This window comes from Trachurus japonicus, chromosome 24, assembly GCF_045865225.1.
Source record: "Trachurus japonicus isolate A0001 chromosome 24, Traja_1.0".
NCBI classification, from domain to species: Eukaryota; Metazoa; Chordata; class Actinopteri; order Carangiformes; family Carangidae; genus Trachurus; species Trachurus japonicus.
Window position 1 is genome coordinate 8,874,033 of NC_140930.1, and position 144,179 is coordinate 9,018,211.

At 40.4% G+C, this 144,179-nt stretch overlaps 5 protein-coding genes and 1 non-coding gene across 10 annotated transcripts in view; 3 read left to right on the forward strand and 3 right to left on the reverse strand.

Moving 5' to 3' along the window:
- Positions 1-3,954, reverse strand: part of LOC146961329 (sterile alpha motif domain-containing protein 12-like) — a 5,720-nt gene extending 1,766 nt beyond the window's left edge. Inside the window, exons 1-2 of one of the 2 annotated variants that reach the window (XM_085771225.1) lie at positions 3,817-3,954; positions 1-58 (exon numbers count right to left, since the gene is read on the reverse strand). The exon at positions 1-58 is cut by the window's left edge and continues 66 nt beyond it. In XM_085771225.1, the coding sequence (XP_085627351.1) occupies positions 1-55 (55 nt within the window). In that variant the 5' untranslated portion in view covers positions 56-58; positions 3,817-3,954. Of the gene's footprint in view, positions 81-3,815 lie in introns of both variants that reach the window. The other variant, XM_085771224.1, reaches the window with a different exon arrangement.
- Positions 3,955-5,742: 1,788 nt separating this feature from the next.
- Positions 5,743-118,807, forward strand: scara5 (scavenger receptor class A, member 5 (putative)). The gene is made up of 12 exons (XM_085770345.1): positions 5,743-6,078; positions 12,222-12,344; positions 26,139-26,267; positions 64,764-64,963; positions 66,717-66,895; positions 67,567-67,693; positions 68,420-68,588; positions 81,280-81,360; positions 86,865-86,972; positions 95,021-95,086; positions 107,705-107,893; positions 116,211-118,807. The coding sequence occupies exons 2-12, from the start codon at positions 12,233-12,235 to the stop codon at positions 116,342-116,344; spliced, it is 1,494 nt and encodes a 497-aa protein (XP_085626471.1). The 5' UTR covers positions 5,743-6,078; positions 12,222-12,232; the 3' UTR covers positions 116,345-118,807.
- LOC146961331 (excitatory amino acid transporter 3-like) lies at positions 16,124-23,514 on the reverse strand. Of its 2 annotated transcripts, none has more exons than XM_085770346.1 (14): positions 23,412-23,514; positions 22,771-22,911; positions 22,399-22,488; positions 22,073-22,193; positions 21,907-21,949; positions 20,439-20,492; positions 20,122-20,303; positions 19,274-19,384; positions 19,068-19,190; positions 18,217-18,408; positions 16,663-16,797; positions 16,445-16,564; positions 16,261-16,277; positions 16,124-16,227 (listed from the first exon to the last, which is right to left on the reverse strand). In XM_085770346.1, the coding sequence occupies exons 1-13, from the start codon at positions 23,488-23,490 to the stop codon at positions 16,262-16,264; spliced, it is 1,407 nt and encodes a 468-aa protein (XP_085626472.1). In that variant the 5' UTR covers positions 23,491-23,514; the 3' UTR covers positions 16,124-16,227; position 16,261. The 2 variants fall into 2 exon arrangements, with proteins under 2 accessions (XP_085626472.1, XP_085626474.1); XM_085770348.1 differs by having other exon boundaries at positions 16,124-16,223; positions 16,257-16,277.
- Positions 60,411-60,484, forward strand: trnai-aau (transfer RNA isoleucine (anticodon AAU)). Its single transcript has one exon. It is a non-coding gene; the product is annotated as a tRNA-Ile (tRNA).
- A 6,897-nt stretch (positions 118,808-125,704) lies between the features above and the next one.
- pbk (PDZ binding kinase) lies at positions 125,705-143,007 on the forward strand. Of its 3 annotated transcripts, XM_085770323.1 has the most exons (8): positions 125,705-125,791; positions 126,981-127,149; positions 127,521-127,660; positions 128,680-128,849; positions 129,392-129,521; positions 131,583-131,780; positions 133,648-133,847; positions 142,929-143,007. In XM_085770323.1, the coding sequence occupies exons 2-8, from the start codon at positions 126,983-126,985 to the stop codon at positions 142,959-142,961; spliced, it is 1,038 nt and encodes a 345-aa protein (XP_085626449.1). In that variant the 5' UTR covers positions 125,705-125,791; positions 126,981-126,982; the 3' UTR covers positions 142,962-143,007. The 3 variants fall into 3 exon arrangements, with proteins under 3 accessions (XP_085626449.1, XP_085626452.1, XP_085626450.1); XM_085770326.1 differs by lacking the exon at positions 142,929-143,007 and having other exon boundaries at positions 133,648-134,372; XM_085770324.1 differs by lacking the exon at positions 125,705-125,791.
- The window catches only part of esco2 (establishment of sister chromatid cohesion N-acetyltransferase 2), a 13,156-nt gene continuing 4,167 nt past the window's right edge, over positions 135,191-144,179 (reverse strand). Inside the window, exons 6-15 of the mRNA XM_085770327.1 lie at positions 143,735-143,859; positions 143,461-143,572; positions 142,923-143,007; positions 142,790-142,832; positions 142,047-142,200; positions 140,715-140,846; positions 140,284-140,373; positions 139,386-139,529; positions 137,600-137,784; positions 135,191-135,886 (exon numbers count right to left, since the gene is read on the reverse strand). Coding sequence (XP_085626453.1) covers positions 135,754-135,886; positions 137,600-137,784; positions 139,386-139,529; positions 140,284-140,373; positions 140,715-140,846; positions 142,047-142,200; positions 142,790-142,832; positions 142,923-143,007; positions 143,461-143,572; positions 143,735-143,859 — 1,203 coding nt within the window. The 3' untranslated portion in view covers positions 135,191-135,753. The remainder of the gene's footprint in view (positions 135,887-137,599; positions 137,785-139,385; positions 139,530-140,283; positions 140,374-140,714; positions 140,847-142,046; positions 142,201-142,789; positions 142,833-142,922; positions 143,008-143,460; positions 143,573-143,734; positions 143,860-144,179) is intronic.

Below are 144,179 nucleotides of genomic sequence, written 5' to 3' on the forward strand. Positions count from 1 at the left end.
TCCACTCCAACACCTCCTCCACCGTCCACGACGACACTCGTTTAGACAGACCCATCGCCTGGCAACCGCATCAGCAACACTCCTAAACAGACAGATAAGGTAGAAACGGTTTATTATCATCTTCTTTTACCTCTTATTAAGACTTGAATAAACCTGATGAACTCCCTTTTATTATGTAAAAATGTTATCATGTTGTAGGTTTGTCTATTATTCCTGTAAGTAACAAAAATACAACTGATCTCAGTGGGACCGGTTTTAGACCAACTCCCGTATTAGCAAAAATATATTTGGAGGAAAAGATGAGCAAAACTGAAATTATAATAAAAACAATTCGTCATAAACATCCATCACAGTTTGCAGATTGATACCCTGCTTCAACCTTAACCTGCTGCTTGAGTCCTAAATAAAAACTAAAGAGATAAGATAAGATAAGATAAGATAAGATAAGATAAGGTAAGATAAGATAATAAAAGATATTCCTTTATTAGTCCCATGATGAGTAAATTTGCAGTTTAGCAGCAGCAGACATCAATGAAAACAATAAATACTAAACACTAAATAAAATGTTTGTAGAAATGATGGTATCGAACAGAAATAATAACCATAGTTATCAAGATGAAACCCACATTCAAATAATCCATAATTTTCTTTGTACTTCAGCTCAGCATGAATGTTTGTCAGGAGACTGGGACTGAACTCAAAGTAGCTCTTTTAGTTACGCTTCTTATAATAACACTTCACTACCACTATTATAGTTTTTATTCTGTATATAATTTTCTTGTTAAACAGTTCATAGTTTACTTGAATGATGATGATCACCATCATTATTTACACAGAGCCCAAATAGTTTGTTTAGTTGCATTTATAGTTGAATACAACAGAGAAAAGGAGCGCTATAAGAAGCATGTGTTCATCGTTTATTGTCTGATGAATGTTTTAAATGATGCATCATTTATCAGAATTGTTGTTGACGTATTTTTTAAGACTATAGCTGCACATGAGATCTTTTTCACAATGAAAACAGAAACAAAAGACTATTCAAATGTTCTGCATGCTTAAAAGAGCTTTTCTTTTGAGCATGCAGAACATTTGATTAGTCTTTTGTTTCTGTTTTCATTGTGAAAAAGATCTCATGTGCAGCTATAGTCTTAAAAAACACGTCATCATTTCACAGAGGGACCAAACTGTGCTGATTGTTAATAATAATAATAATAATAAAAAGAACAGGTCGGTATCAAATATACAAAGCGAGTGTGAGCCCGGCAGTTCAGCAGCTCATGTGGGGGCGTGACGTGTTATAGCCCAGAACACTGTTGCCTGTGGTGGAGCCTCCAAAACGTGAGGAAATGTCATATTCTCCTGATATTTAATGCTTTTGGATTAAATTTCCTTCTCATGTGGTGTCACCTACTTACTCGCTGTAAGCCTGTTTTCCGGTGATTAATTTGACAACCTTCCTGAACATGATGACAAATAGCTGAGTGTGGCTGCACTTCTTCTCTTGGCCTCCCTCCCAGCCGTATCCTCCTGGGCCGCCGCCGCCGCTATAGGGCGAAAACTGTTGATGTGACCTTTTCCGAGCGGGCCAGTCTACTTATTGGGTTATAAATATAAGGATGTAATTTCCTGTGTTAATTAAGGGAGAGGCGTGATTGGCCGCAGCAGTAACTAGTCCCCGGCGGGGCGACTGACATACAAAAGAGTGAAGACTTTAACACCGGAGCAAAGGGACGGAGGGAAGTGGCTTCTTCTTAACTGCATGAGGACAGCATTTCTTTAGCTATACAGCTCCCAAACTGGGCTCCCAGTGGGTCTATATCTACTGGGGGAATAAAGTGACTGCATATACAGCTTGTCTTCTCTGCTCTGAACCATTTCCTTTTACATCCACTCTGCTCACTTACAGCTGAACCAGGCCTTGTAAACAAAAGGAGTAATATGCAGCAACAAGCCAGGCGGAAAATTGGCTTTTTTGTTACCACTCACAGCCACTCCTTACTTTATTCAACTGCGACTTATTAACTCACATTTAACACTTAATCCAGAACTGATGTGTTTAAATCTGGGGCCTGATGTCTTCTTCACCTGCTCTAACAATATATATCACTACTTTGACTGCTTTTAATGACAAAGTTCTGGTTGTTTTCACACCAGCTTGATTTCATATATAAAGAAATGACACTATAGTTTCAAGGCCATATGGAGCGGTCACAAAAAAGTGAAATATAACTTGAAAAAGTTGAAGCCTCTATGTTCAGTGTGTTTTTTTCTTCCGTTTTAATATCTGGTCATCCCACCTGGGGACGGAGTGTGTGGGGGTGGGTTTCATTTATCCACACTGGTGTCAATAAAGCACCAGAGTTCAGGTACTGATATAGCAAAATATAATGTCTATGTGTCTGAAACACCTCTCAGCTGGTAAAAGTTGGCAAAAAATGTGATTTAAATCAAAAAATGTCTGGTTAAAGCAGAAGTAAGCGGAATGTTTGTGTTAATATAAGTCTTAAATAGTTATATCTTCCGACAGCAATCACTTATATTGAGTGTTTGGTCCGAAACACGGGTCTGTCAGTCACTCTGCTCTGCTGTAAGCCGAGGAGAAAACTTTTCTTGTATCCTACAACCTTTATCCAATGAGGAGAGAGAACGGCATAAAGGGGCGGTCCTCTCTGTGTGTGCAGCCAAGGGATGCGCGTGAATGCGGTGACATAGGGACGAGGGCGGGGACTGCTAACTCCATCGGCTGACAGGAAGTTAGCCAAAACCACCGGATCGCTTACTTCTGCTTTAAATACCAGTAAAATACAAATATGAGCACATTGTAGCTTTTTGGAGTTTTGGTTCCCACCACGCTTGTTGTTTAGTGTTGCCAGCCTCAATATTGTCATTTTTATACACCAACAGTTTTTGCATCCTCATACTGTACATTCATTAGCATCTTCATTCAAACTCACATATAAACCCTTGAAACAGCTGTTATGTCTGGTATAACCACTGATCTTCAAAATGCAGCAGATCATTCAAGTTCAAATGGGATTATATTTAAGTCAAACTAAACTCATAGACCTGTGTCCAGGCTGCAGCTCACACTCACCCTTTACTTCCAGAGGTGTAATCCTACCACCTTGTGGAGCTTTGCAGAAATACAGCAGGAAAAAAAAGACTTCAGTGTGGGAGAGTTGTTGCTCAAGAGGTGGAAACTTTGAAAGAACTTTTCTCTATTAGCTTTTCTTCCATTTAACATGATGCAATCTGGTCTGAGCGTGTTCTCTGTCTCATGTTTGTGGGTTTAGGGCATTTTCTGTTCTTAATTTAAACAAGTTTTAACCTCTTTTGAATCAAGAACAAAACATAAATCCACCAGATTTGTGTGAGAATTGAAAGGGTTTTCCCAATACACTTTTACTTTCACCTTGTCTTTTTCAATCTTAACTCCATTAACTCGCAATGTGGCTGTTAATGGCTGTAAATCACTGTTAAAAACCCAGAAGGAGCTGATTTTGGTTGTACATGTTGACTGTTTGACTGATAAAGGTGAGTTCTTGTAAACAAACAACACTGAAGAATTGACCCTCATGTCTTTCCTGGGCTATAACATATATTGACAGCGCTTATAACCCGAGTTAAAATAGGTAAATTTAGAAAAGAGTTTGGTTTATCGCTTAGTGAACCTCTGGAAACGGGCCCACCCAGCGGTGTGTGTAGGTAAAGTAAAGTCTCAACATCAAACATTCAGAGCCATTAGCAGGTATTAAACCACAATGTCAACTTTACAAACTTTACCAAAGTTCTCACAGTGCCTTAAAGTTTATTTACCTCGAGTCTGGTCCGTTTGTTGTTGATAAACCATTAATGGCGACCCACGTCCGTACTGTAGGCTACCTGTCCGGTCCGTGAGGCGGTGCAGTAGGTGGAGTCTCTCCTTGTCCAAGCTCCGCCCACCACGGAAATGCGCTCGTGATGCCTTCAAGTCCTGAAGAAATATCGGTTTCTGTGTCGAACAAGTATATTAACATAGGGGAACAAACAAGCATGATATGAGCGATTTCATGTCATTAAGCCACTAGATGTGCTTTGCTGTGTCATGTTAAACATTTCCCTTGTTTATTCGCACAATTAATAAATATTAATCAATCTCTATAGGATTATTGTTATGCATTTATGGTTGCTGTCGCCTCAGAGCTGGATTGACCCACTTTAAAATATGTACAACCAAATTAACTTCCATAACTGAGCAATTAGTTCTTGCATATGCAGCATGTAATTATAATATTGTTGGAAATATTTAAATAATAATAATAACATCTATATTTTGACAGAGTAGACTTGGGGTAATGTAGCCTGCAGAGTCTGTAACCTTCACTAATCCTGTTTATGTTGATGCATTTATGGTGCATATTGATGAACAAAAGTAATTAACTAGCCTACGGTAGTTGCTAATCCAGCCTTGTAGCCCTGTATGATGTGATACTATTTGATCTCTAAATTAAAATGCACACATCCAAATTATTTATGTTGCAGCCTGTGGTGTCTACAGTAGTATAATAATGCTTTTTTTTGTTGTTGCTCTAATTAACTTTACTTGTTATGTCTTTTCTATGTTCAATTGTAAACCTGTATTCTTGTATTATGTTTTATATATTTTTGTTCTGTAAAGTTCTTTGAATTGACCAAGACTCCGCCCTGCCTGCATCACTACACCCCCAGAGGTTTTATAAGACAGCCCTCAAACCTTTGACCTCTGTTTTCCCTCCAAAACATTTCCAACAAGGACACCACCAATACCTACCTGAGTTTTACCTTTTATCTCAAAGAGCTGAATTGTGGATGCATTCATTAATTAAATTAAGTTAAAGTTCCCTCATTTAGGGAACGAAATGGATGTTGTTGCTGTTTTTAAATTAATTGTAAAGGAAATTACCCACTACCTTTGTTCACCACCATTTATGTTGGTATACACACGAAAAATAAATCATTGGAACGGATTCCTGGATCCCAGCGTTTTAATGTGCACCATCACCAACAACTAAATACGGTAGTTCAGTTTTTGTTTGTTTGATTGATTTTCAGTGCTGTGCAAGTAGAAATAAATAAAATAATTAGAGAATAAATGACAATGGTAATATAAAAGTTATTCCCTCACAAATTGTTCCATTCATCCTATGTCACTGAAAGTCTTTTTTTTTTTCAATTTGAATATTTGACATCTGCACATGCAGTAATTCCTCCTCATCTAGACAAATCTATACTGTAATTGCCATCTGATCAAAGCTGATGAATAAATAACACTATAGAACTTACATTTTTGATAATAATCCTTTTACTAGACATGAAATATCCTATTGTATTTGTAACATGTTGCAACCATCCTCGGGCCGGGGGTCAGTTGCAACATCTGACTCCTTACACTCAAATGCAAATTGTGAAGAATGTGGATTATGTAATCATCTATTAATTGTATTGGCTATTAACAGACAAATGTAAGTTTATTGTATAAAAATGTGGTTTGTCTAATCCAAACCGTCTCTGAGTAAGAGAGCCAAATGCAAAAAGTGTTGCAACTGTCCCCGGTCTCCCCTACTTAGTGTGTTAGGTCCAGTTCGTCCAACAGAGGGCGTGTGCGTACAGCAGGAGGAGAGAGAAAAAAAGAAAAGAAAACCCTCCTCACCTCATCTCCAGCTTCCCCACCAGCTGCTCGGCAGGCGCTGCAAACTCCACCTGGAGATTTGTGATGGTCACGTGACGATGTTGTGGGTATATTACTCCCAATGTCGGCGTTAGAGCTGCACTGTAGAGCTGCAGGCTGTCTGTATCTCTCTGTCTGTGTCTCTGTGTCTCTGTGTCTGTGTCCCTGCAGCGTCCACACACTGACCGTGCATGGTGCATGGACTCAACTCAGTTTTAGTTCAACTGCAGTTTTCAATGACACCGTGACAGACGCTAACAGCTGACGGACTGAAGGGGACCCAGACCTGGAGTTTCAGCAGCAAGACGCTACTTTTTTTTGTGTGTGGGAAATTATGAGAAACGTGGAGCTGTGATTTTTTTTGTTTCAATTCCAGTTTGACAGCAGAGAAGGTAAGAGATGAACTGTTGCTACTTCACTTACCTGCATGTGTTGTTTATGTTGTGTTTAAAGTGTTTAAAATGAATGTGACACCTGCAGCAATGTGAAAAATGAGTTTCCAGGATCAGAAAACTGCATGAATCCCTTTACATCTCCATTGAATAAGATGCTATTAGATGCATTTTGGTGGTAGAAGTTCATTTTGGTGATTAATGCTCTAATGTGTTGAGTGGTAACAGGTTAATGACATTTTGTCCTGCAATTGAGAAAAGCTGCAGCTCTGTAAAGTCACCACATGATTTACTGTTGGGGCTTCACTGTGGGCCTCATTCTGCTGACACACTGTTTTGACATGTGTTCAATTTTCTTTCTTTTTATTACAGCTGGGTTAAATGACAGAGGAGTTAAACATCTGAGTTAGTGCATGTTATTTATTGGTGCAGAGTGTTATAATATGAAAGGTCAGGAAATGCACATTTAATGGAACTCATCCGCAGAAAATTGTTGCTTTTGTGTTTCAGCGGTCATGGGTGAAGTATCTCTGCCTCTAATTAACCAGGAAAAATGGGTTAATGTTGCACATGGATGACTGAGCAATGACATGGGATGTTTGCTATGTATAGGCTGAGAGGATGGTGCTTTCAAGTGCTTTAACCAACCCCCCATTTTTTGAAGTTTTAGAGGTTGTAAAACCAATTTGCAGGCTTTTATTGGCAAACAATATGAAAGACTGAATGACTTTTCTTTTATTCCATTGGTATTTAATTATTATGAAAGAACAAATACACCAAATCAGTGAGCCTACATGTGTCAGACATTAGGCTAACTTGTGACTTTTCTTTTTTCTTCTTTTTTATACACATTACACCACCAGCATTATTTCCCTGCAGCCTGCTCTGGTCAGTATTATGCTTCAAATCTCATATTTTCAATAGCAGCAGAGACCACACACACTGTTTCCCTCTGACCTGGCAGATAATCAGATGCTCAGTTGGGGGCAAATTTTAGGACGCGACGACGCATGACAAGATAATTGTTTCCTTTCTTGTTGAGTGAATCTCCAGTCTCTCTCTCTCTCTCTCAGTTCACAACACTGCTCACTCTGCCTCTCTGTTCATTTTCTATGGAGCTCACTGAGCCCAGAGAAGCAAAACTTTCACTGTTTACAAAGTGTAGATCATGAAATAATCAGCCACAGAGGAGATGTCATGCTGAGTGTTAATTGTTTCTCAGATTGCAATATGTATTTTAGGATACTTGCTTCCCAAATGATGACAAAAAAAACCCCACAGTAGATGCAAGATGCAATATGGATTCATTTAGCCAAGCACTTTTACATTTGCTTCCTCTCACAATATACAGATAATGTTCATGCAAACAAGACATTCAATTAAATTCAGTCTCAATTCATTCCCCTGCTCTTAACCAAAGTAGGCTACCAATATCAAAGACTTCAATGATAATCAAAACTCTTATGTTAGGCAACTATAACACTCTGATTGGCCTCTCTAGTCCTGGATGTTGCTGCTATTGCAATTTGGTTCCTTTTTAAACCTGCCAGTTTGGTAAATAATAAGGTACAAGAAGTGTGTACACATTTTTAGGCTATTAATTGGTTCATTTTATATTCATTTAGGACACTTGGGGCCAGCAGAGCAAGACTAGCTAACTACGCTAACTTAAAAAAAAATGTAATAATAATATATAATAATAATAATAATAATAATGTAATAATGTTAGCAAATATAAAGATCAAAATTCATGTTGCTTCTCACTGGTCAAACATTCTCATCCTTTCAGATTAGTTGTCTCTGCAAAATCTGCAAAAAACGTCAGGATCATGAGAATTCAAAAGCTAAAGCAAGTGCCTAACTGTCTGTTTGCTAGTTGATGCTGAATGCGAGCTTCTTTGTTGAAAGACTTTCCTGCTGCAGCTTTTTAATAGAAGATCATTAATTCCTTTTTTTTTACTAATTACCAGCCTGTTTGTTCAGGACAGGATTTCAACTTCACGAGGTCCATAAAACGCAAAATAAAAAACACCCGACAGTGCTCGAGTGTCAAATAGCCAATTAGCGAGATGTATGACCACGCTGTGTCTTTCAGCTTTGATTCTCCTTGGCTTGTTGTCACACTACTGGCTCTTGAGCTGTTTGTAGCTGTTGGACGGCGTTCTGAGAAGGAAAGCCTCCGGTCATTGGGGAGATGAAGAAAGTAGAAATCCACTTCCCATAAAGATTCGGTAACATTTAAATCTGATTAAAGCGAAGGCCAACGGGAATCAAGCGCTGCTACAGTATGAGTAACAGCTGATATTGAGCATTCGAGCCTTTGGTATTTAATCAGATGGAAACGCGGATGAATGAAAAGACAGAAAGAGTCATGTTGGCAGTGTAGTTTAGTTCTTTTCCGGTATTTCAGCTGCCAGTTTACTGGATTGGACCTATGGATCATATAAAGCTTAAAAGCCTTTGGTCAATGGTGGTCATAGCTGCTCCTGGAGGATGCTCTGGTCCTTCACCTATGTTGCCTTGAGTGAATTCATCCATTGAACCTTTCTGAATGTTGTTTCCTTACCTACTTCAATGCCATCTTTCTATTATTTTCTACCATTTCCCTACAAATGTAGAGATGGAACAAACTGAGGCAGCTCTTTGCCCTGTGAGGCGGCTGCTTTGCTTTCCCACCATCCTCCAAACAGAGGGCGACTGAGCGGTTGATAAGAGCGTCATATCCCACCACGCTCGAGTGTAATTAGGAGATAACTCAGCTCATGAATGCGCCCACACATGCTGCGTAGACACAGTCACACACCAACCAACACGTTGTTGGCCTATATACATGGAGGGGTTTGGTGGGATCTCCTAGCAGCCCCCTAATGGTCGCTGCTGCCTAGCTTCAGTCTAAATGTCAACCTAACCCCTCTCGCCCTCTCTGTAATGAGAAAGTCCAGACTGAGCACTTTTTAACGACTTTGTCAAACACTCACAGATCTGCCGCCGGGGCTTGTGGGAGTTTAACGCCCGCACCGACTCCTGACTGCAGCAGTTTTAATTTTATCCCTCTGAGATGTCCGGGGTCTTACACAGGCATCTCTATCACGGGTCCTATCTATTTGTTCTGTGTTTCCTTTCACTTTATCCATATTTGGTTTGCATCTTGCGTAGCGTGGGAAACCTTGTGCAAACTTTGAAGAGCAAACACGCCCCACCACCCAGTAAATAGCGCGTTGTACGGCTACGAGGTGAGGCGGCGAAGATTGTTCATTAAGGCAGAAGCTGATTGCGATTCATTACCAGTTAAATTCTTTTCTGATTAAAAAGTGAAATTCGACCTGTGTCAAATTTTAAAACTTGACCCCCAAAGTGTAGAGCCAGATTCAGCAATGGCTGCACCTGCTGGACGACATTGTTCTCCGTGTGTCTAAAGTAGAATTATTTCTCATGATGATAAGTGGCTTGTGAGACACTCTCCTCTCCCAGGAAATGTTTTCATTAGATTTATGTGGCCATTCGGCCCGTGGTTGTGAAAGGAGGACTTGTTGGACGCCTGCCACAACTTTATCTGTCAGAGTACGCTTCATTCTTCATCCTATGTGGTTAAATACTTGAGATGCGTATATCACAGCTGCTTAAGATAAAGTTACAGCTCTGGAGCTGCTTTGTGTTGGACATATTTTTTATGAGGCAGATGGAAGCAAACTGTTACTTTACTGGATTTCGGAGGCCAGAAATTTAGATATTTGGCAGTTTTAACAAAGCCAGGTAACTACAGTGTATAGGCCAACAGCTTTTTCTACAGAAATACATTGAACCGTCAATTTCATTATCGATTTATCTGCCAGTTATTTAAACAATTAATCGATGAGTTGTTTGGTCAATAAAATGTTAAAAAAGTTTGAAAAATGTCAATCAAACCACACAATGATGTCCTCAAATCTCTTGTTTTGTCCACAAACCAAAGAGATACAACTTATTGTCATAAAAGAACAAAGAAACCAGAAATATTCACATTTAAGAAGTCAATAATAATATGGATTCCTTCATTTTGTTTTTCTCCGTTGTTAGATTCACACAGTTTCAATGCTGTGCGTGAACTATAGGTCAGAGAAATTCCTAGATGTTCACTCTTGTTTCAAAATGACACATTGCATCTTAAGGGTAATTTTTCTTAACATTAGATACAGACATAGAGAAAGCCTTCTGTTCATAGTCTTTGTTAATTTCATCCATATTTTTTCACGTTTTCTGAAAACTTACAGATGAAACTGAGTGCCATCAGAACTCATTGAGCCAGTATAGCCGATAATAATGGTGGGTCTGATAGGTCAACACACTGCAGTTTGAGAAAACGCATGTTACGCATATTAACACACAAACATGCTGCTAATTAAGAAAACAACATTCTCTTCAATTTGATGAATCAATTTTGTACACAAAACCTGCCCTCTAGTGGATGTATTGCTCAACCTCCATGCCAACATAAATGACACATGGAAGAAACAATATCATTTGAAATTGGTGTAATCACCAGTTTCCAACAGTCAAAACAGAATCACAGCTGGGAACCTTTAAGTTAATTAAATCCAAATTTAATGAATATGCAGTAAAAATGTCTCAGATAAACAATCTGGCAATTGTGCAGTCGTTCTGATTGGTCTGATGCAACCAACTCAAGTCAAAAACACGACAATGTTTCTCACCTCCGACGTCCCAGTCAGATGATGTGGAGACAGCGTGGCTTGGACTTGGATGAAAAGCCTGGACATCTAAAAGAACCCTGGAGGAGGAGAAGCATTGTTCCTTTTGTGTTGCATGGACCCAGTCGAGTTGGTTTGGGCATTTGGTCAGGATGCCTCCACGAAGTCTCCCTGTGAAGGTTTTCCAGCCACATTCAATTGCGGGTGGAGAACACAACACAGGAATTTTGTATGTTGTTGTGTTTCATCTGTCCTGGCTAAAACCACCAGTACAGGGGATGCCCCCCCCCCCCCCGAGATGACGAAGAGGTCACGACGGCTCTGGCTATTCCTGCCTGCTGCTACAGTACCAAAACCTTGAAAAGTAGCAGAAAACTAACGTTAGCGGATTATTTCAACACTTCGTATGTCTATTAGCTCCATGTTTGCTCAGTTACCGTATCCATTTCAGCTTTCAGATTCAAACAGTACTATGGGAAAAGGTGCTCTGTAGATTGTTTGACTGGCCCTAATGATGTGAGGTTTGGCCCTGCTGCTGCTGCATTATCACTGAGGCCAAAGAAACTTCAACACGGCCCTCCTCGTGGCCAGTTGGTATATGCATGGTGGATGATGGCTTCTTTCTCTTGCCCCATGACCGACCTCTATGCAGTTATTTTATGCGTGTTCATTCATAGCTTGTAAAAATATCTCGCTAAAAGGCAAACAGACACATGGAATGGGGCAAAATCACAAACCCTTGTCCAAATGTGTTGGCGGAGGAAACAATTTGCATAACACTGGTCTAGAGACAGCCACAATCCTCACACCAGAAGGATTTCCTTCTGTTTGTTTAGCTTGGACCTACATCTGTGTGTGTATGTGTGTATATATATGTATGTGTGTGTGTGTGTGTGTGTGTGTGTGTGTGTGTGTGTGTGTGTGTGTGTGTGTGTGTAGCAGCTTGCAACAGAGACAAAAGCACTCACAGCTGGTTTACCTGATCACAGCACTAGAGGGCAGCAACTGAAAAACACACTTTACTTTTGAACCTCTGTACCTGTGAGGACCTTCAGACACTCTATCAGCTTTAAGACAAACTCACACCCAACATTTTAATGATCCCATTGATTTTAAAGTTGTTAGGCAGCATTTTGAAGACTCTCTGTCCTTGTTGTGGAGATCTCAAATCAGCTCAAACATGCAGACACTGACTCCTGTTCTGCAGTTTGATTCAACATGACACCATCTCTGCAAATCATGTACTCTTTTCTCTGCTTGTTTCTCTGATCAAACTACAACAGAAGGTTCAGAAGTTAAAGAAAACAATTGATATGTGATGCTATGAGTCCACCATACCGTACTTCCACAAATTGCAGTTTATTTTATTGTGTGATATAAACAGTAAGGAAAAGAAGATAGAAGTGGGTTGATTGAGGAGAGATCACGGTGTCTTCTGTGTGTTTTCCTGTCCAGTCAGGACGGAGATGGAGAACAAGGCCATGTATCTGAGCACGTATGAGGAGAGGGACAACGGCTCCATGTACGAGGAGGCCTACGACGGACGCAACCTCTCCAAACTCAACCTGTGTGATGAAGGTAAGACAGAAAGAGAGTTTCTTTTCCCACATATTTACACAGCAAGTGGTTGTTATTCCTCCTGCTGGAATAAGAATCTCACCATAGTAGCTTCTTATTGCTAAAAGACATGTCCAATATCCTCAAAATTTATAAAACTGCACAAACTGCATCAAATTTTCATTCATTTTTGTATTTTTCATTGAATTTTGGCCAGTTTTAACTTCTTTTTTTGTTATTTCAAGCCTCTTTTATGAAAAATGTAACAAAAATAATGAACCATGTAAAGATATTGTCTGGACATTTGAGCACAGAGGTCTGTTGTGACTGAGATTTTCAGAAAGGAACTTTCTCCAGAACTATTTATTGGTGTACACAAACGCCCACACACACTAATAACCAATGCAGACTCAAGACAAGTATGCTCACACACACACACACACACAGAGAGGCAATGCTGTCACCATTTGGCATGCACTCTCCTCTCGTTATGGTCATCTGTGAAAGCGAGGAATGTCCAGGAGCAACATCTGTGCATGTGTGTGTGTGTGTCAGTGTGTGTGAGTGTGTGTACAGGTGCAGCTGAACGAATAGACAGTTGACCCTGTGGTGTTCTCAGGTTTCGACCCGCGGCTTTGCGAGTTCGGTGGGAAAGACTTAGTGAACATTAACTGGAGAATTTGTTGACACTTTAATGGAAAGCGAACAATGGCCTCACACATCACATAACACTGTCCACGTCCAACTTCACTAATCCTCGAACATTTTCACACCTTGTTGAATTAAAGACGATATCCCCCCCACCCCACCTAAAAAAAAAAAAAACCATAGAGCGCTTTATTTGATTTGGGTAGAAATCAGCAGGAACCAGCAAAACAAAGCAGTCGGGAGGTTTCTGAGAGACCGTGGTAGGATTTAGATCCAACAGTGATTCACACAGACGGAGACAGAGCAGATTATGGGTTAAACACACTGTGAATGATGGGTAAAGACTGACTTTAATCCTGGAGGAAAAACATCAGGATTTATGGGTTGTTGTGAGCTCTGACTTGTGTGTAGCAATTATGACAGCACCGTATTGACAATTTGACAATGATATGTTAAGTGTTTGGACCCGTACGCGCTTAGATTCCTGCCTTCAAAGTGTGTTTTGTTGTTGTGTTTGTGCTCGCACACGTCATGTCACCATCACCTGCCAGTTACAGAGACAGTGCCTGACTTTTATGGAGCTCTGCGCACTTGCCAAGCCCCATGTGTGTTTGATTTGGAAAGCTTAAAGTTAAAGGAACAATGCGCTGCCCTTGTAAACGCACTAATTTCACCACAAAATGACCAAATACACACACACACACACAGAGACACACACTGCCAGTAACTGACTCACGCCGTCCCTGCTGGAAATAAACAGAAAGTGTCAAAATGGGTCAAATTTTTTAATGTTTCACCTCCAACTAATAAAATAAACCTACGAGTTTGTTAATCCGCAACTAATCTGCTTATTAAATTCATTGTCTCATTGTCCAAACAGTACAGCATGTTGACAACACACCTCGGCAGGCAGACATGACTCAGTCAGAGAACATACACCGCTGCTATAATGTAATTCCCCCACTGTGTTTACATTAACATGAATTAATATTGACTCTTCTGTCTCTAATGTCAGCTGGAACACAGCAACGTTTTGTCTTCTCAATCTGCGCTGTAGATCACAGGAGCAACTTTACAAAGCGGTCTTTTAAAGGACACTTACACTGCACACTCAACTAACACGCAAGAGTGTTTTAATTGGTGAAACAATGGGTTGATTAAAGGGATAGTTCAACATTTTTGGCAAATTGGCCCATTGCCATAATCGCTATAGTCATAACAGTAGGTTCGTTACCTTTAATTGTCAGTGCAAGCTATTTTTAGAACGGTGGAGCAGAGCCGTGAGCTGGAGTTGTTGGTCGTTTTGGAGTTGTTGGATTGTGTATTTGATGAGTTTGATAAGAGGAAACCAATAAATCCCATGAGCCTCCGTAGCGTAGCTCTGAGCAGCTCACGGCTCTGCTCCGCCGTTCTAAAAATAGATTACACTGACAATTAAAGGTAACGAACCTACTGCTAAGACTATAGGGATTATGGCAATGGGCCAATTTGCCAAAAATGTTGAACTATCCCTTTAATCGATTAGCAAATTGACAGTGGATGCAAATGTACTGATGAATTTTGCACTGAAAAAAGTTGCTTTGTTCCTTTATGGTTCCAGTTGCATCACCCTTTAACACTGTGGCGTCAGTCTTTTCATCTAATCTAACTCTTGGAACAACAGTGAATATGCAGACTTCCTAAGGTGCAGACTGCATCTCATAGAGCCCTAAAAGTTTTTCTTAATGTCTCCTGCTGAGGAGAAACAAACATCAGAAGAGGGCTGAAGCTCAGCTGGGTGATAATTCCCCCCTCACACTCCAGACTGTTGGTTTTATTTTTCCTGTTTTTGTCTGTTTTATTGCAAGTGTGTTTGTGTGTTTTTTGAAGTACAGCATGAGATGATTTTTAAGAGGCAGACTGGCTCAGAGTGCCATTTCTGGTCCTATACATTCCAACCATGTGACACACACACACACACACACACACACACACACATCTGAGCCAGCTGTGTTTGTCTTACGCTGGTGGAGTGGGTGTTCTTCATCATGGAGGGGAAGTGAGTGTGCACAAAGCTGTGTGTGTGTGTGTGTGTGTGTGTGTCTATGTGTGTGTGTGTGTGTGCGCATCAGCAACAATCCACCAGTGTCCACTGACAGATTGTCATGCCTCAAATGAAACCATGCTGTTGGGAGGCCTTGCCGCAAAATCAGTGTTTACATTTTAAAGTCAGAGTCGAGCCAACTTTACTCTTGTTCACAGGAAGATAGGATCTCATTATAACCTACTGGGTTTAATATTTATCATAATGTTCACGTAACGTGGCCACAGTGAGTCCCCAGAGATACCCGTCGGTTCACATTTCACATCAGAGGATGTTGTTATGATGCTGTGTAAAGCTCTTTGAGACAAACTGTTTGTAAAATTTGGCTTTAAAAATAGAAATTCCCTCGCCTTTTTCATATGGATTCATCAAAAATCAACTGACTTCCATTTTTGTCTGATAATGATGATGATCAGCTATATCCACTACCTATAACAGCAATTCATAATCTACATGTAACACAGTATTGCTCCAGGCAGTGTTTTAACTTTCCAGAGTGTTTAAATTCACTAAATTACTTCAAGCGCGGTTGCTTTTCAGTTTACCTTTACCTTTTCCGTTTGATTGGCAGGTAATCCATGAGTGTTTGAGGCAGCAGCTGATTTCTGTGGCTAATGGAGGCACTACAGTCTCTGAACCGAAGCCTCAGTTAGTCAGTCTAATTACAGATACCTACAAGCAAGTATTGTACAAAAATTAAGCTATCGGGGGCGGGGGGCTTGGTAAAAACTTAAAATAAAAGAGTCCAGATATGTTGTTACGCCAGAGTGGCTGCAACAGGGCAGTGTGTGCAAACAAAATTAGCAAAAGCAATATCTCCCATCCTGTTTAAAGTAACATTTTGATAAGTAAATGAAATTTACTGTAAGTACAATCCACAAGTAATTGCCAAAAGGCTCATTTAAATGTAAACTGACACATATCACATTGCAATAAAAGATATTTTTAGCCGTTCTCGGTCAAAACCCAGTTCACACTCCTAATGCAAAAAGCATAGTATGATGAGAATACAAATAGATGAAATAATAAGCTATAAAAGAAAAGTATTAAAAACACTTTGACACGGGAGCATGCTTTTAAAAGTAATCTTTGTTCATGCTGTTGTTACTGAGGTTACAGGCAACACATGCCCGGTCCACTGCTGCTGCTGGTGTTGCAGCATCCAGGGATCCAGCTGGACCTGCAGATCCACACACCCAGAGTCCCGCTATGGAGTCCACTCTCTGAGGAGGCAGAATATTATCAATCAGTGATTTTACACTCTAAATAAACTAAACTAAACTCATTTTCCATCTCTTTGTAACTGAATGAGTGTAGATTTGAGCATTTGAACTCTACTCACATATTTATGTTGGGCTAAAATCAATTCAAAATCAATTGTTTTTTTCACCTGTCGTCCTCCACCTGTCCTAGCGCATCCATTCTTGCCAGTTCTACCTTTGACAGATGGTCAACAACCGCCACGCCAATACAGTCTCCAAGGACATTGATAACAGCGTTGCAGCGATCTCTGAAAGACACACAAACTACAGTAAACTGGAGGAACAGAGGTTATCTGCTTCTTTACATACTATATCACGGGTGGTAATAATCACATGGTTAACTTACAGCAGCCATTCAATCGCCAGCAAAAGGGAAGCGTCCCTCACAGGAATCCCATTGACTGTCAAAATGAACAGCGTGGTGACTGTTCCTGTGGCTGGGACGCCGGCTTCTCCCAGACTGGATGCTGCTACTGTCACACTGCACAGAAAAACACAGAGCCACACAACAGTGAACACCAGAGCTGACTGGGCAAAACCATCAAAGTGTTTAAGGTTGAGGACTGAGAAGCTCCAGCTGTTGATGGAGAGTAAACCCTGATGAGCAGAAAGGAATACATTTTAAAGGGGACACATTATGGAAATATCACTTTTTGAAGGCTCTTTAACATATATCTGGGTGTTTTTCTTGTCTTCCAGCCCCCCAAATATGAGAATTGACCAAAAAATCAGTAATTTTCAGGCCCTCTAGGTTGAAATCCATGTGGTTTTACGAGCTGTTCCCTCAGTTGTCTTCCAGTGATGTAACTAGGACTCGAATTTGCATAATACCACCCCTACCTGGGAAGCGGTGGGGCAAGCAATGGTTCATTTGCATTTAAAGGGACAGGCACTGAAACCAGCCATTCTGAACAGGGCTGTTTGTTGTTTGAGTATGAAAAAAGCTGTTATGTTTGATCCACAAAGCGTGTCACAGACGTGTCTTTAAGACACCTGGGAACTATTTTAATTTGTGGAAAGGGGGCATAATATGTCTCCTTTAAAGAGTAAGACTAACATCAGCTGTTTCCTCTACGCTGACAACACAATGCAGTAAGCCAGTCAACCAATCGGTTATTGAGACAGTTTTTTTGGATAATAAACAAAAAACATAAACTCTTACATATTTTAAATTCATCACAATTTCTATCTGCCTACCATATCTGTCTCAAATTGTTGGCACAAATTACCCAGAAGAGCCACATACTGAGATGACTGTGGCAATCAGTAGAAATATAATACATACAAATTCACAAATTAAAGCAGAAGTAAGTGATATATTTGTGTTAATATAAGTCTTAAATAGTTATATCTTCCGACAGCAATCACTTACATAGAGTGTTTGGACCGAAACACGGGTCTGTCAGTCACTCTGCTCTGCTCTGAGCCGAGGAGAAAACATTTATCGTATCCTACAGTTTTTATCCAATGAGGAGAGAGAACGGCATGAAGGGCTGTGTGTGCAGCCAAGGGACGCCGTGAATGTGGTGACGTAGGGACGAGGACTGTTATGGTGCGTTCAAGGAAACTCGTAACTCGTGTTTTTCCGACCTGTGAAGTCGTACCAGTTCGATCTGGTACGAGTTCACGGGTCGGAAGTTACGAGTGGCCGTTATAGTGACTTTCACAGGTAAAACAGGTCGGAAAAACACGAGTGGGTTGCCTGAAACGCTACAAAGTCGTAAGTTGTGACTTGAAGCTGTAATTTACGGTTTCAAAAGCCTGCCTCGAACGCAGCATTAGCCAAAACGACCGGATCGCTTACTTCTGCTTTAACACAATACATCTAATGTTGATACCGAATCTGTCTGTATCGACTGGGACAGAGAGACTGTTGAAAGTGAAGTCGTTTGTGACTTACCCCAGAGTAAACAGCTGGCTCCAGTTCAGTGTGATGCGGTTGAGCTGGGCGATGAAAACCGCCGCCGCCATCTCATACAGGGCCGTTCCATCCATGTTCACATTGATCCCGATGGGCAGCATGAGGCGAGTGACTCTTTTGTCAAGCTGGAGGTCGTGCTCCAGACATCGGAAGGTCAGCGACACTGCGTTACTTGGAGACACAATGCATTCTTCGTTAGTTCCTAAATATCCATATATAATAGTAATTGGAGTCCCAAAGTCGTCTCAGATTTACATAAATATTATCTCTACATCTACAGTAAAAGTAATCCTCTCTGTAACCATGTTTCTATCCACATGTTTTTATTTATTGAATTAAAAGTGCCTTATGGAAATGGCAAAACTCGATTAAATATCATGAATATCGATAAAAAGTTAATACGGTTGATCTCATCGGATTTCCTCTTGTTCGATACAAAGTTCATGCGACAAATGCTGATGGAAACAAACAGGTCTTAATATAATACTTATAACTTAATATAATAATATAATAGCGTGTGTATGGCTCTGTGGTTTCCAGGCAGCGACTCCAGTTAGTACAAAAATGAATGGAAACACCTTAAATTGCAAGAAAACAATTCGACACACCAATATGATCGCAAAACAGCACATGACGTCATTACACGCGGCTTTTTAATCGATTTAAAAGGTCTCAAATGGAAACGCACTTGAACCGGCATTATTCGCATTAATATTTTTATCGATCTTGAGATAATTCGATGAACAAGTGGATGGAAACGTGGTTTGTGATGTGATTATATTCTAAAAGAAATTCTATGAAATGTTCAAGATAGAAAATAAAGATGCTACCTGCGCGAGATGAGCATCGTCCTCGTTAGGGCAGGAAAAATCCCTTTAATGAAGAGGAGTGGGTTGCGTTTAGTGAGCAGAAGATAGGTGACTGGTAGAATCAGTACCCCATGGATAACGAGCCTGGAGGGGGAAAAAAAGACGTGTGAATTATATACTATATGAAATGAAATTATTCAACAACTCAAAAGCCAAAGAAGACATACCCACTCGTGACCACTGCCACGAACATCCCGAGTTTGATGACAGTGTCCCAGTTGTCTGAAACCTCCATGACGTAGCTGGCGGTCATGAACAACACTCCGATCGGCAAGAAGCTGGAGAGGAAAGAAACAAGCCGGCAAATTACTGGAACGTTTGTTGAGGGAAAGCTGCGTAACTTGATGCCTTTTTTTGAAGACCGTATTAAAGCCCCAGTATGTAACTTATTTGGCTTTTTATTAGCGAAAATCAAATATTGCTTTCATAAATACGTATTTTACTATAGTCGAATCGCACCCACATACCAATGAAAGCTTTCTCGTACCTTAGAATGAGTTGTTACAAGTCGTTACAAATATACAAGGAGGGGCGCACTGTAACTTGGCTGCTATGTTGCATCGCCATTTTTTTTACGTTCAGTGGCAGCGTGACCGTAGGTAACCACGGAAACTCACCGGAGCTGTCGGCTCGGCCTGTTAAAACTGTCACCACTGTGTAGTGTGAGGAAGGACGGAAGCAATGATGTTTTATTCAGGTGCAGTCAGGCAGACGGCCGTCGGCAAACCAGCCGGATGTCATTTTACTCGACGAGAGATACGACATCACCATGACAACATATTTTCACGCCTGTATTGTTTTGCTTCATGCTGGCGGACCACTTGTTTACATAGACGCTTGTTTATCCTGTTACATGCAGTGTCTGTTGTCTGTCTGACGTCTGCCCGATTTCACGTGAATGCAACATCAAGAATACGTTCAGATATGCAACCGCACCGCTAGATGGGGGGAATTCCTACATACTGGGGCTTTAAGAGAACTATTAAGAGAATTATTTCGCTGCGTGTCACCGTACCCAATGATCATTTTGACCACATGCTTGGTGGAATCTTTGAGAGCCAGAACCATTTGCACCATGAGGCACCCGCTTTCTCCCACGTGCCTGAGGGCCAGTCCAAACGTGATGGACCAGACGATGAGGCCCGCGGTGCTGCATCCGTCGACGTGCTTGGTCATCATGCGCACCTCCTGGTGTTTCTGAGACACGATGGGAACAACAGTCTCACAGCAACTCGTACCAGATGATGATGAATACCGGCAGCTAACGTCACCCCATCACAGACTGCCACAGTAAATGTAAACTCTTATCATGACAAAGGGTCAAATCATTACCTCTGCCGGGTCATCTTCTCCTTCCGATTCAAATCCTACTCTCACCGTCTTGACCTAAGGATGAAAAAAAAATCCCATGTTAAGTGTGACATTTTCTGCGTCTCAATTCGAATACTCCCATACTTAAAGCAGAAGTAAGCGATCCGGTCGTTTTGGCTAATGCTGCGTTCCAGGCAGGCTTTTGAAACCGTAAATTACAGCTTCAAGTCACAACTTACGACTTTGTAGCGTTCCAGGCAACCCACTCGTGTTTTTCCGACCTGTTTTACCTGTGAAAGTCACTATAACGGCCACTCGTAACTTCCAACCCGTGAACTCGTACCAGATCGAACTGGTACAACTTCACAGGTCGGAAAAACACGAGTTACGAGTTGCCTTGAACGCACCATAACAGTCCTCGTCCCTACGTCACCACATTCACGGCGTTCCTTGGCTGCACACACAGCCCTGCATGCCGTTCTCTCTCCTCATTGGATAAAAACTATAGGATACGATAAATGTTTTCTCCTCGGCTCAGAGCAGAGCAGAGTGACTGACAGACCCGTGTTTCGGTCCAAACACTCTATGTAAGTGATTGCTGTCGGAAGATATGACTTATATTAACACAAATATATCACTTACTTCTGCTTTAAGTATTTTGAGTATATAAGTGTGACTCAATTCACAAGTATCCAGATGGTGCACTAAAAACGGTCCAAAAGTTGAGTGTGGAATGATGCACTGCAAAAACTTAAAATCTTACCAAGAATATTTGTCTTATTTCTAGTCAAAATGTAATTTCTAGTCAAAACAAATCTTATTATAACTCAAATAAGACTCATCACATAAAAAAGTAGCTTGTTTTTAGACATTTTTTTTACTCATTTCAAGCCTATTTTCACTTGAAATAAGTAGAAAAATCGGATAGTGGAGCAAGTTTTTCAACTTCCTTTTACTGGCAGATTTTTCTACTTATTTCAAGTGAAAATTAGTTTGAAACAAGTGATCTGAAAACAAGTACATTTTTGGATGATGAGTGTTTTAAGTGGAAAGAGATTAGTTTTGACTAGAAATTAGACATTTGGACAAGAAAAAATACAAATATCCTTGGAAAGATTTTGAGTTTTTGCAGTGGACCCTTCCCACCCTCAATGATCGTCGCCGTGGCTACGTAGTGGAGTGTAATACTGTATGTGAATCAACATACCGGTAGGCAAATGTTTTCCGCCAGTAAGAGGAGCATGTGACAATAGTGGTCCAAAAAAAAGAAAACATTGGCAACCATTGCGAACGTTAGCTCCGGTAAGTGCACAACGACAGTATTCGATTTGAGACAACACTAACCGTCGAAATTCACCCACTACATAAGTAAGCACATAGTGCACATAGTAAACTACATGACAGTGTACTCATGGAAGTATTCAAATTGAGACACAGCACTCGTCTCCGCCATGGGCCACTCTGCCTGTATCTGAGTAATGACACATACCTGTTGGAAGCTAGCCAGGAGAATATTTTGTGGCACAATGTTTCTGTAAAAAAAACAAAAAACCTCCCGTCATGACACTGATGAGTTAAATGTAAAGTCAACTTGTATGAAGAAATTCAAAATAGTGTGAATTCTAGCCAGATATTGACTACAGTGTGTATGTTACCTGATTAGATCCAACACACTGTCAACGGAGGAGAAGTTTTCATCGTCATTGTCGTCGTCATCCATCTGCTCACCAGCGTTTCGGCTCTGCCCAGGCTTTATCATCAAGACCAGTAATAATCCTACAATACAGCCAATGGTTGAAGACGGAGAGCAAAGAAACATTGTGCAGCTGTACCACATGGGCCTAATGCAGCAAAGCACAACAGCTGGACTAATATTCAACTGGGTGGCTGGGAGTAACTAATACTACAACAGTGCATGTTAGTTAACACTTTAAAGGTGACACTAACCAAGGCGTGCTTTGATGTACAAAAAGCCTCTTACCGGTGCTCACAGACAGAACAGTGGTCGTGATGAAGTATGCAAGTGCACGCATGGTGATTTTCCTGCACGTGCCAGTCACACCACAGATTCCTATCAAAAACAACAATGAAAGCTGAGGTCTGCAGAGTGAAGATTAGAGGAGCCATAAAGTCACAGGAGTGTCACATCACTGCTACGTACACATACAGTATCAAAACAGACAAGTCACTTCATTGTGTTTTAAAAACCTCTGTTATGATCATTTGTACAGCAAACCCATCGACTATAAATGTTAAATTGTAAGACATTGGTGTCAGCACTTAACATACATACTAAATGAGTATTGTGATTGTGTATAAAATGCATAGACCACACTAACAGCTTGTATCTCACCTGTAATCACACTGGACACAATGAGAGGAACTGTGACCAGCTGAAGCAGCCGTAGGATGATCTCTCCTGGAAAGCCAAAGTAGGCTTTTTCAAGGGATGTGAGGGGGACGAAGGTCTTCATAACCACGCCCAGCGCAACCCCTTAGACACAGCAGAACAAAAAATGGTTAAAAAGAGCTAGAGATATGGATAAAACAGTAACTGTGCTCTTTGTGTTGGCACAATAAAGTATAACATCACAAACTGACAAAAACAAGTCTTATGATGTTGATAAGATCTAAACATTTTCAATAAACGAGCAAAAAAAAATGCAATATTTGAGTTAGAATAATTCTGCACAGTTTAGTAGGGAGGTTAAGTGACTTTGGCATATAGGGTCATACAAATAAATCTATCCTAAAACACAAGTGAGATCACACTTTGTATCCGAAATAAAAACGTTTTTTAAAAATGGCCGCCGACCATACTTGAGAGGCCTATATCTTTGCTTCTGTTGTAGCTCTAATGACAAATTTGGTGTCAAACTGTACATTTTCAGAGTCAATGAATCCAATAAAATAGGTTCCAAGACTAAAAAAAACATTGAACATTGCTTATTAAGGGAGCTCTACGCTAACATGTAACACAAGGCCGCCACTCACCCAGGACGACAGCGACCAGGCTGGAGATGGTCAGGATGTTCCATCGCCGCTGTGTGGCAACGGGGCACTCCTGCTCCATGTTCAAACTTTCTAAAAGAAAACAAAGAAGCTAGCTGAACTGACACTAAATAACATTATTATTATTTTTCAACCAAATAAAGCTGGTAAATTAATTACAATGGTTTTCCGTCTTCTTCTCTTCTCTTCTTTTTCTTCAGTAACTGAAGATATTCTGTCAGCAACTGTGTAGTTTTGATTCAAAAGTTAATTATGGAAACTGTAGCTATAACGACACATCGGAACCGTTCCATGTTTTTAAATGAAATTGCGCAGTTGTCATGGATCATGCAGCATCATTCGCCCGTGTTCCTTGAAGATCCGGAATTTGTCACAATGTATTCCTGCTGCCATCAAAATGCACAATGCTTTATGTTAGGTTATAGGCTACACGTTTACTTTTTATATCATTTTATATCATTTATATCATATCATTGTTATGTAAGCTGCTGGACGATCTGAATTTCCCTCCTAGGGATTAATAAAGTATTTCCTATTCTATTCTATTCTGTTCTATAGCGTTTAGGCCTATGAATATTACCTTATTTAAGCTGGACATTGCAACTTTATGTTTTGGATCCTTTGTGAAGGAGCTCTTAGGTTCAAAAAGGTTGGTGACCCCTGGCCTACGGACATGTGATAACCTCAATAAGGTGCACCATGCATGCCCCCACTCCAATATTTTCCAAGCAGATTGCAAAACATACGTTTTTCAATCAACAAATTTAACGTAAATGAAAACACAAGTGTCGCCTTGGTTTCGGAGTGCTCGGAAAATTCCAGTTTCGTACCAAATGGTTGCTAATTGAAGATATGAAGTTGATGTAATTTTTCTGTGTATTCAAATAAAAAAAACACAGGCGTAAAAACTAAAAGCTACCCTACCAAGTTAGCCGGGCTTGCTCGTAGCTGACCTTGCCTTTAGCCTTAGCTTTTCATCTAAGTCCAAGAGTTAGGATATTGTTAGCAGGACTTTAGCAGCTGCAAAGCCTCGGTGTTAGGGCGTTGTTGTTAATGAATTTCCGTGGATAAATGTGCTAAACATGTGAGCTAATATTTATACCCAAACCCTTCAGCCTGGTCCCTTTTTAAATGGTTTATATCTTGTTTTAAAAATGCTCAAAATATCTGTGCCACATAATTCCCTTTTGCTTGTCCAAGTATGTTTTTACATAAACATTTCATTAATGTCACATTGGTTTCACATCTTTCATTCTACTTTCAAACTACAGTGCAGCTCACTTGGCAGAACATACTACTTTACTACTAGCCTACTTACTTCATTCAGGTGTGTTTTAGGTGGATCATCCCTGGTAATACACAGTTTTCCTTAGACCTCTATGGCTAAGCAATATATGTTCGCTAGCTAGAATATGAAGACCAACTTTTGTATAATTCATTCTGAAATCTAGGACCTGTACCAACAATGTCAAGCCACGGAGCAGAGGAAGACAATACTTTAAAGAGTTGGACTCAGTTAAGTCCATATCCATAATATTTATAGACCACACTGTATATTTTCATTGTAGTCTGAACCTTAATGACCCCTGACCTCTAATGTTTGGGTACATCTTTTTTCAGATTATACTCTTGATGTTCTTTTTTTTATTATTCCTTTTCCAATGACTGATGAAAGTTGTGACTCCAGAGCGACTCCTCAAAATCTCTTCATCCTCTTGACCTGAAGGGAATGTTCCCTCAATATCAACAGCCTAATCCCTGTCTGCTGCCAAGCCCATCACACACACAGACACGCACACACACACAATGAAAAACCACTTCCATCATAACAATATTGTGTCACTTTTATCAAGACTAATTCTCAAACATCTGTGTGACCGTGAGAGCGCTGGTATGTGGTGACATGAGTTATAGTAATAGCTCCACGCTGAGCACATTCATTTGTGTAAATTCTGTTTTATTAATGTAACTGTGCGTATGTGTCATAATGCATGTCTCTAGCCTTAAAGCAATAATGTCTAAACCAGCCTCTAACAATAATTTAAGAGCTATACCCGTGCCAAATAGGTAGAGTAATTTCTCATCAACTTTGTATTATAAATTGAATGCAAATATGACTTTTTTTTCTACAATAGGAAAACCAAGAAACACATAAAAGGTTGCTGCTTACTTAAACTACATGTCATCAAGTATATCCTCCCTAAGCTATGAAGTAAATCACCCGACTGTGTGTATTCCACTTTACGGCGCTTGATGTATGATCTAACCTTTGTATTTATACAGTTCTGTATTTCATCTTTGTAATAAGTTTCAGGCTTCACAATAAAAGCCTTTTGAATTATTTGTGTACTTGCAACCAATAGCCCTTGTTTCTATGGATACTCCTCACATTTCTGCACCTAGACCTGGAAAATTTGACCTGGGTTGTTTTCAAAATCCCTAATAAATGGTGAAGTAAATTAGTTTCAACTCACACATGTGATATGTTCCAGCCGCAATTCAACATGTTTTCACAGGAATGGTTTTGGTTAGTAGAAGTCGAAAGACCAAACACGACTTCAAACACCAAAAATCAAGTAGTTATTTATATTCTCTATTTCTGTATTGTTCATCAGTAAACTTGGCATAGTTTTACCATCACATTAGCTGCACCTGTGTTTGGGTTTCCTTTGTTTTTCATACTAATGTTCGGTCTCATGTTTTCATCAGGTTCTGCAAAGCGTCGCAGGAAACAGGATCAGTGTTGCGGTCACCTGAACTCACTCTCAGCCATCAAGTACGCCATCGTTTCCCTCTACATCCTGGTTCTTCTCACCATCTTCGGACTCTGCCTGGCAGGTAGGATGAATGATAAATGGATTTTCACGTGTTTGGTTCATATGTTACCTATCTGGATAATTTAGGTTATATGCATTGTTATTTTGTCACTTCAGGATGGGTTCAAATCATCTTTTTATTCCAAAACACTGTCAGTACAGTAATGCATATTACAAAACATTTGGATCCACTTTTGTTAGTGATCATCATTACCTTTCTTTTAAACGTTACGGTAACACTTTACTTGACGCCTATCTCTATAACGCATTATAACCATACTTATACTGAGCTATAATGCAGTTATAGCTCAGTATAACTATAGTTATAAACACTCATAAATGATCATAATGCTTTATAACAATAAGCATAACACACTATAAAGCATTTTATCATGACTTATAAGGTCAGGTATTATAATACATTATAATTGTTAGTAACTCGCTGACAATGACCACATCGATAATGCATTAAATATAGTTATAATGTGTTATAATTGGCTTATAAACGTGTATAACTATCATTATAAACACTTGTAAATTACCATAAGGCTTTATAACAATAAGCATAACACATTATAGAACATTATAACTCTATTATAATACTTGACCTTATAGGCCATTATAAAATGCTCTATGATGCGTAATGCTTATTGTTATAAAGCTATGCTTGTTAGGATTATTGTTATAAATCATTGTGATCATTTATGAGTGTTTATAACTATAGTTAGACAGTGCTATAACTGCATTATAACTCCTTATAAGTATGGTTTTAATGCATTATAGACATAATAAAGTGTTATCAAAGTGACTTTCTGACAACATTATAGTAGTCCAGAGCCCTCAAAACAGAAAAATATAATGAAATGATGCAAGATAGTAAATATAACAGACCTTTTACACCTTGAAACACAACAAATAACAAAGACAGCGTATCAAATATCAAAACATAGCATGCTGTAATGTAACATCTGCAGTAGGAGCTGCAGTTAAGTGTCCACATGACCTCAGACACATCTAGTGGTTTCATCCCTGATAATGACGGAGGAGATGCTGCCAAACTTTTTCCCCTCGTGCAAGTTCAGTGAAATGACTCTCAGATGAGCCACGTCCAACACATGTTGTGCCTTTTGCAGTGTGTTTTGATAGTAAATATGATTTTATTACTGTAGCCTGAGTGTTTGTTGAAACATCAAGCGAGGAAAAATGTGACACATGATGTTGATCAGCTCACTCCGAGATGAGTCGTTCAATAAAACGTAGTGGATGTTTATATCACACAAAAAACAAAGGCGGCTGGTTAGTTTGAATATTCTGTTGTGCTGTTATCAGACAATCTCTCAGCTGTTTAAAATTAATCCGAGTTTGTTGGAGAGAAACGAAAAGGAAGGAAGGATGGGGGTGATTGATTGAAAGAAAGAAAGAAAAGCAGCAGCAGTGCACTGTACTGTAGAGGCGGAGGGAGGGAGGGGGCGCATATTGTTGGTCTTTTGTTCTCCAGAGCTCTGTTATGCAGATGACATCAGCCGTTTTCTCAAGGTTGAATTATAATGAAGAACACACACATGCACATATACACACTTGCACCATAAAAAATCCCACTTATTTAGTCTTAGGTAACACTCAGGGATGTGGTCTGCAACCTTACACTCCTCTTAAACTGTCTGTTCTGGTTTAGCAATGAGTACACACACTGTCGTTCCCACACATTTGTGCAATTAATAAACTCCTGCTGGTGATTGTATAGACTTTATACACTTGATAAATGTAGACATTTTACTGCAGGAAGGTTTGTATCGGTGCAAGAAGCAGCACAGATGTCTGTATCTGCCTAATGAAACGTCACTCCGTGTCCGTGGAGATTTCTCACCTGGATCGTGAAATCGGTTTTCCTCAAGTGCGCCGCACAATTGACCTGTCTTCTTCCTGCCGCCATTGTGGAGCTCAGGACCCGTGTGACAGATTTAGACTTAATTCCCCCACACATGTGAATGTTACGTTTGTCACAGCATTTTGGAAGCGTGACAAGCTTGACCTTTTTTTACACAGCGACATGAAAGACAGAGGAGAGAGAGATAAACCGTGACGCCAGCTCTTTTTTTTCTTCTTTTTTTTTGTGCTGCGTGGTTCCCATAGCGCACCTGCATCGGTGGCTTCAGGAGTGTCGGGTTTTCAATTTGCTGAAGTGTAGGACTCTCCGCTGCACAGAGCTGCAGCACCTTTTAGTGTGATTAAAGAGCTGGCTTCACAACTACGAGGGGGCTCAGCGGCCAATTTGTTGCGTGTATAGAGAGAATGAGGACCGCTTGATTGTTGGAAATGTACTGGGAGTGAGGGAAAATTCCAGTTTAGTGCTGTAATGACGCTGGATTGGTGATGAGGTTTTGCATCATAGTGTTTATCTTGGAGGAACTGATCCTTGATTTGATGCATGTTACTATAACAGTTAGTCTTGATCGTTACTCCAGTGTTGCTTCAGTCATCAGGCAGCGATTTGTGGTGTCCAAGACAGACTCACAGTTAAAGGGATAGTTCAACATATGTCATACAGTATATATATAACATATAGTCATAGCAAGGTAAATACAGAGACTGCTTGCCGAAAAACTGTCCCTGAAGGCAACGCACATCAGTGGTTTTGCATGAATTTACCTCTAAAACAACTCTGTCTCGTAACGTTCTGTTATTATCTCATAGCGTGGTGAATGTGCAGGTCACAACTTGTCCACCAGAGCGTTTTGGAGTTGTTGGATTGTGTATTTGATGAGTTTGATGAAGGAAATCAAGAAATCCCATAAGCCTCCGTAGCGTAGCTCTGAGCAGCTCACGGCTCTGCTCCGCCGTTCTAAAAACAGCTTGCACCGACAAATAAAGGTAACAAACCTACTGCTAAAACTATAGGGATTATGGCAATGAGCCAATTTGCCAAAATGTTGAACTATCACTTTAAGGCAAAGCACTTTATCAGCAGTGTCATCATATAAATTTTGCTAATCATAATCCATACCAGATGAAACACTGTCCCAACAGGCATCAGGGACAGAAATGAGCATTGTGGAGGTCTTCATGATGTAGTTAAGACAAGTTACAGACATAATTTATGACTTGTGTTGAATGATCTAACTCATAAAAGCAAAAACACATTTTTCAAAATGTCATAATTTAACAGTAAAGCAACACTACAACACAAAATTTTCACCTGTTATGTCTCATATTTGCCTTAAAAGTGGATTTTCATTGATCTGGGTTTCATATTCTGTCTTAATAGTGGGTGAGCTAGCAGTGATCATGCAGACTCTTAAAGGGATACTTCACCCAAAATCGATAATTCACCCAATTTTCTACTCACCGTCACCGTCATGCCAAGGAAGGGTTTGGAGAACTTTCAGAGTCATCAAAACGCTTTAGGAGTTCCAGGGGCTGGCAAGAGATTTTCATATAATGGCGGCGGATAGAGTTCACTTTTGAATCGTCCAAAACACACACTATGAAACATCCAGATACCTCCATACTGCTCGTCTGTACTGACCCAAGTGTCCTAAAGCTGCCACATGAAGAAGTTGTTATAGGAAAAAATAAATGTGATCTCTGTTTTTAGCCTTGTTGTAGCAGTAGCTCCCAGTGGCTGCACGAGATTTGCTGCGAGATGTTCATTCGTCGTTGTAAACCATTGAATGTATGATGTAAACACAGAATAACATCTCGCAGCACTATCCGCCGCCATTATATGAAAATCCGTTGCCAGCCGGACCCCCCCTGGGACTCCAAAAGCGTTTCGATGACTCCGAAAGTTATCCAAACCCTTCCTTGGCATGACAGTGAGTAGACAATTGGTGAATTATCGATTTTGGGTGAAATATCCCTTTAAGTAGTAGGAAAACAGCAGGCAGTGATAAGTCTACAGCATTTCAAAAATGATATTTTATATTGACGATGACATGGAACAAACATCTGGTCTGTGTTAATCTCAGTTTCCAGTTGGCTGATACCCAAGCAGACAAGTGCATCTGACGTTTTAGAGACAATTTCTTGAAATGATCTGTGTGTGTGTGTGAGTTTGTTTTGTTTTGAATGAAGACTTCATGAACACGCTGAAAGCTCGTTTGAGATGGTGATAATTGTGTTTGTCAAAAAGTTTAAAAAGTTTAGGAAATAACAGAGGAAAAGCAGGTTTAAAGCTCTGTGTGTTGAAGGACTGGTGCCGTGCTGCGGGGCCAGTTATCGCTACATTATGTAATGCAGCAGGGAGAATCACCCACATTTCCCCAGCAGCCAGCCAGCCAGCCAGCCAGCTCCAAACCTCCAAAATCTGGGGTTTGGAGGCACTGACGGTGTTTCTTTCAAACACCACATGTCTCTGTGATTGGCACAAAACAAGTGGAGCTGTAATGTGGAAATTTTGATGTGCGAGTTATGGAAATGAGCTCGAGCTGTTGTTATTTCATATCACTGGGTTTGTGACACAGTGCTGTAATAAATTCCAGTGTCTTTAGAGCTTACTCTGCTCCTCCTCCTCCTCCTCCTCCTCCTCCACTTCATCCTCCTCCTGGTTGATTTGGAAAAACCCTGGCCGGACGCCACGGTAGCCTCGTAGCCAGTTCACTGGAGTGTATGTGTGTGAACGAGAAAAGCCTGTGGAGGTGTCGGACTTTTACGGCCGTTACCTTTTGCGAACTCTGCTGTGGCCTCCTTGTAAATGTCACCTCGCTTATTAGAGGCGAGGGAAGACAAAGAGAGTCCGACGGAGATGGAGAGCGACAGAATGAAAGAATGAAAGTTGCACGGACGGAGAAATTAAAAGGAGATAGAGACAGAAGAAGAAGTGACAGGCCCAGGAACAGGTTTAAGAGCCGGGCTGGCCTCAGACCAGCAGGATCCTGGAGGAATCAACTGCTTTCACTAATCCTAATTTCATTTCAAGACCTCCTCCTCTCCCCTCCCGTCCCACCCCCCGAGCCACCCACTCATGCCGTAACCACATGGCTGATGCCATTAAATGGCTGTGGCTGTGTGTGTATGTGTATGTGTGTGTGTGTGTGTGTGTGTGTGTGTGTGTGTGTGTATTCCCAGGCACAGAGATGTAGTTAAGAGCTTGGAACGGGCTCGTTGTCGTCACAGAGGTATTTGGTTATTTGAGGCTTTTTTAGATGAGGTTGTTTTAGAAAAGCAATCAAACCGAGCTTTTCAGCCGGCCTCTCTTAAATGAAATGCCGGCCATCTAAAAGCTAAGTGGCTCCAGTGTAGCTTCACGGGAGGCCCACCCCACCCCCACCCCCTGACCCCCACCCTCATGCACATACACACACATTCATAAGATGCGAGTGGACGCGGTCGCGACGGCTGCCAAATTTCCGACAGATTCAACTCTTTGACTTTGACTTTTGTCTTTTTGTTGTGTTTTTTTCTCTCTCTCTACCTCGTTCTTACTTTGTCTCCTTGGCCTCCGCCCAACCTCATGGCTCCCAGTGATTCCCCCCGTGCTTTCAAACACATCCATATATCAGTCTCCTCTCTGGCTGAACACATCTGCATTCATGACATGATAAGCATCATAAAGTATTTTCTGTCTCTGTCAGATCCTAAATCTTCTGGTTTGGACAAGTGCAAGAAGGGAGAGATAAACACAAGTACAGAAAGATAAAAAACCACAAACTGATGAATCCTGCTGTGTGCCTCAGCTGCTTTATCGCTACGTTACGTCTACCAGCTTATCTCCGTGTAGATACGAGACATCTCCGTCCGCTCTGATCAGGAGCCTCAGGAGCAGCATGGTGATTGGTCCATAACTGAAAGGTCACATGTTCAGCTCCCATGATGCTCGGCTGCAGCCACATCCCAGACTTTTATCATCTCCAAGGCGCCTGCTTGGAGAAACTTTTGTCTTTTGTAGTCACTGTTTTTTTGGCGGCCCACGACTCAAGAGGAGGGACATTAATTAAGAAACATGTCAACATGTCAATGTCAGAAACATTTTCTTTTCTTTTTTTTTCAAGCTTCTCTTGATAACTGCGCTCACACGCCGGCCAGGCCAAATGGTCACCAGATGCAACTTGACGACTGACGCAGACTTGCTTCCCAGAAGCCCCGTGGACTCAGTCCCTGTTTTAGGAGCGGGGGCTGTTTCCCACATCACCTTCAGTTTTCTATTGAACTGTGACTCTTATTTGTCCTTATCTGAAGGAGTTACTGCAGGTTGTTGCACGGAAAAGTGTTAAAAGTTGAGGCGTTAGCAGCAGTGAAAGAGATTAAAGGGATTTTGGCAAATTGGCCCATTGCCATAATAGACATAGTCATAGCAGTATGTTTGTTACCTCCTTTCATTACCTGCAGATTCACCACGCTATGAGATAATAACAGAACGTTACCAGACAGAGTCGTTTTAGAGGTAAATGCAGAGACTGTTTGCTGAAAAACTGTCCCTGAAGGCAACACGCATGAATTTACCTCTAAAACAACTCTGTCTCGTATCGTCTTGGCGTGGTGAATGTGCAGGTCACAACTTGTCCACGAGAGTGTTTTGGAGTTGTTGGATTGTGTATTTGATGAGTATTTGATGAGCCGATTTGCCAAAATGTTCAACTATCCCTTTAATACTGTTTCCATGACTGATTGTTGATTTTCTGCTCTTAGATTTAGTTTAAACCTTTAAGAAACCAGTGGCACAAAAGAAAAATGGACATGAAATACCTTGATTACACCAAAAAAGGTACTGGTAATGTGATATTCAACTGTAGAGTAATCATCAAGCTACGGAAAGCAGAATGATCCAATTCCAGGCTGTCGCACAAACCATAAACTGACTGTCCATCAAATTTAACAAGTGAAATCAGCTCCATGTCCTTCATGTCCAGAAACACTCTTCTATGGGATGTATTGGCTTTCTTCTTTTATCACCATGAACTTAGCCAGGTTAAGATGAAGTCAAGGGTACCTTACATTTCTGTCCTTATTTGGGTCACTAAGGTGCTTTGTGCAATGGTTTAACTAACTCTAAGTGATCCCTTAAGTATAACACAAAGATAAGAGAAAAGTCCTTAAATATTTAAAGCTTTTCTGGATCTTTCTTGACCTCACAGGTTCATTTTTTCTTCCCTGGCCGTTGCCAACACATCTGCACATTCCTACACAGGGGGTCAGTCTTCTTCTCTGTGTGCTGGAGCAGAGGTTTGTCCATTGATAATAAGACAATGTTCTCTGGACGGTGCGTTCACTGTACCGTCTGTAGATTTCACTCTTAAGTTTCAACCTGGAAACAGAGAAAATCCCCCGTCAGTGTTGATTTCAGTCAATTACCTGATTGTTTAGATAAAAACCTGAGCTGGAACAATGCTACAGCTCTGCAGCGTGTTCCCCTGGACTGATTGAATTATTGCAATTTTTTTTTTTTTTTTAATGTCATTTTGATAAATGCATTTTGGGCGACCTCCAAGAGTCTTCTATTATTTTTCTTTCTAATGTTTCCCGTGGGACGTTGCATAATAACGAAGGCCATGTTCAGGTTCAGATTGAAATGAAAAATAACAGGAGATAAGTATGTAAGAGAATACCGGTGTTTTTACATGTTTAAGCCTCTAAATGACATGTGTAATGATGTCTTATAACTTCAATTGTGGGAATCAAAACAAAATAATGTCATTATATCCCATGATCAGTTGCAACATCTTTGCATTGTTCACATTGGTGACATAACCAACTCTCTCCCTTCAATATTTACTGTACGATATATCTGGATGAAGCACACCTCACTCCTCCTCCTCTTGGATGCAGTTGATTGGTTCCCATCACGTGTGACATTTGAAGCAAAGAGAAACCAGATGCAGAGGTTGTTTTTTTTTTCTGTTTTTTTCGTTGCGTCTCATCGAAGCCAAGAAGAAAAAAGCGAGAAATTCCTCAGATGTTTCAGATGATTTCCTCTGAGAACATCCAACGTGCTATAAACAACGTTAGTGCAGGTGAGAGAGATGTTGGACTGAACTGTAACATGTAGAAATGGACGCATAACAAAGGTGTTTATGCTTATTCATTAGCTTTATTTAAACCTTAATCATTCAGGATGCGCCATTGTTTTCAATGATGTTGAGAGAACAGATAAAATGCATCACAATACTATGATGTAATGGTTTTGGTGGCTGATGAAGGACAGTTGGACTCGCCTCCAAGAAGCCTCTTAAATGATCTGCAACCAAGTCCGGTTGCCCTCGATTCACCTTCTCTCGTAAAACCAGGACCCGAGACTCCACAGATATTTAATAGTAAACACGCTGGAACATAACGGGACATTTAAAATCATCATGTTCTTCCGCTTTAGCCTGATGGGAGCAGCCAAGTCCAACCAGAGCGGTGAAGTCGTGGCTCAGAAACCAAAACAACGGGTTTAAAAAGCTTTGATGAGATTGGACACTCACTGTCAACTACTCGTTTCGCCGTATTTGATCCGTTTATTCAATAAAATTTTGTTTAGAGCAGTTTCAGATCTTTTAACTAAACCAGATAAACACATATTCAGATTTTCTCTCGCGGTTTTGCTAACCAGCTTCTAAAAACACATTTATTTCATGTGGCTTTTCACTGTTTTATTTTTAATTTTTCTGAATGTGTTTGTTTTGTTGAAGTATGTTCTTATCCCTGATTTTTATAAGTGCACAAAAATAACTTTTATTATTATAATTCTCATTAGCCTTGCCTTTAAAGCCTCAGATATAATCAAACAGTCAAAACCATGAGGTTACACATGAGTTTAGTTAAATGCCTCATTGCTTTTCATTGTCCTTGTATTTCTGTTGACTCAGGCAAAACAAACACACAGACCTAACTAAACATCTGAGTGTTGTGCCTCGCAGCACAGCACTACCTTTTAGTCAGATTTATCTACATACGATTTTTATGCGCAATAACTCCTAAGAACAGTTTTATTCTTTAACAATTGCTATGTATAGAGCACTTTGGAAGAGCTCTTTTCCTGTGTGAAGAGTTGGGATGTTTTTCATTGCATTTTGGCCAGACACTGCTACAAATATCTGGTTCCACATCTGGACTCGGTAGGAATAACAAGTTGTCTAAAGCAGCGAACAAACACATCTGTATAGATCCATATAAGGACTCACAGACGGAGCGCAGGGCTGATAACAGCCTGGGTGGGTTAAAAGAAGAATTTACACATTTTTTATTTATCGGTTTATGAGCCGGACGGGAAGCAAAAATCAAAACAAAACACTAAAGGACTGATTTGATTTTATTCTGGTCCAACCTGCTAAATAAAGTTTAGCTTTAACCTAGATCTGTGTTGTTCCGCAGGTACAGTATGACAGAGGAGCCGAGCCAGTTTTCTGAAAGGTTATTCCTCTCCCACATGTTGTGACTCTCGCAGCGCGGCCTACATCCCTGTGTTTAACTTCTACTGTAGGTGCAGCTGAGTCATGTTTTCCAGTCGGAGCGAGGATGCAGCTCACAGGTCTTGGCACCGGCGCTGCCCGTTTCCTTAGCCCTGTTAATTCCTGGAAAACATGATGGCGGATTTGTTATTCTTCTTTTCAAGCCATGAAATCTTCCAACTGAAGTCTGTTTGTGTCGTTCGGCGATACTGTCGGTAACAGCCGTGTTATTGCCAAGAAGCAGGAACGGGCAACAGGCCCCCGGGCAACGAAACGGCCTCGGTTTATTATTTTGGTCTTCGGCCCCCTTTTGTAGTCCCACGGTTTGTTCATGCGTTTGTTATCGTAATTGTGTTTGTGTTGTACATCAACTTTTCCTGCTGTGGCTAAATTTTTATTTTGGCTCTTAAAGGAACCAGATTATTTATGGTGCACTTTCTAAAACCAGCAGGTAGTTTGAGTTACATGTTGAGTGGATGTTTGCACCGGCTGCTCCTCCTCCCCAACACACACACACACTTACACACATACACACACTCCCCTGTTGTTTTTATTGTAAACACGGCGCTCGTGAACACACGCGCAGCTTTTTTGGCGCTGTTGGTGGAGTTTTTGATGGTTTCAGCATTTTCAGCTTGGCGGAGCAGGAAGTCATGTGACCATGGACAATGCACATCTTCAAAGACAGAGCAGTGAAGAGACACGTTGTCAGATCTGAGAGCAGAGGATCTACAGTATGAACGCTAAATGAAACGCGTCCTTATATCTTAAACACCCAAAGCCTTTCTTGATCTTTCTTGACCTCACAGGTCCATTTCTTCGTCCCTGGCTGTTGCCAACACATCTGCACATTCCTACACAGGGGGTCGGTCTTTTTGTCTGTGTGCTGGACGGTGCGTTCACTGTACTCTCTGTATAGTATTTCACTCGTAAGTTTCCACCTGGAAACAGAGAAAATCCCCCGTCAGTGCTGATTTCAGTCAATTACTTGATTGTTTAGATAAGAACCTGAGCAGGAACAATGCTACAGCTCAGATCTGTGAATGCTAAATGAAGTGCACAACATACATAAACCGCTTTCTGCAGAGATATCCTCTGTTATAGCCACCTTTTCAACACACCACAGTGAGCTGGCAATCAAATAAATTACCATTCATACATTAGTCATACTGCTTGTCCTGTGCATGCAGCGACGTCCAGCTGACATTAGGTGAAGACAGGTTAAACCCTGGACAGGTCATGACTCTATAACAACGACAAACAACTTCACAAACTGACATTGACGCCATAGAGTCTCCAAATGACCTATCATACATGTCTCTGGACTGTTAGGAAGTTGGAAAACCTGGAGAGAATCCATACAGACATAAGGAGAACACATAGAGTCTAAATGAAAAGGCCCTGAAGGTCAAACTCAGGTGACGGAGCTCATCACAGTAACACCAGGTAAAGAGCTAGATGATCACATTGGTCAAATTGTGATTGGTCATGATATCAACATGATGAAAGGTGCCACTTCCAGCTAGAGTATTTTTTTTTTCATTTTATCTTTATAAAATGAAACTACTGTACTGTAATTTCCCAGCTTGGGATCAATAATATCTATCTATCTATCTATCTATCTATCTATCTATCTATCTATCTATCTATCTATCTATCTATCTATCTATCTATCTATCTATCTATCTATCTATCTATCTATCTATCTATCTATCTATCTATCTATCTATCTATCTATCTCATATATGATTGATAAATTCATTTCTATAAATAGCGATCTATACGCTTCAGAATAATGAGTTTTGATGGTCAGCCCAAACCTAGGAGATTTATTTTAGCATTTAGCTCACATAAGCGGCTGTAGTGTTTATGTCTGAGCTGTGACTTTTAACAAAACACAAAGTCTTGACTGCCTCAGGGCTTCCCTATTGTTCAGTTCGACTTTAATTCTCTTGATGATGATGATTCCTGCAGGATGTGCGGGCGAAAGCCGCTGCAGCAGATGGACACCAGAGAAATCAAAAGTTAACCCTAATGTGAACCACAGCTCTGGGCTGACGATCAAAGTTTTTTTTTCCTTGTGTCCCCTCTGATTCTGTTTCTTTTCTTTATTTGCTCCATCCTTTTTATATAAAACCTTTTAGTGGTCTTGTCATAGTAGAAACAAATTGGGTCTGTGGGACAGTGGTGGAGGAGGAGGGAGGAGGCGGCCGCGGTCATACCTGACCGTTAAAAAAAACAAAGACGGGCTAACTTTACCACGACCACATGCTCTGGATTATTTCAGATCCTTTGTGGTTATTTAAGACGGTACACCCCCTGTCACAACACGCTACAAGATAAAAACCTGTCCTGAATGTGGACCATATGTGTCGGGCTAAGTTTGGCCTTAAGGAAACGTAAAGAAGTTTAAATCCGACACCACAAAGCTCCACTCCACTAATAACTTTAAAAGAGAAACTTTGAAACCACACCCCTCGAGAAAACAATCAGACGTTTTTTTGGCCGCTGAGGACGAGTTGTTTCTGATCTTGGTGTGTTTACGTTCGACACGGGTAAGAAATTTCTTCCCTAAACACACACACACACACACACACATCGCCTGGAGGAGAACGTAGGAGTACGTTTCACTGACCCACGACTACATACACGTAGAAACACACAAACTTCACATGCTTCATGTGCTGAAAGTGCAAGTATGAATGCAACTAAAACCACATGCACACTAATGCAGACACACACACACACAGATGTATATATCCAGGGATCATATGAATATTTAAAGAAAACACATGCAGGAACATATAACAAACACAAGTGGAGTCAAAAGTATGTGCACACAAATATGAGCCTGAGGCATTGATTCAAATACTGACATGAAAAATGCACACATACATTTACACATGTACGGCACATCTAGAGACTCACTGAGCTTTAGACATGCATTGCAAACCCACAAATGCCAATACATGCACACACACACACACACACACACACACACACACACACACATGAAGACCTGTGTCACATGCACACACTGTCCCAGGCAGGGCCTCCAGATTGACTCTGAGAACATAAAGCCCTCTCTAATGGGTTTCTGTTCTGTGGTCATGGTCCTTTTCTGAAGAAAGGAGTCAGTCTGGAGACGGTCCAACATTCCCGTCATAAGAGGAGTGTGTTCGCGCTCAAACACACACACACATACACACACACACACACACACACACACACACACACACACACACTGAAAGATGCAGAGTAAAGTCAGTCCTTCAATCCTCCATAAGAGCAGTCCCAAAAGTCAGACTCATTCAGCAGTCAAACACAGGTCATTAACATGTCAAGACTAATTGGTCCAGACCTCTTTCTCTCTCTCTCCTCTCTGTTGTAAATAGTTTTTATGTTGTCTTGAGGCAGAAGTGCTTTGCAGTCAATAAAAAGTCTCACAGTGATATATGTATGTGGTGTCATCGTGGTTGCAGAACCATTCATTCGTTCTAATGTTTTATAATTGAATCATATTTCTTGGTTTCTTCAGTTTCGTCCGTGTTCTGACTTTGTCTTTAATTAGTTAGATTTATTTGTTGTCTTCAGTGTGTGTTGGTTTGTTTGTTAGGCAGATAGAAACATGCTTATTGTCAAATGACGTGTCAACAACAAATAACACTACACTTTACTTTCATATACACTACTCACAATAAGTTAGGGATGTTTGGCTTTTGGATTAAATTTCAGAATGCACCTAAAATGCAGGTGCACTTAATTTAACCTTCTCTAAACTTTTGAATGCACATGTCCAATTGTTCAATGTTTCAGTACATATTGAATATCAAGCTGCTCTCTAACAAGGTGATTAACCACAAAAATGACAACAACCGTCTGATTTAGTGGTTCAGTTGTCATTGAACCACTAAATGTTCTGGTTCAATGACAAGTTGTATACAGTCCTCTTCTCTCTCCCTCTCCTCTCCACCATGTTCACATGTTGACATCATGAGACCAAGACAACACTTTGATGATCAAGTTATTGAGACATTGAGATTTTTGTTGTGCTATAGCCACCACTGTTGTTAGCTTTTGTTTGAGATAAAGAAATTGCCATTGCATCCTTCTACTTAAAAGGCTTTCATGATAGAATATCACTGTAGCATGAACTTTTTATAGGGATATTCTTGTCAAATATCCCTAACTTTTTGTGAGTATAGTGTATAAGAAGATGCCATGTGTTAAAATCTTTGTCTGTTTTCTGCAGCTGTGGTTTTCACCTGTTTTGAGTCATGTATAGAAAACTCACTTCTCTTAGCTCCACTTCTCCCAGGAGTCACTACTATCACACCTGACATCTGCCAGACGGACACAAACCTCCTGCTCTGACCTTGTGGTGATTGTTCAATGCCAAACCTGTCAGAGCTGCAGACGTTCTCGAACCTGACGGTGTAATGTGTAATGCTCTCAGTCGTCCCACCCGTCAAACATCACATCACACACATCCTGTTATCTTGATGTGGATCTAGAGCTGGCAGACTTTTCTAGAGAGGTCACTGCTCTGTATTCAGCCACTTTGCAGTAGTTGCTAATGTTTTTGCACCACTGCCACAGCCATGCTGGGCCACGGTCAGTCTCCAGTTTCCATTGTCGTTAAGATTTAATGGAAAGGTCACTCTCAGTATGGTTTTCGTTATTATTAATTATTTTATTTTGAAAACCCATCCAGAGACCCTGAAACCTACAGCAAGTGATTTGTAAAATCAATACAAAACCGCAAATTCATGCAAAACCGCTGATGTGCGTTCCTGTCAGGGACAGTTTTCCAGCAAACAGTTTCTGCATTTACCTCTAAAACAACTCTGTCTGGTAACGTTCTGTTATTATCTCATAGCGTGGTGAATGTGCAGGTCACAACTTGTCCACCAGAGTGTTTTGGAGTTGTTGGATTGTGTATTTGATGAGTTTGATGAGTGAAACCAAGAAATCCCATTAGCCTCCGTTCTAAAACTTGCACCGACAATTAAAGGTAGCGAACCTACTGCTATGACTATAGGGATTATGGCAATGTGCCAATTTGCCAAAATGTTGAACTATCCCTTTAACATTAAGCACATTGGGCCTCATTCACGAACCGTTCTTAAGAACAAATTTGTTCTTAAGTCCTACTTACGAAGTTTTTACGAAGATTGTGGCATTCATGAATGTTTTCTTATCCAGAATTTGTTCTTAACTAAGAACAAAATCTACGAACAGTCAGGAGTATACTTACGCACAAGTGCTGAGACTTCTGCAAAAATAACCGATTATAGTGTTTTCTTCTGTTCTGCAGTTGTATGATATTATATGATTTGAATAAGAATTATTTTCTTATCTTTTATGATGTTTTTAATAATCATATATAACAATAATTGACAAATCATTGCAGTCTCTTAAAAAACATTATAGACACTTAATTCATATCATTCCCCCCCTTTTCTTTGGGGGCAGCATACAGCTGCCGATATGATTTTTTTTCCTAATTGCGGGCTGCAACAGTGCACTTACTGTAAGTGTTCACACTACACACAACTGTTTTTTTTTTCATATGTGATAATATGATGATATTTATGATGGCACACGTGAGAGTGTGGTCTCTCTGATAACAACCGAAGAGCTGCATCCACTGCTGACGCTACTAAATATAGCCTAAATATAAATATAAATATATAAACTAAATATAAGCCTTTTGTTTGTTTCTTAGTTTCATTCCTGCCGCAGTAGCGCCACTTCACTACTTAAGTTCTTTTTACGTTTGGAGTCTGGTGCTCCCTCCCAGATTTTCTTTTGAGCATTTCAACTTTCTTTCTCTCTTCACCTTCTCTGCTCAGTGCCTGTGGGTGCTGTGTGCACACGGCCCTGCAGTCTCATGCCCTTTTACGGGCATTGATGGGGCTTTTACCTATTCTAATCATATGTTAATTAGACTCACCTGGTACACGCCCTCAACTTACGAGGAGTTGGCCTAAGAACACAGCTGCGAACAATTCTTACGAACGCGTTGATGAATCTGACGTAGGGTTTTCTTAAGGAACCTCTTAAGAACAACTTAAGAAAGAATCTAAGAAGGTTCTTAAGAAGATATTGGTGAATGAGGCCCATTGTTTTTTATAAAAGCTGAGATTTGACCTCAGCTTCATTTTCTGGAGCCAGATTCTGCTTAAATAAACTCAATTTCTAACACGTTTTTAGCTGGATTTCAGATTTAAAAAAAAAAATTATTTAGATGTTATTCTCTATTTATCATGTCTTTTTATCTTATTTCTTTTTTTTATTACTATTTATTGTGTTTCTCCAGGCCTCGAGTTCAAATCTCATTCTTTCATGTCTGCAGTAACTTGGCCGTCTGGAAACAAAACGATGATTGACAACACATTGACAACCTGTGTATTAATACATTGATACATTGGTGAGGGGTGAGGGTCCAAGCTCCGAGCACGATAGCAGGCGCCCAAATTAGTCCTCTAAACGCTGCTTTTTCAGTTTTATTAGCAGGCTAATTAAGCAACAACAGATTCCAAAGACTCTGGGCAGGCTTTGCTCATGTCTCTCTCACACACACACACACACACACACACACACACACACACACACACATTGTAAGAGGAGGGGGGGGTTGATTTGACTAATTGTGGTGCTGGAGCTCAGCGAAGTCCAGAGAAACATACAATACAAAAAAAAAATGTGAGTGCTGGCGTCTCGGTGCTGAGAGGCTGTTGGCGTCCCGCTGTGTTTGGTTTGGTGACAATTCGACCCAGAAGGAATCAAACGAATGGTGGAAAATGTGAAGAAACACTTGAAGTAATTCAGATTTAAGATACTGAATGATAACCAATCTGTCCGTTCACGCTCTAACTGTGGATGAAGCAGAAACGTGCAGATATGAAATACATAAAGGTGCTTTGTGGGCTTTTTTCTCCTAAACAAAGTCGTGTTTACATTCCCCGTCTCCTGTGTGTATCCTTGAGGGCCTGCATGAAAAATGTGTGGAATCTGTTTTTCTTCTCCCTAAAAAACATTTCTAAAAAGAGAAATAATAATTTAGTCCTGCATTGTTTACCTCCATGTTTGCTGGCGTGCCTCTTCTTGGCGTTCCTCCTCAGGACACGCTGCTTCTTTCTCTCGGTAAATGACAACCACCTGTTGAGTTGAGCAGCGTTTGGTAGGAATGTCACTGTGTATGGTGTCACCTGCACGCTCATGCACACACAAAAAAAATAAACCCACCCTTCAAAACAAACCACTCCCAGGGTGACAATTAAAAATCGCAAAACACGCTTGTTTTTGAGGTTACCAGTGTTCCCAATCACACTTTCCATGTATTTTTCCACCAAGCTCTGGTTTTATTTTGCCGTAAAGTTGGATTTCTGCCCGTAAATAGTCGAATCGTTTTAAAGCGCCGAATGTGTGTTTTTTTTAACGCAGTTTACAGTGTCTCAATCATGTTAAATAAACCCTCTGCTGTTGTTCGCGGTGATGTCATGCATGTTAGATTTCACGACATGAAATAAGCCATGAAATGAAACCGGTTCAACAATGCCTGTGTTTATATGTTCATATTTTAGTTATGTGGACTTTATGGCAGCTGTAAAGCAGTAGAGTTATAGGTGATAAAACTCTGCAGCGTTGGTGTGGGCGGCAGGAAAACCAGTCTTTCTCTGACTGTAAAAAAAAAAAGTAGTCAACAAATGAGTGTGTGATGAAGTTGACAAGTCAGAGAGGAAGTATATACAGTAAGACGACACAGTATTTAATAAGGAATTAAATTAACAGTATTTAATTAAGAATTGAGAAAAGTTCATTAATTTACTGGATATTTTTAAGATTACGTATCATTTTACAGAATTTACTTTTGAATAATTCTGACTTGGTCTGTCTCTTTAAGACTCTTATTTTGAAAGTTAAAAGGAAACTGACTTTATTTACTTTAACAAACTTAATCTTGGGATAGGACTTCCCTTTCATGTACATTTCTATCAGGTATTGGATTGAAATTAGCCAGTTAGTGAATCATTTTAACAATATTAGTCTTAAAGAACGTAAAAAGTCAAAATAAAGTTGATTATTTACAATATGTTCATTTATTTTATCACATTTTAGAAAGTAAATTCAGAGAGTAAAGTATTTTAGAGTTGAAAACTGGTGACGACCTGAACTTTTAAATCACTAACGCCACTGACGAAAGAGGAGATAGAAAGCAGGTACTCTGATTGTACAGAAACACACAGACACACACACACAGCCACCTATTAAGTCATTCAGCCTCTCACAGCACGAGCCTCACTTTGATGTCTGCCACATCAGACACGGTCCACGTTTAGAAATCAAACAAACCCCACGGCCGCCACCGCTGTCACTTCATTTTGACATTCCTGCAGCTGAGTTACAGCTGGCTGCACACACGCACATACACACACACACACACACACACACACACACACACACAAACACACACAACCTCCCCCCCACAGACACTTAAGCACAACTGCAGAGTGTGGAGACACTGCTGTATTTAGCTTTCCATAAAATGAACAAATAAACAAAAGAAACCCACAAAAATAGGCCACACTCCCTTCTGCTTTATAACCAGAATCTGCCAGTTTGAATCTCCGCTGTAAACTCGACATGTCTCTGGTAAATATTCTCCTATCTAGTTTAATTCAGTTTCTCATCAATGATAAATTTGTAGCCACAGCTGTGCAGCCAGCGATGAGACATTAAACTCATCTTTGAACCAGTCGCATGCACATATGCAAACGTAGGTTCATGAACCTTTAAACATGTGGTTCGTGTGCGACAGTCACAACAATTGCTAGTGAAACACACACACACACACACACACACACACAAAATAGCTTGAGTCCATTTTCTTCAGATGTAGCCTAGCCACATTTCAACATCAATAAATCTCTGTCAAATTAATTGTGTCGTGTGTTTATATTAGCGGCAAACAAATGAGATCATTCATGATGATTGTAAGACCGTATGAAAGGCCAGTGGTTTCCCTGAAATCAAGACCACATTTCTCATAAAATCTGTCTTCTTTCTATTACATCCTCAAACTCTCTTGTGTTTCCATCTTTACTAAATGATGACAAACTTTTTTTCTCTCTCTCTTTTATTATTTAAAGAAAACCAAGAACTCAGTTTGTAGAAGTTTTAGCTCAGTTTGCTTTGGAAGAACAGCGCCCTCTTCCTGTTTGATGTCTTAGATAAATCCTGCAGGTTTCCCGCCAAAATGGTCTTGGTGACAAATGATGATGAGAAAAAGAAAAAGAAAAGAAAAATATTGCAAAAACATTGTGTTAATCTGAACATCAAACAGCCAGATTTGCAGACGGCAGTGCCATGCTAGCAAACAGTTAGCTATGTTGCAACAATTATATTAATCTAGATTTTAGTTTAGCCTACATCCACCTGTTAAATATTAGCCTGTATTCTCTTCATTTTTAGCTCCATTTTGGTCGCTACCACCTCCTGAAGAAAATACCTGCATTTAGCTCCCAGGCTAGTTGCTAAATTTAGCTTTTAGCTTTTCTAGCAGGAAGTGGGTGCTAATAATTTCAAGAGTCCACATAACTGTGTACATAAAACCAAAACAATGAGCTAAAAGAGGCTAAAAAGCTCAATTTCTTTGCATGTCTCTCCCTTTGCAAAACCTCTTTAACATTATCGTCATTATTTGATTCGGTGTTGATATAGATAACAGTGACAAGTGCAGCTTTAAGTGTCTCAAACAGATCTATTGAACTAATGTCCTCTGCCGTGAAAGCCCACTTCAGTCGGGTCTTCAGATTAACCTTGATAAGACTGAATCCATGCCCTGAGTACAACAGATAAATTACTTTAGCCTACTTCTTCTATTTCACCCCTTGTTTGATTCATTGGTCTCTCTCCCTCTGCTTCCCAGCACCGGCCTTCACTAAAAACAAACAATCGCCACTAAACAATCACTCACTGCAGCTGGACGGCTGGAGCTGTTCGTACAGGGGCGTGTGTGTGTGTGTGGTTTGTGTTGTGGTTGCAGTTTGTGTATTGTAGTGTCCGGTATGCAGCGTGATTGTTTTGTTGTGGTGATCGACCGGTTGATTGCAATCGTGTTGGTTCAGACTCAACACAAACCCCAGGACTGCAATAGCTACAGGTTTGAGCAAAGAAGCACAAAAACACAATCGCAATGTTGTGCCAATGTTGTGTGTTTCCATTTGTTGGTTTAGGGGTGAAATACTAATCTGCGTTGTAGCCAGGACGGGGCAACAGTTCAGTTTAGCAGCAACTGTTCACAGCCAAGGAGAGGAGGTTCTGGGTTTGCATGTTCTCTGTGGTTCTCCTAGCCTGGCTCTGCCCACATACATACTATAGGGTTGCCGACCGGCCCTTAAAATATGTAATCGTCCCGTATTTGGACAATAAAAGATGTGTCTCTTATTGAACTGATAAGGGACGCACTTTGTTCTGTATTTTTGAAATCCATGTTGGGTGATTTTTATCATAATGAAACGATGCGGTTCTGACTCTTGCCTGTCTGGAATGAGCTTCTCATTGACCAATAAGACACTGTTATGTTGCTGTGTCACTCAGTAGGCTACTGGACATGCAGAGCTAAATCGAGCTGTGCTCAAAATTCGATTTTGGCGTCTAATCGGACTTCTGTCCTTCTCCCAGTTTACATGCAACTGAGAAAATGGATTAACTGATGGGAACGTGTCCTCCTCCTCAACACCAGGTGGCGATATGCGTCGTTTCAGCAGGTTAATACAGCCCCTTTTCCAGTTGACCTATTACATTAAGAGTGGCAGATGCAAGACTCAGACAAGTCCAGTGGCAAAAAAGAAGAAAAAAAAAACAATCGCGGAAATATGGAAAAGAATGGGAATAAACACGAATGGCAGGAAAACGTGAATGATAATTTATACAAAGCCAACTGCACATCCTCCAACAAAATGTCTCCATTAATCATGGAGGAATCACTGACGTTGAACAGCCTGGGTCCGGAGACAACCACCAAGCCCTGCTCTTTTTCACAGTTTATTGTTCGCCTTGTGAAGTGCAAGAGACCGGTCAGGACCAGGCTAAGGTTCCCCAGCTTCCTCCCATGATCCACGGACTTTTAATTGGAGCAGGGTGAACACCACAATCACCCAATGTGTTGCCAATTTGAGAAATTACAGGTGGATTAAGCTCAGCGGCTACAACCTGAATAGGAAAACAAATCAGACATTAGAGTAAATTAACAATGATTATCAGGTTTTCTTATTAGAAATTAATGAAATGATAACATGTGAAAGCTGTGGCTGGTAGTGATGAAGCTCTTTGTTCTGTGCAGGAATAGGACAAACTTATCTGCAGGCGCCACAAACATGAGTCTAAAAGAGTGTAATTTGTAAAGAGGAAACTATTTGGCCACACAAATGTCTTGTGGAAATGACGTCTCTCTGCAGCTACACTGCAACAGAAAACATGTTTTGTAGGAAAGATGATAATCGCTGGCTGGGAACATCGTTTCTTGAATGAATGAATGAATGAATGACGAACTACGTTTATTTGTAGCAGCAGCAGCGGAGTCGCCAGGAGGTCGTTTGGGTGGATGGCAGCGCACAAAGCACACGACTGTCACACCACAGACCCCAGAGTTTTTGCGTCTGTGGTTTAGGCAACAAAAGTGCTTTGATTAAAGTTTGTGGGGAAAGATCATGGCTTTGGTTACATGAAATAAACACGGCGTGTCTGAAGTCACTGTGAACTTTATACTGTATTAAACCAGACCCATGACCTTCACAGAGAGTTTAATAAGTTTGGATGCATCATCTGTGAACATTTTACTGATACAGTCTGTATAGACGCGTTTCGCTACTCGCCAAATACGAAGATTAACAACATAACCTCATGATGTAAGAAATGTAAACACAATCCAGCTGCAATTACACGTCCATACAAAACATATTTACTGTTATAGTTTATATGCAGATGTACGGAAACATGATTTGAGTAAACTCTTTCACCATAGAAACTACACTGCAAAAACTCAAAATCTTACCAAGAATATCTGTCCTATTTCTAGTCAAGATGTCATTTCTAGTCAAAACAAATCTAATTATAACTAAAATAAGACTCATCACATAAAAAGTAGCTTGTTTTTAGACACTTTTTACTTCTTTCAAGCATATTTCCACTTGAAATAAGTAGAAAAATCTGATAGTGGAGCAAGTTTTTCTTTCTTATTACAAGCATAAAAAAACTAGTATTCACTGGCAGATTTTTCTACTTATTTCAAGTGGAAATATGCTTGAAACAAGTGAAAATGATCTAAAAGCAAGTTAATGTGGAAAGAGATTAGTTTTGACTAGAAGTTCGACATTTTGACAAGAAAAAAAGTCCTGACAAATATTCTTGAAAAGATTTTGAATTTTTGCAGTGCAAGGTGATAAGCTTTTCGCTTGACAACCTCCAAGTGACCAACACTTTGACATTATTATGTGGATTTATAATCTGAATATGCAAGTACTGTATACACATAGATCTTTTGGATGTTTGGCCAATAGACATTTTCAAAGATGTATTTTTGCATCCAAATCATAACATCACACATGTAAATCAGCTCATAATGTCAACTTTTCCAGCTGTTTCCGAATACGTTTTTTATTAAAAACACAAGTTCGGAGCTGATTATCATAAATCGACTTGTAGATTAGGATGAAATCATTTCATTTTTAATGATCCCAAACAAATGTAATTCACCAGGAATTTTTGTTTTAAATTGGAGGAAAGTTTCCACTAATATGCCTATAACACATTTTGTCATACTGAGCATCAGTTTTATTATTAAATAATTATGTGTATCAAAGTAGAAAAATATTCTCATTAATATTGTGATTTTGATTTCAGCCCCAGTTCTGGCTCATTTTTTCCCCCTTTTTTCTCATTCACTGCTGCAAAAATTTAATTTAATCTTTATCTTTAAGCCAGTTGCTGGTAATTGAGCTGGTCTGCGGATATGAATCTAACCTTTTGGTATTCTTCCATTGAAAATCACCTACCGCCTCCCTGTTTGATGTCATGTCAAAGAAAGCACGTTGTTCCCCCTCCTTTCGATTTTTAAGATCCAGTAATTTCATTCTCATTCTCTGCTGGAAGACTTTCAGGTCTGCAGCTCACAAAAGGACTCTTTCTTCTTTATTTCCTTCCCTCCTTCCTGCTGCTGGCATCCCCTGAAAGTCAAGTAGGATGTCGGTCGGTCGATCGGTTTCTGTCTGGTTTGAAGGTGCCTCGTCTCGCACTGTTTCTCTCACAAACACATGCAGAATGCTGGTGGCTGCTCATTACAACACATGTGGTAAATTGGACACTCTCATCTGAGAAACCCAGCTGTTTTAATATTTGTCCTGTTTTTCTCGTCCTCCTCCACCGGTCGGATCACATTCATCTCTGGACGGTCAATTATAGACTCTACACTGAAGTGAAGTGGTATTTTAGGGTTACATTATATCTGTCTGCAAATGTTGAAGTTGTTTCAGCTACTGCACAAAGACGGGTAACACTGATCCCAGTTCAACTTTCATTCACAGACCAAAACGGGCCCACATGGCTATTTTGGTCAGACAATGACTTCCCATAATGTCCATAAACTGCAGCCGAAAAGCTCTTGATGCTAAAATAAATCTCAAATCATGGCAATACAAATATGGCTCTTACAGCAGCAGTTACCTTCACAATCACCTTCATTTTAGAGAATTGCCTTCAAAATAAAAGCACAAGAAAGTTCTACCTTGTACAAATGCTTTATTTGGCACTTTTAACCTGAAAGGTTTGAACGAAGTTGAAAAAACTCTCAAATAACTGAGACATACACTACTCACAAAAAGTTAGGGATGTTTGGCTTTTGGATTAAATTTCAGAATGCACCTAAAATGCACTATAATCTTTACAGGTGAACTTAATTTAACCTTCTCTAAACAATTGTTCAATGTTTCAGTCCTTATTGAATAACATGCTGTTCTCTAACAAGGTGATTAACCACAAAAATCACAAGCACCATCTGATAGTCATCATCTGACTAAATGTTCTGGTTCAATGACAGTTTGTAAACAGTCCTCTTCTCTCTCCTCTCCACGATGTTCACATTTTGACATCATGAGACCAAGACAACACTAATTGATCAAGTTATTGAGACATTGCGATTTTTGTTGTTGTGCGATAGCCACCACTGTTGTTAGCTTTTGTTTGAGATAAAGAAATGACCATTGCATCCTTCTACTTAAAAGGCTTTCATGATAGAATATCACTGTAGCATGAACTTGTTATAGGGAGATTATTGTCAAATATCCCTAACTTTTTGTGAGTAGTGTAATGTGTGATGTGTGGCGGAAAAACACAGTCAACAGGTAAACATACAGAAGAATGTGTGACTGTCAGCCACAATGTCACATTGAACAGTGACAAAGCAAGATGAAGTGTGATGATGATGATTTAAATTGACATGCCCGAAATAAACAAATTGATTGATTGAAGAATCTAGTTTGAATTTAATCGGTCTGTCTCTCAAATTAGCCTTTGATTATGTTCTGGCCCCAAAAGCATTTACTTGTTGACACCTATTTATAGTCTAATGTGTAGCAGCAGTGCAGGAAGCTTTGAAATTAATGGTGCAACACATCCAACTTTCCTTTTTTCCCCCCCTTATTTCCCATAATACACACAACATACATCCAAAAAACAGTACATGATGATCAGTCCTTATGAAACAATAACAAACAATAAAACCAACATATGCGTTGCATTAATGCTGGTTGTTTTTGTTTGTTTGTTTTTCTTTTATCATAACCATGACCCAACTGAATAAGCTCCACATGTTCATACAGACCACCTACTGTGACAGACAGGTTGTGGACGTACGTGATGGGAGGGGGAAGGGGGGGGTGAATATGAGGAACATCTGACAATATGATTACTTTGGTGCCTGTCTGAACGAGAAGAAAAGACGTCACACCTGGATATTGTTTCATTTTAAATGGGTCACCACCTCAAAAGGTCGAGACTGTTGAAGTGGAGGATCGTGACGAAGCTCGACTCCAACAAGATGTTCTGGTTAAAGTCAAGTCGGCACCTTCTCCATATCAGTCGCTTATCACTTAGGTTTCCTTTAGATGAATGTCTGTGTGAAGGTTGGAGGTGCAGGTCAACATCAGAGGATGGGTGGGTTGGTTGGGGGGCTTTGTCACAAGTCGATCAGACGAGTCTCACTCCTTCACGGAGGTCCAGAGATGAAAGACCTGCTGTGAGCAAACCATGTTTTCTTTTTCCCCAAATTCTGTTTCACAGTCCAGTTGTTTAGGTGGTTATACCATAAATTGGTTTATGGTTCTGTATAAGACCAGATGAAGGAGAGATGGACGTGTATAATCAAAGTAATCATGTTCAATTCTCCACCACAGCTGTGGTGAGGGTACAGGGTTTGCAAAAGAAGAAGATTGGCCTCTTTTCAAACAATCCATCTTCTCTTCAGTGTCAGCAAACGCTCCCACACACAAAGCAGCTCAAACTGACCAATCACAGTCAATGTGGTCTCCAAATGGTTTTAGGTGGTCCTCCTCAGCAGCTACAATGCAATCAACATACAGTGATGGATAGCTACTACAGCCACAACTATGATCCTTTAGCCTTTATATGGAGTTACATAAAACATGCAACAGGTAACTGTTTTTGTGTAAATTTGAGATTCAAACTAAAACTATTAGATAAAATAAATTCAGATTCTTCAATGAAACAATTTATCTCGATGTGATGTTTTGCAACGGGTAGGCTACTTTCTTCTTGTTGCGGTCAACAATGAACTTTGTCACAATGAAAATACCTTTGTTATTGTTTGATAGATGACCGCCCCTAGCTTGTTTACCACGCTGGTTGTGCTAACTACACATCAACAAACTGTCTGTCTCTTTTTATTTACTGGTGTCTGCTGAATGCCGCCAGGGAGAAACACTGAACTTCTTATACAGACACTTACTGGCAGTCTAAACAGAGTTAGGCAAAAGAAACATGTAAAAAATAAAACATTCTGTGGGTGAAAGGCTAATTAGATTTTCTTGTAAGTTTCGCTATTGCTACATGGCTAATGTTTGCATTTACAGAGTTGTTTACTTGCCAGTGTGGAGGAAAGGTCGTGAGTTGAGCATTAAACTGTATTCCTTTATTCATCCAGTTTAGAAAACATCTTTCATGATTTGTTTTTATTTCTATCACTTATATTATTCTACAAAAGCTAACATGCTAACTAGCTAGGCCTACCGTATCATTTTCCGATACCAAATAGCATCGAGTCCACACTAAAAAGAGTAGTGCTGTTCAGAGCGTGAATTATATGTTATGCAGCGCTCGACTTGTAATGACACCAAAGTTATCTGGGTGAGTAAATGATAGTATTTTATGCTAGAAATAAGGTCCAGATTGTAAAAAACAGCAATTACCCGTTAATGCTAACACTGACAAAACTTACAAATAGCTCACAATAATAATGTCCTATATTTGGAAATGCTTGAGAGAAAAGTCAAACCACAGTGTGAATAGGGTCACAAATTATAAGAAAAATACAATTTATAAGAGGATATTTGCAAAATTAGTAGCAAAGTTCATAATATAAAGAACAAAAACATCAGAATATTTAAAAATTAAGTTATAGGCTTAATACTCTGCAGACACGTTCACCACATGTTCAGACTCAGACCTTCACAAACGAGCAGATGATGACATTCACACCAACCCTTGTTATGTATAGCCTACGCAGAAAATCTAATTTGTACCTTACACCTCAAGACATATGTGCAGGGAGTATTCTTATAGTTTGGGATTTAGTGGGAATTATTGCAAATGTCAGGACATAAATCCAATGGAGTTATTAATGTGACACTAAGCTTTACAAATAAACTGGACAAACTAAATAACACAGTGAAGTAGGAGCTCTTTTTAAGGATTCTCAGAGTTTGTTTATTATGGCAGGGTCCTTTAAGCCGCTTTCATACCACAGCTCTTTTCTTGGTAACACACAGACAGACATGCACGCACACACATTTCCTATTTAAGTAACTTTATTAAAAAGGCTGTGAGAGAGCTAAACAGTGAGATTAGTAACCATGGGTGCAGGGCCAGAAGGCAGAGCTCTGCAGGACACTTGACTCGTACAACAGTTTTAAAAGGACACAAGGGCAGATGATGAAAGAGCTGCAATTTACAGGGACAGACGAGGTGAAGACAAGAGTGAGTTACTCCAACAATCCAGATGTCAATGCCTGTTGCACATGGAAAATTATGAGGATGCCTTGTCTTAATTAGATTATGAAGGATTAAATAAAAACTTTTATCTTCCTGTCAGGAAACTGAGTCATAACAACAGATAATAAAAAAAAAGTTACAGCAGATTAAATACAAGATGAAAAAACAAACATATAGGCATAATTAATCATAGTATAGATGGAAATTATAATAGGACAATGTAAACTGAAGGAAATGTGATGATGTAGCTATCAACGTCAAGGCCACTGCAGATTAAATTATATAAAGTCTATTTATTTTGTGCCAGAGGACAATACACATTTGTTGCTGGTTGTTTTTAATGACGTGTGGTTAGTAGTATTTCTCCTTGAAGCTGTACAACAGCAGGTTTGCGGTATTTAAATACACTAAAAAGTCTTGAAATGTTGATACTGATACTTACATGTATTTAAATGTTGATTTGTGCCTGAGATCAGATTCAGTAAGGACTGAGGTAACAGCTGTGCATGATTTAATCTCGCATAACTTTATTTTTCTCAGCGTATTTCATCCAAATATTGGAGGTTATGATTGGAAAAAAAAAAACATTAAGTGTGTGTGATGGGAATAAAAGTTTAACTGTGAGAAAGTGGAGTGAGGTGACAGAGAGTCAGAGAGCAGACACATCCACTCTGATTATTCAGTGGTGTTTTTATAGAGTGATACATCTCACCTCACTAATGATCTTTGGCTGAGCGCGCACACACACACACACACACACACACACACACACACACACACAGCACTTTAGCCAGACAACAGACAAGTTTCATTTAAGTGATGGAAACTCTCGTGTTAAGTCGTGATGGAAGAAGTTTCAGGAAACCCAGATGTCTTAAGCAGAGACATTTACTGAAGCCGGGCCGAGCAGTGCCGGGCGCGGGGCCAGGAGGAGCACGAGAGGTCACGGGCCCCCGGGGGCCGCAGCTCTTTGTATGAAGTGACTGTTCATATTTCTATAGTCAAAGAGGCTCAGATAAAAGACACAAGGAGAGTTTAAAGAAATATCGGATGACAAAGAACACGAGTGCTTCTATAAACATGTTCATGTGCTACATAGTAATTGACTTAACGATGATTAATGGTCCAATTATCATTTTCCTTTTGACCTCGATTTTATTCATTTTTTGCTTCAGTCGCCGTATTTGCTGCTGTTTTAGTGATAATCGTTACTGTTTTGAGTTGTATCCAGAGGCTTTATGGACTATTACTATTACTGATAGTATTGTAAATGTGGCTCCGTCTCTTTTTTACTTTTTAAACACACACTAAAACTATGGAGTGGGAGCATGTAGTTGACACGTGTCTTAACTCCACAGTTCTTCTTTCTTAAACGAGGGTTTATTGAAACCTTTCTTCAAGTTACAACAAAAAAATAAAAAACTGTGCAGCAATCCAAAATTAGGCAATAATCATGAGCACGGTCAAAAACTAGTGTGCCCTCCTCGTCTCCATAGTCACAACTGAACCAAAGTACGCACACATCACGTTACGCACATCTCAGCCAATAAGAAGAGAGCAGTTGTTATTAACTAATGGGCACTCTTATAACCTCAAATATACAAAATCAGGATAAATCCAACTAATCTAAATTATTTATCACCTCATGTGTAATATACAAAATGGCTCTAACAAGTATTATTAACTGTTTGACTCAATGAACTTTGATGAAATGTTTAATTTGGTGGACAGCAAGGTAAATAGAAAATACATGATTCAAGCTGCAAACACAGAGCATCACATTTGGATTTGCTTTATTTCAGCTGAAACCAGTGATACCAACAAAACATGTTGCACACGTAGACAAACACAAAGCATAACAAACCAAAGACACACAAACAGGAGATAGAAATTACAACATCGTTCCATAGATATTATGAAACGTGGACAAAAGGATCTTTTGTGTGTTTCCACAGCTTTTAAGACGAGCGCTGATTTGTCAGACACAGGAAATCTTTTGTTAGCTACAACTCTTTTATGAGTTTATCTACTTGTGCATAGTTGCAAAGGACAGATAGTACAACACAGACACACACACACTTGTCACCCACACAGACAGACAGACACAGAGAGACTGAGGCTGCAGATAAAGAGATAAATGAAGGCACCATGTTGTCTTTGGCTTTGCCCACAGAGGAATGCAGCTCTGGTCGACCTCCCTCTGTCTCTCCTCTCTCTGCCCCGACCGTGACACTGTCCAGCCAGCCTGTCTGAGTGTGTGTGTGTGTGTGTGTGTTTCTGTGTTTTAGTTCCTGGTGCACACATGTTGTTGTGGAGAACCAGACTGGACAGAAAGGAGCAGGAGCCTAAACTGTTTATTTTGGTGGTATAACTTGGTTTAAGGTGAAGTTTAGAATATGATAATCAGGTTTATATGCAGTTAAACTGCAGCAGGGGAATGAATGGACAAATCTGTGTGTCAGACGTCCGACAGAGAAACAGATCGTCATTGTGCAATAAATACACATCCACCCAGATTCCTTATTTCCAGGGTTGAATGAACAGCACATGAAAACACACACTTACACACATGCATGAAGAGTGGGACAAAGGTTTGTTGTCTCGTCCGCGTTTTCTTTTATGAATGAATGACCGTTTTTCACTCTTGCTCTTTATCACAAATTCCAGTGGGATGAAAAAGATGAAAGAGCGCATTTCAGTAGCAGCAGTAGCAGTTAATAATGAGTCTCTTATTCCATCAGTGTTGGACCGACATGACAACAGCATTTACTGTACAAACAGGTCTGGTCCAGTCTGGGAGTTATTCACCTATGACACACTATAAAGATGCAGTCGAGGTGTTTTGGCTCAGTTTAGCACAAACCTGTAGTTCTGTTTTTAAAATAGCACAGTCTGAGAATAAAAGGAATAATTAAACAATGTGATGTTTGGCTTTAGAAGAGCAGCTTTATCGTAGTAGAGTCGCTTTTCAGTCATGACGTGAATAAAATATTGATAGAAAAAGACTTTGAATCTGTTGGTTTTGGGCGCATAAGTGGTTCAGCTGAGGTGAACAGACATGTCAGGGCTGCTGGAGGTTTTGAGGTTTTTGTTTATCCATCTTCAGCCGAGACAAAACAAACAAAGTTACATGACTACTTACTGCCAGATACATTTTTTAAAAAAAAATACAGCTTCTTATCTCTACAAGAGAACACACACTAACACTTTTACTGTGTTTAATCTGAAGATCCTGTCTCTGGTGTCTCTCTGGAGCTGTAGTAACAACAGGTCAGTGTCAGCCAATCAAAAGAGAGGAGGCTCTAAGCATCTCCTCTGATTGGCTCACTGTTTTCTCAGCAGTCAAATAAAAACAGAGCAGATTTCAGGTAAAGGGTAGGCAATATTTTTTTTCGTAGGATGAGTCCGGGAAAGTCCCGCCTTCCCCGCCTCTGATTGGCTGGATGAATTCTCCTCCGATTGACGTCATCTCACAACTAACTAACAAACTAAAATACACACAACTGAAAAATCAAATGTAATCAGACGCCATGGCGTAGCAGTTTGCGTTTTCGCCGACGGTGTGGTGAATCCGAGTTCGATCCCCGCTGGTTTCACATTCCAAAAAATTTAGTTTTTAAATTTATATTCCAAGTTTACATTTTGAGTTTGAGAGAAGTGTGTGCCATTGGTTAGGTTTAGGCAATGAAGAAAGGAGTTGGTTAAGTTTAGTAAAAAGACCAGGTAGAGGCTAGACAGGCCAGATAAGTAGAGAGAGTCCAAGTTTACATTTTGAGTTTGAGTGAGAAGTGTAATTGTGCCATTGGTTAGGTTTAGGCAATAAAGATAGGAGTTGGTTAAGTTTAGTAAAAAGACCAGATAGAGTGTAGACAGGCCAGATAAGTAGAGAGAGTCCAGGTAGATCTAGGCACTTATCACACTTTGCCGACAGCCTGCGTTTCACAGCCGTTTCACAACCAAAACAAACAACCAATCAGGCGAGAGCCCTTCTAGCCAATCAGAGTCGAAAATGGAGCCCATCTAGCCAATCAGAGGCGGGAACGGCGGGAAAGGCGGGACTTTCCCGGACTCATCCTACGGAAAAAAATATCGCAAAGGGTAGAAGGGGTGTGACTGTACAGTTGTGACATCATAAAGTTTCAGAACAAGTCCTGACAACTTGTTTTGAGGGCTCAGTTTCTGAATCCAGGCTGCATGTGACCACTTTTGGCGCATTTCCACTAGCACGGCTCGGCTCGATACGGCTCGGCTCGGCTCGGTTGTGTTTCCATTACAACCGGAAGACCAGAACAACAACAACAACATCAGAGGACAGCATGGAGGACATCAAGGCGATCGTGTTGCTGCTCACCCTGTGGCTTTTTGTCGCACAGAAGGCAAGAGAAGAGAGCCAGAGAAGACTCCGGGCCGCCAGACAAAACACTATTGAAAAGTACCGGAGAGTTTGGGAAGCCATACAGCAGTACGACGCCCAAGATCAGAGAAGACGAGCTGCAAAAAGACGACGTTTGAGGGTAAGCTAATGGTTGCTAACGCTAGCTTTTATTATCCGCGTTATTACATTGTCCAATACTGGCTGCATGCTATCGCTATAAAACATTAAAATGTGTATGTTGTTTGTGTGTTTCAGATGTTTCTCTGCTCGCAAAGCCGCCGTCGCAGTTGTTGAAAATGCGTTCAAGGCTCAAGGGCAGATGGCGTTGCCTTCTGACAAGGAACGACTCGGACACAAAAGTGCCTGAACATTGATTTTCTGATACGTGTATTGTTGTGCACTACAGATCTGTGTGTTTTGAACAACAATAAACCTTTTCAGTTTTGCAAATATGTCTCCACTTTTATTTATCATAAATCCACCAAGGTTAACAGGAATTACTGACAAATGTAAACCATAACTATCACATCCTGTACACACTATATCAAGGATCTCTCCTTGCTGGTGGCATTCTGAATTCACACATGCTTATTGTTGTTGTAGGGCAAGTTGGGGTGGTAGGGAAATTGATTCCAATTGTGTTTGCACATTCAACCTATTGTACTCTCTGATTATCATCCTTAAAGGTCTGCATGCAGCCCCCAGCCTTTACCTACACACCACAACTCCTGAACATTATCACCTGCTCCAGAACATTTCCATCTCCAAGTATCAAATTGGGGTGATAGGGTAATTGATTACAATATGAAGTGTTTGCACATTCAGCCTATTGTACTTTCTGATTATCATCCTTAACCCTAACCCATTGAGTACAATAGGCTGAATGTGCAAACACTTCATATTGTAATCAATTACCCTATCACCCCAATTTGATACTTGGAGATGGAAATGTTCTGGAGCAGGTGATAATGGTCAAGAGTTATGTTGTGTAGGTAAAGGTGAGAAGCATCTCGTGTTCGAAGTCAAACAGCAGTACAAACTGAAGCAGTAAAAAGTGGTGTCTTGTCTTGAGTCTTGTTTTTATTTACATTCTAGTTGGTCGTCGCGCGGTTATGACGCTTCCAGTGACGACACTCATCGGCCAATCAGTGGAAGGCAGTCGGCTGACGTCATGTTTTAGTAACGCTTCGGCTCGCTTGGAACCAGGGCTGAGGTGATACCAAAAGTGTACCTGGTTGCAGGTACTGTGTGCTAGTGGAAACACGCAAATAGCGCGCCGAGCCGAAGCGCGCTAGTGGAAACGCGCCATTTGATGCCTTCACATTGTCAGTGTAGAATATATTCCTCCTTTATAATCAACAGAAACATGAGACCTTAAAATTGTTTTCATGTTTTTCACAGCCTAAAACCTGACAGATGATGCATTTAAGGCTTAAATGCATCACATCTGTCATGTTATATAGTCTTTGTCCTAAATGTGTTGGTAGAAATATAGATAGAAAGGTGTCCAAAATCCAAAAATATGTTGAATTCATAATGTTGTTGTCATTAGTGGTGTTTTTTGAGCAGGTTTGTACCAGTTATCTTACACCACAACTGCTTAATTGATCACTTATACATGTAGTCAGATATAGCTCACCTTTCAATCAGTGTTGTCTCGAGTGCTCCCTTTAGATTATATGGATTATTTAAAGTTAATTTAAGGGACCTATGGGTATATTGAGTGCCTGTTAAAATGCTGCAGGTCTTGTGAATCAGTGTTTTGTGCTGTGTTCAGAAACAATGGGAGCACTGAACCAATAACACAGAGTCCATCCATCCATACGTCACGCTGAAGCCCAGCTGTTGCCTTGGCCTGCTCGGTCCCAGCAAACAGCATTTAATACGTCAGTGGATAAAGTGTCCTTCTCCTTCTCAGAAGAATCCCAAACACCATGAAGCTGTGAATGTGTGACTAGTCTGTTGTGGATATCGCTGCCATGCTACTGTGTGTGTGAGTTTACATTCTGGTGCATATGTGTGAAATCAAGAGGAAAGCTCAGTTAGGAAGGGGAATGGAAAAGACGACAAGAGATGACTTTCCCATCCTGAGACGTTTGAAATGGATTTGTCAGGCAGAGAGCTCGTCTTTCAGTCTGTTCCTCATTGTCGTTGCCTGAAGCCACAGACCACTCACCTTAAGGACTCGTCTTTCCAGCTGCAACTCAACAGGTCGTCATTATTAGAGCTGATGACTGAGAGAGATGAGCAGTTACAGCCACAGTGTTTTGGATACAACCATAACTTATTTACATTTACATATAAACCTGCCTCCCCACATGTTTCTATCCTGTAAACGTACACTTCGGCCATTTAAACTTTGTAGAATATGTAAAAATTATCTATAACTTTGACACAAAAGTTATATGGTAAAAATTAGGATTGTTTCAAGGCCTTAGGCTGCAACTAGCAGATTAAAACCTGTTAGATGATCAGTTTACAGTGATTATATACATGAAGAAATCCTCAGTTGAAAAACTGAAACTGATAGCCTATTTTTGAGGATGTGACCCAAATAATTAGTTGGTTTTTTTTTATCAAAATCATCATCATGGACTGACTCAATTACTTATTAGAAGTTATAGCATGACCTTGAAATGTATTAACGTAAAGCCAAGCTGGTTTGATTATCTGTTAAAAAAAAAAATCAAATGATAACGTGATATAGTTCCTAAATGACAGAGTAAAAATAAACATTTAAAGCTGCACTTTAAAACTGAAATAGGATCAAATGAGTGTGTGTAATTGCGGGACAAACTCACTGAGAGTGACCCCCAACTTTGCAGCTCCTCTAGACTTTGTACAGTTTTAGCATCTTTCAGCTCATTGTTTTGGTTTTACCGTCCCTACTTTTCACATGTCTTGGTTCATTCTCACACTTTTTTCCTCACCTGTTGTCAGAAAGACCCTCAAAAAAACAGACTGTAAACCATCTGTCCAGGATATAAACAACAAGTACAACAAAGCCAGTGAAGCAAAACCCCAGAGCTTGCTGGAGACCATAATAAAAGAGAAAATACTGCTGCCTATAGAAGTGAACATGACTCTGACTCAGTGATATCAGTTCATGTGAAACATTGTGTGAACTTCACATGGCCGGTTAGCTCAGTTGGTTAGAGCGTGGTGCTAATAACGCCAAGGTCGCGGGTTCGATCCCCGTACGGGCCACTGAGATTTTGAAAGAGACCAACCATAATCACATAAAGTCAGTTTCCACATGTATTACCCACTTAACCCAAGTATCAGTCAGCAGCGGCCTTAGCTACCCTATAGACCAGGCATGTCCAAAGTCCGCCCCAGGGGCCATTTGCGGCCCATGTTCAAATTCCGACCGGCCTCTGTCATAAAATCAATAATAAGCGGCCCGCTAGCATGTACAAAAAAAAAACACGTACAAATTTTTTTTTTAATATATTTCACCAGAAGATGTGCGGACGTGTGGCCGCACTCTAGCCGTGCGACCCTTGACCTTTTTTGCACAACATTCAGTTTGAATCCTGTTTCTATGTCTTTTATGTGTATGCTGTGGAGTGCTTTGATTGTTTTATGCTTTGTTGTCTTGGAGAGGCCGAAGACAAATTTCCACTACGGTGGGCAATAAAGTCTTTCTAATCTAATCTAATCTAATTCCAGTCCATTTCTAAAATATAATGTAATATAAAATATAATATAATATGCAATGTGTCAAATGAACCTAGATATGTTTAAGCTTCCTGCATTTTGCACTTTTGCATCACATTTGGACACATTTGCACTTTTTCTTCATTTTATGTGGTCTTCAAATATGAAATGCAGAGTGATTTTGGTAAAAACTTGTTTAAATGTATATGTGAAGAAATGAAAAGAATGCCATTTGCAATAAAAAAGTAGTAGTTCATTTGCATTTAATGTTAATGGTTCAAAGGATGTCAGACTGAATGGTCGGCCCCCACACATTTTCACCCCACCAAATCCGGCCCTCTGCTATAAACAAATGTGAATGGACTCTCTTCTACATCCACTGCCATCCCAGCCCCTCTGGTTGAACACCGTACAGTACATCCAACATGTTCAATTGCCCACAACAATAACAATTTGATTGTCAGTTTTTTGGCTCAGTGAATGGAAACACCTTGTCTCTCTGCGTTCAGTTACCTGACAGTGACCTCTGTGGTTCGGTCTGATTGTATATACAGAGCTTTCCATGTTAACAGGGCAGCAGTTTAACAGACACCAGTTAGTGGAGAGTGATTCCTAATACTGATGGATGAATCCTGGAGGTGGTGAAAACAGAGGAAACACAGTGAGACGCTGTGGAAAATCTGTCCGAATGGGTTCTGGCAATGAGATCTGATTACAGGTTTATGTGTCCTTTTTTTTTTTTTTTTTTTTTGCTCTAATAGCGCACAGTCGTCCCGAGCTGTGAGAAAAAACCCACAGCCCCGTCCGTGGTGAAGAAATGTAACTCTGCACCTAAAAAAACGAGCAGAAACCACCGACTCGCGGCTTCTCTGACAAGATTTCAGAGAATTTGGAAGCAGGTCATGGATTGCATTAACACTAAGCTCCGTGCCGCCACTCCATCTGTAACTCAGATGAATTATCCTTACAAGATTATCTGACAGGATTGTGGTGCTGGTGTGTAGTTTTGTTGTTGTTGCTGTTGGGAAAAATCGTCTCTTTCCCAAAGTGTCACCTTTCAGAAACTGGCCGCATGTCTTTCTTGTGCTTGACCACAGAGGATTGTTTTGGGCTTCATCGTGTGAGGTTTTAGGGAGAGTTACAGAAACTAAAAGTGCTGCTGTTGTTCTTCTTTCTCTTCTTCTCCTTCATCTACTTAGGATCTGTCCTAATACCCACTGTTTCACGAGCACTCAAGTCCACATGACATATTTTGGTGCTACAGTCCCAAAGACTGAAAATATGTGAATGTTTTGTGGTTTTTTAATTGAATATCCACATATTATATACAGTAATTGATCTTTAAATATCCATATTTTTAGAAATATGCAACACAGACGTGACCACTGTTTGAATAGTTGTCTTGAAGGGATAGTTCAACATTTTGGAAAATTGGCCCACTGCCATAATCCCTATAGTTTTAGGAGTAGGTTGTCGGTGCAAGCTATTTTTAGAACGGCGGAGCAGAGCCGCGAGCTGCTCAGAGCTACACTACGGAGGCTAATGGGATTTCTTGGTTTCCCTCATCAAACTGATCAAATACACAATCCAACAACTCCAAAACACTCTGGTGGACAAGTTGTGACCTGCACATTCACCACGCTATGAGATAATAACAGAACGCTACCAGACAGAGTTGTTTTAGAGGTAAATTCATGCAAAACCGCTGATGCGCGTTCCCTTCGTGGGCAGTTTTTCAGCAAGCAGTCTCTACATTTACCTCTAAAGGAACTCTGTCTGGTAACGTTCTGTTATTATCTCATAGCGTGGTGAATGTGCAGGTCACAACTTGTCCACCAGAGCGTTTTGGAGTTGTTGGATTGTGTTTGATGAGTTTGATGAGGGAAACCATTAGAAATCCCATTAGCCTCCATAGCGTAGCTCTGAGCAGCTCGCAGCTCTGCTCCACCATTCTAAAAATGGCTTGCACCAACAAATAAAGGTAACGAACCTACTGCTATGACTATAGGGATTATGGCAATGGGCCAATTTGCCAAAATGTTGAACTATCCCTTTAATGTTCAGGTCACATGTGTTGACTCCTCTCAGGAAGCATTAACATGACCCTGACCACATTAAGTTGATTATTAAATGATTATTGATGTTTTTTAGATTTGCAGTCGTGCAGTTATGACAACTGACCAGCCCATTCCTTCCTTTCTATGTTTACGCAATAAACTATTGTATTGTATTCTTATTTGTTCTCATCTTTGTATGATATATTTCTGCACATCTTTATCTTTGTCCATATTTGTCTACATTTGTTTACTGTTGTGAACCTTCTTATTCTGTGTCTGTCTTTTTCAAGCTGCAGCAGCATGGAGAAACTCACTCCCCCATGCTATCATGTTCTGGTTGAAATTAGGTGTGTGTGTGTGTGTGTGTGTGTGTTGTGAAATGTAGTGTGTGATGACGCTGATGACAGACCATCATTTAGCAATTAAGCGCTCTGTGTAGTGGAGAGATTTCAGCTTATTTAGTGTTTCAGGTCATTAGGAATAAACCTAACACACATAATGAGCTGGAATTTAGATGGTTTGTTTGCAGCAGTGTGGCTTCGCAGCACTTTTCTCGCTCTGAGGTCATGAACACACACACACACACAACCACACACACTTTTTCGAGCTCTCTTAGATACGTGGAAACAGAAACATTCAGTGTGTGTGTAATATTGGGCTGTTAGGGGCATCACTGTGTCAGAGAGCATGTGTGGAGGGAATTATCTGCTTCCTCTTGTTTCCCAAGTAATCCTTTTTTCTCCATCTGAGTTGCACACATTGGTCTCGGCTGTCCTGCAGAAGAGAGGGTGTCGTCATGACGTAACGCCGCGGATCTGGTTTCAAAATATCTCTCAGGCTATCGGGCTGTTACCACGCAACGTGCTCTCAACATAACATGAAACAGAAGAGCTTTTTCTCATTAGGCACGGTCCAGAGGAGAGAAAAGACTAAAAAAGAAGCCGCCTCGGTGCCAAAGCCAAAAACAAGACAAGAGAGGTTCATTGGCAATAAGTTAACTGTCACCAAATGTGATGCTGCAGCTAAATAAACACGTGTGTAACTCGGAGAGAGACCATACAAATGGGGGTGAAATTGCTTTGGTGATGCTGCTCACAAGTCTGAAGGCTGAACTCAGCCACAAGCCAAAAAAAGGCGCTTTTTTTTCTTTCTTTCTTTTTTTAAAGGTCATGATATGTTTTTCGATGTTAAATCTTAATCTACAGAATAACTTAAATGGAGCAGAATAAATAATACAGTATTCCCATGTGGGATAGAAAAGTAAGCAGGTATAAAATGGTCGTAAAAAGTTAAATGCACTTAGTTAAATTCCTTCAATGCGAAGCCATAGGTCATGGCTTTAAAACAACACTCCTTCTCTCCTGCAGGTATTTTGGACGAACAGCGATGTGCGCACGCCAACTTCAACATCATTCAGAATGAAGACAGAGTTTCCACAATATGAAATTACAGCACACACAGACAACCTGGTGCTTTATCCTGGAAAACTATCATTTTTGGGGGTCTAAAATAAAACCAAAAAAAAAATTAATAAAAAAATACTTAGGTCTTGATTTAATAAACAATACATGTAGCAGGAGCAGACAAGCTGAATTAGCGAAGGCGACAGAATCAACATCTGCTCTGCATTAAAGTGTTGGCCAGTTCCACGCTGACCACGGTGATTGATAGTAAACGATATTTAGCTGTAGCCGAGGGATCGGTGAATCAACACTCAGGACAAACTCTCTCTTCTCTCTGTCTTTCTCTCTGTCTTTCTCCCTCTCCAGTCTCTCGCTCCCAGGTTTCTTCACAGCGACAGGATGTGCTGGTGGAGAACGTGACCCGGATTTCGGAGCGCTCCCGGCTGCTGCAGCAGACGCTGGGCGAGGCGTCCACCCAGGCCGACCTGCTGGAGAACATCTGGAAACTGGAGAACCTCTTCCAGAACCACAGCGACTGGCTGCAGAGGCTGGAGATCCTCATCAAGGTGCGACGCCAGACCGGGACCAGGGAACCAGATCGTATACAGATACAACACCCAGAACTAGAGCTGCAACAATTAATCCATTAATCGAACAAAAATCGATTATTCAATTAATCGTCAGCTATTTTGATAATCAAATAATCGGTTTGAGTAGTTTTTTAAGAAAAAAAGTCCAAATTCTCTGATTTCAGCTTCTTAAATGTGAATATTTCTGGTTTCTTTGTTCCTTTATGACAATAAACTGAGCATCTCTTTGGTTTATGGACAAAACAAGACATTTGAGGAGGTTTTGGAAACAATGATTGATATTTTACAACATTTTTTAACATTTTATTGCCCAAACAACTAATCGATTAATCGTTAGAGTAATCAACAGATGAATTGATAATGAAAATAATTGTTAGTTGCAGCCCTATACCTGGAACATGTTGCAGGACAGTGTGATGATGATGATGAACATCTGTCCGACTCCCACCGTCCATTTGCCTCTCATATAACTGTCAGAAAACTATGAAATAGATATTAGGAAGATACATGGGTGTTGATACTGGGTAGTGGTAATTAGTGGTTGTGGTTGAGGTTGGGAGGTTTGTTGTTATAAAGTCCATCATATGTTTATGTGGTGTAGTCAAGTTGTTTATAGTTAAATTTTGAACACACCCCTGATTGAAACTAAAGAAAACAATGATAATTTGATATAATAATGAGGAAAATAAGACAAAAAAATAAACATGGGACATTACACTGTTCCCATTGTTGTGGTTTTCCCATGGCAAAATGAAACTCAAAACCATGACCTTAAAAAATCCTAAAACACATAATTATATTGTTTTTCAATTAGCTTTTCTTACTTGTTGCTTGTTTTAATGAAAATCCTGTTGGCTGCATGTAGGAGTTTTAAGGTGATGTCAGATCTATACACTAAGTCACACATCTCACTGTGTTTCCATTTCTCTCTTATACATGTGTAAAATTTAGATTAGATGCATTAACTGTGACATCATCCCATGTTTTGCCTCGACTCATATTGAAGATCATCGTTGGCTTGCATTATAGTCAGAACAATCTTTATTTGCCCCCTCATCAAATTCATCAAATACACAATCCAACAACTCCAAAACGCTCTGGTGGACAAGTTGTGACCTGCACATTCACCACGCTATGAGATAATAACAGAACGTTACCAGACAGAGTTGTTTTAGAGGTAAATGCAGAGACTGCTTGCTGAAAAACTGCTGCCGTAGGGAACACGTCTCAGCTGTTTTGCATGAATTTACCTCTAAAACAACTCTGTCTCGTAACGTTCTGTTATTATCTCATAGCGTGGTGAATGTGCAGGTCACAACTTGTCCACCAGAGCGTTTTGGAGTTGTTGGATTGTGTATTTGATGAGTTTGATGAGGGAAACCAAGAAATCCCATTAGCCACTCGGCTCGGCCGTTCTAAAAATGGCTTGCACCGACAATTAAAGGTAACGAACCTACTGCTATGACTATAGGGATTATGGCAGTGGGCCAATTTGCCAAAATGTTGTAACTATCCCTTTAAAATCATAATATATGAGTAATGTAGTGGTTTTAAAGCGTTTACAGCTGCACTCAAACTCACTGATTTGAGATAAATCTGCTGAAGAGTGAGGGTGATGAAGAGGATAGAGGCAGTAACCGATGGATGTGTTAGGGACATTTATTTATATTTACACACCGTTCAGTCCTGTTTATCTCTGTTGTGGCGACGTCTCCTCTCCTCCGTGCAGGGCGTGGAGGTGGAGCTGAGGAGCGCGCAGTCGTACTCCCTTCACTCGGAGGGATACCTGGTGCAGCTGGACGACAGGTTGTCCTCTCTGAGCAGCTCCGCCACCAGGAACCTGACGGGCCTGAGCGCCGAGGTGACCCGAGCCTCCACCTGGCTCCGCGACCACGACCTCCTGCTCCGGTACGCACGCATGCACGCACACGGATGACACAGATTTGTTTTCTTTTTTTTCAGTCTTTTTCCTGTACTTTCTTTTATTCTTTTTTCTTGCTTTTAATTATATGTTGTATGTTTCCAATTTTTACTATTTTGGGGTTTATTAGCCTATAATTTTTTAAAATTGTATGTTTATTTAATGTTTTTTTCCCTGTTTCCAATTCCCACTGTTATATGTTTTGTTTTTTTATGTAAAGCACATTGAGTTGCCCAGATGTGCTATGTAAATAAAGCTGCCTTGCCTTCCAAAGTATCCACCTTTTTCTGACCGTCAAAAACATAAGCCGGTTTTGCTCTTCCGGTGGAATTTTGTGTTTACGTTTCCATGGTTTCGGTAGTCGGGATACATTTTTTCAATGAAAATCTGTAAAACGCATGGATCATCACGCCAGCTTTTAACAATGGATATCACACAAATTGACATCCCTGTTAAAAGCCAGCGTTAATAGATCCCTGCATTTACCGCAACTATGACAACGACTGAAAACCATGGAAACGTAAACATACAATTCCACCGGAACTGCAAAACCGGCATCCGGTTTTGACCATAGATGACGTTCGGAAACTTGTGGATAAAAGTGTAAAAATTCAGTGAGTTCAAAGAGATAAAGCTTTATTTCTCTCTGCTCGGACAGGGAAACCTCAGGGAAGGTGAGCGGACTGAGGGAGAAGCTGGACGAGGTGAACTGGACGGTGGGAGCCGTCAATCACACCGTCAGCAACGACATCACCGTCCACAACCTGAAGATACAGGACCTGCAGGTTTTAAAATTAACATTAATCAATCAATCAATCAATCAATCAATCAATTTGTTTATTTCGGGCATGTCAATTTAAATCATCATCATCACACTTCATCTTAGTTCAAATAATACAATACACATGGCCGAAAGGGAAAGCGGGAGAAGCAAAAGCTTATCTAGTCCCGCCCCCATTACCCACAGAATAAAAATCTTTATCATAATCTTTTCTTTTCTTTTTGCTTTTTTTTTTTTTTTTTTTACATTTTGATATAACATTCTTTTACTTATGACATTTTGACATCACATGTTACAGCAGTAGGTAGTATACAGATCATATCATAATCTTTTCTTTTCGACGACAAGGTCTTGAGAAATCAACAATAAAAACACGATCTAAGACACAGGTCGACCATTTTAAATGAGAGTAAACAAACGTGCAAAATACTATAAATCTGAGGACAACAAGAGTAACTTAATTTAACAAAAAAGCACACATATTATCTGTTCCCAAGAAAGAAGAGCAAAAAGGGGAAAAATGTGTACAGTATAATCAGGGGTTCCATATCCCTAAAAAAATAAGGGAAACAAACAAAATACACATTACAGCATAAGTTCTACCAAAGTGTAGTAAATACATGATGGTATCTCTACTATACAAACACATATCAACACATTAAATCCAAAAAAATGCATTGCTCCTGTCGAAACATCACTGTAGTGTACTGATGAATCTTCTGCTGCTCAGATCCAGATCAGCAACATCACAGAGGACACCAGCAGTTTGTGGGTGACCCACGTCCACACGGAGGCCCAGCTGAGGAACGAGATGGAGATCCTCAACACCATCACGGAGGACCTCCGGCTGAAGGACTGGGAGCACTCCATGACCCTGAAGAACCTCACCGTAATAGAAGGTCAGAGAAAGAGACATGAATATTACATCTGCTCAGGCTGGTTTTACTTAAAGAGATAGTTCACCCAAAATTGAAATTTCACTCATTTCACTCATTATATGTCGACTAAGGGCTGGGAGAAGTTTCAGAGTTATCCGTGGCTTCTCTGAGTTACAGGGGGTCTCGGCGTAGCAGTGCATGTCCATATAACGGTTGCAAATGGATACCAACTGTCTTCGTAACAAAAAGACACACCAAAAAAACATCCAAACACCTCCATGCTGCTCGTATGTAATGTCCGTCTTGTATTGAAGCCCCGAAATGCGAAATTGTCTCGAAAAAAAATTAAATAAGTCTATATTTCAAGCTTGTTTTGTAGCAGAAGCTTCTCAAAGCTCCTCTTGGTGCGTGGCGCAGTGGTTAGAGCGGCCGCCCCATGTAGAGGCTACAGTCCTCAACGCAGGCGTCCCCGGTTTGAGTCCCGCGTCGGGCAGACCTTTCCTGCATGTCATTCCCCCTCTCTCTGCCTCCCCCTTTCCTGTCTATCTCTACTGTGCTTTCAAATAAAAAAAAGGTGAAAAAGCCAAAAAATATACTTAAAAAAAAAAAAAAGCTCCTCTGACCCTGGTTCGTCCAAATTTGACGAACCGGGAAGAGGAGCTTTTGCTACAAACAAGCTTGAAAACCTGCACTAAACTAGGTCTTGGTCTTTTTTATATTTCAACATGAAGGACAGTATTAAAACAGCGGTTGTTAGTAGATTAATAGACTTCTAATCCCGGTTCTAAAACAAGCACCTTTAAACTTCAAAATGCTAATGCTATTTTTCCACGGGTGTGATGATTTAACCAGGCCGAGCTTCGCCAAGTCATGAACTCATGTTCTCTCTGAGCGCTGACAGCAGGTGATGATGTTGCAGTCCTGCTCGGTAATGGAGTCGTGCTGGGACGGTCTTTCCCCTTCTGAAGCTTTATGCTCCATGATCCAAAGAGCTTGTTTCATGGTCGGATCTTCTCTACCCCACTCTTACGTCGTCTTTTCCCCACACTGAGTCAGGCTCTGTCTTTCCCTCACCATGTGCACTCGCTTTTGCTGGGAACTGTTAAGATTCTGTAAATACTATTATAAAGACAAGATCAAGACCTTCTCTATTTGTAAAGTGTCTTGAGATAGACATCTGTTGTGAATTGCCGGATTAGACCACTTCGGTAACTTTCCAAAATCAACAACCCAACGTTCACACCTTCCTCATGTGGCGATTGGCCTCATGCAAATAATTGAACCTCTCTCATTGTGTCGCTTTTCATTAGTACAACCAACGGCAGCACTACAGAGTTTTCTGTGATGACTTAAAGGAGAATTCCGGTCTTTTTCTAAGTAATGCTCTACAGCTCTAGGTCTCCAAGTGCGACCATAGAAAAAAAATCCGAGAAAAATATTTGCAGCCCAGACCTAGCTCTCCTCCTGCTAGCTGCACTACACTGCAGTTAAACAGCGAAGTAACGGGGGCAGTTCTTCTAACTGCCACTTTGGCCTCTATATAATGCTCAAATACAAATGCTTTTCAACATCTACCAGTTCCTTACCACACAACACTGAGTGTGCATAACTCCGTTAATATGAGAGAGCCGTGTTAACTGTGTGTTTTTATCACGTAGCTGTGTTTACTCTAGCTTCCAGGGTAGACCTTACTAGTCGATTGTCGAGGTTGGGACTGTTTCCATCAACAAAGACAAAAATGCGATGAAAACATGGATTTAGGAGGAAAAAAAGATTTTTGATGGGAAAAAACCATCAATATGAATATAACTGCTTTTTTTGCCTCCTAAATCCATGCTGCCCCATTACTTCGCTCTTTAACTAGCGAGAGGAGTGCTAGGTCCAGGCTGCACATATTTTTCTCTGATTTTTTCCTATGGTCACACTCGGGGACCTAGAGTTGTAGAGCGTTACTTAGAAAATGGCCGGACTTCTCCTTTAAACTCCAACTTTTAAACCTTTTACCCTGCAGTGGCTTGAATAGTGGATCAGTTCAGGGTGAGCATTGCTAGTTTGTCCGAAACACCCCTGACAAAATCCTTTTCTATGATTAATTTTCACCTCTGTCACTTTAAAAGTCTGTGGATGCCATTTCTCACTGTACAACATTGTGTTAAATGATCCTGACACAACCACAGAAGGTGATTGCAAAGGTTAAAGTTGAGTAAGTAGTGTGAGAAATACCCAAGAGCTTTTACTAGGGGCGGGGTAGTTCAAGCAACAGACGTCAACAACCTACGTAAGCATAACATTTTCGGTAAAACATTAAAATTGCTTTGCAGGAACTCTGACGTTTTGATAGAGAACAGAAATTACTGATAAATTCAACAGAACAAGGGAAGAGTAATCACAGAGGGGGACTTTCTGGGTAACATTATCACGCTTCGGTGCAAGATAATAAGAAGTTGCGAAATAACAACAATCAGTTTGTAATGAGAAACTGACAGAACAAGACATCCATCCACGCCTTTGTAAGAGAAATCAAGAGATATGTAGCACAGCACCGGCCAGAGTAAGAGAGAGAGAAAACATGAAAAACATGAGTGCACTGCCCCGGAACGTGAGAACTTTAACTCTTGCTATAATGAAGCCCTTTGGGTGGAGCTCGGCTCGTCGGAGCCAATACATGTTTGCAGCGGGACTGAATGCAAGTGACCCTCAGCATGCAAACGTGATTTTACACTGTGGGATTACTCCCCCGGGGCATTGAGCAAACTCTTGAATGTTCTTCCTCCAATCTGTTCGGCGCTGATTAGCCCCGACTTGGTGCGACTCTCGCTGCCAGCGTACCAAACGACTTCCCTGGCTTGTTAAAGTCAGAATAGGTATGTCATGATGTAATGCTGGCGGGGGACGCGGCCCGGCGCTGATTGATGGCAACTCCAACCGAACGAGACCCCTGATCTCGTGTCTGCTTCACATGTGGGTGGGATGCCGTTCCTCCCGAGCCTGGAAACAATTGTGGGTTAAATTTAGACGCTTGCATCCAGAATGAAAACTCAACCACTCAGCTCTGTCATTAGTTTTTTAGCTCCGCAAGCCCATTTGTTCGTTGTTAGCTCGCAGCCACCTTAGCCAAGAAAAGTTTTACATCTCTATCCATGTTTATCCTCCTCTGTTCTCTTCTCATACCCCCTCTCTTTTTCTTTTTCACTTCATTTGCCTTTAATTCCTCCGGGAATCGCATCGTTCATGCCACACATGTTACTGGTTTTAATAACATTAGAGAAACACGAGAAGCTGTTTGAAACATCGCTTGAGGTCTTTCTTGATGGAGGGATGCGAAACGTGTCTTCAGGTATAGTGAGTGATTGCACAGCGTTATGATGTTTGCCCATCGAGAGTAAAGGCATCAGACGATTTTGATTAAAACCTGAACACTGTATAGTACCACTGCACAGGCATGAGGTCATCAGAGGTTGGTGTCTCATCAGTCACCAGGGATCTGGGGTTTCAAAGGTTGATACCAGTACTTTAGGGGGAGCGGTGTTATAAATGGGTAAACTGTGATGTAATTGCACAAATTTGCTGCTTCCACCAGAATTGATTTATAATTTTAAAGGGATACTACACCCAAAATCCATAATTCACCAATTTCCTTCTCACCGTCATGCCAAGGAAGAGTTTGGAGAACTTTCAGAGTCATCAAAACGCTTTAGGAGTTTCAGGGGGGGTCCAGCCGGTGACGGGTTTTCATATAATGGCAGCGGATAGAGTTCACTTTTGAATCGTCCAAAACACACACTATGAAACACCCAGATACCTCCATACTGCTCGTCTGTACTGACCCAAGTGTCCTGAAGCCGCCACATGAAGAAGTTGTTCGGAAAAAATGTATTTGATCTCTGTTTTTAGCCTTGTTGTAGTAGTACTGTAGCTCCCAGTGGCTCTCGCAGCATGCACGAGATTTGCTCCGAGATGTTCATTCGTCATTGAAAACCATTGGATGTATGATGTAAACATGGAAGAAGAACATCTCGCCGCAAATCTTGCACATACTTTGACATCAACATCAACACATCGATTTTGGGTGAAGTATCCCTTTCACTCCTGAAGAAGATCAGGAGTGAAAGTGTTATGATTTGAAATCTCCTAAACAACTTTCCACAGAAATTTCCACCGCATGATACAGACTCAACTCAACTCCGTTCTTCTTGCTTTTGGTTCTGTATCCAAATCAATTGGGTTTAGTTTCATATGTTGTATTATCTGAAGGCACTTTAACAGGTATAGGTCATGACTTGACTTTATTATAGAGAGAAACCAACAGTTCACACAGAGAGCAGCATTTCAGGGAGGAAAAACTGCCCTTTAATACGAAGAGACCTCCAACAGAACTGGACGCGATTACTGGCAGCCTTGCACGATGATGACGCAGTAGCGATAAGCGTTGACCAATCCTTAGTTTCCAATGTTTTCATATCATCTTTTGGTATCACCTCAACTCACTTAAAACCTCAGTTTATAGGTAACACTACAAGAAGTACTGATACCACATATATTCACAACTGTTTTCCTATAAAACCCTGAAAGAGGCGAATAGAGTCAGGTCGAGTTGAGCCCAAAAACGTCTATAACTGGATCTTGTTCGGACATTTAAGAGGCATGTTTGGACAAGAATAAAAAGTGTTGGGAACACACATAAAAACTGGTCTCCAAACAAAACTGGACACATTTTTTTTCTGATCGTGTTTGAGTTTTTGTCACTTTGCTTCAACGAACAGCTTTACTTAGCATTAGTCCACTACAAGAACTCCAGTCCAAGACACACCAAGAGTTTCCAACACATGAATCCAAATAGTGATTAAAGTGCCTCTCCACTCGTTTTGTTATTGCACCTCCATGTATTGTAAGACGCAGATTAAAAGGTCAGTGCAGCAGGAGCCAGCGTGGCCTCACTTTTCTTCTCTGCTCCAGGTCAAACTGCAAAAAAAAAAAAAAAACACTGACTCCTTCAATTCCCAGTGTCTTTTTATGGGACCGTTGCTGCCTGGTAAATGCCAGCGTCTATCAAACTCCACACTCTGTTTGTAACACAGGCTTTCTGCAGAGGGTTTTGAGTTTTCAAGCCAATTCTGTAAAGTTTATACATTAATGGAAGCTACTAAGCCCCAATGTCAGGACTTTCAGAGTTCGTCTAGAGTTGGCACGTCAATCGATCCATCGTCCTCCCTACGGCTACCTTATCTATAATCTGTAATCTGTATTTTTTAAATTCTGCACAGTCACACAAAGTTAGAGTCGGCATCTCAGGCATCTTAATGCACTGAGTGTTTCTCTGGTCATGCTGCTGTCAGCCAGACTCTGGAGACGGACGTATCGAGGTATCTGCCCAGTCCATTTCCATTTTCTCCGTCTCTACTTCCAGCATCAGTCATTTCAGGCCAAAATTTGGTTTGTAAAGTCACACGGGCTGCCACAGCGTTGGAACTGGAATGAAAATGAACTCATCAAGTTTTTTAGGGGACAGCCCGAGATCCGACCTACATCAGTTTGCCTGTTGCCTGAACTTTAAGTGTGCTCTACATTGTCACTTTAACTAGAATGAGCTCATGGCTTCACAGGCTGTTATAGTTCTCCTCTGAATCTGTGGAGTCTCTCAGCTTTTGAAAACACCCTGAACTGAAACATCTAAACTGCCAGAAAGCAGAAAAAAACAGTTCAGATTTCAATAGTAAGAAGCCAAGGACGGACATGCGAAGTTTATTCCCCAGTATTGTGGATAAAAACATTGTGATATTGGAGGGGAATGGCACCAGTACAGTCGTTGCCCTCGCTGAGTGGTATTCCCCTGTTCTGTTTTGCTTTTTCATTTTATCCCTCCTCCCTCCTCTTGTTTTTCATTTCTCCCTTTCCCAACTCTTCTTCTCCTCCATGTTCATCACCATGTTTCCCTGGTGTCTGGGCTTTAATTGGCATGAACCAGGCTCAGGTTTCACAACTATCTCTCAGTTTGACAGGCGTGTCGTGTGCATATGTATGCGTGTGAGAATAAGAGCTCAAATGCATGTGCAGAGCTTTTGCAGGCATTTAGGCAATGAGGTAACTTAACCAATTGATTAGAGCTGTAATCCACCGCTGTTTAGCTGTCAGGGCTGCAGCTTCACTGTAAGATTCACTCCCACTGCCACAGTTTAAATCATATTTGGCTGCAGCAGAAGCTCTTAAGAACCGTAACCACACAGCAGAACAAGGTCAACAACTCTCTGGTGAAACATTTTAGCAGCTAAAGAGCCAGATATTTCCTCTGAGGAGTCGGTGGAGACCAAAAGCGGAGCTAAAAGAGAGAAAACATTGGACATATAGACACAAACAAGGTTTCAAATAAACACAATTCTTGTTACAGATATGTAAATAAACAACAGTTTTTAAAGATGTTGTGTTTACAACTTGGCTCTGCTGCCCCCAAGTGGACAAAAAAATCTGATTATTGTAGATTTAAAGGGATAGTTCAAAATTTTGGCAAACTGGCCCATTGTCATAATCCCTACAGTTTTAGCAGTAGATTCGTTACCTTAAATTGTTGGTGCAAGCTTTTTTTAGAACGGCGGAGCAGAGCCGCAAGCTGCTCAGAGCTACGCTACGGAGGCTTATGGGATTTTTTGGTTTCCCTCATCAAACTCATCAAATACACAATCCAACAACTCCAAAACGCTCTGGTGGACAAGTTGTGACCTGCACATTCACCACGCTATGAGATAATAAGGTAATGTAACAAGACAGAGTTGTTTTCGAGGTAAATGCAGAGACTGCTTGCCGAAAAACTGCCCGCGACGGGAACGCACATCAGCAGTAACAACTCTGTCTCATAATGTTATTATCTCATAGCGTGGTGAATTTTGGAGTTGTTGGATGGTGTGTTTGATGAGTTTGACGAGGAAAACCAAGAAAGCTCATTAGCCTCTGCTCTGTAGCGTAGCTCTGAGCAGCTCACGGCTCTGCCAAAATGTTGAACTATCTCTTTAAACTCAAGGGAAAAGTGTGGTTTTAGTCAAACAACTGAAATACATGGTTATGTTTAACTGGAGCCATCGCTGACATGCACCAAAGTCTAGAAAATTGATCTCCACATGAATCAAATTTTCATCTCTTTGGACATCTGAATGTCAACTTTTAATTTATTTGCCGTTAGAGCTGGTTATTCTGGTGAACCGTCACTGTGTCGTCAACAATTTTATGTTTCTCATTCACAAAAACCAAACCCAGCAGACACAAACAACTGTAACATTTGCAGCAGAAAACAAAAACCTTTAGTTTATTCACAAACCTACACCCACACACATATTTTCCTCCTTTTTTTTTGTCTTCATTCGTCTAATTTGTGCAACTCATTTCATCATCTCCACCTCCAGGGAAGTTTCCCCCAAGTCGCGTCAGGATCAAGATTACGCAACTTGACACTTGACAGATGTGCGGCATTATATGAAGATTTATAATGCAAAAAGACAAAGGCGCTGAGTCACAGGGGTTTTTCGAGCAGCATTGGTGACGTGCAGGTTGGGATTGATGATCTGTTGTTGCTGAGCTGCTGCTTCGCTGCAGGCTCGGTTTGTTCTCCGCTCACACTGATCTGAGCCCAGCGAGCGGAGGCCTGGAAACGTTTACGGCCTCAGTGTCCTCTGATGACCATTAATGTATATTTTGAGTGGCATGTTTGTTTTACTAGTGAAGAGTTCCTCGGCTCAGTTAACGCACGCACACACACACAACCTGACACACACACATGTTCATTCTCCCTTTTTTTCCTCACTTATTAGTTTTTAACAGTTGAAGAACAAAAGAAAAGAAAGCAAACATCAATAAGCATCGAACATAGCCATGTATAAATACCTTAGTCTGTTCATTTATACAGATCTGATACAGATGTATGGATGATTGTATCCCCCTGGTGTTTGTAACGCACGTGATTATTCTGTGGGAGAGGTCTCACCCTTCTCCACCTACAGCTGTATGTTCAACCATTGTTTTCAATTATTTCCAGCAGAAAACTAAGAAAATGTTTGATTTAAATTTCCCGTATTGATAAAAATCACTATAAAAATGTAACATATGGCATTTATTTCCCTAAATCAGTACAGATCAGAGTGATTTAATTCAATTCATATAACTTTATTTATCCCAGAGGGGCAATTCAAGCGCACACATAGACATACAACAACCACAAGCATAAAAATAAATACAGCTTTAAAGTGCAGTGCATGGATCCATATATTTTATGTAACCTGTAATGACATAAGATACCTACAGTAGACATATCTAATTTTGATATAGTGACACATTGAGAGTAGAACTATAACAATATATACTTGAAATACTGAGATATGCAACAAACATGTTAATTTTGCATGTTTTACTCATGAATATCTCATTCATTTCAATGTCTCTCTTCCCATTTTGGAAGAGTGGTGTCAGTATTTAGATCCCACTCTATATATATAACATCAGTATATACATGATACATCTATAATATAAGCAATAATAAGCAGTAAAAGCAGACACATATAGATTTGTATGGGCTCGGTATATGAACTTTTCAATTTCCAGTAGGTCTTGGTTGTCTCTATATGTGATAAAACCTGTATTTTATATAGGAAATCTAATAAACAAATGTGTATATGTGTGTGTAAACCCTCTGTTAGAGTAAGTTTCAACACACCTCCATCCACTTCTACAGAATATTTTAGCCCATCTGGTCTTTGTTAAAACATCCTGTATCCTCTAATGGCCAAAGCCCCCCTGATGAAGCCTCTCTGTCTTTCTCTCATTGTGATGAATTCAACAACACGCTCCTTATCTCCACCTACATTTAACATACTGTACATGTCGTGACATCACAGCGCCGCGACCTCTCGATACCTCACTGATTAAAAACAAGAAGAAGTCGACCTGGCTGCTCTGTCGCTCTCTCCGCTCGCTGCATGGAGTTTGTTATGCAGAGAGGATGTTGGACGTTGGTTGCACTCCTCACCGGTGTTGTGTTCTTGGACCCGGTGCTGTCAGATGTGTTCAGGCTCTGATCCTGGAGGGGCCACTCGGCTTGTTATTGTTGAAACGCTGTCAGCTGAACGAACACGTAGGACTCCCAGAGCCAGGAGATTAATAATGTGAAGCTCTGCTAAAACAAACTATTAACTTCGGGACCACCGGGGTGAACTTGAACTGTCTCTTCTGAAGCTGAGGCATGAGCACAGATGCATGCACATTGCACACACACACATTCCTGTGTAACAATACTTGTGAGGACACTTCAGGCCCAATTTTCAAAAAAGTATAACTTCAAACACAGACAGTTTAAAGTGTTGATGGCTCCAAATGAGCGGCAATGAAATGAATACTCTGCTTGAGGAACGAACCATCCAGGCATCATGTAAAGTGACAGTGGTTAACTTCATTTTGAGGGAACGTGTTGAAAGAGGCTCGGACGTCACTGAGTGAGTCCAGCTGTCTCTCGGCGAAGAGCTCACTCACTGTTGTAGAAAAAAAAAAAACCTCCAGTGTCCAACTCCTCAGTTTTCATCCGGTGGATTCTTGTGACCACAAACAATTTTTGTCCACATCCAACACCACGACAGAAGAAGACAGCAGTGTGGACGAACGAGGATAGCTAGTAGAAAAGCAGATGTCGTCAAGCTCCACTACAAACCATTGGATCGCTCGTTCATGGTCCTCAGTGGTTGAATCCTTCTGACTTTTCATGAAGCCATGAGCAGGTGCAAGTGTAGCTGGGATCATCACCTGGTGTTGGTCCTTCTAAGAGTATTTTCTACAGGGGGTAACAACAGTGAATCTAACAAAAATGAAGGCTGCTATTGATCGCTCACTTGAATATTTATATTGTACAGTTACACACTGTTTACAGAATGTCTTCATCTTGCTTTTATTGGCCACATTGAATCTTTCACATCGTAAGGAAGATGCCTATGACCTTTTCATTTTCCACTTGTCAATCTTCAAATTATAGTCAATTGATAACCAACTCTATTTTGTAGATAAGAAGTCTTAGCAGAATAAGCAACACAATAAATTCTTCAAGTGAACATCAATATCTTATACTCTTAGAGTTCAGCTCTGTACAAACATCTCAGTGTTTTGTGTAACAACAATCAGTCAATGTATGCAGAAAAACCAGAACCAAACCAAATTGAGAACAATAACAATCTTACACCATTTTATTTACTACACAGAACACTGGGATGTTTGCTGTACAGAGTTGATTAAGAGCCTTATAGTCAGAAGTTAGTGCTTATAGCTCTTTACAGTGAACATAACAGTGGTAAAGTGGCCAATCAGATTGCAGGGGTCTTTAGATGTTCATGCTCCCCACAGGATGAACTGTAATAACTGATCCTCTGACTTTTCCTTCAGTGCCATTGTTAGATCAAAGATTTTGTCCAATACCTAAAGATTTTACGACCAAATACCTCATCTGTACTTTATGCTTAGTGCTAATCACCAATAGTTTGCATGCTATCATGCATATTGTAAACATTGTATCCGCTTTGTCAATGTCGTTAAATCTCTTAAAGGTAAATACTCTCCCAGAGCTCCTATCGCACAGCTGGTTTTTGTTGTATAGACTTGTTTTTCTCTAGAAGCTGCAGCATTTTTCTCTTACAGCTGTGCCCACACACACATGTATGACGTGACTCAGTAGTGAAATTTACGGGGGGTTGCTGCCTGGGAAACACAGATTAGACAGAGGAGCTGCATCCTGGGCGAATTGCAACACGTTTAAACGCTTTGAAAACAACGTAGCCTAGCTCTCGTCCAACTCGGAAGAGGCTCCAAAGATGCAACGTGGTTTTAAATTCATGCATAATGTTCACAGACGCTTACAGTAAAATCTAAGTTCAATGTGAGTGAGTTGGAGCTGAAGTGGATGAGAAACTGTGAAGTCTGTCTCTGTACATTGGGAACGTCTTATCTGCTAAAACAACACTGTGTAATTGAGGCTAATATTGGTGCACATTTACCTTTTTGACAGGTTAAATCCTTATCGTAATGTAAACTTTAGCAGTACTCTGAGGATATTTTCCCCATTTCATTCATTCATCATTATCCCAAAACCTTTGGCCTTTGAAATGTCAGAAAATAAAGTTTCATCCAACGAATGCTCCAAAACCTCAAGATATTTGGTTTATTATTCAAATTAAATCAAACAAAAAACCTAAAATCCTGCCAATGAAGAAGCTGCAGCTATTAAACGTTCAGCTTTTTTTCCTCTGTTGTTATTGTTGTGTTTCTAATCAATTGATCAAGTCAAAGCTCCCCAACTCTCTCGACGCGAACCTCCCTCACGCTCTCATGACCTCCTGTTACCAGTTAAGTGGATGCATTTGTGCAGCGTCTCGAGGCGGCAGCAGGAAGATCTGTATCTGAAAAAGTCGCCGTCAGAAACCTGCGACTAAACATGAAGAACGTCAGAGAGAGTCGGAGCTCTGGAGCTTCGGAGCCGCTGGACATGTGCAGGGCAATAACAAGCCCCGAATTTCTAAGCAGTCCCACAAGCTGTGTTGTTAAACATGTGGCTCCCATTGTGGCCAGACCTCTCTCTCTCTCTCTCTCTCTCTCTGTGTCTCTGTGTCTCTCTCTCTTTCACTCATTATTTGGCTCTTGTTCACTCACTCTCTCCAAGTATAACAAACTTTTGGATTGAGTCCTTAGAGAAGTTGTACGGCCCAGTTTCATTCTGTGTGTCTATGTGAGTGTGTGTGTTTGTATATATACTGTATGTATGTATCACGACTTTGAAAAAAAAAAAAATCATTATCTAGCATCAGGAACTGGAGCTTCACATGTTCCTCTGCAAAACTAATTTCACTCCCGTGTTGTTTTCCTCCCGCTGCTGCAGTTTGGGAGTCGTCGACAAGATTCCTGCCTGCCATAACATTGGCAACACCTCTGATGATAAACGCTCCACCTTGTTGTAATAACAAAGGGACTCGGTGCTCCGACCGCGCGGCCCCGTTCATGTTTCTACCTTTTTATTGACTCCAAACAAAACTCCCCCAATTTATAAAAACGCAACGTTTCCGCTCCAAGAGAAGAATAGTTTTCTCAAGAATGAAAAACTCATCTCTTTCTCAGTGAAAATAGCTCGTTATTCAGAGTTGACTCAGTTTCAAAACACCTCGTTCGGGTCGTTCAGCCATTAAATGACCTGAAATTTAATTTAAATCTGAGAGAACGAGGTCGGATTGTGTTAAAGTAAACTTATCGAGAACATAATAAAACATCTTTTGAGTGCATGCTACTCTCACACAACTCTGCAGTCGTTTATCACCAGTAAATCCTCGCTGTTTCTCCAGTTTGTCAGAATTACATGGTGCGATCAGCGAGGCTTCGGGATGAAGCTGTGCGTCGAGGTGAACATCTGTCCTGAGGGTCTGAAAAACATCTTGGCTCCATCACACAACTTGTCAACTGTTATTGTTACTGAGCCCTTCTTCCACCTCCTCCTCCATGTTTTCTTTAGCATTAACGTTCTCCATAAATCTGCCTGTTTGTTGTTAAACCAGTGCAGATGCTTCCATATAAAAACACAGCAGAGTGTTGGTTGGAGACGATTTACACCCTGAATGACAGATTTCGCAGCAGCAGTTCCATCGTTTGTGTTATTCACCCTCTGTATTATCTGATCAATTGATTTCTATTTTTTTCTGTCTTTCTGCAGGGCCTCCAGGACCGAAGGGAGACAAAGGTGACAACGGACAACTCGGGCCCCCCGGGGCCCCTGGGCTGACTGGACTGAGAGGTGGGTACAACTTCTTGTTTAACATAAGGCGCATTTCCAACGCAGGAACTTTCTCCAGGAACCGAGAACCTTTCAAGGAACTACAGGAACCAGGAACTACATTTATGGCCCGACACAGTTACAACTCGACTCAGTTTTGGTCCTTTTCTGTTACAACTGAGTCTGTCATAGTTCCTCCTCATCGTGGGCGGGGTCGTCATACCACGGCTGCTACGGTCGCTCCATCTAGCTCTCTTTTTTAGATCCAAACTCACTCGTCTGCGCCTCGTCGACAGACCGCAGTGTGGTTTTATATACAGCAGCTATTTAACTCACGTGAGGAATAACAACAGTCTGTGTACAGATCAGTGGTGTGTTTTTAAAAATAGCGGATTTGATTCTCGTGTCAGACGTCACGCTTGCAACTTCTCCATTAACGACTGCTCTGGCAAATCAGTGGCCAGCAGTCGGTTGACGTCTTAGTATTGGCTCAGCTCACTTTGAACATCACCAGGTGCTATCCCTAGTGGAAAAGCAAAAAAATAGTCGAGTCGAGCCAAGTAGTGCTAGTGGAAAAGAACAAAACAAAAAAAAAAACAGCTTTGGTCGCAGGGTAGCACTTTCTGAAAGTTCATGAACTTTGGTGTGGTGTGCATATTGATCTCTGATTGGATGAGCAGCATTTCACTTGGCAGTATATTCAATTCCAGCTGCAATCCCACTGTTTTGTTTTTTACGTGGATGAGCATAAAAGTTCAAAGAAGTTAAAATCTATTCTACTAGGATTCAAATTCACTGGCCACCTGTCTAATACTGGCAATGTACATGACCAATCATAAACCAATAACAGAGCAAGTACAGTACACAAAACTAATAATATAATAACAAATATAATATGTCATCTGTGGTAAATGATTGCAAACTCAATTACATACAGCAAAATGTTTGTATCAATAATAACTGTTTTATTGTTTCCCCTGTTTTGTGAACATTGATCCGGCCTCCCAGGTCTCTGTTGCAACCTCAGTGGGATTTCCCGGATTAAATAAAGGTTAAACAACAAAAAGAAATAAATAAAGTACAAATTAAATTAAAGTGTATCTTAATTTGAAAAAGTCAAATCATGACATCAACGTCTGATTCTCAGAGAAACGAGCAAACCAAACACCAGTGAAGGTTGAAACTTCAGATGTTTACACCACATGTACTGAGGAATTTATTGGGCTGGTGCAGCCGAATCAACAAGTCGCCAACCAGATGCATTTAAAACTGCAGCTTGTTTATCAGCACAGTTTGTGGGAAAAAAAGCTTATTATGGTCTGAATTGTTGTCACTCTGCGGTGACATCTGCAAACACATCCTTGGAAACACCGTGTTGGAAGTGTCGCACTTTAATCTCTGTAACACATGTGAGAAAGTATACGGGTCAGTGACTAGACGCTTAAACTATTTGTGATCTAATGAAAGTGAAATGAAGAAATGCATCAAGAAATGTCAGATTGCGTGATTTACTCTGGACTGACCTGGGTCTTGGATGAGTTTTACAATCCCACAGCTCATAAACTCTACCTGTCCCATGAATGTCTAATGTAAACATCACACTGTGACTCACAAGTGTTTTTTTTTGTTTTTTTAAGTGGCTTGAAAGTTGAGAATTTTGCCTATTACACAAAACCTACCTCTGCTTTTGTGATCGAAATCAGTCACATTATTAAAAACAGTGAGCAGAGAGAGTAAAAGGACATTTTAAACCCTCTGAAGAAAACAAAGGACTCCACTTTTGGATGGTGATTTATCTTCAGACAGGGTGTGGACAGGGCCGCTGGGACGCGTCATCCATCTTTGTCCTGCAGGTAATTTCCCCTCCCAAAAAAGGGAAAGAATAAAAAAAACCACAACACAAGTCTGCACTGCAAAAACTCAAAATCTTACCAAGAATGTTTGTCTTATTTCTAGTCAAAATGTAATTTCAAAACAAATCTCATTATACTTCATCACATTTAAAAAGTAACTTGTTTTTAGACACTTTTTTACTTCTTTCAAGCATTTCTTATACTTGAAATAAGTAGAAAAATAGTGGATAGTAGTGGATAATATGGATGAAGTTTTTCTTTCTTATTATGTACAAGCACAAAAAACCTGCTTTCACTGGCAGATTTTTCTACTCATTTCAAGTGAAAATTTGTTTGAAACAAATGAAAATGATCTAAAAACAAGTTAATTTCTAGGTGATGATTATTATTTTAAGTGAAAATAGTTTAGTTTTGACTAGAAATGAGACATTTTGACAAGAAATAAGACAAATATTCTTGGAAAGTTTTTGAGTTTTTGCAGTGTGAGCCGAGCTGCTGGCACATCTTTGCCATTAAAAGATGATTTCTCATAGATACTGTAAAACACAAACAACAACAAAGAGAAGAATGTGAGTCCAGATGTTTCGGGACCCCCTCCAGCTTGGTATACCTCTCAATTCATCACTCCTCCTCCTCCCTTGTCATCATCCATCCCATAATCCCCCAACTCTCACATGACGTTTTCCAAGAAGCATTACTGTATCTTCCTGCTGAAAGGGAGGAAACCCCCTCCTCCTCCTCCCCTCCTCAGTCAGCTCTCCGCCCATACTTCCAGGAATAAGTGAATAATAAAGTGAGTTTTTAACTGCAGGGGGAAAAAGAAGAAAGACTCGATATTAGTTCACGTGAAAACATTGCAAACTGAATGGACCAAACCCCCTTCACCTCCACCACCGCTGCCCCCGCCCCTCCAGGACCAAATCATAGACAAAACAGATCTACCTCCACTGTTTGGCTGGCTGCTGCTGTGTTCAATAACAGCAAGAGCCATTGGCGTTGGTGATGGTCTGTTGTTTCTGGACAATGGGATTTCTATTCCATGTGATTGATTTTTACCTTTTAACTTGATTATAGAAACAATTTCAGCTCAAAACATCTTTAAAAAAGAAAATAACAGCATTTTGGCCATGACACATTAAATCTTTCTGTGTGTTTCGATATAAGCCAGGAAGTTGCTCCGAGATGAGAAATCTAATAATCTGGGTCTGTCAATCGATTGACCACACAAGTTTCCGCAGATAATCAAGATCACATTTTGTATTGTTCAAAATGTACCGTAAAGCAATATTTTCAAGTGTTTAATAATGGACAAATATGCTGTTTTATGCAAAAGTAACTTCATTATACAAGAACCAGAAACAATGACGGATGCTGTCCAGAAACTCTCAAAGGCTTCAGTGCAAAAGAAAAAAGAAAAGGAAAACTTGCTCAGATAATAGCATCACGGCGCCGTCTGAGTGTTGACTGTCAGCAGAGATGGTTTAGCTGGAGAGGACAGCTGGTTCAAGGTCCAGTGTAACAGAACATTTGTCAATCATGCATCAAAAAAATGGTGGTTTTAAAATGAATTTGCATTAATTCAATGTTTTTATAGCCAGAATCTAAACATTACTTTATATGTGAGATGGCAAGCTGCAGTTGAGTCAAATACAGTCATCAGAGACATCAATATGGACTCAATAATCACCTGAAATAGAGAACAGGCAGAAGAAGTTTGTGATTAAATCAAAAATAAACGGATTCAGTGCAAAACTCTGCAAACCTGCAAAGACCCACAAAGAGATCAGGAGCAAGATTCATCAGAGGTTGAACAGAGAAACTGTTCATGTAACTCTGTCAGCCATTTTGGCTCTAAACTCTTGAGTTTTGTTAATGTACATGTCACTTTATACATTTTAGTTTATAGATAACCAGTATTATGTGATAATAAATCCTATTTTGATCAAATGTATGAAATGTTTCTTTTATTTTAATTCTCAGTGACACTGGAATTAGAGAAACAAACTGTCCACATGATTTAGAGTCTGATCTGATTTATGGATCAATCTGTTGTATTAACGACATTAACAGATATTAAGTGATTTTTCCAGATTGTTTTTTTTTTTTAATCATAATTTCCTTTTTTCTTTTTTCTTGCCCCTTCTATTAGCACGCCACCTACGACACAATCTGTTTGTAATTCAGCACATGTACTTGTGTTACTCCACTTGCAGCGAGGCCAGAGGAATCTGTCATCACATCCAGCTTCTTAAAGTCCTTTTGGACGATCTAGTTGGACGTGAACGATCTAGTTGGACTGTCTGTCCCGCAGAGCACAGTGAGAGGACACCGGCGGCTTCCAAAACATATGATTGATGGCAACACGTTTTTTGAGAAAGTCTAATCATTGACCTTCTGCAGCAGAGAAACTAGGGGAGGGGAGGGAGAGAAGTGAAACCACACAGACAACATGACACCACTTCACCGTCTTGTGCTTCTGGCTCGAATGCGTCTGAGCGTCGTTATTTCATCCAGATTTGCTGAACAGTCACAACAACAACAACAGCAGCAGCAGCGTAATCAGAGCGCGATGACAAGACGCCAACGGTGCGAGGAACGACTCGTTACCACATTAATTTCCGAGACATTCGAGTTGTGCTTTACTGTAAACAAATGCTCTCATTGTGGAACGGGACAAAAGATGATGATGATGATGATGGTGGTGATGATTCTCCTCCAGCGTCGGGAAGCCGTCAGAGAGGAGGAGGAAGAAGAAGTGAAAAGCCAATTTCCAACGTCTTTGTGTCTTCTTTAGATTTTGGGAAAAGTGGTCATTAAAGAGATAGTTCAACATTTTGGCAAACTGGCCCATTGCCATAATCCCTATAGTTTTAGGAGTAGGTTCATTACCTTTAATTGTCGGTGCAAGCTATTTTTAGAACGGTGGAGCAGAGCCACAAGCTGCTCAGAGCTACGCTACGGAGGCTAATGGGATTTCTTGGTTCCCCTCATCAAACTCATCAAATACACAATCCAACAACTCCAAAATGCTTCCGTGGACAAGTTGTGACCTGCACATTCACCACGCTATGAGATAATAACAGAACGTTACGAGACGGAGTTGTTTTCGAGGTAAATACAGAGACTGTTTGCTGAAAAACTGCCCCTGAACACAACGCGCATCAGCGGTTTTGCATGAATTTACCTCTAAAACAACTCCGTCTCGTAATGTTCTGTTATCATCTCATAGCATGAGCCTCCGTAGCGTAGCTCTGAGCAGCCTGCCACTCCGCCGTTAAAGGTAACGAACCTACTGCTATGACCATAGCGATTATGGCAATGGGCCAATTTGCCAAAATGTTGAACTATCCCTTTAAGTCCCTTTATCGTTTGTTTTGGTGTTCAAACTGCTGTTGCAGTGAATTCTGTCTTTGCAAAGTCTCTAATTAGTCGTTTTTGGATTCCAATGGACTACAAATACCAATTATGAAATTTAGAAACGTCGTTTTTAACTTCAGCAGTGATGCATTCAGTGGAGCCAGGAAAAAATAGCATCTACTGTATGCTGCCAATTAAACATTGTTGAGCGAGCCACAATAGTTGAGACATTTTAAGAATCTGTTAGCCTGTTGTTGCTGTAATATGTTATGACCTGTTATGTGAACTGTGTGTGTGTGTGTTTGTGTGTTTCAGGGTTCACAGGAGAAAAGGGCATGCAGGGCCCCCGAGGTATCAAAGGCTCGGGTGGCATTGAAGGCGTCCAAGGAGAAAAAGGAGACATTGGACCTATCGGACCAAAAGGTGCAGTTGTGTATCTCATAAATACCAGTGCATGATGCTTTTATAATCTTATTTACAGCTCATTTAAAGCCAGTTGTTGCTGATTTGTTAGATAATAATCTGAGGATTAGTATAATAATCACAATGAACAAAGTATATAGGAGGTTCTTTACTTTATGGTGCAACAGTAGTCACGTTAAAAGTAAGGCAGCACATTATTCAAAAGTTGAAGAAAAGCCTGTTTCTCCCTGCAGCCCTGCACAACTCTCAGCTGAGTCTTGTCAACACATTCACAGCTCAGATCATTTCAGACCAGACTCAGACCTCAAACGGCTGCGGGAGGTGTCGCCAGAGTCTTAGAGAATAAAAAATAAAATAAAATAAAAGCTCTTCGCTGGGAATTCTTCAGCGCAGCGCAGCACAAGTCTTTTCACACGTCTTACATCACTAGCAGGTGGCACTGTTTTCTTTTTATGTTTGGTCATGGAAGCTGAAAGAGCTTTTAACGATCCATATCACGGACACAGCTGCTGATCACATCGGTTCTCAGCTGCCGTAAATGAAGTTTTTTGTTTTTTTTACCATATACAAACATTAACACTGTTTTAGTGCTGTTCATATGTGTGTGTGAGGACTGGATGGAGTGAGACTCGAATGTGCATCAATACGAGGCCAAAAAATGTAGAGACGTCTGCCATATGCAGCCAATCAGCAGCTTTTATTGAACTTGGACGCCGTAACATCCACTTCTGTTGACATACCATGATTTATACATGATATAAAGATCCTAAAGAGCTCAGTAATGACACGTCCACATTACTACGCTTTTGTTTTAGGACATCATTTTAGGATATTTAAGGACAACGTAGAAGTGTGGTTACAAAAAAAAAGCAATAACTGAAACAAGTCCTCCAGCTGGAACGACCATATGGGACTTTCTTTTCAGCTTTCAAGTACAGTTTATGTAGGAGTGACTCATGAATGAAACAGCGCCCCCTATGGCAGCATATATACCAGACCTTGGTTGCATTATTGATTACACAGATTGCACCTTATATCGTATAAGGTTTAGACACAAAAACGACTTGTTTTGGTTCAGGAAAACATTGTTATACTAAGTGTGACGTGTCATTTTGTGTATGTGAGAAATATGCAGCTCTGCATAACTAAACAAAAAGGATGGTCGGCTTTGTTGTAAATATTTATTTGATGCTGAAGTTAAAATAACACGACAACAAATGCTCTTATTTTTTAAATGGAGATGTGTTGTGAGTCAGTGTATCGTTAGGCACAGAATCCCTTACATTTCCTTTTTTTATGTCGCCCTGTTTTTTTCCCTACTACCGTAACTGTTTGGTGTTTATATTAATCAGTAAATACTCCTGATAGCCCGAAAGAGACGCAGTAGTGATTGTTTTTTTAATGAAGCTCCACTTTAAGACAACAGGCTTCGAGGTGGAGGCTCCCGTTACTAAAGTTAGTCATAGGCTACGTGTCGCTATGAAAAAATATAAATACTATAATAATAAAACACAATCTATTATTTTTTGTTACAATAAGCACTTCCTCTACATGCAATCAATCTTTATTTCAGATTCAAATATTAGATTGGCCTCTATTATTAATAACAACATGGGTGAATTTGCCAAATGTGAACATAAAGTGTTACTTTCATATGGGAATTAAACGCCACCTTTGTGATATCCCTGTGTTTTATTGGCCTCTTGATGTCAGCACACAACAAAACGTAACTGTGGGCTCATTTCTTGCAGGACACTCTTTAGTCAATGTCACACATGAGTCAAGAAACAGTCGTTAAAGACCCACTCCCGTGAAAATCGTGTTTTTTGAGCTTTTCACATGTTCCTGTGGCATTTTTCTTGTGTTAGAGCACATATCAGCAGAAAAGGAAGTGCAAAATTGCATTTCTGAGTTTTTCTGCCTTCAAACTGCTGTGAACCAATGGCAGATGCAAACTGGCAGTTTCAGGGAGACTGGAGTTGAGGGTGTCACAGCTCCAGGGGAGGGCACTAGTGCTACAAGCTCCCGCCCTGCTTGCATCTGGCTCAGAGGTGAAAGGCTTGACAGCTCAGTGTAGCTGTCAAGGTATAACAGGTATAGCTCACCTGGTAGAGCAGCTGGCATTGTGAGCAAGGACTATGTTCCAGTCTGGGATCGAATCCCAGTGTGGAGTTTTATGCTAAACGCGCTGAATCTGTAATTGTACAATGTCCAGCTGTCAGCAAGCGGGGGGTGGGGTGGGGTGCGAGGAGGTGGCTGGGCGGGTGCAGAGCAGCGCAGTCTCCGCCCACCCTCCAGAGGTGCATTGCTAATGTGCATGGCTAATGAGCTGGTTTTAAAATGGCCGAAAAGGGTCGCGGGAGTGGGACTTTAAAATCAATGTAAATCACATTGTTTATTCTCGAGTGAAGAAATGAGTGAAAATGTAACAGTTCGTACATATGATACAACGCTGGGCGAAACAGCTCAGTCGACCATCATGTGCTGTCATGAACGTTCATATTTCTGCTGCACCGTCCGTTTCCATTACACTGTAAATTTATATTTCTTCGACATGAACATAAATATTTTCCAAGTAGCTTTTTTTTTTCTTTTTCTATTTCTTCTGCTTCTTCTTCTTCTGCTTCTTCTTCTTCTTCTTCTTCTTCTTCTTCTTCTTCTCCCCTCCACTGCATCCAGACTCGTCTATCTCTCTATCAACTCAGCGGGTGTTGATGTTTCCAGTCTGGCGTCACCAGCTGGACAGTGCCAATGACAACCAACACACACACATATGGAGCTCTGTTGGACGAATTCACAGCCGTGACTAACTTGATAAGGCGCTGCAGTCTTTCTTGTGTCAGCATGTCAGTGTTTGTGTGTGTGTGTGTAGCATGTGTGTGTGTGTGTGTGTGTGTGTGTGTGTGTGTAGTGTAGTGTGTGTGTTGAGCCAACAGCTGTTGCCAGTCAGCGTTGGGTTTGGCTGCAGTGTCCAGTGTTGGTGTCTCACAGTCCCAGTGTCGGCCAGTAGCTCTCAGGCTGATCTGGTGGCGTCTCTCTTGTTATGACTAAACACTCAGACTCCACTACATGTTGATTTTTTTTTTTTTTTTTTTTTACATACATACATACGTACACTGTAGATTATGGATCTTTCCATCTACTGTACACACAGCGATGCAGGGAAGTAAACACACATCTGGTAAAGCTGAACAGAGAAGCTGGTTTTTACTGGAGGAAGTTATGAACAGCAAATATGATTATATTGATCACAAACAGGTATAGATGATCTATAAACATATTTTTGAATTCTTATATTCATCTTCAAAGCTGATATTGGTATTTTATGCCCTTTTATGCCAGTGTTTTCTTTGAACTTGGCTCTTATAAAACACTTTAAAGCTTTAATTACATCACACTTTACTTTTTGTACAATTATGTTCTTTCTTTTCTTTAGAAAAAATGAACAGAATTGTACAGAACTGTAAAATCTTAAAAATAACTTAACATCCTAAAGTAAAAGTGTGCAGATCGACTTAAACTGGAACCTCTAGAAGTAAAGTGTGATGTAATTAAAGCTTTAAAGTGTTTGATTAGAGCCACGTTCAAAGAAAACATTGGCGTAAAAGGTCATAAAGTACCAATATCAGCTTTAAAGATGATATAAGAATTCAAAAATATGTTTATATGTCTCCTGTTTGTCACCAATATAATAATATTTGCTGTTCATAACTTCCTCCAGTAAAAACCAGCGTCTATTTTATTGCTTTTTTATTTCCTGACACTTCTACTTAAGCTCAACATGGGTGTTTCTTGCATCTACTGTATAGAACTTTATCTTTTACTCGTCTACATTGTAGATATAGTCTTCATTGAATTCCCAAAATAAAATAAAAGTTTAATAAATAAATACAATTTTAAAAAACGTAATTTATGTATATCGTAAATCTCCTCCGTTCATCACTTTACACATGTCAGATATAGCGTCACTTGTGTCCTCATATTTTCTTTAAACCCACTGCTTTATTCTTGCACCTCTGGTCAGAAACAAACTACATTTTATAGGTTTCCTACTCTGTGAAGTTGAATCTGATCTGATCATAAACAGCTGGAGACACGTTATAGAGTCGCTGCAGTTAAATGTCAATTATCAAGATCATTAGCTCAAATGCTAACAGCACAATAATACACAGTTTATTTTATGAAAAGTTGTTTGCACCATCGTCTCCTGTCTCGTCGCTCATTACCACTATGAAGACAACTTAAAACTGATTATTTATTTGATCGGTGTCACACGCAAACACTACATTGGAGGCCATGTTGTCTGATTGACACGTTCATTGTGTTGAAAGCAGCTCAGGAATAAGAGGTTTTGTTTCAAAGCAGGACCTTGGCGGAGGTTGGACCATCTTCACTCTGGTAGTTTACAACAATGTCCGTCTGTGCTTTCACTTGTCTGGGCTCTGGCTGTGGGTTTTTTTAACAAACCGGTGAAGAGTTTGTCGACCATCTGGTGTGAACTGGGGCCTCGGAGCGAGGCGGCCGCTCAGCTGTGGAGAGAGGAGAGATCCTGAAAAGCTTGTTAAAACAGCACGGGGAAGCTTCATGGTTTCTTTTTATAGCTGAATAGTGGGGTAAACTGAGCAGGGAGTGTGTTAGGTGTTGGCTTTAAAGCATCACAGATCATGTGGATTTGCTAGGTTTGGGGTTAGAGTTGGATTATTTATCTTTTTTGGCCACTTGGGGGAAGGAAAACTGCCCTGAAACATTATTATATTATAAGTTGGTTCTGTGCAACCACCTTATAATGTGTCCTGCAGACTCTCTGCAACCTTAGCTCTCATTGGGAGTCATGGGGGTTTTTTTTTCTACATCTGATGAATGAAGTCCTGTACTTACTTTTCATCTGAACCCACCGAGAAAAACATCTGGGTCTTTTTAAAATAGCTATTCTTGTTCATTTCTTTTCATAATCTAGTTGCTAACTTTGTCCCTGGTCATATTGGACAGTCAGGGGCGCGGTGGGTTTATCAGAGCTTTGTACTGAAAACAGCCGCTTATTGCACTTTGAAATATGGCTGATGATCCTGTTCAGACTGAACCGTAAGGTTAATTTGTTGGCTGTAAAATCAAAACATGAGGTTAGAAGAAGGAGATGTTAATACATGTGTTCATTTCCTTCAGGCTTGACTGTAATTTCCTTTTTGACCTGAGCCGCGTACAAACTTCCAGACAAAGTAACTCTGCCCTGTTTGCACTGACTTCCAATCAATTTCAGAATCCAGTTCAATATTCATCTTAAACCCACACATGCTCATGCACCTGCCTAAAGAAGGAGCTACTACAGAGGTCAAAGTTTATTGTTCCTTGAAAGAGAGACTTTTGAAGCATTAGTCTTGATTATTTAGTCTTTTTGCCCTGGGTTTTTTTGTTGTGAAGCATTTTGAGGCATCTGTTCTTGAAAGGTGCTGTTTAGATAAAGATTTACTTATTTATTTACTACGGTTTGAGCTGCAAAGCTGTGTGATGATGTGGTTTTGTTGCTATGAGCCACTGTGAGAATAAAAAGAGGTCAAATTATGTAATGTTCAACACAGGCTGCACTTACACAAGGCAATGCTCTGAGCTGGAGGATAATGTTGCAGAAACAATGCTAACATGCTGATGTTTGTCAGTTATAACTTTCATCATCTTAGTTTAGTTTCTTTAGTATGTAGAAACAATAGTAGCGATTGGTTTATTAACATATTCACAGTTGCAGTCTTTACTTAGTTTAAGCATTGCTAATTCGCTTTAAATAGTGACGCTGCATTTAAACACTAAAGTTATACAGAGACTGAAGCTGAATAATGACCAATGTTGTCAGACATAAAAATGATAGCTTATTAGATCTAGTTTTTAACCCTTTATTGGAAAATGTGAGGATTTGATTAGGTTGTGTTTAAAAGGTATTTGTTTTCTGTGTGTTTGTGCATTTTGAAGCTCCCCTGCAAACCACAAATTTAAGTTTTGCTCTTGTAAAATATGACTCAACTGAAGTTTAAAGTAAATTTCATCTGTAGAAGTCCATTCATTGTTGGTACGACAAGTCCAAGTCATGAGGATGCATTGCGTGGTTTTGGGAACAGCGTCATTAGATGATGACAGATGGATTTGTTCCCTGTTTTTGCAGTTGGAGAAATTAAACATTTGACTTGGTGTTTGTTACAATTGGCTATGTTCAATTGGCTCAAGAAGGAAAATGAAGTGATTAGAAATGATTCTGCTGAAGGACATGGATGGTTGCACCATTATCACTGATGGAGCAAAAGAAGCCAGAGGATCGTTTGTCTCATCAGGACTCATCATCATCATCCCTCTGGGCCACGGACGTAGAAAAGCTTCACGGCGATGCATTTACAGAAATGCCTGTTGAAATAATCCAGTCAGAATAAAAGTGGTGCGATCCCCAGAGGTCGACATGTTGATTAGTGACGTTTTTTGTTTTTTAAATTTGAGACATGTTCGCAGTCGGGGCCCACCGGGACTGAAATTAGTGGCAGCTTTAAAATCGAATGCATCTGTTGTCTGTTGTGGCTCGGCAGTTAGTAGCTTAGCGATGTGTTTGGATTTTTTCCCCCTTGCGCTGTTATTTTGTTGTTAAGGATGTGGTCAGAGCTGAGGTGACACTGACAGGCCGAGGGTGTGGTTCAGTCAGCGTTTAGCTCCACTGCTCAGACATGCATGGGCTCAAACTCAACGGGCCCAATGCATGGATGGTAGGTGGGACTGAGCGCCACCTCGACTGCTGCTGCTGCTGCTGTGGTTTCAGACGTAGAAAAAAAGTCAAATTAAAGGTGGGATAAACGCCGACTTGAAGCCGATCCCCTTATAGCTTCATTGCAAAACCAGACTTGTGGTTTCAAACCTTGAAAATTAGCAAAAAAAATGGCGGCGAAACAGACTCTGTCCTGGAACGGGGTTTTATTTTGAAAAGAAAACAAGTGAGGGAAAAAGTGGTATCCATGCTGCTGATTGGAGGAGGGAGGTGTCGTGTGTAAACGTACCATAATGTTTTTTGGGTTGTTTTTTTTATATGCAGAAACCACAAAGGGAAGGATTTTTACTTACACTGATTCTGTGTGGTGGGGTTTTTTTTTTTGCATTGCGTTAACTTTTCCATCATGCAAACATCTACTACGTCTGCAGAGATACTCCACAGATTCACCTTGACACTGGTCTCTTTGTTGCAGCAGCAGCAGCAGCTTCTGTTTCGACCTCGTTCACCCCAACGCTGCAGCAGCACACAAAAAAAAAACAAATGAATGTTAACCACAACACTTAGAGGTGGATTAAAACACAGGACGCAAGGTGGTATCCTCTAATTTTCACATTTCATGCCCATATCAGGAGACGATTACAGGGCCGGCTGTTTTAGAGGCTTCAGCTAAAAATATAGAAGGGTGAAAATAAGAAATGGAAATGGGCTGTGAAAGAGTCTTTTATTAAATTTAAACTTGTCAGTGTTGAGCTATGGTTAAGTATTTTCATACTTCTGTGTGTTATTAACAGTTTGTGCTTCATTGTGGTTGTCACTGTTAGGATACAGCTTGTTGTGAATATGAGGTTTGACCTGTTGAATATACGATACACTACAGGTTTTTCATTGACATAATTGGTGTTTTACACAAGTTTTTTCCCCTTAAACCTGGCATGAGACATGTACCATGATGGTACAGCGGCTTTTTCTTCTAATTTTAGCAAAAAAAAAACATTTGAAAAGTCCCATTCAGGCCATTTTATTTTGATATTCCAGCATTTATACTTATACTTACATGTATAATTATATTATACAGCATGCAATAAGTGTTTCTGAAAAGCAATATCTTATTTTTTCTCAAATATAGAATCAATAATTCAAAAGAAAAAAAAGGAGAAAACCAATCATGACATGAACACTTCAACCTAAACCACAAACAAGCTGTTATGCACAAAACTCTTAGTGTGAAAATCGCATTTTAAAAGGTCAGATTTTATTTCTGCTTCTGTAAAATCTGCTAAATCGTCACCTGGTCTGTTTCTTTCCTCAGGTGACAGAGGAGAACGAGGGTTGAAGGGGGAGAAGGGAGATCGAGGAGACCGAGGAGAGAAAACAGGTGAGAGTCCAGCTCAGAGGGAAAATACCCTGTCCTCCTCAGCTGCAGCTACATCAGTTAACAGTCAGACACATTGTTAATCAGTCAGCTCTGATTAACAGTGTGTCTTATTGCACCTTTATACACCTGAAATAACTACCAGAAACTGATGCACAAACATGAACTCTGCACCTGTGTCAACCTGCTTCAGACACATTTAAAATCGATTTATGATGTTTTCGAAGTTGGGAATGATGCAGGTTTCTTTAAGAGACGTTCACAGGCTAGAGCAGAGCTAGATACATTTCAGTGTAATTTCAATTAGCGCAAAAGTAACATTTGTACTCGTCCATTTTGAGAGAACATTTCAAGAGAAGTGCTGAACAACAACAACAGCAACACACTGCAGAGCTGAAAATGACTTCCTGTTAGAAATGCCAAGTCCCTTCGTTAACATGCTGCTGCCAGCAGGAAGTGGAAGCTCTGAGCTTGTAAGATGACCACACACACACACACACACACACACACACACACACACACACGTGCGAGTGCGGAGTCAGTAAATCCAGTTTGGTTAAACAGTAAATGTACCATGGGCTGCTAAAAGATTCTCCAGTAAAATTAAATGTTTATAGACTTCGTTGAGGAAAGTATGTTGACAACTCATGTTACAGTCATATTACCACTAATTGCCATTATAACACACTGCAGTTTATAGTTTTCCCATCGTCCTCTATTACTAAGGGGTTTTAGTATGAATAGTAAAAAAAAAAAAAAAAAAAGATGATTGATGAGCAATGTGGTAAACAAAACTGATTAACTGGAACAGTCTGTAGCTACAAGTGCTTATATATATTATTTATATATATATTTATATTTTATATATTTATATATATATATATATATATATATATATATATAAAAAAATTCAATAGTTGTTAAATAGTATAAGGAAAAACAGGAATAGTCAAAACAACTTTGAGATAAGTACTAAAACAAAATCACTTGAATAAGGTATATTGAGACTATAGTTTTTAATGTACTTTTTTGTTGTTAAATCAATAAGAACATGTGATATTTTAAGGCCATCATACAATGTTATCGACAGTCTTAGGACTCTGTGTACAGCAGGTACAGAAGCTGTCAAAATAAATAGCATTTTTACATGAATTGCAGTAATGTTAAAGTACAATGTGGCATGAAATACAGGACTATATTGTTTCTATGTACTTAGATGTACTTAGTTACTTAGGTAGGACACATTTAAACTATTTCAGACACCTGCTGTATACGTATATATTATATTTATATAAGCCCATGGCCCATTTAAACTGTTTTAAAAACTTAAGACCACATAGTTTAGGTATGAGCAGCATCAAATAAAACAGCACAGTTTAGGTTTGATTCATGCACCCTGATATTTAGGTATATTTTAGCCACTTCCTGTCCAGCTGCACAGTCAATGTACAGAATATTCCACCGAGGCACCGCTGCTGTAACACGACGAGCGCATACATCAGTGCATGTGATCCAAAACCAATAGTTGGTAATAGAGAATCACAAATTTATGAGCTGGTGACTTTATGGGCTTCATACGTCTCTGTTCCACCTGCCGTTCCTCAGCGCAGGACTGTGGCCGAGTTTAAAGGATCAGTGGATCTGCTTTTCCTTTCAACGTATTCTCACGGTTTCCGACACATGACGAACAACCACATGGCTCGGGCTACATCAAAAGGACTTGAAAGGCCGTGTGTCGTGCGGTGGTAAACTGAAACCTCATACATAACCAACAATCTGGAGTCAGGTACACAGAAAGAAAAACCATTAATGCCCCCTTGGAAAACCACAGAAATTTATCTGCCTTTTGTTTCATCATCATGGCTGTCGTTCCTTGCGATGAGCGATGTCGCGGTGTTCGTCAAACAGAGTAGACGTCGACCATGTGAATGTGGTTTCTTCTGCCCATTACAGAACCGTCAGAGAACGGTTCTTTCCTCACATCATTTACAAGACGCGCATGTTTGATGTTTCAGAGAAAGTAGGACGACGGAGCGAGACCACATGCTGTCGACTGTCAGAAGTGTCAAAGCGCCAAAGCGCCATGCCACGCAACTTTTCTGTCACAAATCTTATCGTTTGATGCACGACTTGGGATCTTTTTACGCTTCAAAGCTTACGGTGCATACCTGCGCTGCCAGAGTGAGACCTCAGAAGTTTGGGTCTGTGGGAAAAAGTGCACATTCACCCCACACATGTTGGGCATTAACAGAAAATTAATCTGCCATTCAGGACGTTATGTCACTGAAAGGATCAGATTCCTCAGCTCTGGTTAAAGGCCTATAGCAGCAGCAGCAGCAACAACTGGAGCCCAGATCTGTAGAGAGCAGGACAGAAACATGGAGACTTTCATCTTTGCTAAATAGCCTAGTTTTTCTTTTGTTGGGTCTGGATTGATGCTGACTCTAATTGACAGTGAAGTCTCACCAGAAAAGTCGCAAGAAGCACACTCAAAGGAAAAAAGATGAATTACAAATTAGACCACAATGAAAAGAAAATAGTGCCAGACACTGAAACAGATGAAAATGTGTACTTCTACGATGTAGTTACTACTGTGCCTTACAGATTACTGTGTCGAGTGCAGTGTTAATCAATATTTCTGATATCCGAAAAGTGCATTTTCTTCTAGTGTCTCTGATAAAACTCAAGTATATTCAAGTAAAAACAAAGTTTATGTGGTCATGAGTCAAACATAGGCCTATAGTTATTGATCCAAATCTGTCTGGCTCAGATGTAGCATGAATACAGTTTACTATGATAACAATATAAATTTTCAACAGCACATGAGACAAAAACACAGACTGTATCAGTTTTAGTTAGAAATGACAACCAGTTTTGCACGGTTAGACATAAATTAGCCCAGAAACCTGTCATGCTGTCATAAAAGTAGCACAAATTTTACATAAAAAGGACGGATAATGTTCGCCAAATACGCTCTGAGTAGAGTTTCTCTTCGCTATGATCCAAAAATTCCCAACTAGACAGAAAATCACACAGCAGCGGACAGCCGTGACGACTAACGTATTAGCCGGAGCTAGCTGCGGTTAGGGTAAAAAAGTTGGTTTTGTGTCTCTCTGGCTGACTTTTTAAACTTTTCTATTATTTTAAAACAAGAGTCTCATAACTGGGATCTTGTGCATTTTATTGATGGGCTTACACATGTGATATTTTGTGAAAAGTTGTCTAGAAATTGGCATCATCACCTATTGATTAGCTTAGTTCTTGTATTGCGGTGTAAAGTTGGCTTAACCGCTGTCTCAGGAAAAATGTACCTGCAGAAACTTGTTTGTATTTTCAAGTAGTTTCAAGTAACTATGTTTTCATTCTTGATGTTGAAAGAGTCTGTATTATTTTTGCAATCATTGGCTGAAGCTGCTGGGGTTTAAACCTCTTCAATTGCAACACAAAAGGGCAGCTAGCGTTGGCCGAAACTCTGAAAGCATCCAGGCTCAGTATTCACAAAGTTAGTGGAATATGCAGTGACGGCTGGTATCAATGGGCTAGTGGGGCTAAGCCCTCCCTGCATTACACAACAAAAGATGAGGAAAAAATATTATATATAGCCTATATTATATTCTCTAAATAACATACAAAAGATTGTTCTAAGTCTTAGTAAAATCGGAACTGGCAATAATATTAAATAGTTTCAAGAAAAACACAGGATATCTCTAAATGAGCTAATTTTAATCAGCCCCAGCTCACCGAGTCTGCTCTCATTCATTTTCCGACTGTGGATGATTGACAGGTGCCATGTCCCGCCCTCGCCATTGACCGACTGTTGGGGCTTGTCAGTGCCCGATCCGTACCCGGAACACGATCCGTTCCAGCGCTTCTGCGCATGCGCCGTTTTACGGCATTAGCTTCAAAGCTATGCTAACTGATAGCCTAGCAGTAGAGCAGCTAAAAGTCCGCCGTAGCGTTGTTAAAACGTCACTTTATTAATTTTAAATATTTTTTCATGCGAGAAAGTCACAGTTTAGAGTCCTAATCTGTGGTCAGTTTATCCAACTGACGTCTGTTTGGAAGTTTGCTCCGGTTTTGGGAGAAGTGCAGAGCTAGCTGGGAGCAGAGCTGGGAGCATAGCTGGGAGTAGCCACCGGGAGCTAACGTTAGCTCGCTGTTCGGCTCATCTCAGAGGCAGCAGCCGGCCGGCTGAGGGGATCGAACCTGTGATCGACCGGTCACCCAGACGTCGTCATGCCGGTGGAGAAAGCGAGCAGATTAATTTATGGTCTCATTGATTAGTTTGTGTAAATGAAAAGTGAAGCTTAAGGAGGAGCTGGTCAGAGGAGCAGTGCTGACTTGCTGCTGTCTGTATGTGCAGAAATCACCACATTTACATCAATAAATAAATGTTTTACAATTAACTGATCGGTCTACATTACATTTAATTTAATCAGAAATAGAACAGAGGGGAATTCGTTGCGACGTGCTTGTGTTTTTCCTCATAGAACGTCTCTGTTTTCATCCATATCCGCGGTGTCTGCCGTAAACTAAAAGATGGAGGGAGTGCGCATGTGCGTGCGCATGCGCAGAAGCGTCCTGGAACGGATCGTGTTCCGGGTACGGATCGGGCACTGACAGGGCTAATTTCATTCAGCCCACAGGCCGAGCGGTTCTGACCAATCAGCAGCGGGCTGACGCAGGGTCAGTGATTGACAGGCATCATGTCCCGCCCCCTTGATTCACTTGTCATTGGGGCTAATTTCATTTAGCCCAACACCGCTGTTTTCAGACCAATGACAGGAACCGGAGGAGAAGTTGTGTTGTTGTGGGAGGGAGAAGACAGAAACAGTGGCGCTAGGCGCTAGCATCACAGGTAGCATTACTTTACTGCTCTAAACTGTCTTTGCTAACATGAACGAAGTGGAGAATCTAGTTTCTAAACTCACCGGGAGCACCAGACTTAAATGACATGGCGATAACAGACCAGAAAGGCCGTCGATATGAGCTGCATATATCGTCTTTTTTATTTATTTATTTATTTATTTTTTAATTGAGCAATATAGTCGGGTGTGTGTGCGTGCGTGCGTGTGTGTGTGTGTAAGTGTTTGTGTGTGTGTGTGTGTGTGTGTGTGCGCGCGCGTGTGTGTGTGTGTGCGTGCGTGCGTGCGTGCGTGAGAGAGGGAGAGAGAGAGAGACTGTGTGTGTATGTGTGAGATAACCAGGTGAAGGTTTTTTTTGTTGTTTTGGACTAGACCCTTACTTAATGCAGTGTGTAGGCCTAGTTAGTTGCTATACTTTTGTGAGATGGGATAACCCTAACTTTTAGCTTTATTAGCCCACCCAACTAATTTGACCACCAGCCGCCACTGGGAATATGTAATCTTCAAATAAGTTAATAATGTGTCCTTAGACGTTTGTGGTCTAGTTAGCTGGACGTGCTAACAGTTGCTGCTGACATTAGCTGACGTAAATCAACCCATTAGCTTAGCAACAGCGAGGGCCAGAGTCCAAATAAACACAATTTGTCCATTATGATTCCTAAACTTAGTTTTCTCACGGATACAAAACTTGTAAGGAAACACCTAATTTGTTTTTCATATTTCAGCCATTGCAAAGTTTTGAGTAATTTTAACTTGGCAGTGAACATATTGTAAGAAAGGCAGTGAAGCATGCACACACACACACACACACACACACACACACACTTATTCGCTGACAGTTTGATAGTCCAGCTCAAGGGTCCAGCAGTAAGTACAGTGGGTTTAATGTTTGACAGGTTGTTTTTACAGTCCACCTTCGCAGCTACAGAGATCCAGATATAAATGTTTTCAACTCTGGACTTTAATGAGAAATTTATTTTCGCCCTGGGACTCAGCCTCATGATAAAACCATGTTACTATTATTATGTTTTCTTTGTGTCGCCAACATCAGTGCAGAGGAACAGAGTCAAAGAGATCGGTCGTTATTTAATATTTTTCAGTTTTCAGTTTTGTTGATATACCCGTTGCTTTCTCAGTTTTTATTTTTATTCACATTTAATTTGCTGAATCCAATTATCTGTGGATGGGTTAGAACAGAGCCGCCCCACTCCCCCACAGCGCCGTGTAATTTAATTTTCTTCATTTCTGATTTCATACACACACACACAGTTAAACGAACACACATGAGGAAACACACACACACACACACTGGAGCCGAAGAGGTGAATCAGTCGTTTTATTTACAGTTTCATCAGACCCAGTTTGACTCTTTTATGGGATTTTACATGGTGTTAATTAGTGAACATTACTGAGCCGAGCTAGGTGTTTCCCTCTGCTTCCAGTCTTGATGCTAAGCTAAGCTAACTGGCTGCTGAAGCCCGCCCAGACAGATAGGCCTACAAGCATGTTTCCCATATTGCAAAAACTATTGCTTTGAATTTTTTAATTGAATGAAGATCATAGGCTATAGAAGCACTAAAGATTGTGGTTGTGCTTGTAAACCAACTTTGCAAAGAGACAAAGTAAGATTCAGCAGAAGAAAACAATTGAACAAAAAGCGTGACCGTCCGACAGTAACATCAGGGTTTCAAGGCGAATGTTTTACAAACAGATGGAGTTAGTTAGCTGTTGTCCCGATGCCATTTGGTCCGGTCCGATCCAGACCCTCCCTGCCTGCCAGATAGACATTAGTAATACACGATCACTCTATATTCTGGCTTTCTTCAGGTACTGACACTCTGGTTTTGTGCATGCAGCTCGCCCGGCCTGCGAGGCTTGAACCACTTGGACGACCACCAACACTTGGAGCTCATTTATCTATTTTTTTTTTCTCTCTGGACAAAAACAGTCGTTATAACTTTCGCCACTCGCATTAATTTCACTTACTTTCGCAGAAAAGGTACAAGGTCTGTTGTGAAATGTCAAGAATTAGGGAGTGCTTCTTTAGCTGATGGTGAACTGCTTTGCTCACCGTCCAAAGTGAACATGAGAGCTCTGTGCAAGTCAAGGGAGTAGGATTACTGACGTTTTACTTAAAGAAGTATTTGTTTTGATTCCTGACACTTTTCTCCTTGGACATCACTGTTCACAACTCTGAAAAAGCCATCAACTACGTAAAAGTAAGGTCTTAGCGGTTGGGTGGAGACAGCTATTTGAGGCTAATTTTCCGCCAATTCCTTTTTTGCAATCCAAAAATGAAATTGGTGGGTATGACGTGTTGACATTTTATGGTGGCCAGTTTGGAAGCGTGCATGAAGAACCAAACAGTGTGCTGCCTTCAAGTACGCCTACTTAGCCAAAGAGTTTAGAGTCATGGTTTTATAAGAGCGTAACGGTTAACCAGGCGACCAGATGTCCTTGGCAAACACCTCGAGTAACAAGTTTGGTCAATGGTTTTGGAGTGTAAACTAAACCAAAAAGATAATTATTAGGACATAGCTGCTAAGAGCTCTGCTGTAGCAGTATTTGTGCTGGTTTTTTAAGAGGAAAAATATTCGGCTTGTGAACTATGTGTGAAAAACAGTTTTTATTCCACATCACAGTTCGGCTTGTTTTGGTTTTCTGGAAGGAACTTGGACAAGGAAAGCAGAAGTAGGCCTATCTCAAAGGCGTGTGCCAGTAGTAGGCTATAAGGAGTATTAAGTTTGGCAGCAGTTCTTATTTTTATCCTAAATAATAGCCAGAAAAAAAAGGTTTTATTTTGGTTTTTCTCTGGAAAGGACAATTGAATAACTCAGAATCCATAAAGCTGAGGCACTCCACAGTATTTGTGGAAGTACTGGTTTTGTCAGCCTCAATGTTTTGAGGTTTCAGATTTAGTCGACCCGCAAGTGTCCGACTGTATTAAGTAATTTCAATAGTCAGATATATATATTATAGCACCAGCAAATCTATCTCTTACACTTCTGTTGTGTTTTTGGTTTTTGGGAAAGCTACAAAAAAGAGACATCAGCCATCAAAACCTTAAATGCTTCTTATAGCTCAACTATACAGCACATCGCCTCAAATCTGAAACTTGTTGACCTGCTGTACCACGTTAGGATTTGCAAATGTTTAGATGATGTTCCCATGCTGTCTGAGTTTAGCAAACAGTCAGTTTCTGTTTCTGTTCCCACCTCCTCGATGAAAGCCGTCTATGTCCAAATTGCCAAATTTTTCAAGGAAAAAAAAGTCAAAACACGTATTTTGGCTTCTCTGGTATTATCCAACGGGTTTAGACTAAACTTTATGAGCCTGGGAAGTTGGAAAAAGTTTCAGCCCATAATTAGAGGAGTGTGTAATTCTTCAGTTCATTTCAAAGCATGAAAGTCACCGAAATTGTGGATGAGAGGTTTCCACCTAACAACATACTAGCAGGAGGGTCGCTGCTGGACTGTGTTGTTCCTGCTGCAGTGTCATCTCACATCGCAGCTACATGAATCTTCAGTAAATTGATTCACTTTAACGTTCTCATATCGTTTCTGCCTGATTTCTACAGTTTTCTGGCAAAATAAATCAAGTGCACTCCCACCGGAGGGGAAATAACTCCGACGTGTCGCAGTCCAACTTCGTGGCAGAGATATGAATGTGTGTTTAGTTTTGCTTGTATGGTTCCGATTAGGTCTGAAGTCGACATGTTCTGCCTCCGTCCAGAAGCCTCCCTCCTCTCCACCTTCCACCTCCTCCTCCCTTTTCTTCTTCTCCCCAGAGTCTCTCATTTGCACAGTGGGAAGCTCCAGGCACTTTACAAGGCAGAGGAGGAATGAAGGGCCGAGAGAGAAAAAGATGAATAGAGTGAGATAGACACGTGAGAAAGTAGTGAGTAATGTCTCAGTGGTATTTCGACATGTGCGCTAGGATTAGAAGAATAAATAGGACTGATAACGGTCAGTCAGTCAGTCAGCCTGGCTTTTGTCATGGGTCAATAAAAGATAATCTGAGAGGTGATTTAATAATAAGAAAATCATGTAGATTTTTAAATACTCCCAAGCTACTGAACTGCTGCTTCATAAAAACACATTTTTTCTTATTAAGTTACTTTAATGGCTATAAACCCAACTCTTTCATAAAGTTTCATTCGAACTGTCACTGTTTTATATTTGATTGATTTATCTGCATGTCTAATCACATGATAATTAAGATTAATTATACTTTGGTCCCAAAATTGCTTTAGTGTGTCTGCAGTTCAATCACGTGACCATCAGGGGGCGACTCCTTTGGATGCAACAAGTTGTCCGATAGTATGGAAGTCAATGAGAAAATGACCAAACTTCTCACCTGGTTTATTGCAACATCAATTGTTTCCACATTGCGTTTTTGGTGTTAATCGCTAGTTTAAAGTCTTCTTCAATACAATATGATGTTTATGCTTCAAATTATGGTCCCATTTAAGATCAAATAGGCAATAAAGCAGAGTTAGTTGTAGGGCGGGGTTACCATTTGACTGACACCTAGGGACACATCAATCCAGAGAGACATTAACACAGCGAACAGTGAACTTAAGCTTGGTTGCATTATTTGATTTTCAAGTTGGAACCATCATCTTAGAGATGTTTATTACAGTCTGAGTTGTCAAATTCAGCCTCTGTGTGAGAAGATGGTAAATAAATGTGAAGTGAGCGGACACATGCACTCCCTATTCCCACCTCTGTAGACACAGAGACTCGTACAACACTGCACTATAGCCAGTGACCACATACAGACACAAATATGATTGAATTAATGTATTTTTTGCTCTTTTAGCTGACATTATCTGGGACGGTCTGTATACAGATGCAGCAAAGACAAAGCAAAACTAAGCAGCACCACAATAAAAACATATTTAGAAGAAGAAGTCAAGTGTGTGGACAGACTTCCAGTTTTCATCCAACTTCATTCTGATGAGTGAACAAATAGTTTAAACATCTGTTTGAGGTAATTGAGTATTCAATTACTCATCCCTCTGTGTGTGCACTGTTCAATAACGCTGCTCTTCTGTCTCTCAGTCGTCTGAAGGAAGAAAAAAAAGCAGCAGCAGCAGCAGGAGACAGAAAAACATCTAATTTCTGGTTTTAATTTACTGGCTTTCTGCAGGAATATGATACAAACATACGCAGCAGATATGATAGTATAATGTTATGGTAGATATTAAATTATGATGGGCTAGTGAGTGCAAATAACTTGAGTGTATAATGAGAGTTAAATGGTACACGGTTAAAGTTTATGATGGTCTGATGAGACCAATATCCTGTCTAGATAATGTGTCTGGCTTCACTCCGCAGCACTTTGTCAACAGCCTCAGTCGGTGCGTGTCTTGACACCGAGGAGCCGTCCAGTGTGTGTGCATGCGCGCGTGTGTGTGTGTCTGTGTTTACCTCTCTTTTTCATTTCCTCTCTGCCCTCCGAGAGGTGATAAATCAAGTCAATTATAAGTGCAGCTGCTACATAGTTTGAGGAATACGAGATGCACTGTCTCTGCTTCCATGAAGCTTCTGCCTAAACACACACACACGCATCCTTAATTCTGATTATACAGCAGTTTTTATAGTCTTATTGTTATGACTGTAACGCCCCTGAGCAAGGCACTCTAGGCCTTTTACCAGCAAACTCTATCCCTACCCTATCTCTGCAGGTAGTAGGTGTTTAAATAGTTATTGTAACTAACAATGATGAGCTTGTTCAAAAACACGACAAAGAAGATGCACCTGCAGTATTTCTGTTCCTTTCCTCCTTTGTTTACACTGCAAAAACTCCAAATCTTACCAATAATATTTGTCTTATTTTTAGTCAAAATATAATTTCTAGTCAAAACAAATCTCATTATACTTGTTTTTAGACACTTTTTACTTCTTTTAAGCATATTTTCACTTGAAATAAGTAGAAAAATTTGATAGTGGAGCAAGTTTTTCTTTCTTATTACAAGCACAAAAAACCTGCTTTCACTGGCAGATTTTTCTACTAAATTTGTTTGAAACAAGTGAAAATGATCAAAACAAGTACATTTTTAGGTGATGAGTCTTATTTTAAGTGGAAAGAGATTAGTTTTGACTAGAAATTAGACATTTTGACAAGAAATAAGACAAATATTCTTGGTAAGATTTTGGGTTTTTGCAGTGTACACTATTTGCTTTTGTATCTTTGATGCTGCAAGTGCAGTAACTCATTGTTACTGTCCTTCTTTTGAACTTTCAGCCTGTTCCTGCTGGCAACAACCTCTGAGCTAGCATCGCTGAAGAGCGCAGGTGTTGATGAGTAATATTAACAACAATAAACTTTATTTATAGAGCACCATTCATGACATAAATTGCGGCTCAAAATATTTCACATGCAAGTTCCACAGCAACAGAAATCAATTAGACAGTAAGAAGCAATGAAATCAATCATCAGAGTAATAAAATCATGGGGCGAGGGAGTGAAGTCAGGGGAAATAAAAACAACCAGTTTAATAATCAATTAAAAACTAGGTCATAATGAGTCTGATGACCTGATTCCTCTTTATTTGTTGCGATCATCAGGTCTCATCATCGTTATTTGTCCAGTTCTTTGTTTTATGAGCGAACACCTGCAACCTGAGTGATGAAGCCTCATCATCATCATGACCTGCAGCTGTGCTTTGTGTTGCGTTCACTGCCATCGGGCTAACACGCTTCTGCAGAACATTCACACGCACGCACACACATCGTCACTGAGTTTATTTTTAGCACCGAGACTCTTATTTTCCAGTTTCCACCCATCTTGCCTCTTCATTTCTTTCTTCACCTCTTCCAAACTCTCTTCTCTTATTTCAGTATTTCTTTACATCACTTTAAATCACATTTTCTGACACACCTCTTGTTACATCTCATCTACAGTTTCTCTTTTTGATTTAACGTGAAGTCGTCTCATAAAATTTCATCTACATTTTTATGGTCACACTTTTACTGTTGGTTCACATCCTCTGATCTTTTTTTTTTCATTTTTTATTATAATTATTTATTTCATCCCCTGTTCTCATCTCATCTGCCTCCTCCTTAAATCCCCTCGATGTTTTAAATGCAGCTGCTTGTTTCCATCCTCCAGTTAAGGTAACAGGATAAACACTTACAGATGCAAACAGTGAAGTGCCAAAGCAGGAAGTTATGAATTTCTCTGCGCTGTCAGGTTTATTTGATTAATGCAGAACTGTAGGTCAACTAATGAAAAATTATTGAATACAACTTCAAAACCTACATTTTTTTTAACCTCACAGTTTTTTTTATGAAGGAGTATAGAGGAGGGAGGCATGGAGAAGGAAAATGTAACTTTATTTATTTTTCCTTTTTGACTGTTTCTCTGGTTTATGTAAGAAAAAAAAATATCTGGAGCTTCATGTCAAAAACAGTTCCATTCATCTCAGTTTGTCTTCATATTGGTTCGATTTACAGAGCTTCATTAAACTCATAAACACTCACAATGAAAGTAATCTGCTCAGTGTGAGTTCAAAGCCGTGCCAGTTTAATGCCAGATAAAAGACTCATGTGTTCCTTCAACGTCGTCATGCTGGCATAAATAATGAAGACTCCAGTTTTCCTGTTCGCTAATGCGGCGATGTTCCCGTTTGCAAACACGTTAAGTGGTAGAAACAAATGTGCATGAATGTTTACTTGAATACACAGATTTTTCTATGTGTTTATGTGTGTGTGTGTGTGTGTGTTTGTGTGTCTGTCTGTCGTTGTTGCAGTGGAGGAGACCCTGGTGAGGTTGGTGAACGGGTCGGGGCCTCACGAAGGCCGCGTGGAGGTTTTCCACGAGCGTCGATGGGGCACGGTGTGTGACGACGTGTGGGATAAGAAGGACGGAGACGTGGTGTGTAGGATGCTGGGATACCGAGGAGCGGCGGAGGTCCACAAGACCGGGCGCTTCGGACAGGGTAACAAAAATAAATGAAAAAACTCTGCACACACACACACACACACACACACACACACACACACACACGTTACTTCACTGCACCTGCAAACTACACACACTCTTCCACTGAGCTGAGGTCTGGTCCGTCCTACAGTCTTCACAGTCAGCTCAGGTGCAGCGCACTCATGTTGTTCATGAGGTTACACAGTAAAAACAAAGTCTAAGAATGAACAGGAACAACATGCAGAGTCCTGAATTAAAGGTTTAGTCTGTTCAGATGTTTTTATTGGTGCTTTAGGTGCTTTATTTTATATGTATATGAGACACAGTTCCATCCAGATCTATAATGTTAGTTAAGTTAACCACAAACCCACATCATTATGTAAAATCTACCAATAATGCCATTATATAGCTCCTCTAGATAATCATGCATCCAGATATTTGTATGAAGCCTTCACAACAGGGTTTTCTGTAACTATAACCTTCACTGATCACATCACTATGATCAAATCATGTGGCCGATTCCAGATGTTGCAGCATGAAAAACAAAGTCAGGAGGAGAGTTACCGTCAACCTCGGTCGAAAGTTTTGGTTTCAAACTTTCTATCACCTTTTGTTTGAATCCGATCGACCAAGTTTAAACACATTTTGTGTGTTTTTATGTCTGACATGTTGATACAGCTCGTCAAAATGAATTTAAAAAACAGTTTTAAAAAAAGAAAAGAAATGAAAAGCCTTAAACCACCAAGAGGTCACTTATTACGTTCAAAATGTTCAGTTTCTCTCCGCTCATCAGTCTTTATTCTTGTCCATCACAGCAGCATCATCAGGGATTGATGGCAGATTCACTCTGCAGCAGGAGAACGAGCTCTAACGCACACTAGAAGGAGAAAATCACAAAAAACAAAACTTGTTTTACTTGATGTTATTTGTTTCTATTTTTGGTCAGAGTTATGTTATTGTCACTGGATTAGAAAAATGTTCAAGGAAGCTTCTGTGACTCAGAAGTGTCCTTTACCAAGACACTGAGGTCCAGAGCTCCGGCAGACAAACTGTACAGATATAAAAGGAAGTTGCTCTGAAGTTACAGTTCATACCAGATATTTAACATTTAGTCTCAGTTTTTTAAATCCTTTCATGCTCTGACAAACAGCAGGTTAAAACTGTAAGACTTTAAGTGCAGCTCAGTGTGTTTTACATTGAGAGTCACAACTGGAAAAGGACGAAAGAGAAAATCGGACAGTTTAAATAAGATTACAGGTCCTGGAAGAGTTTCCAAAACTGTCACTACTTCATCAATGCTAATTTACTTTAAAATGCCTGATGAGAAGAGTGCGTGTGACTGTATGGCATCTTAGATTGACTGCACATGCGTAGAAACATCGCAGCAGCTGCAGCACAAGACGTTTATCCTCTTTTTTTATCATGAGGAAGTTTCCAGTATCTGATTTTTATATCTTGTAGACATGAACAGGACTAAACGAAGCTCTGGGTCTTGAGATATTAAATTGAAAATCATGCAAAAATGAGCAAATAATAATATTTTTTCCTACTACTGTATGTACAGCAGGAAATTAATGAAGCCTTATTTCCCACAGTAGGCCTACATACTGTATCCATGGGGTGAAATTTACCGATGGAAGCACTTGTGATTTTTACAAACTCCGCTGTTTTTCACCGTCAACTGGTATTATTTAAACAGTGCCCTGAAAAGCTGCAGGGATTAATATTAAGGTTTTTATGAGGAACGCCATGAGAGCCAGATGTCGTCAAAACGGGAGTCTCGCGGGTCATATCCATCTCCCTCTTTCTCTCTCTCCCTCTTTTTTATATTTTATTTCATTCACCAGTCGACCTTACATCACTCAGCCTCTGTCCAGGACGAGTTGTTACCAATACGTCTGGAAAATCAGGGGAAAACACGCCTTTGTTCCAGGGGACGACCTCCAGACAACAGCGGTGACCAGCATCACGGCTGGATTCAATTTAAAACTAAAAATCTGGAATTCAAATTTATATTTTTTCAGATGACTCATTCACCTTTTTGATTTTCTTTTCTTTCTTTCTTTTTTTCGTTGTTTAACTTTTACAGCTTCATAATAAGATCTTTGAAGAGATTTCAGGGCATTTTTTTTTAGACAGGAGAGAAGAGAACACACTGTACCACAGAGAGTACCAGACCCGGACGCCATGCACCAGCTAATGACACCAGACCTAATAACACCACAGCTTCGTATATATTACACTGGTGGCAGGGATAGTTTGATGTGCCGAGACAGAGTTGTTTTCAAGGCAAATGCAGAGACTGCTTGCCGAAAAACTGCCTCCAAAGGGAATGTGCATCAGCGATTTTGCATGAATTTACCTCTAAAACAACTCTGTCTTGTAACGTTCTGTTATTATCTCATAGCGTGGTGAATGTGCAGGTCACAACTTGTCCACCAGAGCGTTTTGGAGTTGTTGGATTGTGTATTTGATGAGTTTGATGAGGGAAACCAAGAAATCCCATTAGCCTCCGTAGCGTAGCTCTGAGCAGCTTGCAGCTCTGCTCCGCCGTTCTAAAAATAGCTTGCACCAACAATTAAAGGTAACGAACCTACTACTAAAACTATAGGAATTATGGCAATGGGCCAATTTGCCAAAATGTTGAACTATCCCTTTAAATTCATGAATATCGAAACTAGTGTTGTGGTCAAGACCTCCTAACCCGAGACCAAACCAATGCAAGACCATTTTCAAGACCATTTTCAAGACCATTACTGTATTCAATACCAGTACAGATAATAACCATGTGGCTTGATATTCACATGATTCCTCCTCAGCTAAAAAGAAAAGATCATTTTAAATAAAATGTATATCATATTTAATGTTTGGATTAAAATGAACAACACAACACAGAACCTGCTGAAGTCTCCTCCCACTGTTGACACTGGTGACACCAAGTTTACAGATGGTTACATACATACATATACTTTTGTAGAACAATTTTAATTATCTTAAAGTTACTGAATTACATTACATGAACCAAATTGAGCAAGTTTGTGGTTAAAATGTCACTGCAGCTGTGGTCTTGAATGGTCTTGAGGAAAAAATCCCTTGAAGACCTGGAAGACGAGCACCAATCATAAATGCTTTATTTTATACAGTACGTATATGAGACACAGTTCCAACCAGATCTATAATGAAGTTAACCACAAACCCACATCATTATGTAAAATCTACCAATAATGCCATTATACAGTATAGCTCCTCTAGATAATCATGCATCCAGATATTTGTATGAAGCCTTCACAACAGGGTTTTCTATAACTATAACCTTCACTGATCACATCACTATGATCAAATCATGTGGCCGATTCCAGATGTTGCAGCATGAAAAACAAAGTCAGGAGGAGAGTTACCGTCAACCTCGGTTGAAAGTTTTGGTTTCAAACTTTCTATCACCTTTTGTTTGAATCCGATCGACCAAGTTCAAACATATTTTGTGTGTTTTTATGTCTGACATGTTGATACAGCTCGTCAAAATGAATTTTAACAAACAATTTAAAAAGCCAAGAGGTCACTTATTACATTCAAAATGTTCAGTTTCTCTCCGCTCATCAGTCTGGGTCTATACTCGTGTGCCCTTCAGTTGCCTATTTTAGTCAAAAGGAGCTGCACTAATCCTCAGTGTTTTTGCTTGAGCTGCACCAACGTCCGCCTCCTGAGCTCACTGTTCTCCGAGGAGTCCAACTCAATGACATCGTAGTCTGCTCTGCAAAGGTGAGCATCGACTTGTATTTCCCATAACCAGGAGCGAAACACCAGAGTTTGTCTGACCTCATAATCAGTGAGGAGACGCAGACGTCAACCCTCCAGGAGAATCGGATACTGTTGGATAGAAAAAAGGCGACTTTTACAAAACCCAGAACTGATTTTCTGCAGACCAGCTTCTTCTTTCTTTTTTTTTCTTTTTTTTTCGTTAAGCCTCATTTGCAAACAGACTCAACAACAGAGTCTTAATCCTCCTCCTCGTTGTCCCGAAACTGAGGAAACTCTTGTCTAAACTGTGTCTGGGTGTGACCCTCCAATCACGGTGATTTAGTGACTCAACACTGTGTTTGTGAGAAGCGTCACGAACGTGGCATCGTGAAACCTCGGCCTGTGAGATCCAGAGTAAACGGTCTATAAGCCCTGTGAAGCAGAACAGCTGCTGCTCATGTACAACAACAATGTACCTCTGAATCCATATGGACACGTGTGTGACGTTTCACGCTGCTTTTAAATCCGTTAAATCCGCAGCCTGTGCCTCTTTGTTATATGTAACATCTGGGATCGAAGTAGGTGGTTTTGGTGATTTTTGCTTCTTTTATTCAGATATCGGCCTTTAAAGAGGAACTATGCAGGATTTTTACCTCAACTATACTACATTTTTACCTTAATTAAACAGATTTGGAGTAATTGTGATGGTTAAATAAATGACTACACGACACAAACTCGCCCCGTAACCCGTAATCTCTTGTTTATGACAGATTAAACTACACAAATATACACATTGTAACATCGTATATGATAAATAACGTTATCCACTGCTACATAGATTGATTTCTCGCCGGCTTTGTTGAAAACAAATGCACATGGTCGAGAGGAGGGTTAGCAAAACAGAGGAAAAGCGACCGGACTTGCATATTTCCCCTTTAAATGCAACGTTTTTGGTCAAATGATGCAGAAATATGAGGCAGGTTTTGTTGTAGAAGAACAAGAGAAAGAAGAAGAGTCCTTCCTCTTTCTCTTCCTGGGGTTTCTCAGCCAAGAGTCCAGGGGCGAGGGTGTGTCACATGTCCTGCCAGTTTTTTCTTTTCTTCTCAAGCTGATTCTGGATTTTGGTTATGAAAACAGAACTGACCTAAATTTTATTTCACCAGAGAGTTTGTGTCCAACGATGATCTAAAGTCATCAAATCTTTTATACTGAGATTTTCTTTTTATGTGTTGCTGCTCCACTTGAGCTTTGAAAGAGTAAAAAACACAGAAACGAGCCAAAAAAAAAAAAAGAAAGAAAGAAACTGGCAGCACCAGGTCTCTAAACCCGGGCCGTGTCCACACTTATTTCATGCAGCACATGTTCCAAACTTAAAAAGACAAAGTGTCGGTGCCATCGAGCCGGTGCTGCACCAAGAGCTACACTTTTTCTTTTTTTTTCTCGCTACCGACTGGGACTCGATTTATTTTGGACGGATCTTTGAAAAAACTTTCTTCCTCCAACACGACATAAAACACATCGAGGAAGGAAACGGGGTCTAACACGGTCCCAATGAGAGGTTTTGGAAAACGTTTGACGGCGCTGTCTGTGGTCTGTTTCACTTGAGCTGTGAATTGTGAAAGAAAAGTATGAAAATAAATTATGAAGCTGATGAAGCTTGAAAAGTAGAAATAACTTTTGATTTTGATTCATATTCGAGGCTCAAACCTGTCAATGAACTGACGACAGTGATGTAGTGGTGATGTCTCTTCTTCCCTCTGAGGTGAAGACCAACACTAAATCACATGGAGCAGCTGCACTTTGAGGACAAAACACAGATTTTTTTTTTCAGTCTTTATTAATCATTTTTGTCTTTTTAGATTTATGAAGTGAAAGAGAGTCTTGTTTTGTCTGATCAACGATCCAAAACCTAAAAATGTGGAATTAACTTCCATGTAAATACGACAGAAAAGCATCAGCTCTCAGATTTGAGAAGCTGCAGCCTGTAAATGTTTCAAATTCTTACTTATTTGTCAACAATATCTTCATTTATTTGTGTTTTTTCATCTTTTCTGACCTGTTTCTTGTTGTTTTCTGGTCTTTTTCGCTGTCGTTTCACTGCCTTTCTTACAAGAAATCCAACATTTCATCTCAAACAGAAGCTCCAATCTCCAAATTCCCAACCACACCACCACCACCCTCTGACTCTGGTGGGACGGTTGGTGTCCAATCAGACCCCCGTCCCCTCTGGTCCTACAGTGACAATGTTTTAAGTACAAAAAGAGTCTTGATTTGTCCAATCAACAATCTAAATCCCATTAAAGATGGTTTTACTTCCATGTAAATATGACAGAAAAGCATCAAACTCTCATATTTGAGAAGCTGCAGCCGCTAAATGTTTGAGAATTCTGCTTATTTGTCAATAATTTCATTCTTTGTAGACTTTTTGCACCTTTTTATTGTTGTTTTTTCATCTTTTCTGACCTGTTTCTTGCTGTTTTCTGACCTCTTTTGCTGTCGTTTCGCTGCTTTCCTTACAAGAAATCCAAACAGAAGCTCTGATCTCCTTCAGTATCCATGATCCAAAGTCCCAACTGCACCACCACCACCACCCTCTGACTCTGGTGGGACGGTCAGTGTCCAATCAGACCCCCTCCCCATCCCCCCTCTGGTGCTTCAGTGATGCTGACAGCTCCACACACACCTGAGGGATTAACAGCTGTGATTTAGAGCCGAGCGACGGAGACGACAGCTTCTATCTCCGCACTTACAAGGCTCCAGATGCTGCTTTAAAGGCCTCACATGCGACTCAGCTTCTCTCTCTCTCTCTTCTCTTACCTACAGGACATAAACCCCTTTTAGCTCCGACTCCTTTAAAGTGGAGAATCAGCATCTGAGTGCAACCAAATGTCGTCCGTCCGGCCGGCCGGCCTCGCTCTTATTCCCTCGCAGCTGAGTGGTTTCTCCTTCGAGCATCTGAAAACTGTTGCAAAACCAAAGTGTATACAGGACTCCAGTGATTCTGCTTTTTACAAACAGGAACTAAAGTTTATTGCGAAAAACAATACAGCCAAAGAAGTCTCTGCTTACCAGCTGGGAATGCGTTTTTTATCACCGGATATCATATTATCTGATCAACAATTCTGCGAGGAAGAAGCACAGGGAGTACTCGAAGGCTCGAACCCTTCAGTCCTAATGATGAACTGTGGTGTGATATCAGGTTGTGACACCGTTTGGCCCCGAAACCTTGAAAACATCTTAAAACTCTGGCTTCAAATCCTCGACGAGTTAATCCAGTGTCACGAGCTCATCGTCCGTTTCACAGAGCAGCTGAAAAAGCTTCGTTACTTTGGTTAATTAATGATGACGTGACTAGACTGCGTTTACATCCCACAACATGAAGAGCAAGTCAGGATTCGTCAGTGGGTTCAGGATGTGGTGTTTACTTTGTGTTTTTAAGTTTAAGAGTTTATCTAGTTTATGATTCACTGTGTGATGATTAAATAAAAAACTCCACGTATCTCTTTGGCTCCGGTTACATCGTTTCGACTGCGTGCATGAGCGCAGACGAGTCAAAGTGATGCCTTGACGAGCCATCAGAGAGAGAGAGAGAGGGAGGAGGGGAGAGGGGGCGGAGCTTGGACGGCTGCCGTTCAAGTCCAGATGTGACTTCTTTATTTATTTTTTTATTTATCTATTTATTTCTTATTCTATTTCCCAATATAATCTTGTGATTGATTATCTTTTAAAATAATAAAAATGCCTTTGGAGATCACACTTCACCTGTCTGCACATGAAGGCTACTGCACCGCTGGATCGCAGCACCTTTTAGTCTCAGAAAGTGAATTTGTGAACCTGTTTGCACGTGTTTTTTAAGAGAAAGGCGGGAAAAGGGGCCAAAAAACAAACAAAAAAGGTAGAAAATTTAAAAAAAAAAATGAAAACATGAGAAAAGCAAGCTCTCAGATCAATCTAGCAAACTTCTTCCTGCATCCCCACAGCTCCAACTTCAGTTCAGTTAAAGGGATAGTTCACCCAAAATTCAAATTTCACTCATTATCTACTCACCCTCATGTCGACTAAGAGCTGTGAGAATTTTCAGAGTCTCACTTTTCTTCGTCCAAAAAGACACACCAAAAAACATCCAAATACCTCCATACTGCTCGTCTGTAATGTCCCTCTTGTATTGAAGCCCCGACATAAGAAATTGTTCCAAAAGAAATTAAATAAGTCTATATTTTAAGCTTGTTTGTAGCGGAAGCTCCCAGTGTCTCTGTTCACTGCTCTTCCTGTGTCCAGGAACAATTTCTCATGTCGGGGCTTCAATACAAGAGGGACATTACAGACGAGCAGTATGGAGGTATTGGGATATTTTTTGGTGTGTCTTTTTGGACGAAGAAAGTTGGTATCCATTGACAACCATTATATGGACAAATACTGCTGCGCGGACCCCCCCCACCCGTAACTCAGAGAAGGCACGGAGGACTCTGAAAATTCTCACAGCTCTTAGTCGAAATGAGGGAGTAGATAATGAGTGAAATTTGAATTTTGGGTGAACTATCCCTTTAACCTTAAATTGTCCATTCTTGTAACCTTCTCCCGTCTTTCTGTTGCAGGAACCGGTCTGATCTGGATGGACGACGTGGCGTGCGCGGGGACCGAGGACACCATCCACCAGTGTAACTTCTCCGGCTGGGGCAAAACCAACTGCGGCCACGTGGAGGACGCCGGCGTGACCTGCAGCGTCTGACCATAGATATACAGACCTTCTCCTCCTTCTCCTCCTTCTCCACGAACGGCGCCTTGAACTTTTAAAAAAGAAGAAAAAAAAAAAAGCTACAACAAAGTGTAACAACATTGTTTTGTTTTTTTAAGAAGTTCACCACTAAACGTGTGAGCGTTTGAGCCACGAGACTGAAACCGTGGAGCTGATGAACCTGCACATATTTCTCTTTTAAAAGACTTTGAGAAGGACGATGATCGTCGTCGCACGTCGGGTCTGAGTCACGGAGCTCCTCCGTCTGCAACGAAGGGTCAGAGGTCACGTTTTATAGGAGCAGAGTGAAGTCGCCTGGGGTCGGTTTGCCGTTTTGTGTGGAGTCAAACTGACCCAACAACTTAATCGTCATTTTTATCATCACCACCAACACCCGAGAGCCTTCGCTTGTCCAGCTGTCGTGCGGAGCTGAAACGGCACATAACGAGACTGACGAGACTGTGTCATCGATGAACTTTGAACTTGTTGTTTTGATTTTTGTTTTTTTGTTTTTTCCATTTACAGGCAGCTGCTCTTCTCAGTATTATGTAGGAATGGCTTTTGCTAAGCATACCACAGTGTTGCCTTAATCATATCTATCGTGTAGCGTTTGCTCAGTAAGCGTCCGTTTGGTGATTTGCAGAGTTGAAATCTCATCAGTTATCGGCTCCTCTCAGTCTTTTATAGACGTGTGTCCCACAATTTCACTGTTTGCTGCTCTCATGTCGTCATTTTTGGCCACAACAAGCGGTTTGTTTTCACCGAGAAAGCCCCTAAAAACACTCACTGTAGCTACAGCACCTGACCGGCAGACAGAGAGCAGCTGGTGAACATCGTGGAGCGTTGAGCAGCTGAAGAGCCAGATATTTCCCTCAGGAGACAGGAGAGTGGATATTGGATTTACATTCATCAGATGGGGAGAAACCTGACTCCCAATAAATGGTAATGTTGCTCTGTGACTGCTCCGATGTGTAAATATGCAACTGCACATGATTATCAGGCCCCAAAGTTTAAAAAACAACCTCATCCGTTATTGCAACATTTTATTTTGCTCAAAGTGAAGTTTTGTTTACGCTCCTTGTTTCCTCACTTACACAGCTGAGGTGCAAATTCAGGTTTTTAAAAACACAGGTTAGGACCAAGACTGTGGATCTCACATGTGTACGATACAAACAAAACAGGACCCACTCATTAAAATGTTGCTCCACAGCATGACTAGTCGTAAAAAAAAACCTCAAAATATTTGATTTGTGTTTGATTGCAAATAAATCAAACATTTTTATTTGTACAAATCGAACCCTAAAGGTTTATTTTTAGGCGTTTAATAATGGAAAAATACGCTGCGTAATGCAAATGTAACTTTATTACACATGAACCAAAAGCAATGGCACATACTGTATTTTCCAGACACCCTCGAAGGCCTCGCTGCATTTGACATAAAACTTGATTAAAACTACGAGTCAGGCCGAAAGCCCAGTTTAACAGAATGTGTGTTAATCACATAGTGGTGTTAATGGTGTAATCTGCGTTAACACATTATTATCGCATTAACTTTGACAGCTCTGATTATTACGCAAATCTGCTGATTTATGTTGGTCTCATTGTTTCAGCCTGTGATGAACCCGCTGCATAAAAGTCCCAGAGCGGCTAAAAGAAGAAGAAGACTGAAAAATTGGATTTATAATCATCAGGTGGGCTATAACACGACTTCAGATGAAAGGCTAACGACGCTCCGATGTGTAAACGACTTTAAACTTTAACAGCTTCATAAAGAGAAGATGATGAGGTTGTTTTTTCTCGACACGTCCTCATCTTTTTAACCTGCAAATCACCAAGTCGGTGCCGCTTACTGTTATGAAAGGGGGGTAACAAAAATAAATAATGATAAAAAAAATCTGCATCTAACAGATTTTTGGAAGCAGTTAACAGACACTTGAGTTGACAGATGAAGCAATTATAAAGAAGAGAGAACAGATGAGTATAAACAGATGGATGCATGGACGCCTGCCCTGCACAATTTATAACAGTGGGTCTGTCAGTGTTTACTGCCAAAACTCGGGTTGTTTCAGCACTAACACACACACACATACACACACATACATGCACCAAACCAACCATAACATAGAAGCTTTTTCTTTCTTTCTGAGTTTTATTCCTCTCTCAGGGGGGTTTAATCTTTATAGCTGCTCTCAAATCCAAAAAGGCTGGTACTGTACCTCCCAAGTGTCCTGGCTCAGAGAATCCACCAAGGCCGCGGGATAAAATATACATATATATAGGAACCTGTCTCTTTCTCCCCCCGGTCGTGTTTTATATTGGAAGAGCATGAGGGAGGAAAAACATTTTTAGTGCATCTTAAAATTTGGCAAACTACAACAAGTCTGAAACGTCTCCCCCATGGGCTGTAGTTGAATTCCCTTTGCTTCCATAATCTGCAGTGAAACCCCGTCCCGTGTAAGCTGTCCCACTTAAAACAAATCCCAAAGAGTCTGGCCCACTAACTTTCTTTTTTTTCTCTCTCTTCTTTTTTTTTATGAAATCGAATCTGCAAAGATGATGATGATTGAATTTTCATGTCCAAGTGAGAGGAGAGAGGAACGTTTTGGATATAAATTTTGACTTCTCATGGCACCGCAGCCAGAAATGACTTTTTCTATGCGTGTAAAAAGCGCCTGTGTGTCGGCCGACGTCGTTTCTGTTTCAAAACCAACCACCACGACGCTGCCACAGAGGGAGACAAATTGTTAAAAGTAGAGTCGAGGTGGGGGTGGGGGGGTAGCAGAGGGAAAATGAGGTGAGAAACCAGACTCAATTGACTCGAAATATTAAAAAAAAAACTGCAGCAGCAACAGCAGAGGAGGGAATTGTGGGTAACATGTTTTCCTTGTGTATCATAATAGATGATCGGATGAGTCACTCAGCTGCTCGTTTAAAAACAAAAAATCATGTGATGAAGTCACTTCTGGTTCAGAAAACTGTGATGTCTGCATCACCGCACTATTTTATGTTTTATTTCATGCACAGTTAAAACTCTAATACCCAGTAATGATCCAGATTGACGACTCTTTTGGCCACCAGGAAGCTAATTACTAGTCATCACCCTTAATGCTGACAGCTGGGACTTAATGACACCAACACTATGGTATGTGACTGTTTGAACAATCCCAGTTGAATGTTGCATATTATAGCCATTGAAAGTATTAGTGAATGAATCAATAAGGGCTTCAGCTTCTCCGATTGTGAAGATGTCCTGTTTTTATTTGTCTCATGTGATCATAAACTGAATATTAGGATGTTAGGATTAAAAGAAAGAACGTGTTTCACTGTTTTATAGACCAAATGTTTGAGATATTAAATGAGAAAATGACAGTCAGTCACAAAAACAATCACTAGCTGCAGCCTTAAAGCACCTGTATGTCTTGATATATGTGGAGCCAATGTCTTGAAAACTTTGATCAATTACCCCACTATGCAATTGTTAGTGAGCCAGCGATTCACTGATCCACCAGCAGAGGGCGCTGCTAGAGGACGTTGCTAACTAACATGAGGTGTTTTTCCACTTGACCTCAAGGTCGACTCCTCTGGTTTCAGTTTCAGGTCATCCAGTCACTTCAGTTTCACCTCCTGTTGTATCAAGAACCAGAGATACTACAAGGAGTTGTACTGACTCGTGGTAGTTACCTTGTTGACTTGTGACGATGCTACGACATGTACAATCATGTGGTCGTATCTTGGAGGGAGGATGGATCTCAGGTTGGCGAATGGTTAGGGATCGCTGCTGAAGCCACTTTCCTCCAATGGGGCTTGTATCTAAGCAGCAAAGCTCTTGGGTCCTGGCTCACCACCTCGTCCTCCTTTGTCCAGTGTATCGTCTCCATCTGCCACAGTTTGGTTATGAAGGTCATCAGGTGGAGGAAGCTGAGAAGTAGTTGTGTCATATTTATGCCAGAAGGACCACGTCTGATTGGACTTATTGGTGTGATGAGATGAAGTTTGTCCGAACATTTGATAGATACTAGACAAACTCTCTCAATCTCAAAGCTATGGAGGTGGTGACACCTTTCTTGTCAGGATTTAATAGGGACAAATAATGGAAACGTCACTCTTTAACATATATAGGGTGTTTGTCTTGCCTTCTGACCCCTAAAATATGTGAATTGGCAAAAAAAATCTGTAATGTGCAGTCTCCTAAGGTTTAAATCCATGTGGTTTTCCCTCAATTGTTATCCAATGATGTCATTAGTTTTCAATTTTGCATAATACCACCCCTACCTGTGAGTACTGGTACCAGTAAAGAGGGGACGGCTTATTTGCATATAAAGGCACTGAAACCAGCCGTTCTGAACAGAGCAGATGAAAAGAGCTGTGGTGTTTGATCCTTGAGGTATTTTGACCAAAGCATGTCACACACACACATCTTTAAGACACTTGGGAACCGTTTTAATTTGTGGAAAAGGGGCTTAATATGTCTCCTTTAACAGCCTAGGATTATTCCACTAATCCTAGTTTGTCCGTGGGCATCTCCATCTTCTGGTCTAACAAAACTAGCAGCAGTGACAAATCATCAAGGCCTCAATTTTATAGGCTACTGTCCATTCCCAATAATCACCACAGTGACCTTCAATAAGACAAACACCTGAGTCACAAACAGGAGATGGCTGAAGTGTCTCTATGACTGTCACTCTGTTTTCTGATCCTCAGTCACTGACATCATGCAGCAACACTAATAGTTGCAGCTTTGTCGATCTTCCACTTCCTTTAAAGCTGCACCACCACCACCACGAGCGCCTTCAGGAGTCTTTGATCCACTTGTGTTTCTCGCTGTTAAGTGAGATCCCTGAAGTTACCGCAGCTGTTGAACGCTGTGTTCCCGCTATGGGCAGTACTGGTTTGCAGGAGGCCGGTGGGGGGGGGGCGGTGTGGGGGGGTTTGGATGTTAAACCGGCCTCTGATCAGACTCTGGGACCGACCTGTTGTTGCTTCCTCCGGGCTGAGCTGCAGCCCGTCAGATAACAGGAGCATAAAACTGTTGTGATGTGATTTCCTGATTGCAGCAGAGGTCCCTCTGACCTCAGATCAGTGCTCCGACCTCACGGGGTCAAATAACTCGAATGCTTTGACTTTGAAATGTAAAGCACCCCGATGCTGAAACCTTTTGAAAAACACATTGCTGAACCAAGTGCACTTAACCACTTAAATGTGCGTTTCTTTCCTGGAAAAGACGTTTTTTTCCTAATGTATACTTGGTTGTACTAAGACTTCTCTGTATGCAGCTTTGACATAATGGCTCTAAGCACTTACTGCATATACATGTGTCTTACTTTTTATACATTGTGCTGGTCATAACACATATAAGGGCTATGGAGTTAACAGCGTACGTAACTCAAACATGATTATGTCAAGAAAATACATTTACTTTATGTTCTGTTGATTTTTGTACCACTAAAATGCTGTATATGCACTGCTGAAATAATAAAATGTAGATTTGTTTAAACAGGTGAACTCTGTTATTCCTGATAACATTGAACCAGGTGGCTTTTTTTTCTCTAACATGTCAACAGGTGAAGAGAGAGGGAGGAAGTTGAATTGGACATATATATGTGTGTGTGTGTGTGTGTGTGTGTGTGTGTGTGTGTGTGTGTGAGTTGCACACATGATCACAAGCAGTGACGCACGTGGACGTTTTGCACCACCAGTGTATGTGACCGGACTGATGGCTCTGAAGTGTAATTGCGAGTATGAATGTTTCCACATGTGAAGCGGATGTGGAGATGATTGTGCTGAGAAATTCACCTGATCTCCACCCAACAACACACATGGCTTCAGACTTTTCAGGTCGGCATGGTTTTGTTTATCCTGCAGGAAGGAAGGTAAGACTTTTTAAAATATTTTTTTATTTGATAGAGTAAAATGTTTAAAGGGATAGTTCACCCAAAATTCAAATTTCACTCATTATCTACTCACCCTCATGTCGACTAAGGGCTGGGAGAAGTTTCAGAGTCCTCCGTGCCTTCTCTGAGTTACAGCGGGGCTCCGTGCAGCACTGCATGTCCATATGACGGTTGCGAACGGGGCTCACTTTTCTTCGTCCAAAAAGACACACCAAAAAACATCCAAATACCTCCACACAGCTCGTCTGTAATGTCTGTCTGTAATTTGCACTGACGCCGGCGCAAATCGCGGGAGATTTGGACGGACCAGGAAGAGCAGTGCTGGGAGCTTCCGCTACAAACAAGCTTAAAATATAGACTTATTTAATTTTTTTCAGAACAATTTCTCATGCCGGGGCTTCAATACAACAGGGACATTACAGACGAGCAGTATGGAGGTATTTGGATGGTTTTTGGTGTGTCTTTTTGGACGAAGAAAAGTGAACCCCGTTCGCAATCGTCATATGGACATGCAGTGCTACGCCGAGCCCCGCTGTAACTCAGAGAAGGCACAGAGGACTCTGAAACTTCTCCCAGCCCTTAGTCGACATGAGGGTGAGTAGATAATGAGAATGAAATTTGAATTTTGGGTGAACTATCCCTTTATGGCATGCATGTGAAGTGAAATCCTGTTGCACACATGTGCAGGTAGTTGATGTTTTTGGTTTGATGGGTTTCTGATGTTCGCTGGGGTGAGAAGTTGAAGGAGCGTGAGTGTGTTAACCTGCTTGGGGTTTAGGTCTCTTTGTACCAATTAGGGGAAAATCTTAATGTTTTATATTTGACAGTCGCTTCATTCAGAGGCTCTGGCTCTGACTCAGTCTCCTCCTGACCTACACCCAGCAGTAGGCCCGTTAGGTCATCCATCCATAACATGCAACAATATTTGTGATGGTCCACTTCCAACTTTCGAGTCTTTTCGTGGTGCAGCAGCCTGACGTTGTTCCCTCTGTGATGTTAATAAGAAATGGCTTTCCCCAGTTCAGTGTGAAGGAACTCGACTTCATCCAGCACCTTTTTTTTTCTTTCTTTCTTTCTTTTTTACATGAACTGGAGCAGTGACTGTGAGCCCAGGTCCTGTTGCCCCCCCTCTACCCCCACAGGAGCCGTCCACCTCACTAAATGTTCTTCTAACTGGATGGAGGCAAATCCCTGCAGCAGGGTGGAAACACTGAGAGCAGAGGAGTGGAGTCTCCTACAGCACTCACAATATATGAGGAGCTTTAGACATGCACAGTACACTGATTCAGTTTTGTCATAATCAGTATGATTGCGGTTCAAAACATGCCTGTAAATATCTGATTTGTTGTTCTTTTACCTTGTTTTAAACACATGCTTTATCTCACATATCAACTAAACTTCAGTTTGTGCATTAAGGGATGAAACAAGACTTCAAATTCTATCACCGCAGATTAAATGATGTCTTTTTATGTATAAGCACTTTACTTGAATGAATGTATAGCTAATTTTTGAACAGCCTTCTTATAATATTTTTGCATTTTGATTTGTTCTATTTTGGTTGAGTTTACACTGTTTCTTATTGTCTCAATGTTTTACCATCTCATATTGTCTTTTTACCATGTTTTATCTTTTGTACAATCCCACTGTGCTTCTTAGATTTCTGTGGTCTTTCATTGTTTCTGTATGTTTCTCGTCCGTGCAGCAGTTCCCCAAGCAAAATCTCTCCCATGGGAGACAAAACAAAAGAAGTTTGACTTTGACTTATTTGATATGGCAGGTGAGTGTTTATTTTTTCTTTAAAGAAATGGTCCTGTAATTGAGAATGGAAATTCATGTCTTGACCTTTGGGGGAAAAAAAGCTGCTCACAGCACAGCCTTACTTATAGGTCCCTTAAGCTGTTCTGGGGCTTTCAGTTATATCACATGATCTTCTGAAGTCGACTGCCACTTTTCCAAGATTGAGAATAAAACTTTGGACCTCAGCTTTTCAGCCAATGTGTTTAAGAGCTCGTTAAAATGCACATGAAGTGCTACCAAACGGCCTTGATGGAAAGAAAGTTAAATCTTGCTTCTGTAAATCAGTGGTCATCCTTAATGTTTACCACAATGTTAGCATGTTATAACAACAACAAACAGACAACACACAGTCATGTGCACAGAAAAACAAGTCAAATATTCATAAATCTGCTTTAAATTGTATGAAACACAAAGGGGTTGATATAAACACTACATTCCTCCTCTTTTTGTACTTGAGTCATTGCATGAAATTATAATATCTGCCCTTTGTTCATTCTCTCTGGATGTTTCTCTGTGGTTTAACCAGAGAGTAACTCATCCTTATTCTATAAAGTGCACCACAACATGTGCTCATGTGTTCAAATATGAGCTCATTCCCCTTCAGGGAGAACAAGAGATGGGGAGAAGAGGGAGAGAGAGAAAGCAATGGTCCCAGTCTTTCCTTCCACGTCCATTTGTCATCAGACCACATTCCTGCTCCTCTTCCTCATAATGGACCGGTTCTCCCTGCACACAATGAGGAGACTGGGCTGAACATCTGCAGTGTGTGAAGGAGATGAAACAAAAATGGGATCATGAAGAGTCGAGGTCGAGGTCGGCCGCACCGTCACCAGCGAGGAAATTCTTTCAGACAATTCACCGATGTTATAGAGAGAGAGGGAGAGAGGACAGACACATGCGGTGATTGAAATGACACAAATCTCCTGTTAACTCGCTCTCACCGCCCCCACATGTGTAACTGGGGGGCTTTAAATCATCCCTGGCATCTATGACAATGGATTAAAATGGTTTTATAGAAAAAACACACAATGCAACACAACTGTCCTGTTGAAGAATGTAGTAGAATAATCTTTTCTTATCAACTTGTATTAATTTAACATTAATTCAACTTAGATTTTATACTTTCTTTAAAACTTGAGTTGTTGTTGTTGCTTGAGGTCTTTCAATTTTAAGTCATATGTTGAATAAATGAACCTCTTGTTGCAGTTAGAGTTCACTACATGTTTAATTTAGGTAGGCTATTTGTCCTGGAGCCTCATAATAACTGTGTAATGATTGATTTATTGTGTGATTGGTCTCCTGAATAACTGATAATGATTTGTTGGTACCTATGGTTGATATGCAATTATCGATGAAAATGTATCAAACTTCAAACCTATGATGACAAATATGACAACAATTCAACAGGAATACACCTGCACCTGCATGAACAGTTTGTTTTTTATAACGTGACTGACCTCAGGTGGTGAAACAGCTGCACTACAACTGTAATCGAGTTGTTTTGAAAATTATTTGGGGTCCTATACTAACTATATATTATTTAAACCCGTTCACACAGTTATCAATAAACATGTTCGTAAAGGATCTGTTCCATCTGTAGTTTGTGCCATGTTATAGTCTTTTGCAAACGATTCGCGCTCGGTTTGTCCTTCGGCGTCCTCCGTCCTGTCTGCGTGCTCGACGACGTCACGTCAGTTTGAACGTTCGGCGCGCAGCAACAGCGGAAGTTGTGTTGTGATACTGACAGAAAAAAAGTAGGTAAATGTTCACTTTGTCGACTAAATAATACATTTATCTCACTCTAAACACAACAGATACGACTTTAAACGCTTTGTTAACGTGTTAACTAAGGCAACTTGTTAGATTGATTAGCTTTAAGGCTAAATTTACCGTCGATCTAAACGTTGGGTTGTTGCTATGTCTCCGTTGGCTAAATGTTTACGTCACTAACTTACATCATTATAACAGGATTCATTCATAATTTTATGTTTTGTTGTCGTTTATAGATAAATTCAACTTTATACAAAGTAGAATATGGGATACATCAGATTTTAATGCGGTTCATGTCATATTGAGCCAACATGACTTCCTTTTAATGACATAACGTTATCAACTTTTAGCGACTAACTTAAATCACAGCATACAGGGCTCCAGACTGTCCCTAAAATGAGACAGTGCAAGTAAAGTTTTCATCTACTTGCGCTTGTTCAACCTGTGGAAGCCCATTTCTGCCACTTGATGGGGGAAAAAACCATTTAATTACTTAAAATAATGAGATTCTAAGTCCAAATAATGAGATACTAATGACTTAAAACCATGAGGTAAGTCACATCATAACAAAATATATCAAATATAATGCAAATTGCATGCGAGTTTGCTGTGTCTCAAAGCCACTCTACACGTTGAGTTTGAGCACAGGAATACAAATGACAAAATGTAGTCAAATAGTGCTGATTCTATGTGCTTTCTTGTATCTCATTATTTTGAGTTAGTTTGTCATTATTTTTTTTAGAAAATATTTCATCATTTTGACTTATTAGATTTTTTTTTTCCCATCAAGTGGTGGAAATGGGCTTTCATATCAACCAGTAAATTTGCTGTGTTTTTTATTTTTACACTCACAATCTTGAATCTGCCATTACAGGTGTCAGGCCAAGGTGTATGAGGATCATGAATGTAAAGGAAATGTATATATTTGCTTTACAAGTTGATTTCAGCCCCTAAACTTTATGTCTGTGCTTCTAAAATTTAAAGTTATGGGCCACTTTGTTCCTTGTAAAAAAAATAGTTAGTCTGGACTAGCCCTGGCATATTTAATCCAGTTTACCTTCTTCAATAGTAGTTAAAGTGCTGCACACAGTAGAGTCGAGTGCATGTATTACCTGTATCCTGATATATCCTAGTTGTCCCATTTTAACTGTGTTGTGTTTTAACTTTCACAGTAATGGCCTCCTCCGACACATCCAGTAGTGAGGGTGCATTCAAGACCCCGAAAACCACCCGAGTGAGGAGTGCGTTAAGCAGCGGAGGAACCCCCATCACCATCCCAGCTTCACCTTTCATGAAGAAGTTGGGCTGTGGGACCGGGGTCAATGTTTACCTCATGAACAGGTGATCAATCCTCTCTGATTAAATAATACATAATTAAATACTATTATAACTCCTAGCTGTAACGTGGCTTTGTGTGTAGGGAAATTCACGCACTGTAAAATAAATGCTTAGCAAATTTTACTATGACAGTGGATTTTGTTTGGTTGTATTTAGAGCTGCATTGATTTGATTATCGCAGTTTGATCATGAAAATACTAGTAACTAGTTGCAGCCCTGTTTAAGTGCATTTCCCTAGAAGAATACTGTGGAAATAATGATTGTAAAAAGTAGTTTGATTAATATAGAAACATTTTTCTGGCTACTATTTATTTTAAATTATATTAAAACACTGCATCATAACAAAGTATTTTTGTACTGGATCCTCTTTTCAGGATGGAGAAGCTGAATGCGTCTCCCTGGGCTGTGAAGAAGATCAACAATAGATGTGGGTCCAAGCAGGTGGCCGTTTACCAGGAGCGTCTGAACGAGGAGGCGAAGGTCCTGAAGGGAATCAATCACCCAAACATCGTCGGTAAGACACGGTTTTAATAGAGAAGAATGAATGAATGAATGAATACTTTATTTCAAACATGTGAATAACATATTACACTTGAAGCACTAGTCAATAAAAAACCTTGTATGTTTGAAAAGGAATAGGAAGAAGCATTAGCTTATTAATTCCTATCCCTTCTCCACCTAGAATCCTAGGTTATCTTACTTCCTGTATATCCTGTTTTTTTTTCACAAAACAAACAATCACCAACAAACAACAACACCATGACTGCTAGTGTCAAAATAAATACAATAAGTGACAAGTATGGCAAAAGTGTGAAAACCTTAATGTTTGTCATACCCCTCTTCTTCCCTGTACCTTGTAAATACCATCTGTTGGTACCGCTGTTTGAATTTGCTCATGGTTGGACATTGTCTTAGCTCCTCCGCTAGTCTGTTCCACAGTTTCACTCCACATATTGAGATGCAAAAGGTTTTTAACGTTGTGCGTGCATACAGATGTTTTAGGTTCAGTTCCCCCCTCAGATTATATCCCCCTTCTCTCAGAAAGAAACATGCTTGAATATTTACTGGTAGTGTGTTATTTGTTGCCCTGTACATGATTTGTGCTGTTTGGAAGTGTACCAGATCAATGAGTTTCAGTATTTTTGATTTTGAGAATAAGGGGTTTGTGTTCTCTCTGTAACCACTGTTATGAATTATCCTGATTGCTCTTTTTTGCAGAATCAACAGTGGTTGTAGTGTAGATTTATAAGTATTGCCCCAAATCTCTGCACAGTAACTCAAATATGGTAATATCAGTGAATTGTAAAGAATGTGGAGTGATTTGTGGTCCAGATAGTGTTTTGCCTTGCTTAGTACTGAGATGCTCTGTGACAATTTGCTTCGAACATGCTTTAAGAAGAAGGGCGGTGGTTCGGCTTTAACGCAGAAAACCGAAACATGTCAGGATGTTTGTCACTGTCCATGTGACAGCTGATTCATGACTTGTGTTACTTTCTGTGTTGTGAATTTTTATGTCTTTATCCCAACGTCAAGGTTTCCGTGCCTTCACCACGGCCAAAGACGGCTCCAAGTGTCTGGCCATGGAGTACGGAGGAGAGCAGTCCCTCAACGACCTCATAGAGAAGAGGAACGCGGACGGACTCAAAGCTTTCCCCGCTGCCAACATAGAGAAAGTGGCGCTGCATGTGGCTCGAGGCCTCCAGGTAAACCATGACTCATCAGATCTTCTCAAACCGCAGCCTCTTAAACATCCATAAAAACAGCTCACACACAAACTGAACATTTTAACCTTTATTCTGTGTTTTGAAATTTGATTTGTTTTCATGAAATAACTGAGCACATCCCCCATTTTTCAAATTCAGTCATTTCAAAATATAATCAATGTAATATAATAATAATAATATAATATATCAATACATTTTCCTGTTAATTGATCATCCTCCAGTGTCCCAGAGGTAAAAAATCTGTTGTCTGCCATGTGTTTGACTTGTTTGGAGGTTGCAGACAGAATATTAAAACATAGGACTTACCTGACAAAGAAAGGGTCCCACACTATGACAGTTTCATTGATTAAAAAAAATATTAGGTTATTATTTATATATCAATTCAGCACAGAATGAAAAAATAAATTGCTTCATATTTGAAATGAATAAACAAAACAGAGGCTAAATTTAATTTAATGTTGTTTTAATTTTAAAAACAAACACAGGAGTAACTCTGAGGGTTTGTATTTTTCTCCCTGCAGTATCTTCACAACGAGAAGAAGCTGCTGCACGGCGACATGAAGTCCTGTAACGTGGTCATTAAAGGCGACTTTGAGACGGTCAAGATCTGTGACGTCGGTGTGTCTCTGCAGCTGGACGAGAACATGAGAGGTACCGACTGAAAACTGATTTTATTCCTTTTCTGCATGTGGTCAAACGGACAAAAAAACAGCTGGAAGTCTAAAGTATGTTGAATTTAGTCCAAGATCTTAGATATTTTTTCATAAAGTCAGAATAAATGCTGCTCCAGGCTGAATCTGATGAACTTCTATCAATATACTGTATAATACTTTAAAGATAAAGCATATTTTTTGAAGCTTCAGTCATTTCCTGGATCAGCTGGTTGTTTTTAGCAAACATGTCTGAGTGTAGAGTTTGTTTGAGAGCATGTTCAGTCGGGAGTGAATAAGAGGAGTGAGACGCAGGAACATCTGTGTTTGTTTTTGAAGATTTCTGACTTCAGTAGGAACAAATGAGCTCAGGACACACAGGGGGAGAGAGAAGTCAGAAACCATCAGGAGACAAATTAACACATTTGTTTCTGGTTTGTTTGACAGTGACAGAAAACAGATTCTTAATTTGAGTCAGACACAGTTAACATCAATACATCGGACCGGTTTAATGCTTTATATATTTATATCTACTGATTCTTATTGTAATTCTTGGTCTTCAACTTATTCTTCATCATAAACTGGTCTTTTAATGCACATATTGTTTGTTCATTGTTTCCTATAAATAGCGATAATGAAAATTTGATCATATATTTGTGTCTTGAAATTCAGTGTTGTGTTTGTCTGAAGCAGCATAGATCTATCAAGGTGTGATTAATCAATCAATCATATATGTATTGCAGACTCATGGTCCATTAGAAGAAAAGAAAAGTACAATACAAAACAAAAAGACACAGATTACTAAAATAATACAATAAAATGTATGAATAATTTAAAAACAAGTAAGATTAGATATCTATGTCATCCATTCTAACAATGTGTGATCAATCAGTGACTATTCTGATGATGACTGACATGTTTTCCAGTAACAGTCGCTGGTTTTTGCCTCGTGTTGCTGGTTCGTGTTTTGGCCGTGAATAGTGACCTGGATATTTGGAATATTTTGGATTTTGTGTTGTCGGTCCAACAAAACAAAGAATCTGATGATGTTACCTTGTTCTCTGCAGGAGACTGATGTTCCCAGTTCTCTGATGTGTTGTCTGATGATCAAACACTAATGGGGAGAATAATCTGTGTGTGTGTGTGTGTGTGTGTACAAGTGGGATTAATCATGGATTAAAGCTCCGAGCTGGCAGAGAAAGTTTGGACAGAGACGAGTGTTTACAGCAGCTGATTTACTTTGTTTCTCTGCCCGGGCAGAAACATAAATTCCTCCGTCTTTCACGCTCAGTCTGGTCTCGTACGTACGTACATGTCATGTCAGCTGCTGGGGTCTCTCCCATCCGCTTTAATTTACACTAATTGCAAACTTCTGGATCTTTCTTTGTAGCTACAGGACTGAAGATCACAGGCTTTATTTTTATTTTATTTTATTTTATTTTAGAAGTAATGTGATTTTGGGTGAGGCCGCCGTGGCAGCACAGACCTGCTGAATGTTTGTTTTGTATTGAGATTGTTCTCTCCAGTCTAGGGATGTCACGATTATAAATTTTCCTGGTACGATTATTGTCAGAGAAATAATCATGGTACTATGATTATCACGATTATTATGCATTAATTAATTTCACAACACCCAATATAATTACATTACTCGTTGTTTACACAAAATATTTCAAGTATCTATTAATATATAACCAATTATTAATCCCCAGGGGAAATGTTTGAAATATTGAGGTCATAAATTATCAATATTTACCTTTATTTTAATCGTTTTTTGTTTTGTTTTGTTGTTGTTGTTTTTTTATTAAAAATGACCCGCTAACATTTAAATTCCTACCAATTCAATGTTACGTTATGTTACTTTACATCACAATGTATCTGTGCATTTTCCTTTATTTTGGCACACATCTGCTGATATGGTTCCAACATCATCTTTTTTGGAAAGTAACGGTATTTAGGAATCTTTAGTATTGTGAAACAAGTGAAAACTTGTGAAAACAAGTAATCGTGACATCCCTACTCAAGTCTAAATCTCCGTTAAAGATGTTTCTCTTCTCCTCAGTGTCGGACCCGAAGGCGGTCTACATCGGCACGGAGCCGTGGAAGCCGAAGGAGACTCTGGACGAGGGAGGAGAGATCAGCGACAAGGCCGACATCTACGCCTACGGCCTGACGCTGTGGGAGATGATGACGCTGGCCATGCCGCATCTGGAGATGCTGGACTTTAATGACGACGGTGAGGAAGATGAGGAAGATGAAGGTGAGAATCAGCAGCAGTGTTGTGTTGTCAGTTGTCACATTGAATGAATGAATGAATGAATGAATGAAGGCTTTATTTCAAACATGTGAGTAATATATAACACCTTTAAAGCACTTTAGTCAATACAACGTTGCATGTTTGAAAAGGAGTAGAAAGAAGCAGTTTATTTAGTCCAACCCCTTCTCCACTTAGTAGTTTAGTACTCGTATTTGCCGACTTCCTGTGTGTCCGGTTTCTTTCTTTTTTTAACTTTTTTTTTTATCCCAAACCAAACAAACAACATAGTCTCTTGTGTTGACAATAAAAAAATTAATAAACTAAATAACAAGTAGTATATAAACAAAATGTGAGAACCCTAGTGTTGGTCACACCCCTCTTCACATTTACTTGATGAAACCATAAGTTCAACAGGGTTCCCACGCGTCCTGGAAAACCTGGAAAACTTGGAAAATGGTTGACTAATTTTCCAGTCATGGAAAACACATGGAAAATTAGAAAAAATGTCCTGGAAAAGCTTGAGTTGTCCTGGAAAATTATTTATTACATCATGACATCAGCTCCCAGAGCTCTGTTTGGCTTTTTCAGACCCCACTAGAGATTTCTAGAAAGCTAGCAACTTTGAGTGTTACCTTACCACCAGTCTTAGACCACAAGCATGAGGATTTTCATTCCCGTAACCGTAGGATCCTTTTCTCCTCTGCTGAGCGACAGATAGAGGAGCAGCAGAGAGCTGTTTTGGGTGTGGTTTAAAAAAAAAAAAAACATGTTTGTGTTGTTCTATGATAAATTTGTCATAATTTCTAAGCATGTAAGAGATTATTTCATAGATAAATTGGAGCCATGCACATTTTTAAATCAGACTTCGGGGAGTGAGAGAGGAATTAACATAGAAACAATCCTTGTAAATCTGAAAAAAAAAAAAAAAAGGTACAACTGTGGAAAAGAACACTTCTCCAAAGCATGAACGATGTTGTCTTGGGATGTATTAGTGTATAGCATAATAACATGTCTGTCAGACTGTAGCAGCTGAAAATGTCCTGGAAAATGATTTCAAGAAAAGTGTGGGAACCCTGTTCAATAATTGATCATTTGATGGACAGGGAGTTAATGTGCAGCTGTTTTAATCATCAATGTAGTTCATCTCTTTAATGTTTGTAGAAAAACTCTCTACCTCTCGTTTTGTTTGTTCCAGCCTCTCAAATATTACATGTTGTTTGATAATTTTGTCTTTGGCTGTTTAGAAAAAACAAAAAGTCGGACCCAATGTCTGTTATTTCTAGCTCTTGCTGTACTATTCATGTGAGAGCTACAGGTCGAAATAAGATGTTGAGTGTGACAAAATGTAAATTGAATGAGAGTGAACCCTAAATTGCAGCTAGATAAATTAATGGCATTTACGGCAGTGGCTCAGGTGGTAGAGCGGGTCGTCCAATGATCAGAGGGTTGGCGGTTCGAATCCCGCTCTGTCCCGATTGCTACCGTAGTGTCCTTGGGCAAGACACCTTACCCACCTTGCTCCTGATGGGTCGTGGTTCGCGCCTTGCATGGCAGCTTCCGCCATCAGTGTGTGAATGTGATGTACTCAAGCGCTTTGGGTATCGTTCAGATGGAAAAGCGCTATATAAATACAGACCATTTACCATTTACCATTTGTTTCTTGACTGAGAGTAAATGTTGCATTACATAATAAAAATATTGTTTTTTGGACTTTAAATGCAGTTTAAGTATAACAAGAAAAAACCAAGAACAAAATTAGTTAAGTAGTTTCTGATACCGTATTTCCTTTTAATTTACCTTTATCTTTACTTTCAGGATTCACAAGTTTAAAAAGAAGTTCAAAACCAACCTGTCACTGTTTGTGTTTCAGATGGCTTTGACGAGGACGCCTACTACGAGAAGTTGGGGACGAGGCCGCCGCTGGACGCCGAGGCCCTGGGCGGCTCGTACCAGAGGATGGTGGAGCTCTTCTGCCTGTGCACGGAGGAAAACGCCAAGAAGAGGCCGTCGGCCGCTCAGATCGTCCAGGCGTTAGAGAGCAACGCCCCGCTGGAGAAGAAACCCGCTGAGGTGATCGTCATCGACTGATCCTCCGTCTTCAACGTTACAGCTGCAGGTTTTTTGTTCTCATTTGGAAACAGAAACGACCTCAGGGCTTAAAAATGTTGTTATTATTATTATGAGGAAACAGCTGAGTCACTGGTGAAAGTGCCGGTTGACTGTAGCGACAGGCCATAATCTCTTTACTGTACATGTGTATGTGTCGTCTTCTCTCTGTCCATGTTTACTGTCTCTGTCTCTTAAAGTTTGTCCTCAATATTTCTGTGGCTTTTTGACCTTTAATCTTTTATATACGTCAAACTTTCATTTGTTACTAAACTGATCTAAAATCCCACAATAGTCTGTTTTTCTTTCTTTTAAAATGTCTTTCATGTTCTGTTTCACTGAGGTTTCCGTGGCCTTGGTATTAAAGCTGTAAACATACAAAACAACCTCCATCTGTTCAATTTGCTCTATAGCTTTTGACCATAATCACATGGTTTTCTTCAGCAGAGAAAATTTACACAGTTGTCATGAAGTTGTAGATGCTCAAACATCTGCATGAAGATCACATGACACAGCTGGAAAAAAAAGTTAGTGAGCCCTCTAATTGTTACGTCGATTGTCATTTTTATGATGGACTGGGATTTCTTGGTTTCCCTCATCAAACTCATCAAATACACAATCCAACAACTCCAAAACGCTCTGGTGGACAAGTTGTGACCTGCACATTCACCACACTGTGAGATAATAACAGAACGTTACCAGACAGAGTTGTTTTAGAGGTAAATTCATGCAAAACCGCTGATGCACATTCCCATTGGGGGCAGTTTTCAGCGAGCAGTCTCTGCATTTACCTCTAAAACAACTCTGTCTGGTAACGTTCTGTTATTATCTCATAGCGTGGTGAATGTGCAGGTCACAACTTGTCCTCCAGAGCGTTTTGGAGTTGTTGGATTGTGTATTTGATGAGGGAAACCAAGAAATCCCATTAGCCTCCATAGCGTAGCTCTGAGCAGCTCACAGCTCTGCTCTGCTGTTCTAAAAATAGCTTGCACCGACAATTAAAGGTAATGAACCTACTGCTAAAACTATAGGGATTATGGCAATGGGCCAACTTGCCAAAATGTTGAACTATCCCTTGAACAATCTCCACTCAAAGGCCCCTTTCCTCATTTTTTTCCAACTGTTTCCCATGGTTTTCATGCAGATTGTTTTGTTTGTTTGGAAGCTACCGAAGTGTAAAATAATAATAAAAACATACAGCACAGTCACGGAGCCTTAGATGTTATTATCACGTACTAACAAACATGATCTGAAGCAGAAGACAGAAACACCGGGGCAACAACGTGACACAAATTCAAGAACAAAGTCTCGGTTTGTAAAACAAAGGCATCATGTTTATTAAATCTATTTACAAAGCAGAATACCTCAAAACAACTGTGGTATCCATCTGACAACAGGTCAGTGACAATAAACATATTTTCCTTCAGAAAACCTCGAGCTTGTACCGGGAAAAAAAATAATTATCTGAACATTTAGCTGAAAATCTTCTCTGATGCAAAAACACAACATGAATCAAAACGAGCTACGTGTGAACATTCAGAAAATGTGAAACATTATCTCTGCAGATCCTTATGAAGAAGAATATAAACATCTGAAAGCACTCCCAATATACACACACAACATTCAACAGTAAAATACGCAGCACTGAGTATAAATTACTAAGTCGTAGTAGGTGAAACAAAAACACTAAACCTACCGGGTCCTGATCAGAACACAACTCTGAAGCTTTTTCAACACTTTTCAGTCCAAACTAACACAAACCTGCGCAGTTCTTTATCAACAGCTCTGTGTATATGTGGGATTTATATTATTGATCTAACAGAACTGAACTGTAGCTTTAACCCTGATGTATTCAATTATTTTCCAACTTTCACGCGACAAAGTTGTAAACCAGGAAGGCCGGCGTGTCGCTGTACTTGGTTGCGAACAGTTTGCCGTCAGGTGTCGGGTCAGAGAAGGCGATCTCGTTCTTGGTTAGATGACTCCCGTACATGAAGGTGTTCCTGAACAAACAAACAAACAAAAACATTAACAGATCTGTTCAAACATCTAAAGGCCTCATGAAGTAAAATATATATTTCCCAGCTTTTATGCTCCACCCTGTTTAAATGTTAATTTAAAAGTAGCGAAACGCACACACATCCATAGACAACACTGTGTGCAGAGCTAAAAAATAAGACTGAAAAAATGAAGAAAAGCTCGCACACTGCAAGGGCTCCTATAAATACAATTTAATGGTGACAACGTTTCGAGCTATTGCTCTTCCTCAGGTCATGAAAATGTTAATTTAACTCTTTATGTTTGAATAGAATAGATTACAACTTTATTTACCCTGGAGGGCATTCGCTTAATACATTTATTAATTAATTAGTTAAAAGTCAAGTCGCAGAACAGAAACAGCATCATATTATACTAAAAAATAATCAATAGTTAAATAAGTCGTTAATTTAAGGGAGCAATCATCAATAAAAAAACAAGTTTGTTGGCGAATTTCCTGTCAAATCTGAGTATTTTAGAAGAAAATCTGAAATTATTTTACAGGACGAGAAAATACAAACGTCTATTTTGCTTCCAATTCAAAATTGTTTCTCAAATTCTTTATATCCCGTCTCTAAAATGAAAATCCAGTTGTGATCATTTCTTAAAGCAGTACTAAAGAACTTTCAGTTTTGGTTGAGTTTGGTGGCGCCTGTGGACCAAAGCGGTAGTGTTTTGCCTGAAGGAAGACTCCATTTCCCATGAACACTAGTGTGAAGCCCTGTAAATATCCTGCATTAAAATTAACAGAAGACATCAAAACTAAGTTTCTGTTTCCAGTGGATCATTTCAAAGTGAAAACACAAACATAATCCATTGCTAAAGTGCCGTTTTGCCTGTTCCCTCCTTGTTGTGACTCACAAAAGTGAAAGTGAAAGTAAAGTGAGAGCAGGGTTCCTACCATGCTCCTCAAAGCTGCTTAGTGCCAGTGAAGGCGATACAGACCCCCTCAGGCCATGACAGAGGTGTCATTCAACTTGTTGTAAGTCGATGTATCATCACAAAAGTTATGAAAATATTAGGGCTGTCAGAGTTAACGCGTTAATCGCGATGAGATTAATTAAAAAAATTAACGCGATTACATTATTTAATCTCGGTTAATCGCGGCCCATTTTGTCCTCTGTCTGCTGGACTGGAGGACTGGAGTGTGGGACCTCCAGTCCAGTAGGTGGCGGTAAGCCACCTTCAAGTTGGTTGCTACACAAATATACACAGTCTAACATATATCCACAGCTCCATCCATTGATTTTTTGACAGCTTTGTTGTCAACAAATGCACATGGCCAGGCAGAGGCGTAGCAAAGTAACGGGCAATTTCCACTGGATACAATTCGTTTCAATTCTGTGTGAGTTTCATGCATCATGTGTTATGATTAGGTAGGCCTGCTAGGTCTGGTCTAAAAGTTGTTTGTCTAGAGATTATAACACTTTGGAGTGTTGAAAGTCCAAAGCGCCATATATAATATTTTTAATAGAGATTAATCGCGAGTTAACTATGGAAAAAATGCGATTAATCGCGATTAGAAAAATTAATCGTTTGACAGCCCTAGAAAATATTTTATGAAGGTTGAAAAGTTACTTAGTGCTGGTTTAAAAATCACACCTTTATATACCTAAAGTGTGAAGATGCACCAATCTCTCCAGAGAAGCTGGAGTCGGTAGGTGTGAGTGTTGCGTTACCTGACGGTGTCCAGCATGCGCGTGGCGACGCCCTGGCGCCGAGCCAGGCTGAAGACCCAGATGCGACTGACGCCACACAGAGCCTTCTCCGGGACGGTGGAGCAGCACCAGGCTCGGTGCCGCTCCATGAAGTCGTCCCGGGTCATGTCCCTGGGTTGATCCGGCTGCTCAAGGACTCTGTACGCCTGTTAGAGAAAATATCTTTAATACTGGAACAACACATTCCCATTTGGCACACACTTACGCCGGGTTCACACCGGACGCCGAAGCGCCGCGAATAGCCGCGGAGCGGAGTCCGCTTCCATTCGGCGCCCTCGTTAACTGGTGTTGTAGTTCAGACTAGACGCGGAGCGTCGCGGTCCTCCGCGGTCGGCTCGCGCCGTGGAGCGCCGGTTTCGGCGTCTGCTCTATTTTGTGCGCGAGCCGCGGCCGACCGCGTCAATTCTGGCAGGAAGTCACACAAAGAAACACGAGAGAATCCGGTCAATTTTCAAAATAAAAGCGATTTTCAAAATAAAATACCGCGATTGACAAATGCGACCGTATTTATATTTGTCAGACTCAACAGAGAACAAGAGAGATGAAAACACACACACACAGGATAGGGAGACACGGAGTGGGCTGGCTGCAGGGAGGAGGAGGGGGGGTCAAAACACACAAACAAACAGGGAAAGAGAGAGAGAAAGAGAGAGGCAGAGACGAGTTGTTGTAAAGTGAAGGAGGACGTGAAATTAATCTTGGAAGTGAAGTACAGGGAGTTGTTTGACCCACAGCACACGGTGTTATAATTATATGAGGTTATTTACTTATCCATGATGTAAAAAACACAGCTCTGAATGTGAGTAAACAACAACTGAGGAGCAGAGGCGCTCGCGACCGCCGCGGAGAAATCAGCGTCTGGTGTGAACTGGAGGGACGCGGCTCGCGCGCGATTTCCGCGTCGCGGCGCTTCGGCGTCCAGTGTGAACCAGACGTTACTCTCTTTGTGTGTAATCTCCTTAAAGAGACCACGAGGAGTTTGTTTTTGGTTATAAGAGTCTCATATTAATGTGGATGAATCTACATTCCCCACACTTGTTAATGGGTCCATTTTCAATAAATATATCATTTTGTCTTTATAGTTATTTGTTATTATTATTTAGGTCGACTAGGTCGCCAGCATTTCCTAGTTTCTGGACGCTGCCCGGCGGGTCATAGGAATAACGCCGCAGGATCGCTAGTTGGCATCGTTTATTGTCGGAACAACGACGGTATCTGATCGTCTTCCAACCTCCGACTTTCGTTCTTGATTAATGAAAATATTCTTGGCACATGTTTTCGCTTTCGTCTGTCTTGTGCTGGTCAACAAATGTCATTGTGCACAGAGGCTCATGGGAAATGTAGTGTGGTGAAAACACTCCGATTTCCGAAACTCCTCATAGTCACTTTAAAACTATTTCTTGTTTATTTATTTTTCTTTTTTTACTGTATAGTTGAGTTGTTTGTGTAATTTCCCTGATCATTTTTCTTTTATTAATATACTAAACATTTATATATTTCTGATTGTTCATTTGTATGTTCTGCTTTCTTTTTTGTATGACATTATATTTCATTAACTATAGGTGGAGACATCTCATAATAAGCTCTTTGAGTTTTCGCCTCTTCCAGCGCTGTAAATCATCATATTGTTCCTTTTACTTCTGTGTTTTTAACTGTGCAAAATAAATCTAAATCTAAAAATCATCATCATCATCCTGAACAAATAACCAACAGAGAGCGAAATGATGAGGCTGAACCCGTCACGTACCTGTCGTATGGGCTCGGCGATGAGGCATCCCACCACCAGCCGCTCCGTGTTGATGAACAGGTAGGTCTTTGCCTGCGCGGGTCGACTCAGAGTCACCTGCTGGAAACCGAGCTCGTTGTCGGCCACACGGCGAACATCCTCCGCCTGGAACAGCACGAGTTCATGGAAATCAAAAAAACAAACAGAGTGATGGATCTGATCGTTTATTTACATTATATAAAAGGGAAAGGTGAAATCCGGCGATCTGATTGGTTGTTAACCGTGGTATATTGAGCATATACCACGGCTACTATTCTAAAGCCTTATCACAGCATAGGCTATCACTCCGCCTCAGGCACGTACGACTGGTATGAATGGAAGTTGTTGTCATGTATCCATGACAACGGACTGTTGCAGTCCGTAGCAAAAGACAGCTGATGTTTTTACGATGTTAAAAAATGGACTTAAGTAGTTGAATTACATATTTAAGGTTAACTTTCACCTCCAGGGAGGATTAACAATGGTAGAAGGGACTAAGCAGTGACTTTCACCTAAAAAAAAAAGCGGAGGAAAAGACGAAATGCAGAGCTAACTTGGAGCTAACGTCTGGAGAGGTGGGACTATTTTTTCCACAGTGAGGCTATTTTATTGGATAATATGTATTTCGGGTTGAATAAAGCTACATGAAATTGATTGCGTATCCCTCTTTCATATTGCCTTTATTGGTAACCGTTTTATAAAAGCAATATATCACGACAGGCCGTGGTATATGCTCATTATACCACGGCTAAGGGGCGTTGTTCGGCCCGACGTGTCCCTCCGCTTCGCGTCGGGCCGAACAACGCCCCTTAGCCGTGGTATAATGAGCATATACCACGGCCTGTCGTGATATATTGCTTAAATATATTCAGACTCTCACCTTCTTGATGGCGTATTTAGGATCGTCTGGCATCACCAGGACAATCTTTCCATCCCAGAACTCGGCCACCACACGCTCCTTCTTCCAGCCCTGGAAACACAACAGAAGAGAAGACAGAGCTGCTTCAGTCCGGAGCCAAAAAAACAAGAGAACAAACTTCACCTACACATGAAACAAACTGATGCCAGCGTTGGCAGAAAACATCTGGAAAATACCAAACTACAGAAAACAAGCCACAGCAGTGTTAACAGCGCCAGAAGGAAAAAATGTTTGGGGGGGATGAAAACAAATAGTTTCTTCTTCTAAACTGACATTTTGTTGGATAAAAGGTCGAAGAATAAGCAGCAGGTTTAGAGAATCAGTGATTGTTTTGCCATTTTTGAGACTAAAAATAAGCATAAAATAAATAAGGTTCAAGTTAAAGAGTTTACCACAAATTTGATGGAGTCGAGGAAGCGCTGGTGGAACTGGGTGTGTTGGAAGTTGTCCTCTGGGTTGTCGGCGCTGTAGACCATCCCACAGGAGCTGCAGGTGGTGGCTCCAAACTGCTTCTGACCTGCATCCTGATGGTGATGCACAAAGAAAAAAACACAAAAATTAAAGCAGAAGTAAGCGATCCGGTCGTTTTGGCTAATGCTGCGTTCCAGGCAGGCTTTTGAAACCGTAAATTACAGCTTCAAGTCACAACTTACGACTTTGTAGCGTTCCAGGCAACCCACTCGTGTTTTTCCGACCTGTTTTACCTGTGAAAGTCACTATAACGGCCACTCGTAACTTCCGACCCGTGAACTCGTACCAGTACGTCTTTTTTTACAGTCTATGTACCAGATCGAACTGGTACGACTTCACAGGTCGGAAAAATACGAGTTGCCTTGAACGCACCATAACAGTCCTTGTCCCTACGTCGCCACATTCACGGCGTCCCTTGGCTGCACACACAGCCCTGCATGCCGTTCTCTCTCCTCATTGGATAAAAACTGTAGGATACGATAAATGTTTTCTCTTCGGCTCAGAGCAGAGCAGAGTGACTGACAGACCCGTGTTTCGGTCCAAACACTCTATGTAAGTGATTGCTGTCGGAAGATATAACTATTTAAGACTTATATTAACACAAATATATCACTCACTTCTGCTTTAATCATTAATTAACCTGTTAACCTAATCATCTTTCTTTTTCCATATATATATATATATATATATATATATACACAGTACAGGCCAAAAGTTTGGACACACCTTCTCATTCAATGTGTTTCCTTTATTCTCACTGAAGGCACCAAAACTATGAATGAACACATGTGGAATTAACAAAAAAGTGTGAAATAACTGAAAACACGTCTTTTCTTCTTTGTCTTCTCTTTTTTCTTTCTCTCCTTCTTCCTCCTCCTCCTCTATCGCTGCCCCCACCAATACTAGTTTCTTCAAAGCAGCCACCCTTTGCTCTGATTACTGCTTTGCACACTCTTGGCATTCTCTTGATGAGCTTCAAGAGGTGAACCTGACCTGAAAATGGTTTTCACTTCATAGCTGATGTGCCTTGTTGTTAGGGTTCATTAGTGGAATTTCAGTGAGAATCTACAATGTAAATAGTCATGAAAATAAAGGAAATGCATTGAGTGTGTCCAAACTTTTGGCCTGTACTGTATATAATTTTAAAAAATAGCACAGAAAGACAATGAATCCAAGGACAAAAAACCAAAACAAAACACTAAACTCAACAGAAATGTCTCCAACATTATAAAAATTATAATTCATAAACGTACGATGATGAGCTGGTCGTCGTCCTGCTTCTCCTTCCTCCTGCGAGTGCTTCGCTCTTTGGCTGGAGGAGGAGGAGGAGGAGGAGACTGCAGTGACGTCACCGGGCCAGAGGGGGTGCTGCAGGACACTGGAGGCCGCAGCGCTGCGTTCTTTAACCTGAACACACAGAGGGAGAAAAATCTGATTTGGTCCTTTATACCAAAGATGAGAAATTATATTATTCACAAAATAAGTGTCATGGAAATATAAATGAATTTCAAAACCATCATTGGTCTAAAGTATGGATGTCACAATTACTTGTTTTCACAATTAATCGCGGTATTCAACGGCACAATTAATTAATCGTAAAGATTCCTAAATACCGTTGTCACTTTGCAAAATAGATTTATATGTTGGAAACACGGAGGCAGATGTGCACCAAAGTAAAGGTAAATGTTAGAAATACTGGTCCATTTACCTAACGTAACATACAAGTGGTAGGAATTTAAATGTTAGCATGTCATTTGTGATAAAAAACAAACCAACAAACAATTAAAATAAACTTAAACATTTGGTATAGATGACAATTAATGATTTGAATATTTAAACACTTCCCCTGGAGGATTAATAATTGGTTATATATTAACAGTAGCTACTTCAAATATTTAGTGTAAATAATTATAATTAACTGTATTTGATTTTACACTTTCATATGTTGTGAAATTAGTTCATAGTTAATAAAGTTGTGATGAGTAAACCGTCTCACCTCTTGGAGGCCGAGCCAAAGATGGGATACACGGCTGCAGCTTCTGTGGAGATTAAACAGAAACGTTTAAAAACATGTTTGTTTTTTTAATAAAGCCTTACAGGACAGGACAGGACTGTTGTGGTGTGGGTACCTTTAGCTGGGCTGGAGGCAGAATCAGGGGGAGTTATAACACTCAGGTCACCGAGGTCAGAGCCGCCGTCAGCCAGGAAATCATCCTGAGAGAAAAAGGTGAGAAAAATGTAGAAAATTAGTTGAGGTTAAAAAAAAAATAAAATAAAATAAAATTAGATTTAAAAACATCAATGATCAACACAAGATTATGTAAATGCGAGGATATAAGCCAGTGTCAAACTCATTTTATTCAGAAAGTGGGCCCAACTAGATCTGAAGTGGGCCAGACTAGTAAAATAACAGTGTAATGTAAATAAAATATGAATAATGAGAACTCTAAATATTGCTTTGTTTGTTGTATCTAGTGCAAAGAAGCTGCTTAGAGTTAGTGAACTGTCCTTTTACAAAACGTTATTATATGAACATCCTGAAATTTCATGAGAAACATTTGTGCAATTTCAACAATATTATGCCTCTTCTGTCTGTTCGTTTTGGCATCCTTGATATAAACCAACCAACAACAACTGCTGCTGCTGCTGCTGCTGCTGCTACTGTACCTGAGTGTTGATGGATGAGATTGTAGCTGCAGGACTTGATGTTGGCGTCCGCGTCAACGTGACTCTCAGCTCCTTGTTAATCCCATATTTCTCTGTAAAGACTTTAGGAGATCTGGAGGGAAGAAGAGGAGGAGAAGGAGGTTTATCATCTGGAATAACGCCAAGTAGTGGTCACATTGCAATAATTTGTTTCTAAAATCTTGAAGTGGAATATTTCATTTTCGGCAGCATTTATTGTCGACAGCTAAACTTCTACATAATACCAGTGACTGACCTTAACGACTGGGGGGTTGTGGGTAGCTCCTCGTCGGCAGCGTCCATCCAGTCTGTGGGATCAAACTTTGTTCTCTGCTTGATGTTTGGCTGCTGCTTTTCTACGACGACCGTCTGGACGTCAGTCTGCAGGAAACCACCAGGACACCGTGGCATCAATTTTACATCAACATGACAATATTTGCTAATATTATGTTTTTAATTAAACTTAGTCTGATTCTTGATATTGATACATTTGCAGTAACAATCTTAAAGGGATAGTTCAATGTTTTGGCAAATTGGCCCATTGCCATAATCCCTATAGTCATCGGAGTAGGTTTGTTATCTTTTTATATTTTTGGCTTTTTGCCTTTATTGGATAGCACATAGTGAGATAGACAGGAAAGGGGGAGGCAGAGAGAGGGGGAATGACATGCAGGAAAGGTCTGCCCGACGTGGGATTCGAA

Coding starts and splice junctions, on each gene's coding strand:
- scara5 (XM_085770345.1), top strand. CDS start 12,233: ATGGAGAACAAGGCCATGTATCTGAGCACGTATGAGGAGAGGGACAAC. Junction 64,964..66,716: donor GGCTGGAGATCCTCATCAAG/GTGCGACGCCAG, acceptor TCCTCCGTGCAG/GGCGTGGAGGTGGAGCTGAG. Junction 67,694..68,419: donor TGAAGATACAGGACCTGCAG/GTTTTAAAATTA, acceptor TCTGCTGCTCAG/ATCCAGATCAGCAACATCAC.
- LOC146961331 (XM_085770346.1), bottom strand. CDS start 23,490: ATGGAGCAGGAGTGCCCCGTTGCCACACAGCGGCGATGGAACATCCTG. Junction 22,912..23,411: donor CCTGGTCGCTGTCGTCCTGG/GTGAGTGGCGGC, acceptor GCTGTGTCTAAG/GGGTTGCGCTGGGCGTGGTT. Junction 21,950..22,072: donor AGTGTGTTGGATCTAATCAG/GTAACATACACA, acceptor TTTTTTTTACAG/AAACATTGTGCCACAAAATA.
- pbk (XM_085770323.1), top strand. CDS start 126,983: ATGGCCTCCTCCGACACATCCAGTAGTGAGGGTGCATTCAAGACCCCG. Junction 127,150..127,520: donor AATGTTTACCTCATGAACAG/GTGATCAATCCT, acceptor TCCTCTTTTCAG/GATGGAGAAGCTGAATGCGT. Junction 128,850..129,391: donor ATGTGGCTCGAGGCCTCCAG/GTAAACCATGAC, acceptor TTCTCCCTGCAG/TATCTTCACAACGAGAAGAA.